The sequence below is a fragment of the Lutjanus erythropterus genome, chromosome 13 (assembly GCF_056507025.1).
Source record: "Lutjanus erythropterus isolate fLutEry1 chromosome 13, fLutEry1.hap2, whole genome shotgun sequence".
NCBI lineage: Eukaryota > Metazoa > Chordata > Actinopteri > Lutjaniformes > Lutjanidae > Lutjanus > Lutjanus erythropterus.
The window spans coordinates 39,973,041-40,113,979 of NC_139329.1; the positions used below are offsets into that span (position 1 = coordinate 39,973,041).

The 140,939-nt window shown below is 41.2% G+C and overlaps 11 protein-coding genes and 3 non-coding genes across 20 annotated transcripts in view; 5 read left to right on the top strand and 9 right to left on the bottom strand.

Moving 5' to 3' along the window:
- Nucleotides 1-1,060, top strand: part of gramd2ab (GRAM domain containing 2Ab) — a 29,901-nt gene extending 28,841 nt beyond the window's left edge. The window contains exons 10-11 of the mRNA XM_084734891.1: nt 213-314; nt 755-1,060. Coding sequence (XP_084591017.1) covers nt 213-314; nt 755-803 — 151 coding nt within the window. The 3' untranslated portion in view covers nt 804-1,060. The remainder of the gene's footprint in view (nt 1-212; nt 315-754) is intronic.
- A 5,679-nt stretch (nt 1,061-6,739) lies between these two features.
- Nucleotides 6,740-25,335, bottom strand: prr5l (proline rich 5 like). Of its 2 annotated transcripts, XM_084734889.1 has the most exons (9): nt 25,121-25,330; nt 17,249-17,382; nt 14,078-14,158; nt 13,805-13,853; nt 11,464-11,521; nt 10,646-10,737; nt 9,481-9,618; nt 9,092-9,209; nt 6,740-7,489 (listed from the first exon to the last, which is right to left on the bottom strand). In XM_084734889.1, exons 2-9 carry the CDS (start codon nt 17,368-17,370, stop codon nt 7,122-7,124), a joined length of 1,026 nt encoding a protein of 341 aa, XP_084591015.1. In that variant the 5' UTR covers nt 17,371-17,382; nt 25,121-25,330; the 3' UTR covers nt 6,740-7,121. The 2 variants fall into 2 exon arrangements, with proteins under 2 accessions (XP_084591015.1, XP_084591016.1); XM_084734890.1 differs by lacking the exon at nt 9,481-9,618 and having other exon boundaries at nt 25,121-25,335.
- Nucleotides 25,336-29,908: 4,573 nt separating this feature from the next.
- On the bottom strand, nt 29,909-41,599 carry glsl (glutaminase like). The gene is made up of 21 exons (XM_084734861.1): nt 41,465-41,599; nt 39,862-39,962; nt 38,714-38,763; nt 38,270-38,378; nt 37,730-37,862; nt 37,579-37,645; nt 37,082-37,194; nt 36,654-36,783; nt 36,267-36,334; nt 35,346-35,509; nt 34,999-35,057; nt 34,301-34,345; nt 34,167-34,225; nt 33,838-33,904; nt 33,704-33,754; nt 33,041-33,217; nt 32,717-32,848; nt 31,985-32,077; nt 31,850-31,911; nt 30,634-30,774; nt 29,909-30,127 (listed from the first exon to the last, which is right to left on the bottom strand). Exons 1-21 carry the CDS (start codon nt 41,509-41,511, stop codon nt 30,049-30,051), a joined length of 1,947 nt encoding a protein of 648 aa, XP_084590987.1. The 5' UTR covers nt 41,512-41,599; the 3' UTR covers nt 29,909-30,048.
- A 696-nt stretch (nt 41,600-42,295) lies between these two features.
- c13h15orf40 (chromosome 13 C15orf40 homolog) lies at nt 42,296-44,415 on the top strand. Its single transcript, XM_084735028.1, has 4 exons — nt 42,296-42,685; nt 43,522-43,651; nt 43,741-43,868; nt 44,203-44,415. Exons 1-4 carry the CDS (start codon nt 42,467-42,469, stop codon nt 44,290-44,292), a joined length of 567 nt encoding a protein of 188 aa, XP_084591154.1. The 5' UTR covers nt 42,296-42,466; the 3' UTR covers nt 44,293-44,415.
- An 8,396-nt stretch (nt 44,416-52,811) lies between these two features.
- On the top strand, nt 52,812-55,945 carry cart2 (cocaine- and amphetamine-regulated transcript 2). The gene is made up of 3 exons (XM_084733845.1): nt 52,812-53,057; nt 54,402-54,485; nt 55,737-55,945. The coding sequence occupies exons 1-3, from the start codon at nt 52,935-52,937 to the stop codon at nt 55,842-55,844; spliced, it is 315 nt and encodes a 104-aa protein (XP_084589971.1). The 5' UTR covers nt 52,812-52,934; the 3' UTR covers nt 55,845-55,945.
- A 1,290-nt stretch (nt 55,946-57,235) lies between these two features.
- Nucleotides 57,236-63,388, bottom strand: LOC146317171 (small ribosomal subunit protein eS17). The gene is made up of 5 exons (XM_084734705.1): nt 63,294-63,388; nt 61,828-61,979; nt 61,398-61,503; nt 59,400-59,465; nt 57,236-57,362 (listed from the first exon to the last, which is right to left on the bottom strand). The coding sequence occupies exons 1-5, from the start codon at nt 63,294-63,296 to the stop codon at nt 57,285-57,287; spliced, it is 405 nt and encodes a 134-aa protein (XP_084590831.1). The 5' UTR covers nt 63,297-63,388; the 3' UTR covers nt 57,236-57,284.
- LOC146317172 (small nucleolar RNA SNORA71) lies at nt 57,448-57,574 on the bottom strand. The gene has a single exon (XR_014771807.1). It is a non-coding gene; the product is annotated as a small nucleolar RNA SNORA71 (small nucleolar RNA).
- LOC146317173 (small nucleolar RNA SNORA71) lies at nt 59,786-59,912 on the bottom strand. Its single transcript, XR_014771806.1, has one exon. It is a non-coding gene; the product is annotated as a small nucleolar RNA SNORA71 (small nucleolar RNA).
- LOC146317174 (small nucleolar RNA SNORA71) lies at nt 61,667-61,793 on the bottom strand. The gene has a single exon (XR_014771822.1). It is a non-coding gene; the product is annotated as a small nucleolar RNA SNORA71 (small nucleolar RNA).
- A 6,043-nt stretch (nt 63,389-69,431) lies between the features above and the next one.
- sh3gl3b (SH3-domain GRB2-like 3b) lies at nt 69,432-75,081 on the bottom strand. The gene is made up of 9 exons (XM_084733862.1): nt 74,895-75,081; nt 73,430-73,498; nt 73,228-73,300; nt 72,955-73,098; nt 71,789-71,922; nt 71,460-71,618; nt 71,189-71,292; nt 70,752-70,876; nt 69,432-69,711 (listed from the first exon to the last, which is right to left on the bottom strand). The coding sequence occupies exons 1-9, from the start codon at nt 74,985-74,987 to the stop codon at nt 69,500-69,502; spliced, it is 1,113 nt and encodes a 370-aa protein (XP_084589988.1). The 5' UTR covers nt 74,988-75,081; the 3' UTR covers nt 69,432-69,499.
- Nucleotides 75,082-76,098: 1,017 nt separating this feature from the next.
- Nucleotides 76,099-79,817, top strand: commd9 (COMM domain containing 9). The gene is made up of 6 exons (XM_084734167.1): nt 76,099-76,195; nt 77,038-77,154; nt 77,790-77,929; nt 78,755-78,789; nt 79,283-79,386; nt 79,538-79,817. The coding sequence occupies exons 1-6, from the start codon at nt 76,142-76,144 to the stop codon at nt 79,667-79,669; spliced, it is 582 nt and encodes a 193-aa protein (XP_084590293.1). The 5' UTR covers nt 76,099-76,141; the 3' UTR covers nt 79,670-79,817.
- Nucleotides 79,818-81,731: 1,914 nt separating this feature from the next.
- fcsk (fucose kinase) lies at nt 81,732-99,513 on the bottom strand. The gene is made up of 23 exons (XM_084734898.1): nt 99,321-99,513; nt 96,621-96,772; nt 94,525-94,575; nt 94,313-94,438; nt 93,294-93,366; nt 92,608-92,705; nt 92,437-92,517; nt 91,126-91,245; nt 90,734-90,905; nt 89,617-89,723; nt 89,393-89,494; nt 89,103-89,276; nt 88,549-88,622; nt 87,374-87,729; nt 86,597-86,831; nt 86,208-86,374; nt 85,705-85,932; nt 85,426-85,569; nt 84,830-84,949; nt 84,529-84,716; nt 83,242-83,341; nt 82,774-82,997; nt 81,732-81,883 (listed from the first exon to the last, which is right to left on the bottom strand). The coding sequence occupies exons 1-23, from the start codon at nt 99,391-99,393 to the stop codon at nt 81,812-81,814; spliced, it is 3,237 nt and encodes a 1,078-aa protein (XP_084591024.1). The 5' UTR covers nt 99,394-99,513; the 3' UTR covers nt 81,732-81,811.
- A 3,052-nt stretch (nt 99,514-102,565) lies between these two features.
- LOC146317178 (protein LSM14 homolog A-like) lies at nt 102,566-120,639 on the bottom strand. Of its 5 annotated transcripts, XM_084734005.1 has the most exons (11): nt 120,349-120,639; nt 118,240-118,403; nt 117,988-118,147; nt 114,640-114,963; nt 113,281-113,364; nt 112,669-112,851; nt 111,393-111,567; nt 111,253-111,291; nt 109,467-109,713; nt 108,581-108,637; nt 102,566-102,959 (listed from the first exon to the last, which is right to left on the bottom strand). In XM_084734005.1, exons 1-10 carry the CDS (start codon nt 120,467-120,469, stop codon nt 108,614-108,616), a joined length of 1,521 nt encoding a protein of 506 aa, XP_084590131.1. In that variant the 5' UTR covers nt 120,470-120,639; the 3' UTR covers nt 102,566-102,959; nt 108,581-108,613. The 5 variants fall into 5 exon arrangements, with proteins under 5 accessions (XP_084590131.1, XP_084590134.1, XP_084590130.1 ...); XM_084734008.1 differs by lacking the exon at nt 102,566-102,959 and having other exon boundaries at nt 107,637-108,637; nt 114,757-114,963; XM_084734004.1 differs by lacking the exon at nt 102,566-102,959 and having other exon boundaries at nt 107,637-108,637.
- A 1,089-nt stretch (nt 120,640-121,728) lies between these two features.
- Nucleotides 121,729-140,939, top strand: part of LOC146317179 (transcription initiation factor TFIID subunit 4-like) — a 22,147-nt gene continuing 2,936 nt past the window's right edge. The window contains exons 1-14 of one of the 2 annotated variants that reach the window (XM_084734362.1): nt 121,729-122,951; nt 124,562-124,740; nt 125,602-125,676; nt 125,971-126,162; nt 126,253-126,375; nt 126,500-126,589; nt 127,240-127,434; nt 128,559-128,634; nt 128,749-128,854; nt 130,418-130,587; nt 131,683-131,813; nt 132,086-132,211; nt 132,856-132,912; nt 134,823-134,945. In XM_084734362.1, coding sequence (XP_084590488.1) covers nt 121,901-122,951; nt 124,562-124,740; nt 125,602-125,676; nt 125,971-126,162; nt 126,253-126,375; nt 126,500-126,589; nt 127,240-127,434; nt 128,559-128,634; nt 128,749-128,854; nt 130,418-130,587; nt 131,683-131,813; nt 132,086-132,211; nt 132,856-132,912; nt 134,823-134,945 — 2,694 coding nt within the window. In that variant the 5' untranslated portion in view covers nt 121,729-121,900. The remainder of the gene's footprint in view (nt 122,952-124,561; nt 124,741-125,601; nt 125,677-125,970; nt 126,163-126,252; nt 126,376-126,499; nt 126,590-127,239; nt 127,435-128,558; nt 128,635-128,748; nt 128,855-130,417; nt 130,588-131,682; nt 131,814-132,085; nt 132,212-132,855; nt 132,913-134,822; nt 134,946-140,939) is intronic. The other variant, XM_084734363.1, reaches the window with a different exon arrangement.

Here is a 140,939-nt window from a genome sequence, read left to right on the forward strand (position 1 = left end):
CCAAATATATATTTTGGTGCTTTGAGCACAAAAGGACTAGTTCCATTTAGTTCCTTTATATTGGAGAGAAGGCAGACATCTCCAAAACTTTGCAACTCACACCAGACCGCTACAAATAAATCAAAATAAACTGACTTGTATCAGGTTTGGTGTGAAGCAAACAAATATGACTGGTGATGTATATTCTGTGCCTGTCTTTCCGTCTGTCTCAGCGTCTTCCTGTTGGTCCTGTCCTCCTGCTATCTGGCCTTCAGAGTTTGTCGTCTGGAGCAGCAGCTGAGCTTCCTGAGCAGTCAGCCCACACTGAGAGAGAGGTACATGAAGACTTGCTTCATCCCTCATCCATCATCACGTGCATTCTTCTCTTGTCTTATATGCAACAAAAATGTCTCTTTTATTGTTAATATATTTTAAATATTTTTATTGCTCTCCATTCTAACAACTGGCTCTTGTTGACTGAAGTGGGCCGGTCAGAATCGCTCCACCCAAACGCACCTTTTTCTGTGAGCGTGAAGAAGCAAACTTGACTAACAAAGACCGCCGTCGTGACTCCTGATATCTCTGACTGGGGGTTTAGGTTTTGTTGAGCTGATGCAAAGAAAGCCTGGATATGTTGAGCTTCCTTTGTCATAGAGCCCTCAGGAGTCAGGATTTGCTTGGCTTAGCTTAGCTTAGCTTAGCTTAGCTTAGCTTAGCTTAGCCAAACTGAGATCAAATGAAAGATTAAACATGGTGGTTCTTGTCTTGTTTCCAGGTGTGGAGAGTTGCCCTGCTGGCTGGCCAATCAGAGGACAGGAACCTGAAGCTGAAGCCAATCAGGAAGTGAAGAAGAAACCTGCACTTACAATAGACTTCCCATTAGGGTGGCGGCGGTGGGAGGAGACAGCTCTGAGGAGCAGATGGACGACCGCAGCAGCCGCTGAACTCTGACCCCGCCCGCCGCGACCCAGTTACCATAGAGACGTCACAATAGTCAACAGAAACAGTAGATCGACCTTTGACCTCTGAGGATGAAGTATTGGAGGTCATGTAGAGGTCAGGAGGCCGGAGAAACAACAACATGCTGATATTTACCTGTGAAGATGAATGAAAACTCTGTGTGTGTGTGTGTGTGTAGGTGTATGCATAGACATTAAAGGGATAGTTCAGGTTTTTTTGAAGGGTGGTTGTATGAGGTTCTTCTCCACAGTCAGTGTTTTACCTTCAGTAGATGGAGGTTGATGGACGCTTACAGTTTGGAGAAGCAGCAGGAGAACAGCTGAAGGAAGCTGATCAATGTCCTGCTGTGGACGGGGTCAGCAGCAACACAGACTTTAGACACCTAAAAAAATATATTTAAAATATTTTCACCTCTTTATCTTTCTGTCAGACAGACTTTCCTGACAGGAAACCACCGTTATATGAGACAAATATGACTCTCTGTAAACCCACCAAACTCCATGCACAAAATCAGTCATTTTAGCTCACAGAACACAGGAGTTGTTGGTCTGCTGCTGCCTCCATCTGTTAGTGTGTTTTAGCTGTTGTGTGAAATCTGTGTTTTAAAGGGTTAATTCAGACTCACTGAAGTCTCACAACAACACAAACACACTAACAGATGGAAGCAACTGTAGACCAACAACTCCTGTGTTCTGTGAACTAAAATTACTGATTTTGTGCATGGAGTTTGGTTGGTTTACAGAGAGTCATATTTGTCTTATAAAACAGTCGTTTTTGGTCAGAAAAGTCTGTCAGCTGAAGAAAATGCAAAGAAATGTTTCCACCCAATAACATTTAAAACATGCACAGTCGAAAATAAGTTGAGAAAACTCAGAACTTCAAGGCCACCGTCTTCATTCTGTAAAAAATAATTGAGACGACGTAAATTTTCAAGGCAACAGATTTTTGATTTTTGCAGTAGATTTTTGAGCCAAACTCAAACTTGTAGGTTTTGAAAGAAGAATTTTCTTTCTTTTGTATTTATTAAACTCATCATTTTCAAATAATGAGGGAAATAAGGTCTTTAAAAGGGTAAAACACAAATATTTTAAGAAATAAAAAAAACTATTTTATTTATTTCTATTTTACTGAACATGAAATATTGTTTTTATACTTTATTTATTTAGTTCTGCCACTGAAAAAGTTTTGAAATAAACTGAATATAATCTTTAGATCATTTACTTTTCTTCTTTAGATAAACTTGAATCTTTGATTTTTAGAAAATTAAAAAAAAAAAAAAAAAAGTTTTTTTTATTTTTGCTTATTTTTGTTTAGTGCCTGAAAAATTAAATATTTTTAATTTTAAATATTATTTTTAAATACAATATTTTGAGTTTCTAAAACTCAAAACTTAAAAAAAGGAAGGAAAGTAAATGATCTCAACTAAAGATCAGCAGCTGGTAAAACTTTTTCAGAACTTAAGAATTTGATTTGGGCTAAAAACTCAAACATCTGTTGTGGAAAAAATCTATTGGCTTGAAATTTTGAGTTTTCTCAACCTTTTCATTTTTATGGTGCACTAAATTTGAATTTTGAATCAAACTCACAAAAACAAAGTTTTGAAACCACGTCCTCCACGTCCGTCCCCGACCTAAAATCTTTCATTTTCTTCATTAGATAAACTTGAATCTTTGAGTTTTAAAACCTCAAAAATTCTGTATTTCAACATTATTTGTCAGTTTTTGGGTGTCTGAAAAACAAATGTTTGTAACTAAAAACAGGAAATGATTAACTATTATTCACAGATAGAAGTTTCTTAGAAGAAAGTAAATTATCTCAACAAAACTTTGTTTTAGTTTCTATCAAAACTGAAGAATTTAGTGGAAACATTTGCCTTGAAATTCTGAGTTTTCTTAACTTCTTTTTGAACTTTATGAATATTTGCAGTCAGATGCCTCAAGATAAACAGTAGGTGGTGCTAATTCTCCCCTCAGATGCCTTTAAACCACAGAAGAAGAAGAAGAAGAAGACGACGACTCCAGTCAAACCTCAAACAACATGAAAATACTGATGAAAGACGTGTTTTTTTAGTGCAGCTCAGTGGAAATGATTCTGATGATTATTCAGAATGATTGTAGTTGACAGAAAAAATGGATTTTATCATAAAAAAAAGTTAAAAATTTTTGTATGAAATTGTTCTAATATCTCTAAAAAAAATACAGTTATTAATTTAAGAAAACTCTGAAATGTAAATTTATGTTATGATAGTTGCTGTAAAAACCCACAGAATCAATAATCAATGCGTGTGATCAGGTCTGACTGCTGCCTTAAGCTCATCATGTGGTTTTTAACAACAGTTCATGAGGAGAATCGAAGCCATTAAAGTTTGAAAGTTTCTGTCAAACTTCCCTCAAAATGTGAACGAGTCCATCTGAACGTCTCAACGTCTCAACGTCTCAACGTCCAACATGATTTTACTTTTGAAGACTTTTTTTTTTGTGCCAAATCTGTAAAAGATGAACAACGTCAGCTCAGACTGTCAGAGACAGACAGAGACACAGACAGAGACAGACAGACAGACAGACAAACAGACAGAGACACAGACAGAGGGAGACAGACAGACAGAGACACAGACAGAGGGAGACAGACAGACAGACAGACAGAGACACAGACAGAGACAGACAGAGACACAGACAGAGAAACAGACAGAGACAGACAGAGGGAGACAGACAGAGACACAGACAGAGACAGACAGACAGACAGAGACACAGACAGACAGACAGACAGAGACAGACAGACAGAGGGAGACACAGACAGACAGAGACAGACAGACAGAGACAGACAGACAGACAGACACAGACAGAGACAGACAGAGACAGACAGAGAGACAGACAGACAGACACAGACAGAGACAAACAGAGACACAGACAGACAGAGAGACAGACAGAGACAGACAGACAGAGACACAGACAGAGACAGACAGAGACACAGACAGACAGAGAGACAGACAGAGACACAGACAGACAGAGACAGACAGAGACAGACAGACAGAGACACAGACAGACAGACAGAGACAGACAGAGACACAGACAGAGACAGACACAGACAGACAGTGACAGACAGAGGGAGACAGAAAGACAGAGACACGGACAGAGACACAGACAGACAGACAGAGACAGACAGAGACACAGACAGAGACAGACACAGACAGACAGTGACAGACAGAGGGAGACAGAAAGACAGAGACAGACAGAGACACAGACAGACAGAGGGAGACAGACAGAGACAGACAGAGACACAGACACAGACAGAAAGACAGAGACAGACAGAGACACAGACAGACAGACACAGACAGACACAGACAGACAGAACAGAGACAGAGACAGACAGAGACAGACAGAGACACAGACAGACAGAGACAGACAGACAGACAGAGACAGACAGACAGACAGAGACACAGACAGAGACAGACAGACAGAGACAGACAGAGGAGCTGGACTGAAGTCAACAGTTTATTTTTGTTTTCTCTCTCAGTCAAACAGAAGCAGAAAATGTTTGAACTCGTTGTTGAAGCTGTAAAACAGAAATCATTAATAAACACGTTTCATCTGTTGATTCAACTTGTTTACTGCAGTGAAAAAGTTCAGACTCTAACGTCCTCAGAGTAGGACGGTAAAAAGTCGTCCTCTGAAGGACATTTCTGTCAGAAAGTCAGATGTGAAAATATCAGACGAGGAGCGAGAGAGAGGTCTGACATCAGAGGAGGAGCGAGGAGGAACATCTAACTTTATTTCAGCCAAACCAGAGGTGGAGAACGTTAGAACAGTGGAAAGACAAACCACCGTGCCTTTACTTAGTTTGACTAATATTCTACTTTTGAACATTTCATTACTTTTCTAGAATATTTTATTTATGTAGAACATTTTGTTCTTTATTTAGAACATTCTATTTGCAATAAATTTTCAGGAAGAACTGGAACTTGCAAAAGAAGGTTGTGATTTGTTCCAGGGAGAACACTGTTCTCACTCTGTTCTGAGTGTGAGGATTAGAGGATTAGGAAATTATTATCATAAGGAACTCAAACACAGAACGTTGATGAACATCGATAACAAAGACAAAGTTCCCTCAATGAAATGTCCATTTGATGTTTGGAAGAGGAACTGATCGGTGGAACCCGTGGGAAACACTCACCGACCGAAGACTTCAGAGACAACTGGGATCAGAGGAGAGACGTCTGTCCTCTCAGGAAGACACTGTCAAACAGTCATTTAAAGGGACAGTTCACACCAAAACAAAAATGATTTGAGATTCTGGTTCTGGTTCTGTTCTGGTGTGATTATTATCTTAGAGAGAGAAAACAGCATCTCTACAGCTGATTTCTCCAGATTCTCCACCTCATGTTACCAAGTCATGATTTAATAAAAGCTTATTTAATAAATATCAGTCTCATATTAAATGTCACAAATATCAACCATGAAGTTTTAAAACATGAGGTCTTAGAATAAATTACACCAAAAAGGTACATTAATGTTTCACGTCAGCTAAAATGATAGACAACATAAAATTATAAAACTGTAACATGATGCATATTTTCGTCTGCAGGTGATGCAGCAGATTTAATCCCATGAAGACGTCCTGGACTTTTATTGCTCATTTATGAGACTGTAAATATCAGCGAGGTGTGAAGTCACTGCTCTGAAAGACCACATGAGGGCGCTGTGGCAGATATTTCTAATGTCTGAACGTTACTAAAATATTTGAATGCTGCAGATTAACGAACAGAAAATAAAGCAACATTTCACATCATTCTGCAGAGCTAATCAAATTACCTTCATTCATTTTGACCGATTATTATTCAGAGGGTTCTGTTGGATCTCCAGGACCTGGAAGAAGGAAGCAGGTTAATAAAATGTGAGGATTAAGTGACCTGTGACCTCAATGCTGCTCTCTGGGTCAGAGGTCAGAGGTCAGAGGTCACGCTGTGAGGAGAGCAGCTGGGCTGTTAAATCCTCCATCAGGAAACCTGCACAGGTAAGAACTCAGAGTCACACCTGCTGATCAGCTCCTCATTCAGTGAAACTGTTTAGGATCAGACAAAGTTAGTTTTGTTTGAATTAATCTGAACGGATTAAAAACAGGAAGTTTTCTGTCTCTGCAACGCCGGAACAAATATGTGTATCTGAGAAAAGAATATCTGCAGGGAACTTCTGTAACGACCGACAGTCTGATCAGTGACACCACCTGTAAAACCACCTGTCTGACCCTGTAGGATGGTGCAGGTCCCTGGTGGTCTCCTCAGACCCCTGAACGGGTCCCTGGTGGTCTCCTCAGACCCCTGAACAGGTCCTGTGGTATCTGGTACCAAGACACGAGCAGCAGATCCTCCATGGATCGGCGACCCTGCGGCTCTTTTCTCCGTGACTTTGATGAAAAAAAAAAAAGTTTTCTTTATAGTAGCTCCACATTTAATTTCATAAATGCAACAAAACATGGTGTTACTGTAATGGAAGTGCAAAGTTATCATAAGTATCATAACTGCAGAGTCGCCACGTTGTACAAGACATTAATGAATCATCATTTAGACTAATTAATAATGCTAATATGCTCATTTACATTTAATAACTTTAAATTTTACAAATAGATGTTTTGTCGGTTTTTGGGGTCACAGACGTTTGATCAGACTGAAACCTGAACCACACAGGGACATGAATGTGTTCGTAGGTCAGCCGAGAACGTTTGTTGAGAACGTTTGTTGAGAACGTTTGTGTTGAGTGCTGAGATGATAAACACACACAGTTCAGGATTTAAAGGTTGTGTATGAATCGGTTTAATTAAACTTTATTTTTCATTAACAATCCTAAAAGAGAAATATATTTACATGACCTGAGCAGAGACAGAACCTGCAGTCTGTCTGGTTCTGTCCAACACCTGGACAGCCTGGTCCACAGATCCCAGTACAGAGCCTGAGACGCAGGCTGCTCCTCCTGCTGGGAGCTGTGGGACGGTTGGACGCTGTGTCCCCGTTTCCTTTCATTTACTCTCCATCCGTCTTGTCTTCTTGTCCTCTGAGGTCATAATTCTTCTCCCATCCTCTTTTTATTTCCTCTCCTTCGTCCGTCCGTTGTTTATTTTCTCCTTTTTTTTCCCGTCTTCTTCTTGTTTAAATCCCATAATGTCCTGTTAAATCCCGTCTCCTGTCCCTGTTAGCAGATAACTCCTCCCCTCGGAGAGTCCACCATGTCCGGTTGGCTGGAAAACGGCCTGGGACTCAGCGGCCCGCCCCCCACCAAGAACCTCACGTCTCCCTCGTCCCCTCCCACCCCGCTGTCCTTCTCCGTCTCAGCGTGCATCCTGCCCGACGCCGACAGCAGCCGCACGTCGGAGTGGGCGTTGGCCACTGTGTGGCGCCGCACACCGCCAGACTTCTCCAGGTAGGCCTCGCCCTCCTGCTCCACCAGCGGAGCCAAAGACGACGAGTCGGAGGAGGAGGTGTGATGATGCTGAGTGACCGTGATCTCCGGCTGGGACTGGTCACCTAGCAACGACCCCGACGACCGCAGCTGGCGTGACTCTGGATGAGGAGACAGTAAACAAAACGTTAACCGTTTAAATTCTAGTTCAGATCTACAGCTGTAACGATGCATCAATTAATCAATGCTTTGATTATTAATTCATTATTGCAGTCAAACATCGTCTGATTCCAGCTTCTTAAATGAGGATGAAATGAGTTTGTGGACTTTGGACATTTGAAAATGTCACATTTTTCATCTTAAGGGATTAAATCGATCGCAACTGGACTGGTAAAATTGTCTTAGAAGACGTTTCGCCTCTCATCCGAGCAGGCTTCATCAGTTCATGCTCATCAGACTAGATAGGACAGCTCTAGTCTGATGAGACTAGAGCTGTCAGACTAGAGCTGTCCTATCTAGTCTGATGAGCATGAACTGATGAAGCCTGCTCGGATGAGAGGCGAAACGTCTTCTAAGACAATTTTACCAGTCCAGTTGCGATCGATTTAATCCCTTAAGATAACTATGACCTGGATGAATGAGAATATTCACAGGCACGTCACATTTTTCACATTTTTTTAACATTTTATAGACTAAATAATTAATCGATTAATTGTAAAAATAATCAGATCAATCAGCTCTATTCAGATCCAAAAGATTCCAAATATACCAAACACAAAAAATCCAGAATATTTCAACTGCAGCAGCATGTCAGCTTTTTTTTTTAAAGTACTCAGAAACTTTCTAATTCTACACGATGATGCTTTAAAGGACCAGTTCAACATTTAGATGAATCTGTCTCTTGTCTTTTCTGTCTGATGTGTTCAGGTTGATTCCTCATGTCTGTACACTAACTGATCTGACTGTATGGTAAAAAATACATTCACATAATTATTTTGTATCTATGTTTCACATACAGCGTACGATATAATCAAGAGTCTGCACAGGGTGTTTTATTTTGAAAACTGTCCAGACACTCTGTGGTGTTCCTGTGTCTGACTTCCTGTTCTGCTGTGCAGCTTGACGCAGCTTCTGTCAAAAACAGACTTGGTGCAGATTTGAAGTGGAGCAGAGTGGAGGTGTGTGTTCCTGCTGGTTTCTTAAATCCACATATATTAGTTTTATATAAGAGAACGGTCCAGCTGAGTTCCTGAAGTGGCCTCCTGCAGGAGAACCAGGTCCCAGCAGGGATTAGGACTGTAATCCCATCATGCTTTGTGAGGCTGCGGGGAGTCTACGAGAGGTCGGAGTTTGTTTGTGAAACCTGCTTGAAGGACTTACAGACTCTGTGGTTGAAGAAAAGCTGCTGCGGTTCACTGACTGAGCACAGACACAGCAGGGTCTGAAGAACCACAGCAGCACATTTCTGTTAGCATCTGTTAGCCGTGCTGCTAACAGTCAAACATACAGGAGGGAACAAAGAAGAATACAACCGACATTTTCCCTCAATTATTTAGCTGCTAGCTCATAAAAACCAGACGGATCAACAACTTTGATAACTTTAGATCAGCAGAGTCTGAAGATGATGTGGAGTGATCTGATTCACTCGAGGAAGAAAAGAATGAAAGGGGGAGGAAGGACGAAAGAAAAAGAATAATCAGAACAAACAGGTCCACAGCGAGCGACGCTGCTTGGCCCCTAAATGACTGCTCAGTAGAACCGACCTAACAGCAGCTGGTTCCTGTTGTGGAGAACGTTGCTGAGATATGGAGACACGACGATCTCCACCAGACGCTCCAACTGGTAATACTCCAAACTGGGACCCCCAGACTCATGGATCCCCTGAGACACACAGACAGAAGATGAACGCAGATCAGTTCATCTCTTTTCAAAAGTATTTTTAAGACTTTTTCATGAGACATTAGAGAGAAGAACAAAACGTAGGTACAAGAAAGATCAGGCTGGAGATACTTGGTGAGAAAAATGAGACCAGAAGTGACAGAAACAAGAGTTAAAACTACACAAACGAGTGTGTGTGTGTGTGTGTGTGTGTGTGTGTGTGTGTGTGTGTGTGTGTGTGTGTGTGTGTGTGTGTGGGTGGGTGTGTGTGTACCTGCAGCACCAGCAGCATCTGTGTGACAGGTGGAGGGATGGAGGCTGCAGTTCCCAGAGTTTCCTCCAGGTGGAGCTTCAGCAGCACCAGGTCTCTGAAGGCCAACAGAGCCATCTGCCTCACAGTGAGCTCCTGACCCTGAACACACACACACACACACACACACACACACACACACACACACACAGACACACACACACACAGATACAGACACACACACAGATACAGACACACACACACACACAGCTCAGCAGTAGTTCAGCATGTTAATCCTCTGACCTCCACTCTAATGATCTAAGATGAGTTCAGGATTAAAGTCCTCCAGGAAACACACTCACACACACACTCACACACACACTCACACACACACTCACACACACACACTCACACACACACTCACACACACACTCACACACACACTCACACACACACTCACACAGACACACACACAGAGTCACACTTGTTGTTGTAAAGCTAAATGCTAGCATCCAGTCACCGTTGTTTATCCCCATTGCCATGGCAACAAGGCTGATGATTGTTGCTTCATCAGCGTTTTCAACTGATCTCACTCATTTTAGATGATATTACAAATCAATGGAAAACAATGCATTTCATATCAATGATTTCAGATGATCAGCTTAATATTTCTGCACCAAACATCCTGTGAAACGTTAGAATTCTTATTTTACTGTGTCAGATCCATTTAAATAGAAACATCCAGGTAAACAATGTGAACACACCTGTAGGCAGGTGGATGTACCGTACACCTTTCTAAAAATACACACTGATCCAGACTGTATCACACCACAGTCAAATATATCAAACTTCTTTACATCATCAGTGGTGTGGACAGCAAACAGGAGACATCTGCTCTGTGACTTCAGGCACTGCCCCCTCCCTCTTAACGGAAGGAAAGAGCTTAGCTTAGCATAAAGACTGGAAACAGGGGGCAAAGCTAGCTTAGCTTAGCAGAAAGACTAGACACAAATATAAGTGGATGTTTGTCACTGTTGCAGAATAAAGTCTCATTTGTTCCAACTACGTCAGCCCTCCAGCTGTTTGTTACAGCTATACAAATAAATGCAAAGAGTGTGTGTGTGTGTGTGTGTGTGTGTGTGTGTGTGTGTGTGTGTGTGTGTGTGTGTGTGTGTGTGTGTGTGTGTACCTGGACAGGGTAGAAGATGGCCTGCAGCGTGGGGAGGATCTCAGTGAAGAATCTGTCCCACATGTCAGCGAGAATGACGAGCTGGTCCTCACCTGCAGGACACTACAGGTGGTTACCATAGAAACACATCACAAACACCATGGCAACATGTCAAATATCTGTGATGCAGTGAGGAAGAAATTAGCTTGTTAAAACTGAATGTTTCTGTTGTTCCACCGTCTGTAAACCAACACCGACGTGATGCAACACCTAAAAGAAAGTGTGTCAGGTTACCTGTACGTTACATTTATAAAACACTGAAGCTACAATCCATGATGACGGTTAGCTTAGCTTAGCATGAAGACTTGACACCGGAAGTTACAGAATAGAGTGGTGTTACTGTGTCACACAAACACACTAACAGATGGAGGCAACAGACCAACAACTCCTGTGTTCTGTGAGATAAAATCACTGATTTTATGAATGGAGTTTGGTTTGTAGAGAGTGAGATTTGTTTTCTATAACAGTGGTTTCCTGTCAGAAAAGTCTGTCTGACAGAAAGGTAAAGAGGTGAAAATAATCTAAATACAGTGAACACAGTGACCCCGTCCACAAACAGGAAGTATCAACCAAACTTTAAAAATCAAATCAATATTAACTCTTTAAATATACCTTCGTATTAATGTCATTAATATTAAATAAATGCAAAATGCCCAAAAGATATCAGGAAAAAAAATCGCTGCTGAACACTAAAAGAAATTTCTCCTAAAGGAACTCATGTTATTTGTCCTTTGTGTCCTCAGCAGAGGGGACAGTCAGAAACCAGGAACCGGTCTCACCTGAGTGAAGGAGGACCTGATCCAGGACTTCAGACAGACCTCGAGTCAGCAGCTGGTTCTGAAACACCAACAGGCTCATTTAGTGGCAGTAAAACATCATCATCATCATCATCGCCATCGTAATCATCGTCATCGTCATCATCATCATCATCATCATCATCACCTCATGTCAGGTTTATCTGCAGAGCTGCACTTTATAATCCTACATGATTAACTGATTACTTGTGAAAATAATTAGTTCTGTGTTTATCGAAGGCGTCAGATCAACAGATGAATCCTCGACTTTAACTGAAGTTACAGTAAACATCAAGATTTTTCTGCATTCCTGCTTCATTTAGCACAAACAGGAAGTGATGTAAAGTGATCTTGAGGGAAATTGAGGTCATCATCTCGTTAAGGTTAAACAAGCTTTTTGTGCCGGTCGGATCAGCGAGGACAGGACGGACACAGAGCCGTCTCAGGATGTGGACAGGAAGGACGTGTCAACTGTGAGACGGTCCAGGTGCGACAGGAAGAGGATGTGTGTCGTCTTGTCCACCATCTGCTGACGTCCAGCTCGCCGTGTGAAGGCCGCAGCGATGAATAAAAAGGATCAACGGGATCAGGAGCCACTTGGCCGCTCAGCGACTGCAGCTTCAGGACGGACGAGGATCCAATCAGATTAGAGCGATCACAGAGCTGCAGCGTCTCTCACAGCCTCGTCTGAACGTCTTTTCATGCTCGTGTTTAATGTTTTTATCTGAGAGGAGAAAAACTTGGTGTTTTTCTTCATGCAGATTTCCAGACAAACGCTCGTCTGATGACTGTTGTGTGTCGTTAGATTCATGTCGTGTCACATGACCGCAGGCTGAGGTGTGACTCAAACATGTACAGTATGCAGCGATGAAATCAATCTGAACCAGTTCAAACTCGTACAGAACAAACAGATAAACATCTTCAGAGTCTGCAGCCGACAGCGAGCTGCGAGCTCCACGTCACGCCATCTCATCACCATCACAGCGCCTTTCCTGCACCGTTACCGCTGTCAACCACGTCCCGAGGGGGGGGGGGTCACATGACCCGGCTGCTGATCACGTGACTTATTATAACAGGTTGATTAATGACTGAAGCATCAATCAATCTGATCTCTACAGAATCACTTAAGTGTAGATTTTATTTTAGTTTTTATTTATATATTTTCAAATATGTGTATTTATTTATTGCATATTAATTACTGATTATTTTTCTCTTTATATTTATAATTTTTTGTTTATTTTAAAATGATGTTTTTACTTGAATGAACAAATGAATTTATGTGTCCAGGAATTTAAGTCAGCAGAGAACACTGCAAAAAAATAAATATTATAAATGAGACAACTTAAAGTTTCAAGGCAACATGCTGCCACACATTTTTCAGTTTAACTTTTGAAATGAAGTTTAAAAATTTATCTTTCTTCTTTAGATAAACTTGAACCTTTTAGAAACTAAAAAAAACACTGAGCTGTTTTTTTTTAGTTCCTTAAAAAATAAATAGTTTTAATGGAAAATATTAAAATGTTAACATTTACTTTCTCTTCAGTGAATTCACTCAATATATTTTCAAACTTCAAGCTTCTTAAAACTTAAGAATCTGAGTTGGACTCAAAAATCTATTGCAGCTTGTTTTTTTTTTGTTTTTTTGAGTTAATTATTAATTAATTTTGAGTTTTTAACTTTTTCATCTTTACAGGGAAGAGAATAAAAATACAAACAAATAAATGGCATCATGTTTGTGTGGATATAAATAATAAAAGCGCTAATAATTATTATTTTATATTTAGTTTTCTGTTTATTTATTATTATATTTGTTTATTTCTAAACATTAATTAATTTATTTATTTTTACAGATTTATTTTTTATGGCGCTCCTACAAATGTCTGCTTTAACATTTATTTTATGATAATTTTTTCCATTTTTTTTAAAGGAATCATAGATCTTAAATTCTGACAAAGTAAAAGTTTGTCTGCTGAACATGAAAGATTTAACGTCTTCAAAGGCAGATTTTTTCACATGATTAACGTATGATATATATTTATTAAATATGTTTTTATTTATTCTTTATGATAATTTATCTTCAGTTAGGTTTATACATAATTATGAGCCAATAAATCTTAATCAGATTATTTTTTTACCAGACTCAAACATGCAGCATCAGCAGACCGTCGTGATTAAAGCTGAGAGGAAGTGAAGCGACCGCATCAACATGTTTCCTCTGATCGCTGAGAACAAACAGAACGATCTCAGAGAACCCAGGTCAACTGTCAAGTGATGATAGAAATGATAAGTTTATGATATAAAAACAGGAACCGAAGAGCGAAAATACCTGGAAATAGTCGGTGATGAAGGAGCCCATCTCGGTTTTAAGGAGCCACCTGTGAAAGACACAAAGTCTGAGTTCAGGAAGGAAAAACGACGGCCGCCATGTTTCCTCTCCTTCAATCTGTCAATCATCTTCTCCAGTAATTCATCCTGTCACAAACATGAAAACAGGCGGAGCTTCGCCTGTTTTCACACGTTTGGACCTATTTTTCAACAAGTGATCAATCTGGCAATAATATTCCAGCACGAAAAGACGAAGAAGAGGAGTTTTAATCACCTGATGCTCTCGTTAAGCGTGTACAGCTCATTTGTCTGCAGCGCTCCGCCCTGGAACACCTTGATCACAGCCGATTGGACGCTGAGGACACAAACAAACACAGGTAACAAGAGGTCAACAAGACGTGTGTCACATGAGCTACACGTACAAATATAACAACAAATCTACAGTTTGCATCGTGATGTTTTCTGGCAGAAAGGCGCTCATTTAAAACAAAAAGCTGCACATGGATTTGTTGCTATGACAACAATATCATGAAAGTTCCTATCATCACCATGGTTTCACAGTCTAGCAAATTAAACTTCAAACCAGAGAGATTCAGTTAGAAGCTACCAAAGTAGTGAGAGCTGAACACACAGAGACTTTTAAAAACCTGTTTTTGTCACAGGAAGTGAAACTGTCCTCCATTTTCTTGGTTACCTCGTTCCTTTGCCTGGAAAAAATGTTTTAATTCGACGCTCAGAGTGGCCACAAAAAAATGCCGCCCAGCGAAAAATACAGCAGGTGCAGCGGATTTTCTGTAGGAAGCTGCAGATGCTCTCTGCTCACTGAGAGCAAAAAAGACTGAGAAAAGAAAAACACTACGAAGACGATTTGAGGTTAAAGGGATAGTTTGGATTGTCTTCAGTGTGCCGGTATGAGGTACTTAAAGGTACCGTACTTAAATATACTCAGTTACATTCCACCACTGCTGCTTGCAGAGAAAAGCTTTCCAGCTAACTCCTGCAGTCAGATGCTGTGAAGTGTGTCGGGGGGTGAGATGGTCCTCGTCGTCTGTGACTCAGCTGGTTGACAGGACGTGGCCCCGCTGCCACCTCCACTTCCTCCTAAACATCCTGCTCAGCGCTGCGGAGGGCAGAAAACACGTCCAGGACTCAGAGGGGCTGCGAGTTTCTGCTGATATAACCTCGACACAGTGAGCTGCACCAGGATCAGGATGTATCTGGACCCTGCTGGGACACTTTCAGAAAGAAACTATTGATCACTCTTTGCTGCAGCCTCGATGAATAAACGCCTCTGGAATGGGCGGGACATTGTTGTTCACAGCTGATAAAGACAGTTTGTTTGTTCAGTATTTTGATGCAGGAAATAAACATCAGGGTGTCTGTAGGCGGTGTCAGTACAAACTGACAGATAATCACTTCAATGGAGCAGCGTGTAATGACATCAGCACACTCATGTGGATGTTTACCTGCAAGAAGAGCAGGTAGCTGCTGCAAGCACTGCTAACGTTAGCCATGCCGAGTGGAAGCTAACTTTAGACGCTCAGTAGACACTTAAAGGTTAGGGTTCTTCTGGTGTTCTCCGAGTTAAATTTAAGACATTCTTAATACCACTTGGAATGAAATTTAATCAGTCCCTCCAGGATTTCGTGAGGCATTTTTCTTGATTGTGTGTGTGAGTGTGTAACCAGCGCTGTAGTAGCTGCGACGTTACCGTCATCGTACACATGATGTGACCAGTACAGAGGTGGATGTGAGACACGTCCAGTCTCCAGTCAGTCACACCGAAAACCAGCCACTTCTGGTCTCTGGCTGCTCAATCAGTGCATCCCTAGTAAGAGATAAGGCGAGCGGTTCCAGAGGGAGCTGAGGGTAGAACTGCTGCTTCCTCGAGCTGAGAAGAACCATCTGAGGTTGAAAACCTGATCAGGATCCTCCTGGTAGGAGACTCCGGGTCGAACCAGCTGGATGACACTGAGACTGATAGTGTGATGCAAAGTTTTACTGCACCACCTGCTATTTGAAAACTGCAGACAGCCATATTGTGATTTTGATAAAATTATGATTAACTGTGTAGCCCTGATGAGAACCTCATCTGATCTGATGAGAACCTCATCTGATCTGATGAGAACCTCATCTGATCTGATGAGAACCTCATCTGATCTGATGAGAACATCAGACTCATTCTGACCTTCAGCAGAACCTGTTCTCCTCTCTGAAGGCTGGAAAACACGATCCAGCACTTTCCTCTGTTTTAAGCTGATGTTTGGACCCATAACACACACACACACACACACACACACACACAGACACACACACACACAGACACACACACACACACACAGACACACACACACACAGACACACACAGACACACACACACACACACACACACACAGACACACACACACAGAGACACACACAGACACACACACACACACACACACACACACACACACACACAGACACACACAGACACACACACACACACACACACACAGACACAGACACACAGACACACACACACACACACACAGAGACACAGAGACACAGAGACACACACACACACACACAGACACACACACACACACACACACACAGAGACACAGAGACACACACACACACACACACACACACACACACACACACACACACAGACACAGAGACACACACACACACACACACACACACACACACACAGACACACACACACACACACACACACACACACACACACACAGACACACAGACAGACACACAGACACACACAGACACACACACACACACACACAGACACACACACACACACACACACACACACACACACAGACACACACACACACACACACAGACACACACACACACACACACACACACACACACACACACACACACACACACAGACACACAGACACACACACACACAGACACACACACAGACACACACACACACACACACACACACACACACACAGACACACACACACACACACACACACACACACACACAGACACAGACACACACAGACACACACACACACACAGACACAGACACACACAGACACACACACACACACACACACACACACACACACACACACACAGACACACACACACACACACACAGACACACACACACACACACACACAGACACACAGACACACACACACACACAGACACACACACAGACACACACACACACACACACACAGACACACACACAGACACACACACACACACACAGACGCACACACACAGACACACACACAGAGACACAGACACACACACACACAGACACACACACACACACACACACACACGCCTGTGTTGTAAACATGAGGATAAGATCTGTTCTCTGACAGATGATGGACTGTGAGACGTCAGATCTGCAGGAACTGAACCGTTTGTCCACAGCTGGAACAAAGCCAGAACTTTTTATCAGCTGACCTGTTCCACACACTGGTGTTGGAGATCTGTAGCGCAGGTGAACTGGCGTGGAACCGGGCAAGATCTGACAGAACTGGAGAACTCATAAACCGAGGCCTCGGACGCCGGAAAGATCCCATCATGCACCCTGGCGACTGAGGAGAAAGCAAACAAATGGTTAATTGTTTGCCTCCAGGTAATCTGATTACACATCGACAAAACATCTGCAGGATTTTACTCGATGGAGACAAAAACAACACCTTTTAGATCTGTCGTTCCTGCCAGGAGGTTCTACTGGGAACCGTTTTATATTCCATGGGTTGTTTTTAGAACACACCCAGGGGTTCTATCAAAGACCATCTTATATTGTGGTACAGAAAACCATTGAAAGAGTTCTTGAAGGAAAAAAAGGTTCTTCATGGAACCCTTAGTCTTACAAAGAACGTACTGTAGCCTGTGGAACATATAGAGAGCTTCATGTTTTACATCTTTATTTGATAGATCAATTAAATTTTACATGATTGATCAAATTCTTACTGACTGATTAATCGATCATTGATAAATTGATTATCATCCCTGGTTTGAATATTAAATATCTTTGTATCTTTACACTGTGTTCAGCTGAAAACAAAAAGTATCTGTAAATCATTGCCTTCGGTTGTTATTTACACTTAAATATCAGCATCACAATGTTTTTGTAGTTTTATTTGAGGTGAAAGTATTGAGAAGTGATGCTGAGCTGTTCTCAGACAGACAGACAGGTAAGAATCTCCTGACAGCAGCTCTGTGCAGGTTTGACTTCCTGCACAGCAGCGTCAGCAGCATCTGATTCATTTAGAAACACACAAACTTCGTCTTCCTTCAAACCACAGCTTCCTGTGGAACGACACTGACCCCACAGCAGCCTGTTGTTTACAGCACAGACCTCTCACTCTGCCTCACTTTCCAGAAACCAGGCAGACAGGCAGGCAGGCAGGCAGACAGACAGGCAGACAGGCAGACAGACAGACAGGCAGACAGGCAGGCAGACAGACAGGCAGGCAGACAGGCAGAAAGACGGGCAGGCAGACAGACAGGAAGACAGACAGAAAGACAGGTAGGCAGGCAGGCAGGCAGACAGGCAGGCAGACAGGCAGACAGACAGGCAGGCAGGCAGGCAGGCAGACAGACAGACAGGCAGACAGACAGACAGGCAAGGCAGGCAGACAGACAGGCAGACAGACGGGCAGGCAGACAGGCAGGCAGGCAGGCAGGCAGACAGACAGACAGGCAAGGCAGGCAGACAGACAGACAGGCAGACAGACGGGCAGGCAGGCAGGCAGACAGGCAGGCAGGCAGGCAGGCAGACAGACAGACAGGCAGACAGACAGACAGACAGGCAGGCAGACAGACAGACAGACAGACAGGCAGACAGACAGACAGGCAGACAGACAGGCCCTGCTCTCAGTTCACTGACAGCTTTCACACTCTGCTGTTGTCACCACACAGACTCAGAGACGTTATTTCTGCACACGCACACTTCAGTTCCTTGAACTGCAGTCAGCTTATTGTCTGTTACATATTTAGTCTCCATTTTCCTCTCAAACCGACACCACAGATTTAATTTTGTCAGTACGGGAAGCTTTCAGTCTGTTCCTGCGACTGAAGACTGAACATGCATGTGTGCGTCCAGAAGAAAATAGAAAATAAGACCTTGCTGAGTAAAGAGCAGGAGTTGGTCATGATTACAGAGTGAAAGAGAGGCTTCTTGTGGTTTTGATGGCAGGAAAGTGAATGACTCAACACTAATTGTAACGTTGAAGTTAAAGATCTTGTTTTAAATAAGTTTTTGGTTTTTGTCTCACTTGATGTTACCAACGGTAAATCCTTCAGAGGCGAGGAAACACGTGCACACGCCCACAGCAGAAGGAAATACAGGTTTCATTTTACAGGAGATTTCATCTGAAGGCCACTCTCTCCACTCACAGGCTCACGTGTCACGTTCACACCTTCATGGAGGCTCGGCCACAAACTCGCAGATCAAAGATGTCTCGTGCATCTACAGAAACAAACAGTTTGACAGCTGCAGAGGAGGAGACGCCCCGACGTTTCTGCACCGAGCAAACAGAGAGGAGCTCAGCTTCAACTGAACACCTTTTCCTCATTTCACCCAAATTTTATCAAAATCACAGAACGGCTTTCTGCAGTTTTCAAATTGCAGGAGGTGTAATATTTTGGCAAAATGTGTCAAAAACTTTTAAAAAGAGACGGTGTAGAGGATGAATCAACAGTTTTTAATCATTTTCTTAAAAAGACAAACTCTGGAGTAACTTTAAATATACCTGAGAATATCTATAGTTTTTACTTATTGTTGATCCAGATACTGATGTTTATAAGTGGCCTTCAAGATTAATACATGTGATCAAACTCTTAAACTTTAACAAAACTTTGCATGCAAACAGAATTCAACACAAAGTGCTTCACACAATAAAACAACAAAACAGGACAAAACTTTTTAGACAATAAAGGTTTTTCTCGTGTCAACAGGGTTTTAGTGTCTTTGTTTTTGTAGTTTTGCATTGAGTTTCTCTCTCTGATCTTCAGGACCAATAATGAAGACCTCAGTTTTGTCCTGGTTGAGCTGAAGAAAGTTCTCCACCATCCAGGACTTGATTTCTAAAATACAGTTTAAAAGAGCATCACTCGTCCCCGAGTCATCAGGAGACACGGCGATGTACAGCTGTGTATAATCAGTGTAACCATGGAAACTGATGCTGACGTTTCCAAGTGGCAGCACGTAAAGATCGAAAAGTGTTGAACCTAAAACTGAACCGGCCGACACCACAATCCATTTTAGAGCTTTTTGATCAACACTCATTCATTGTTACATAAAATTCTCTGTCAGAAAGATATTTAAGACCTGACGGGTCGACTGCAGTGAGATCAGTAAGTATTAATACAGAAAGATTTTTAATATCCATATTTGATATTTCTGTATCAGCCTTGTGATTCTGATCTATTCCCAGATTTAACTGCTTCTTCCTTGTTCGATGTGACACCTTTGCACCAAGTGCAAAATCAGAATCAGGCCTGTAGGGGCGGCCCTGTAGTTGGTGGACCGTCCGCCTCGTGTACGGAGACTGTCAGTCCTCTGCAGCGGGCGCCAGTTCGACTCTTTGCTGCATGTCATCCCCGACTCTCCACCCCGCTTCCTGTCTGCTCCTCAGCTGTCCTGTCCAATAAAGGCAAAAAGCCCAAAACATACCTTAAAAAAATCAGGCCAGAGTTTTTTCTGTAATCCTGCTGACGAACAAACTGAACTGAAAACAGAAGGTCCTCGCCGGAGGTAACAACTAAACATCCAATCACAAACCACCTCAAACCACTGGACCAACACGCAGAAGACGACAGCAGGGTTGAAATAATACTATGTTTATTCTGACTGATACTGCAACTGTGATGTTAGAGGTACTGATCATTTTTACATCATTATTTTTATTTTGATTGTAAAACATGTTAAAATAACTTTGGTGGGTTTTTTCTGCACCATAATGTTTTTTAAGTCTGTAGAATTTTCTGTGAATTTTTTTTTTTTTTTGCTTTTAACAAATACTGCACTTCTCCTGCAATTTGAAGATTGCAGAAAGCCAAATTGCGACTTTGATAAAATTTCGATTAACTGCAGCCCTAGACGATGAGATTGCTGCTGCAGAAGTCTGAACCTCGGATTCAGAACTCCTCGAGTCTCGACTCTGATCTCTCATCATCTTACAGTCACAACGAGTCGACTCCCGCCGTCCCCTGACTGGGTCTCCATCCAGGACACCCAGGTGGCTGATGGGATCTCACAACCCAGTGTGTGTCCTCACAGCCTCTCGCTGTGCCGTCTCCTCTGATCACAGCCAATAGGAGGCCTCGTGCTGACAGTCAACACAAACACGCTATTGTTTATTTGGCCGTGTCCTGCCAAAACCAGAGGAGGTCAATAAATACAGATTTCTGTCTCTGTTGGAGACCGGAGGAGGGACAACGAGGAAAAACCAACTCTGACTCGTCCTCGTCTCCAGGAGCAGGAAATCAGTAAGGAGGCACCATATGGACTTTTTTCATCCGATAACCAATAATTTCTCATGGCTGATAATTGATCATTTCAGCTGTTTCCTTCTTTGAAAGAAAATCATATGTTGTTTTCTGCACAGCTGAGTGTCAGAGAGGCTCAGACTGTGGACACCAAATCAAAAACTAAGAAAAGTCTATATCTATCTATAAAAGTATTATCATTATATTTTAAATCCATTGTGAAATTAGATCAGTTTGTTAAGATTACCGTGATCATGATGCTAATTTCCATTAGCACATCAATGGGAATTCCCATTATGTTTTAGCATCAAGCTAAAAATCGATTCATGAAACTTAAGATAATCGATTTTTTTCTCCCACCCCACTGATCACTATCAGTTTATTCCTGCTCCAAACAAGTATCACTACATCAGCTTTAAAATATTCACTTATTGATCAACAGGGTCTAGTTGTGATTGGATGAACCCGTCGTATCGCAGGGAGCAAAAATAAACCGCAGACGTGATTCTCATTCAGTGACGTGTGGATTAATAATCTGTGGTCCAGAACGTTGTTAAAGGAACAATCAAAATAAAAATCAGATGGAGGAGGAGGAGGAGGAGGAGGAGGAGGAGAGGTTCAGCAGCTCGTCACCCAGATGAGTGTGGGAGGACTCTGAAAAGTGTGTGTGTGTGTGTGTGTGTGTGTGTGTGTGTGTGTGTGTGTGTGTGTGTGTGTGTACCATGCCAGAAAGTACAGGTTGTGTGTGGGAACAACACCATGTGTGCACAGTTCACCACATGTAGTGTTCACAGGATTTGGTGGCATTAACACACACACACACACACACTCACACACACACACACACACACACACACACACACACACACACACACCTGTAACTGTTGATCGTCTACGTTTGAGGGAAGAAAAACAACTAATCTCACCTTCTGCTCTAAAAAAAAGTGAGGCGTCACCATGTGTGTGTGTGTGTGAACGTCACCATGACAACCCATCTGGTACACACCAAAAACCAGTCATCAAAAAAAGGTCAAACCACCTCCTCACCCTCTCACCCCCTCACCTCAGCCTCCGTCAGATCCTCCTCCTCCTCTGTCATGTCAGGGTGTGAAGTCGAGTTCAATCCAGCTGATATTTTGTGATCAGGTCGATCCGTCTCGTCTGAGTCCAGGTCCTCGAGTCTCCTCATGTCAACATGTCTGAATACTTCCACATCAAGTCATTTATACACACAGACCGTCGCTATGGAGAACAGACCGTCGCTATGGAGAACAGACTGTCGCCACGGAGAACAGACCGTCGCTATGGAGAACAGACCGTTGCTATGGACAACAGAATGTTGCTATGACTCAGTTCTAATCACAGACTCTGGAGGAGCGATAAAGTCATTTTTAAATCAATAAAATGATTTCTAAATTAATATTTTGTGTCAGATTCAGGATTTTTTTGGGAAGCAGCTGTGTAATAAACCGCTTTGCATCATGGACCTGCATCACTCTGTTGTGGTTTATTTTGTAATAATGACCTGTTCACTGTACATTATCTCTTATTTGTCATGTCAGTTAACCTCTGCGGCGCTTTCTCATGACCTGACCTAACCTCTAACTACCATGCCAGTTGCTAGGCAACCCAAGTGACTCCAGGAAGTTACTGGTTTTCAGCCAAGAAAAGGTCCATAACTAAAACCACGTTTAAACACGACGATGCAACAAGTTATTAAGTGAGCCGTAGAGCTGCTGGGAGGTGGACACCGAGCTAACTGTTCCTCACCGTTTCCAGTCTTTATGCTAAGCTAAGCTAAGCTAATATTTAACATACATAAATGAGTGTGAAATCTTCAGTAAGCGCAGGAACTTTAAGCTGCTATAATCCTGCTGCTAGAGGTCACACACACACACGAGAACAACACACTGTGTGTCAGCAGCTCTGCAGGAAAATCAACACTAAAGGTAAAGTTCAACTTGTTAAACTGCTGGTTTCTACTGAAGAAAGTGATCAGACACAAAAAACACAAACACGGTTCCTCAGTGCTGTGTTACAGTTTCCTGTGCCGTGTGTGTGTGTGTGTGTGTGTGTGTGTGTGTGTGTGTGTGTGTGTGAGTGTTAATCCTTCAACAGAAGCCCCCTGTCATGAGAAAGTACTCAGAGAGACTAATGTAATTACAGACAGAGACAGACCAGGACGTATATTCTGATCTGGGATCAGAAAACAAACCCAGTCACAACTTTAATCTTGACTTGTGTTGTCATGTTCCACTTTAATGTTCCACTTTAATGTTCCACTTTAATGTTCCACTTTAGTTTAATGAGATTCAAATAAAACGATTAGTCGATCAGTTAATCTTGTCACGTTTGGATCAGTTTTTCAATTTGTGATCAATCCGGCAATAATAAAATAATTTTCCACTAATCAATTAGTTGTTTGATCCTTAAAATGTTGATCAAAGTCCAAGATGATGACCTCAGATGTCTCGATTTAATCGATGATCAATTAATCAGTTGTTAAGAATTTGATCGATCTTCTATCAAATAAAGATGTGAAACATGAAGCTCTTTATTTGTTCCATAGGTCACACTCTGAGAAATAAAGGTTCCACAAGGGTTCTTCGTGAAGAGCTGTGGTTCTACCCAGAACTATGAAAGGGTTTGTGTCAAAGGTTATTTTTAAAACTAAGGGTTCCACAAAGAACCCTTTTCAACCAAAGAACCTTTTTTTTTAGAAGAAAAAGTTCTTCAAGGATTGTTGAGATCCTTCAAGAACTCTTTCAAGGGTTCTTTGTATATTAGATAACAGGTCTCAGAAGAGCCCCCGGGGTTAATTCTGGATAAAACCCTTGGCATATAAAAAAGGTTCTCAATAGAACCCCTGGTTTGGTTCTAGATAAAACCCTAGGAATATAAAAAAGGTTCTTGGCAGAACTCCCTGTGTGTTCTAGATAACACCTTTGTAATATAAAAATGTTCTCAGTAGAACCTCCTGGTTGGATTCTTGTAGCACCCTTAGAAAGGCAGAAAGGTTCTGGATAGAATCTCCAGAGAGGGTTCTAAGTGGCACCATAAAAGGGTTCTCTGTAGAACCTCTCACAGGGGATTCTAGGTGAAACCTTTGACAGATGGTTCTAGATACAACCCTTTTTGTTGGGTTCTAGGTAGAACTCTTTGAAACAGTTCTTTATAAGAAAAGTTCTAACAGGAAGCAAAAGTGGTTCTCCAGTGGAGACAAGCTGAAGAACCCTATATGGTTCTTGTTATTAGCTTTATTTCTAAGGGTGTATGTAACACTGTCAGAGAACGTGGAACATAGAACTCTGATTGAGAGGTTGATTGGTAAATGAAACATTTTGAAGATGTAAGTGTGATTAATCGATTCATTGATCGTTCATTGATCAGTGATCGATAAAGAGCTGACAGTCTGCAGACATGTCGCTGCCTGGATGAAAAACTGTTGCCTTTATGTAAAAAAAACGAGATTTGATAACAGACAACATATAGATCGATACTGGGTGATAATATCGGCTGATCAATATAATGTGTGTCGCTCCACCTGCAGACTCAGAGCACCTGTAGGTTCTCTTGAAGCACCTGTGGTTCCGTTATGTCACACCGACATAAACAGCTTTTTAACATTTAGACATTAGAACATTTCTGTGTTTCAGGATCTAAAACTGTTTATTTGATTTTGTTAAAGTTTGTTCTCGGTTTAAATTAAACCTTCACCACCATCTGCTGCTGCACGTCACACACGTGATATATGAAGTATAACATGACATATGAGCTATGACACGGTGTATAAGGTTTATGACGCTCTATGAAGCTTCTCGTGTGTGAACTCACCTCTGCTGATGAATAAAAAGTCCTGAGAGCAGACGGTCAAACTCCTCCTCATCCTCACCTCTTATTCTCCACACATCGCTTCACTTCCCGCCAAAACAAACAAACAAACAAACAAACAAACAGTCGGTAAACAGTGTTTGTTCAGTACAGACTGTCACAGACCGACTCCTTCACTAAAACTGAACTGAGTTACTTTACTGAGCCGCTGCTGCAGGAGGCTAACAAGCTAACCAAGCTAACTCCTCACACTTCCGCTACCAGCCTTCAAAGTAAAAGTCGAGCTTCACGAGACGTTACCAGTAACTTTTTTAATCACTTCATTAAAAATAAAAACACAAACATTCTCCAAAGAAACTTTATTTTATTGCCCAGTTTTATTTTATTCATCTCGTTAGTTTATCTTTATTCCATTATTTATGTTTCTGTTGGTTTACCTTTTCTTTTTTCATTATTTATTATTTTTTTACACTTACCTCATGACATACCTGAAAAGGTCATGCCTATGTCTTATGTCATGATGTAAGTGTCATAGTGTTAAATAGAGATTTATGATTAAGAAATGTATTAATCATGATGATAACTGAAAATAAACGTTCATCTGTCTAACACTGGATTGACTCACTACAAAACATATTCATATGTTGTAAGTGGCATTATGTAAAATAAAAAAAATAGTTTTTTTTTTTTTTTTTTTTTTGTCTTGTTACGGTTTTTTGTTTTTTTTAAAGAACAGGATAAAATGTCTCATAAAAGTTTTACAGAGATTACTTAAAGTAAAATTCATGGGATTCTGATTCTTTTTTCACATTATGAAATATAAAATATGTTTTTAATGCTAACTGCAGCAGAGACTAAACTCCAAACCCAAAGACATGACAGTAACGTTACATAACTAAATATGTTTTTACATGAAGAAAAGAAAACTCACCTCTCACGTTTCACCTGTTCTCTTTCATCCTTCAGGCTTTTATTGTGTAGAGTCGTGTTTCAGTGGAACCTAACGAACGTCTTGTCCTGTTCTGGGTCTCCTGCTGCTCTCACTTAGAACAGAAGCTCTGAACTTGTTGCCTGGTGACGGTTGAGTCTGTTTCAGACAGTAAACATCAATTACAGAGGAGCTCAGATTAATTCAGCTGCTGTGGGAACAAACACTTCAGACTCTTTAAAGTCACTTCGTCTTTATGTTCCTCTGCTTTTTGTTGATTTGTGTTATTGTTTGGTCAAAAAGAGATTTACATTCTGCAGAACGTGTGAGGTTCTCTAAACTCAACACAGATTCTTAAACAATCTCTCAGGTTTCTTTTAAAACTCTGATCAGAACTAAAAACCTGTAAAGTTTTCCGAAGTCAACACAAACTTTACTTCAGTAGAAGAACAGGTTCTTGTGTAAAGAAAGAATTCGTCCTCTGAAGGACATTTACACTCACTGTCTCTGTGCAAATCTGACTGACTGAGTCTCCATCTCTGTCTTGTTTGTTTTGTTCCTTTTTTCTTGCTTGTGTCTTAGTTTTACTTCAATTTTAGCTCAATATTTTCTTACTTCTGTTTGGCCTCATTGTGTTGGTCTTATGTTGTTAGTTTGCCTTTGTAAACTCTGTTATTATTATTATTATTATTATTATTATTATTATAATGATAATAGTTTATTTGATGATGAATTATATGTCTGATGTAAAACTAAATATCAATTAATCTTGTTATTATCATAATATAAAACCTTCACAGGAATCTTGTTTTGTTATTCTTGTTTATTTGAAATCAGCCAACACGGAAAAAACACCTACATTCCTCTTTTATTTACTTTATCACGTCTGTAACGTTACATTATCATACTTTTATTGTGAAGGTACATCACTTCACATCCGGTTTTGGTCTGATTTCAGCTTGACGCGGTGTCCTGCTTCTCAGCCTGTGATTGGTTCAGAATAGTTCAGCTCGTGAATATTAATGATGTGGTCACAACTAAACACGAGGAGAACAAAACTGTACAAATGAAAAGATTCATATTTTATATTGAAGACGTTTTTTTCTGACAGTAGAAACACTTTTATCATCAGTTAAAGTTTTACTTTCTGTCCAGTTCATTTTATTTAAATATTTATATTTTTATATAAAATAGTTTTGGATCACTGTCCTCCGTCTTTATTCTTCACAATCACAAAAACAATCAATAATCAACTCATGAAAGGTTCAAGATGAGTTTAAAGAAGAAACTGAGATATTTCTGTTTTTTATACGTGTTAGCTGCTCTCATTATAATGACTCGGATGATAAAAATCAAGTGAGCACATAAGTTAATAATTGTCTTTTTTTAATGATTTTCACTAAAACACCTCCATCTTAACTGTTATGTTGACAAATTCAGATTATTTTTATTGTCTTTTTTTTTTTTTTTTGACAAAGACAAGATGAAATAAAAGTAAAAGAATCAAACAAAGTCAAATATGAAGTGAAGTTTTCCAAAAACAGTTAGCAATATTTGTTTTTGGCTTAAAAATTGTTTTAAAAAATAAATAAGGAAAGAAAAAAGTGATCAATGAAATAAATGTCAGACATCAAATATGAAACTTTTGTCAAAGGATCCAAGAAACACTTCAACATAAAAAATAAAATCTCATAATAAAACCTCTGTGGCTCTGAGATGAGATGCAACTAAATGCTTTATTAACTGATTAATTGATCATTAATTGATCGATTAAGGACAGAGTTTATAGTTTGTAGCTCCAGACAAAAAACTTCTTTGAACTTGACATTTTAAATAAACTTCTTAAACATTGACCATTAAATGAACAAACTTTGCTGACAGTCTTTATTTTCTGAACAAATATAATTAAAGTGATTTTTAGGTAAACTAAGGAAAACGTTCTGTCAAATGATCTGCTGATGTTTGAGAACTTTAACTTATTTTCTGTTAACAGAACTGAAGCAGGCGTGTGAGTGAACAAAAACACGTTCCAGAAAGAAAAAGCTGCTTTATGAAAACTCCGTGCAGCAGATCCCAGAACAGCGTTCCCTCGTCAACAGAAAAGATCCTGATGTGAGCAGAATAATAATGATTCGACTGGACGAAAAGAACCGCAGGAGCTGCTTTCAGTCCAGAGACAAAGTGAAGAAAAACTCCTCACACACTCAATCTGTGAAGTTTAACTCTTTACAGAAACTCGTTTGTCATAAATATGAGAAATTTATTTTCCCTCACCTGAATTTATTTGAAAAAGTTATTCAAATAATCTGTTAGCAGGATTTATTTGTCTCTGCTGAATAAAACCTGAAGTACGACTTTATCATGTTCCACACTTCTGTTCTGTTTTTATTTTCATCAAAGTTATCAGGATGAAAGTTTTGAGATGTCAAAGGTCAGGTGGAGGTGTTGCGGGTCAGGTGGAGGTGTTGCGGGTCAGGTGGAGGAGGTGTTGTGAGTCAGGTGGAGGAGGTGTTGCGGGTCAGGTGGAGGAGGTGTTGGGGGTCAGGTGGAGGTGTTGCGGGTCAGGTGGAGGAGGTGTTGCGGGTCAGGTGGAGGTGTTGCGGGTCAGGTGGAGGAGGTGTTGCGGGTCAGGTGGAGGAGGTGTTGCGGGTCAGGTGGAGGTGTTGCGAGTCAGGTGGAGGAGGTGTTGCGGGTCAGGTGGAGGTGGTGTTGCGGGTCAGGTGGAGGTGTTGCGGGTCAGGTGGAGGAGGTGTTGTGGGTCAGGTGGAGGAGGTGTTGTGGGTCAGGTGGAGGTGTTGTGGGTCAGGTGGAGGTGTTGCAGGTCAGGTGGAGGTGTTGCAGATCAGGTGGAGGTGTTGTGGATCAGGTGGAGGTGTTGCGGGTCAGGTGGAGGTGTTGCGGGTCAGGTGGAGGAGGTGTTGTGAGTCAGGTGGAGGTGGTGTTGCAGGTCAGGTGGAGGTGTTGCGGGTCAGGTGGAGGAGGTGTTGTGAGTCAGGTGGAGGTGTTGTGGGTCAGGTGGAGGTGTTGTGGGTCAGGTGGAGGTGTTGTCGATCAGGTGGAGGTGTTGTGGATCAGGTGGAGGTGGTGTTGCGGGTCAGGTGGAGGAGGTGTTGTGAGTCAGGTGGAGGAGGTGCTGCGGGTCAGGTGGAGGTGTTGTCGATCAGGTGGAGGTGTTGTGGATCAGGTGGAGGTGGTGTTGCGGGTCAGGTGGAGGAGGTGTTGTGAGTCAGGTGGAGGAGGTGCTGTGGGTCAGGTGGAGGTGTTGTGGGTCAGGTGGAGGTGTTGTCGATCAGGTGGAGGTGTTGTGGATCAGGTGGAGGTGGTATTGCGGGTCAGGTGGAGGAGGTGTTGCGGGTCAGGTGGAGGTGTTGCGGGTCAGGTGGAGGTGTTGTGGATCAGGTGGAGGTGTTGTGGATCAGGTGGAGGTGGTATTGCGGGTCAGGTGGAGGAGGTGTTGCGGGTCAGGTGGAGGTGCTGCGGGTCAGGTGGAGGTGTTGTGGATCAGGTGGAGGTGGTGTTGCGAGTCAGGTGGAGGTGTTGCGGGTCAGGTGGAGGAGGTGTTGCGGGTCAGGTGGAGGAGGTGCTGCGGGTCAGGTGGAGGTGTTGTGGATCAGGTGGAGGTGGTGTTGCGAGTCAGGTGGAGGTGTTGCGGGTCAGGTGGAGGAGGTGTTGCGGGTCAGGTGGAGGTGGTGTTGCGAGTCAGGTGGAGGTGGTGTTGCGGGTCAGGTGGAGGAGGTGCTGCGGGTCAGGTGGAGGTGTTGTGGATCAGGTGGAGGTGTTGTGGGTCAGGTGGAGGAGGTGTTGCGAGTCAGGTGGAGGTGGTGTTGCGGGTCAGGTGGAGGTGGTGTTGCGGGTCAGGTGGAGGTGTTGCGGGTCAGGTGGAGGAGGTGTTGCGAGTCAGGTGGAGGTGGTGTTGCGGGTCAGGTGGAGGTGTTGCGGGTCAGGTGGAGGAGGTGTTGCGGGTCAGGTGGAGGTGTTGCGGGTCAGGTGGAGGTGTTGTGGATCAGGTGGCTCCCTGCAGCAGCTGGACTGCAGCCTCCTTGTTGTGCCTCCTGGCCTCCTGCAGAGGAGAGCTCCCCCACCTGGTGGACAGACAGAACTACATCACACCGTTGCTCCATCAGAAGGATCTGAGTTATGGTGGAACCTTTCTGGAAGAATGTGGAACGTTTGTTGCTCTGTGTACCAGTGAGTGGAACAGCAGGGGAAGAAGTACTCACAGCCATTACTGAAGTAAAAGTACAAATACAACCATCTAAAATACTCAGGTACAAGTAAAAGTTCTGCATTGAAAATCCTACATGAGTAAAAGTACAGAAGTAAGAATACAGGAGTATTCTCAGCTTCTTAGAGTAAAAGCACAAAGTTTTATAACCTTCAAGAGTACTGAAGTATTCTCAGCTGTCGCTTGTTAAAGTATCAGTAGTAAAAGTACAGAAGTACTGTGTACTGATGCAGGGCTTTAATCATTATTTTTTTCTGAAATATTGAATCATCAAACAATCATTTAAATATTTAAAACTATCTGATGGTAAAAAGCAAAGAAACAAAAACTAAAAACAGAAAAATCACACAGGTACGGTCTCACCTGTCCCTGAGGGCGCCGTTCGCTCCTGTGTTCTCCAGCAGGAAGCGGATGACCTCCGTGTGACCTTCAGCGGCCGCCACGTGCAGAGCCGACCTGCCGTCGTAGTCGACAGCGTTCACATCCACTCCGGACAGGAAGTACCTGCACACAACCACAGAGGAAGAAACTCCAACAGGCAGAAATCTTTCAACTCAGTCCTCCAGAGTGTTTTAATCATTTTTAATCATCAATCAGCAGGAGTCTCAGCGCGGCTCACGTCCCAAGTCAACCGTCGCTCACGAGTTTCCATCCAGCCAAGGACTCTGCAGCCTTTATGATCTCAAGAGACATTTTTGGACAAAAAAAAAAAAAAAAAAAGACAGACAAATCTGTCTCGAGCCACAACTGCTCTCTATTTTCCCTGAAGCTTCTAAAGAGTCAAGACGTCAAAATTTAGAGGAAAAGTCACCAATGACATATCAAAATGTTTTCTCTTTTAATTTGGTAAACAGGATACATATTTATACAGCTGGCGAATGTAAGAATCACTTTACACTGAAAAAAAAAAAATGTTTCAATAGATTTTTGATCAAACTCTTAAGTTTTGAAAATGTTTTACCTACAACTGCAAATCTTTTGTTGGGATAATTTACTTTTCCTCTTTGAATAAACTTAAATATTTGAGTTTTAGAAACCAAAAACAGTTATTAGAGTAAATTCATTGAAGTTAAAGTGGATGGTGGAGAAAATTATAATATTTTCAATTAAAACCATTAAATTTTCAGACACCAAAATAAAGACAAATCAGGTTGACAGCTCACTGTGAGCATTTTATTTAGTTTCTGAAACTCAAAGATTTAAGTTTATCTGAAGAATAAAAGTAAATTATCTCAACTAGAGATTATAGGTTGGCAAAACTTTTTAAAGTTTATTTCAAGAGTTAAGAGTTAATTAATTCTTACATTCTTTAGCTGTAAAAATATACAGCCTACACATAAAAATATTTTGTCAACTAAAATATTCATCATAGTCTATAAGTCTGTGGCTCAGGGACTTTTCCTCTAAAGTTTGTCTCCTTGAGTCTCCATGAACTTGATGTGGATGATAGATTTTACAGTGTGTATATATTTATCAAGCATCATTGAGAAATTTTAACATAAATCCAGATTTCACTGCTGGGACCTGAAGGCACCTGAAGTACATCCTGGTCTGAGATGTTGTGACACGTTGATTTTACCTCCTCAGGGTCTGAACGTCTCCTTTAAAAGCTGCGAGCAGGACGTTCATGATCTGGTATCCCTGCAGAGGAGACGAGCTTTTTTCAAATTAAAACATTCAGACAGTGAGATAAATCCAGTCTGTGATGACTGACCTCAGATTCAGCCTTCCACTGTCTGTAGGCCAGAATCTGCCTGAACGGAGTCCTGATGTCAAAACTGTGCAGCTGAAAAGTTGAGATCAGCTCCTACAAACACAAACAGCATCCTGCATCACCTCCATCCATCTTCATTTATAGATCCTTCACTCTATAGTACTACAGGTATAATATGATATAATATATGATGTAATGAATATTTTCTCCTCTTTATCTTTCTGTCAGACAGACTTTTCTGACAGGAAACCATCATTATATAAGACAAATCTCACTCTCTACAAACCAACCAAACTCCATTGATAAAACCAGTCATTTTACTTCACAGAACACAGGAGTTGTTGGTTTGCTGCTGCCTCCATCTGTTTGTTTGTGTTTTTGTGAAATGAAACTAACCCTTTAAAACACCAAAGACTCACAATAATTCATACACACCAACAGATGGAGGCAGCTGTAGACCAACAACTCCTGTGCTCTGTGAAGTAAAATGACTGATTTGTCAATGGAGTTCGATTGGCAGTTTCCTGTCAGAAAAGTCTGTCTGACAGAAAGGTAAAATTGTCAAAATAATCTAAATATAGTGAACACTAAAACTGATGTAGATTTTTTTTTTATGTGTCTATTTCATGCAACCACAATTCAAATAATCTGAACTGTCCCTTTAATGAAAAGTGAAGCTAAAATGAAAGTATACTTGATGATTTCCTGTGTGTTTTAAGACAGAGGTGTCACCTGACAGAAGTGGACGGCCCTCCAGGGGTTTCCACAGGCGTCTAACTCAGGAGAGAACGCCATCAGACCTAAAACACCCGGAACCACCGCCAGCAAGGAGCCGCGGCTGCTGCACACGGCCGGTACCGACGTCTGCAACAGAAAACACCACTGGAGATAAAGTTTAATGTGGTGGAAAAGATCATTCTGTTGTCTTCTCTTACTCCTAGTAGTTAAATTGTTATTTTTGTTGTTTAATTAATTGTTTTAATTCTTGTTTTTTTTCTTGGTCAAAGTGTAGACTATTCAACTGTTTTTTTTTACAGTGCAGGATGGAGAATGGACCTTGTAGTGGAACATCGTGGAGTAATCCTTCATCCCTGCCACCTGCATCATGGACAGCATACTCCGCGTTGCCGTCGGTGACAGCACCTGGTCACCTGACAGTGGACAGAGGCCCCCATTGGCCAACGAAGCAGCCATGGCGGCTCCTGATTCGCAGGTGATCTCTGTCGACGCACACTGAGACAGTAGAGAGAATATGCTCAAATATCTTATCAACAACAATATTTTATTTACTCTATTTAAACAACAAAAATCCATTTCAGTTACACTCTTTCACACACAAACTAATTTTTGCACACTCAGTTGCAACATATGTAGATTAGCGAGCTAATGCTGCCATTCAAAACACTAGCAACTACCATTTTGCTCTTGTTTAATGTAGATTACTTAGCTAGGTAGTCAACATTTTGATAAAAATTAGGCTAGCTAACATAAAATGTGACTATATACTCGTCCTCACTTGTTATTCTCAATTTACAATGTTGCACTTGTCCTGCACTCCTGCAATGTTCCTGCAGTGCTCCTGCAGTGTTCCTGCAGTGTTCCTGCAATGTTCCTGCAGTGTTCCTGCAGTGTTCCTGCAGTGCTCCTGCAGGATTGTGGTGATGGTGAATTTGCTGCTGGGATTAAACATTTCAGCTGAATTTGAAGGTGTGTTTTTACCTGCAGCATCACATCCAGAGCAGCGTTGATGTCAACTTTCTCTGGAAAACACTGACAGACAAACGTATCAATCAGTTACAGACGATAAGAAGAGGACACACTGATGATGTTTTGTCTTCAAAGGATGTTTTTACCTTTTTCTCCTGCAGGTAGAAGGACAGAGAGTGGAGTCTGACACTGGCTGTCCTGCTGCTCTGGTAACTGAACACCAACACAACAACGCTCACTTTAATACCTCCACACTAAAAACAATTAACTCATTAAGGCTGAGTAACGGTCAGTGTTTTATCATTTCCATATGAAATTCAAGAAAACATTATTTGGGAGCAACTGGTCACATCAGCTGATCGAGCAGCTGCTGGAACACTGACGCAGTCTGGGGCTTTTATTTTGATGGGTAAAAACATAAGGAGTGGTTGTGTGATGCGACGCAGCTCTGCAGTTTTCTGTACAGTTTGTTTACCTGCTGCAGTTTAAGTTGGCGTGTTCCTTGTTGCAGAGCCTCCGGACGACGTTCAGAACCTACAGAACCAACACACAGTCAGTCAGTTTGTCTCTGAGAGGATGTCCACTGTCTCACTCGTCTAAGACACTTACTGAGTCATACTTCTCCTCATCCTCTGAAGAGAGCCTCCCAGACAACTGCAGGAGACACAGAACAAATACAGAGATACATCATCAATACATCATCAATATTTCATCAATACATCATCAACATTTCATCAATACATCGAATGAGGATGGATGGATGGATGGATGGATGGATGGATGATGGATGGATGATGGATGGATGGATGGATGGATGGATGGATGGATGGATGATGGATGGATGGATGGATGGATGGATGGATGGATGGATGGATGGATGGATGATGGATGGATGGATGGATGGATGATGATAGATGGATGATGGATGGATGGATGATGGATGGATGGATGGATGGATGGATGATGGATGGATGGATGGATGGATGGATGGATGATGGATGGATGGATGATAGATGGATGGATGATGGATGGATGGATGGATGGATGGATGGATGATGGATGATGGATGGATGGATGGATGGATGATGATGGATGGATGGATGATAGATGGATGGATGATGGATGGATGATGATGGATGGATGGATGATGATGGATGGATGGATGATGGATGGATGGATGATGGATGATGGATGGATGATGGATGATGGATGATGATGGATAGATGATAGATGGATGATAGATGGATGGATGATGGATGGATGGATGGATGGATGATGGATGGATGGATGGATGATGGATGAGTCACCTGTAGTAAAGACGTAGTAACGATGGCTCCTGTCTCAGTGAGTGGGCTGTGGGGGATTCCTGAAAACAGACAGTTTAAATAAGTGTTGCTGCCCTCTGCTGGATGGGGTCAGACGTCACAGAGGTCAAAGGTCAGAGGGGTCAGAGGTCAGGGCTGACATGCAGTGGTGATGAGGATGATGTTGACTGTTTCAGTACTAGAAGTTTTTATTAGAAACCTTAATTATCAGTCTGAAATTTGGTGTCAGAAACATTAGAAATGTGATTTTTTTAAGTGTTTTTTTTTTTTTGTGATAACACGAGATCAGGGTCAGAATCGATCAGGTGTGACAGGTGTGTTTCCTGGACCTGTTTTCGTGAGAGTGAACGGAGAGTTGTATCGGGAGTATCCCTCCACGCCAACATATCTGTGGACGAGGTCGGAGCCCAGCAGGTCCACCGCCACGCCGTACACCAACGGCCACGACACCTCACCCAGGACCAGCGAGCCAGCCCAGTCACCCAGAGACAACCTGACACACACACAGAGACACAGACCAGTGGATATTCACTTTCACTAAAGGCTTTTATTGTGAAGGAGCTACAGGAAGTGATGACCGACTCATTGCTCAATAAAAGTTGAGATGCAGATTTGTTGCTGAACAGTCAAACTGGTGCAAGTTCCACTAATGAAAGAGAAGCAAGCGTCCAGTTAGACTCAAACATGATCTGATCAGTGGTCAAAGGTCAAAGGTCACGTGTCAGGTGTATGGGTGTTTACTTCTTCCTTTCTGAGCATGTAAACTGTTGTTTGTTTGTTTTTTGAGAATTTCTTCTTGTTCTTAAACTCATGGTGCAGGTTTTGTGTTCGGTCTGTTTTCATTTTGTTATTCTGATTATTGTTGACTTTATTTTTTACAGTTTTGAAATAAAAATATCTATCTAGCTAGTTAACACAGGCTAACTATGTGTGTTAGCTATGCTAGCTAATCCTTTTGTTTGTTTTGTCTTATAAATAAAATACATTTAAAATATATATGTATATATATTAATAAATGAATATCAGATTTCTGTCTTTTTATAATTTGCCTTTGCTCCTGAAAGAAAATTGATGCGGCAGATTTTATAAAATGCACAACTGTTTCCTTTAAAACTGACAGGAAGTCTGGTTTTGTGGAGTTTGTCTGAAAACATGAGAGTTTTAGAGTCATAAAGGGCTGAAACACAAGGTGTGAAAATTTATGAGACATCAGGAGAATTACAGGAGAAGAGTGGATGAGTTGGACTTACCTCTGTCCGTCCACAGTGCAGATTGAGACGCCCCACTTGGTGCTGTCCATACTCTCCTTTTCCTTCTCCTGATTCCACAAATAGAAAAGAGTCCAGAGATCATTCAGGTTCATTCTAACCCTCTAACTCCAACACCAAATATCATTTAACAATAATAATAATGATGATAATAACTACCTGATGTGATGATTTTATTCCTGTGATTAATTTCATGAATGGTCATTTCAATCAACTTCACAAACTATTTTGATAATCAATTAATCATTTCATTTATTTTTGAAGTAAAAATGTCAAACTGTTTCCAGCTGCTGGATTTTCTGCTTTTCTTTTTCATTTCTGACAGTAAATGAATCGTCTCTGACCTCCAGGTATCGGAGCAGGACTCACCTGGACAGACGACAGCTGACGACACCTGGAAAACAATTTCTGAGTTTCTTCCGTGAAGGTGGAGAAATCTGGGATGACGAATCGTCCCTGCAGAGCTTTCAGGATCAGGGAGACAAATCCTGTGACGCACCTGCAGCAGGAAGAACACGACGCAGAATCAAAACAGGAGAACCCAGAAACGTGAGTACATCAGATCCAGAACCGTGACACAGCTGGTCTGACTGTCAGACTTTAACTAGAGATAAATCAGTGTGTCATCTGCAAAAACATTGGAGGTAGATTTATTTTTTCTGAGTGGTTTTGCTCAAATTTTCTCTATTTCCTTTGGAAAACCCAAATGAGGTTCTAGCAGGGGCAACAGAGAGGATCTTCAGAAAGTTTTGCTGAAGACATAAGACTGAATTCCGTCCATGAAAGAAAGGACGGACCTGTGGAAGGTGTTTCTGTCCACCGATCCTTCGGCATCCTGCAGCTTCCTCAGGTGGAAGAAACACTCTCTGAGCCGAGGGTCGGACCTGTGCAGACCAGAGCTCCAGACGGCCTGACGGAGAAAACAAACACACCCAGACTGATCCTTTTAAACTCTGTCAGAAGAACGCTTCAGGAAATGATCAACAAGAGCCAACTTTACTTTAAAGACAAGAGATTCATCCAGTCTTTTACGAGAAATGGACCACCGGTGTTTTTTCTGTAAGGATTAGTCGACTAATCGATTTGTCTATTGATGGAAAAATAATCAACCTAACTGTAACGCTCAGGACGCTACGATGACGGGTTACATTTGTAGAAAAGTTGCAGAGTTTGGAAAAAATTGCAAGGTTGTGCAGAATTCACGGAAATTGGTTGAATTTGCGTGAATTATTTTGATGTCAACTTCCTGAAGGGACTGATTAAAGACTGAGGATGAATCTCTGTGTGAAAATACCTCAAAGAACTGGTTGACGTTGATTCGTCCCTCTGAGGCGAAGCTGTCAAACAGAACGTCAGCAGCCCTGAAACAACAAGACGAGTCACATGACGGACGGTTTATCTGACGGAGGACGTTGGTGAGAGGAACCGGCGACGTGAGGACTCACGCTCTGCGTTTGGACGGACTCTGCTGTGGGGGGGACCAGGGCTGGGTCGGGGAGAAGCCTCTGTCCTCCGGCTGGACCACCGCCTGAGGAAGAGGAGGCTTCAGGCAGCCGTTACTGGCCGACACTGGGACCACTGCACATAAAACCATGACAATGATTCTGATTTTCATACAGTAGAGGCGGTCAGTCGTGTTGGTCGAGTTGAAATGTTTTAAACAACACAACAAAAACAGGTCCAAACGTGTCCAACGTGTCCGTGCGCACCTCTTTTTTTTTCTTTTCCTGTAACAATTATTTTCTCCATTAATCAGTTAGTTGTTTGGTCCATAAAATATCAGAAGATGGTAAAAAACAAAAACAAAAAACAATTCTGTCAAAATCTTGTCAATTGAAAAACAGGTCCACACACGTGAAGACAGGAGTAAAGACACCAGAAAATACTCACATTTAAGAAGCTGAAATCTTAAATCTCATACTTTAAAAACTACACTAGTAAAAATATTTTCCATAATGAGTGACGGTGTTTAGCCCTGGTTCTACCTGCAGGTCCTGGACTGACGAGGCTGACAGGCTTCTGGACCAGACTCTGGACTGCAGTCTGGACCTGGTTCTGGATCAGGCTCCTGGGAGCTGGACGGGGTGCTGTATCCTTAAAAAAATATAAAACATAAAGTCAAAATTAAGTGAAGAAATTACCAAATAAATGTAATATTTTCTGAGATTATACGGTCAAAACATTACGAGAAAAAACTGTATTATATGTGTCCAGAGTATGTTGAGTTTATTTCTCATAAATGTACAAATTCTGAGTTTTTTTCTTGGAATATTAAACTCTCCTCAGGCTCTACATTTTCTTTTTCTGTTTCGACTGAAAACAAGAGAACGATGTGACGTTCCTGACAGTGGGGAGGAGAACAACTCTTTGATGTAGAACAGAGTTTGACAACATGAGGACATGAGTGTGACATGTTGAGGCAGGTCTACCTGGTTCTCTGAGTTCCTCTGTTGGTTCTCATCTGTCAACCCTCCATCATCTGCCAGAGAAGAAGAGAATAACAGAAGAAGAGAAGAAGAGACACAGTCTGTCAGCTGATGTCAGATCAGCAGCTGTGAGTTTCTTTCAGGTTAAACTGAAATTTAAACTTTAACAGGCTGAACTGAGGACAGTGTCACCGTGTCTGAGGAACAGGGAGGACCAAGTCGTTGTCTCACAAGTCACAAGTCAGTCTTAAGTCTTTGTTATCAAGTCCAAAGTCAAGATGAACAAGTCCTGAATCAACTCCCAAGTCAACATGGACTAGTTCCAAGTCAAGTCTTGAGTAAAGACGGACTAGTCCCAAGTCAAGTCCTAAGTCAATACGGAGTCCAAAGTAAAGTTCCATGTCAAGACTGACAAGTCACAAGTAACTACTATTTTGATTTTCTCAGGTCGAAACTCATTAAATTTGTGACTTGAATCTGACTTGAGTCCAAGTCATGTGACTCAACAGTAACTAGAAGAACACCAGGCTGACAAATAAAACAACCAGAAACAGAACCATGAGCCAGCAGGTTCTGAATGTTCCTGTTTTATTTTGGTGAAGAACAACTTGTAAAGTTTGTGGTTCTGTGGCAAAATAAAACTGGACTGCAGCTGTTTCAAGGTTGGTGTGTTCTACAGAACAGAACAGTGTTCCTCACAGCGTCTCCGTGACAACAGACCAGACTCTATTCACTCATTAAAACCATTAAATGCACTCAGTGTGAGTACAATTACTCAAGTACTGAAGTACGATTTTGAGATACTGGTATTTTACTGGGGTTTATCTGTTTTATGTCGCTTTGAAATTTTACACAACGGAAACATAATAAACTCTAAAACCACAACACGTCAGTAAAGATTCATTCAGTGGTTTATCTGTCAAAGCTAAAGATGTATAGAAATAAAAACAGAGTTAGATGAAGCAGCTGAGCAGCAGTTTGTGTGTTGGGGTTTGTTTGCTATAGTTAGAGATTCTGTGGGAAAATAAAGGCAGAAAAATAGATCCAGAGGTGGAGTCTGTGGTGACAGACTCCACCCACTGCAGGATACCTCACAGACCACTAATCACAGGGTGTTACACACACACACACACACACACACACACACAGACCTTTCATGTCGGAGTCTTTATTGGGCTCCAGCAGTTTGTTGCCATCCAGGCCGCCGTAACGTTTCCTCCATTTGCGTCTGAGAGAAGGTGTTCTCTGGAAACTGAACACACAAGGACAACCAGATCAAAAACACCATTTATATATGTTAAAGGTTTGGTAACACCGTGTTTCCTTCTGTTAACCAACACTACTGTCAGCTAATCATGCATTCAAATGACGTCATTTTTACTGTCTTTATGAGATGAGCCCACCTGAACACTCCTTTAAACTTACTGTTAATGAACGCTCCTGTTAGCTAACACCACTGTTAGCTACTGTTAATGAACGCTCCTGTTAGCTAACACCACTGTTAGCCACTGTTAATGAACCCTAGTCTTAGTTAACATACTGTTAGCTACTGTTAATGAACACTCCTGTTAGCTAACACCACTGTTAGCTACTGTTAATGAACACTCCTGTTAGCTAACACCACTGTTAGCTACTGTTAATGAACGCTCCTCTTAGCTAACACCACTGTTAGCTACTGTTAATGAACCCTAGTCTTAGTTAACATACTGTTAGCTACCATTAATGAACACTATTGTTAGCAACTGTTAAACAACACTCCTGTTAGCTAACACTACTGTTAGCTACTGTTTTAGAACGCTACTGTTAGCTAACATTACTGTTATGCGCTCGGAGCTAACAGAAAATTTCCCAGTTCATGATGTGATGAACAGGAAATGAGGGAAGCGTTCAAAAAGGCTCATCTTGTAATCACAGGAAACATGAGCCCATTGGACGCACCAAGACTCCACCCAACAAGTGAATAAATTCTAGCAAGTGGGCTGTAACCACGTCAACCACGTCAACCACGCTAACCATGCTAGCTATGGTATTTTGGTGAAGCAGAGCGAGGTTTGAGGTGGCAGACATCTTGGAGGACATACTGATGTACCATGCTAGTTAGCTAACTAATGATTTTTAGCTTTAGCTAAAATGTGTTGGTTCTAGCTCACATAAACATCCGTCACATTTTGCCTTACAAGAAGAAAACATTGGATTTTTCAGGGTTTAAAAACACATAGAAATGGATTTGTTTCTAATTTTGTTTGGCTCATATTGTTTAACAGGTGCGCAGCATGACAGGGACGAGATCTCAGGGCTAAAAATGAATTAAAAGCATTTTTCTTTTCATCAGCTTTAATAACTAACCACATGCTGCTGTTGACTGCATGTTTTAGTATGTTGAGCTGGTCTCCACAGGACACCTGTGTACCAGGTGTGATGAGTTGAACAGGTATATTAATGGAGATTTTGGTGAATATATGACTCATTTCTGTTCTCTGCCTGCCAGTTCAGTAGCTGTACTGACCGGTGGAGACTGTTGACCTCTGTCCCTCCAACCTGACCTGGGACCTGTGCAGGCTGAGAGGTTTTAAAAAGCAGCAGATGTCCCCTCTGTGTTTTCCTTCCTGCCACGTCTCAGCCTGTCCCTCACCAACACAGCAGGAATGTAAAGCTGGAGTGTTTCCAGCTGTATGGCAGAGTGAGAGTGTGCAGCAGCTGCAGCATTGTTCAGGAAGAAAACAACAGAATAAACCTTAAATAAGAGTCTCTCACCACAGGTATGGGCTGTCCTCTGTCTCTTGGCTCTGGCTGTTCTCCATCGGAGCCCTCAGGTGCGTTAGTCCAGGTATTCTGTGTGAGACGAGGCGGCGGGCTCCGTCAGTGAGTGTGTCTGCAGGCTGTAAACTTTCTTTAATGAATGGGGAAGGTTTGGAGAGGAGGGGAAACCCGTCAGCGCCTGCAGACACTCCCAGCTCAGCCTCTGTGGTCCACACACTCCAACAAGAGACAAAACATTACAGGGACACAGAGGGAGTTCATGTCACCAGGCCAAGAGACAAGAAACACGAGAAACCACAAGAGAAAAAACTATAAAACAGTCTGAGCAGAAAAAACACCAAGAAGACTTTAAGCTCTGACAAAGATTAAACAACAGAACTAAACATTTATCAGTGATTTATACAGAGAGAATTTTGTTTTTGGGTACAGCATGACAGAATTTAAGGGTCAGTCAAAAAAAAAAAAAAATCTTCCTCCTCCATGTTTTACTTCTTGCCATTTAGTTTTAGGACCACATCAAGGTTGTTTCTTTTTACATTTTGCATTTTGAGAATAAACTTTTGCTGATATTGATAAAAATTAAGTCAGAGGTGGAAGATTTTCTTTAAATTTGCATTAAGAGAATCAAGTCAAAAGGTCGAGAATGGAGCACAGACTTTATTCTTAAAGCTTCAACTTTATTCTCAAAATACAAAATAAAAATCTTCTTCCTCTTATTTTGGTGATCTTACATCTGTTCCTGATTTTCTTGGTTGACATGAGTGTCAACATGAAAAATAGAAACAATGTTTTTGAAGAAATACTTTTTTTGATTTCTATATAATTTGATGATATCTTCACGTTTCAACTGAAAAAACAAGGGAAAAAAACAAACGTTTTAATCAGTCTGAAGGGTTTTACTATGAAGGAGATCGGAAGTGATTACTTTGAAAAGCGGAAGTCGCGATGTTTACATTGTGAGCATTTCCGCTAGCGAAGCTAACAGTTAGCAGGTGGATGTTTTCCCGCTCGGGTTTGACTGTAGCTGTTAGTTTTCGCAGGTTTTCTTCACCTGTTCACTCAGGTAAAGCTGTGACGTTAATCCGTCTATGTGACGTCACCCCGGTGCCGGTGTCGAGCCGCTCCCGGTCCGGACCGTGTCCTCCGGTGCTCGGTGGTGTCCAGGACTTCAGGAGACACTTCACCGACAGACACATGCCGAAAAAAGAGAAAACGGTGAGTTCGATTCTGTTCGTCACCAGGTAACCAGGTCTTATTGATCCTTTTATATCGATCAATTATCTGATCTGTTCTGATTCAGAATCATTAATAGACTTTACTAACAGGACATGTGACATGTTATCAAAGCACAAATTCAATATTGAAGAATAAATAATAAAATAACAATAAATAAATAAAACAGTAAAATAATAAAAACGAAATAAAATTTAAAATAAACGTAAATGGATATTAACATTATAATAATAATAACCACAAATAATGTAAACAGCAACAGTTCATAAAATAGATAATGTAATCAAGTTATTATTCAATCAAATCAAGTTATTAATATTTCACTGGGCCTCATTCACCAACTGCTCTTAAAGAAGATTTTTTTAAACCCTCTCACATGATTTTTACAAAATGTTCCTCTGTCAGATTTGTTCTCAGGTTAGAACAGAATCTAAGAACACTTGAGAACACACTGACACACACTCACGCTGAGCGGCAATGAATAAAAATAGATTGATTCAAATTTAATTGGTGTCATTTCATAAGATTCTGAAACGGAGACGTTTGACTCTTAAATCAAGAAAAATCATCTTGTTTCTCTGCTGGAATATTAGAAAAACTCAGCTTTAATATCTTATCAAGACAAAGTTAGATCTGTTTTCCTTCAAAGGCAAAACTTGCTTGAAAGGATTATTTTTCTTTTAGAAAAACAAGGTTCATGTTCTCTGTGGTTTGTTCTTTGTGTTTAAAGGTTTTAATTTCAGGGTCAGTAGGATACAAGTAAAGTCTTTAAACTTTCTTTACATTCATTAAAACTGATCCTCTTTCCTGTTAACCAGGTCAAAGGTCAGCCGGCCGGCGGCAGAGCAGCAGAGGCAGCAGCGTCCTGTCCGGTGTCCCGAGACAAGAGCGGTGCCGTCACCATCACGGTGCACGCGAAGCCCGGCGCCAAACACAGCGCCATCACAGGTCACCGTCACACCGTTTACAACCACACGACTGTAGCTGCTACGACCAGCTGAACTTTAACGCCTTCTCCTCTTCTTCTACTCGTGCAGAAGTGTCCGCGGAGGCGGTGGGTGTCGCCATCGCCGCGCCTCCAACAGACGGAGAAGCCAACACGGAACTTGTTCGCTATCTGGCTGAAGTTCTGGAGCTGAAGAGGAGTCACATCTCTCTGGACAAGGTTCCTGAAGCTGAACCAAGGCTGCGTTCACACTGCAGGCAGAAAGGAACCAAATCTGATTTATTCTTTTTGTTCATATGTGACTCAGACCTGTTTTTCATGACAAATCACTGAACGAACAACCAATCGATTAGTGGAAAAATTATTGGCAGATTGATCACTAGTTGAAAAGTAGGTCCAAACATGAAAACAGGTGGAGAGACGTACGTACGTCAATAAATTAGAATCGAGCACTAAAGTTTGCAGTGTGAACGCACCCTTATTCCTCTGCGTAGTCCTTCTTTTCAGCCTGTCGAGCGCCTGATGTCCTCTCCTTTTCTCATGTCTCCTGCAGGGCTCCAGGTCCAGAGACAAACTGATCCGAGTGGACTCGTCTCTCAGTCCAGAGGAGGTGCTGAGGAGGCTGAGACAGGCTGCAGGCTGACAGGAGAGACAGACGAGACAGACGGAGGCTGAGACAGACTGACAGGAGAGACGGACGAGACAGACAGAGGCTGAGACAGACTGACAGGAGAGATGGACGAGACGGACGGAGGCTGAGACAGACTGCAGGCTGACAGGAGAGACGGACGAGACGGACGGAGGCTGAGACAGGCTGCAGGCTGCAGGAGAGACGGACGAGACGGACGGAGGCTGAGACAGACTGACAGGAGAGACGGGCAAGACGGACGGAGGCTGAGAAAGACTGACAGGAGAGATGGACGAGACGGACGGAGGCTGAGACAGACTGCAGGAGAGACGGACGAGACAGACGGAGGCTGAGACAGACTGCAGGAGAGACGGACGAGACGGACAGAGGCTGAGACAGACTGCAGGAGAGACGGACGAGACGGACAGAGGCTGAGACAGCCTGCAGGAGAGACGGACGAGACAGACGGAGGCTGAGACAGACTGCAGGCTGACAGGAGAGACGGACGAGACGGACGGAGGCTGAGACAGACTGACAGGAGAGACGGACAAGACGGACAGAGGCTGAGACAGGCTGCAGGCTGACAGGAGAGACGGACGAGACGGACGGAGGCTGAGACAGACTGACAGGAGAGATGGACGAGACGGACAGAGGCTGAGACAGACTGACAGGAGAGACGGACAGAGGCTGAGACAGACTGCAGGAGAGACGGACGAGACAGACAGAGGCTGAGACAGACTGCAGGAGAGACGGACGAGACAGACGGAGGCTGAGACAGACTGACAGGAGAGACGGACAGAGGCTGAGACAGACTGCAGGAGAGACGGACGAGACAGACAGAGGCTGAGACAGGCTGACAGGAGAGACGGACGAGACGGACGGAGGCTGAGACAGACTGACAGGAGAGACGGACGAGACGGACGGAGGCTGAGACAGGCTGACAGGAGAGACGGACGAGACGGACGGAGGCTGAGACAGGCTGACAGGAGAGACGGACGAGACGGACGGAGGCTGAGACAGACTGACAGGAGAGACGGACGAGATGGACGGAGGCTGAGACAGGCTGCAGGAGGACAGAGGCTCCTGTCCATTTGTCATTTCACAGATGTTTAATTGTAAATAGTTTGTTGAACAGTGTGAAGAGCATTAATCAATTAATTAATGCCGTCAGTCTTTTCAATTGAAAATCGATCCAAACGTGAAAACAGGTGGTGCTCCACATGTTTGGATCTATTTTTTAACTAGTGATCAATCTGACAATAATTTTTCCGCCGATCAATCAGTTGTTTGGTTCATAAAATATCAGAAAATGTTGATCATTTCATCAGAATTTGGACATTTTTCTTTTCTTTTTTTTTTTAAATGACTGATCTGATTGTGTGATTAATGACTGACTGAAGTCAGTGTTGGACCGGTGTGGCTACTGGGATGCCTGGAAAAACAGAACATCACCATGGAAACGGACCGATCCACCAGCCAATCAGCAGAGAGCAGGAGGTGTTTGGATGTAGACCGGGCTGACTCTAAATAAACAGATTCTGGATCTGAACGTTTCTGTGTGACGTGTTTTTATCTATTTTAATAAAGACAAATTTAAAGTCCTGCAGGATTCAGATGGGCAGAATTTCTGTTCCATTTTAATGCCTCTTAAAAATGTTTATAATATAATATAATATAATATAAATGATGCAGAGCTGCAGCTGAGCAGCAGATGGCGCCACTGTGTCACTGAGCTGCTCAGAGATCTGCAGGGACTGAAGGACATGATGATGGAAAAACAGAATCTAATATCATTGACTTTATTCACAATCATTAATGAAGTTTAGAACATTAGAAAAGATCAAAATGACATATTTCTCTTCTGGGTTTTGTTTGGTTTTTTAGAGAAAAGTGGAACAAAATCTATTTTAAAATTCAGTGTCTCTTTATGGAGAAAGGGTTCATTGAGGGTTCTTTGTAAGATTAAGGGTTCCATTAAGAACCATTCTCATCCAGAGAATCCGTTTTGGGAGAGAGTTCATCAAAGGTTCTCTGCCCCATGATATAAAAGGGTTATTAGTAGAACATCCTGAGTGGGTTCTAGATTGATAAAACCCTTGGAATATAATAAGATTCTCTGTAGAACCCCCTGGGTGAGTTTTAGATACCCCCAGAGGGTTCAACACAGAACCCTTTTATATTCCAAGGGTATTTTCAAGAACCCACCCAACAGGTTCCACAGAGAACCTTTTTATATTATGGGGCAAAGAAACTTTTTTCAAGAATCCTTGAAGAACTCTTTGTTCCAAAAAAGGCTCTTTGGATGAAAATGGTTCTTAAGGGAACCCTTAGTCTTACAACGAATCCTTGATGAACCTTTTTTTCCAAAAAAGGGTTCTTCGGTAGCAGTTTGGTAGAACCTTCAGGAAGAACACATTTGTAACCTGTATTTCTAAGAGTGTTTGGGACTCTGAAATCACTAGTGGATCACGTGGGGCCTCAGGGACCCCAGGCTGTGGACAGAAGTGTCCCTGGGGACTCTGAGTGGAACTCTTCTGTCCACCCTGGGTCCCTGTGTGGAACCCTTGTGACCCACAGAGTCGTGTTCGAGAACGAGCAGCATCACGTGTGAAGCCTCAGGAGGAAACAGGAAGAAAAGCAGCTCATTAGCATCAGTCATCAGCTGCAGAATCAGAGGACTGCCGTGAATTAACGGAACCATAATGAGCCGGGTTCTCTGAGTTAAAACCAAAAAGCTTCAAAGAGCCGGAGATCATCAGTATCTGAGCTGACATCAAAGCCTGGACACATAATGACTCCGTATCAAACATCACAGCTGGGATGAAGCTTCGTCCTCAAAACGCTGACTTTTATTTTAGATTGCAGTAAAGTTTGTGCCTGTCAGGGAACGCTGAAGTTTATTTCTACTGTCACTGAGAACATTATATAAGAATTAGCTCGGAGTTTGAATCTTCACGCTGGTTTAAGTCATTTTCCCGGGTGTGTCTCCTGTGGCGAGCCTGGATCAGCAGCTTTACGTCTGCAGCTGCTGTCAGGCTGAAGGATGTTCAGACGACGTGTTAAGCCTCTGCTGGCTGCACGGACACGTTCCCTCTTAAATTTAAAGGATCCACAAACATAAATCCTCTTCTCCTCCATGTTGGACGCTGGAGGATCTCTCTGGTCGGTCTGTGAGGATTTCAGACGGCCAGAAGCCTGAGAGGAGTTACAGGTTGTCTAATAAAATAAAATAAATGATGCATAAAGTCCAGTATTATTATGTACAGACTGTCAGACTGTGGACCCACATCACTACACAGGAACATGAGAACTGAATGACATGACACTTTTTCGTGGCAGTTTTGTGTCTCTTTGTGATTGTTTTGCATGTCTTTTGTCTTTGTTTCTGTGGTTGTTTTGTTTCTCTTTGTGGTTATTTTCATCATCTGGCTTCATGTCACCTGAAATAAAAAACCTTGTGTCTGTTGGACTTTGTCGGGTCACATCGGTCAGGAGCTCCAATTAAAAGATAGGAGGTAATTAACGGATGTGATCAGAGGAAACTTGGCTCTGTTGCAGGTTGATGGAGGACATTGTTTGGTTTGATGTGAGTTGCTCCGTCTTTGAGAGGATTACAGAGAAACTGAGGAGATGGAAGGATGAACTGACGTGGCTGTTCAGCTCTGAGCTTCGGTTTGAGCTCAGGTGAGTAATTCAAACGTCCCAAAACTCAAAAACGGATCCATCACTTCACAGACTAACACGAAGAGACAAACATGGAGAAACACCTGCAGTACCTGAGTCTCATCCCAGGTTCCGAGGTTCTGTTCTGATACCTCTGGACCACATGTGGTCCAGCTCTGGTCCACATTTGGTGACATGAGAATTAAGAATTTAGACCAGACCAGGACTAACTCCAGTTTTTCCAGTTTGGGACGGTGTCGAGTCTGACAACCAGACCAGCACTTTGCACCTCGTGGTCATTTTGTGTCTCTTTGTGGTCATTCTGGCTCTTACATGTTGACAGTTGTCTATAAGGATTACATCACATCCTGTTTCACAGCTGACGGCTGCAGCACTCTGTCGTCCTCTTTAGCCACTGAAACACAGAGTCATAGGTAAAGAGTCCATGATGAAAAATACCAGAGTTACCCTTTAAAAAGGGGTCTTGGGGGTCTTTGTGGGGTCCTGCTGCCTCCTCGTTCTCCTCCACTGTCTGAGGGTTAAACTGTAGAAGCTACTCATCATTTAAGTTTATTCTCGGTGCATTAGGAAAAAGTTACCTGTTCTACTGATAATCCAGGTCAGCCTCCTTCAGGAGGCAGAAATACATTAAGTCTCCCCTTTTTTCTAACTTTACTGTGGATCTAACACAAACAGTGATCCTAATATGAAAAATTAAATACAAGCATGCCAAATATGGCTGCGTATTTAAACAACTCCTTGTCAAAAAGAAGGAAAAAAGTTGTTGTCCTGATGCCAAGTTAATAGAAGAAGAAGAAGAAGAAGAAGAAGAAGAAGAAGAAGAGGAAGAAGAGTAATGGCCAAGAGCCTGACAGAGGATCAAACACCCACAGAAGAAGAAGAAGAAATGATGAAAAGATGCAGAGCTGCATCCTGCTGCAGATTCTCGTCTGAATACCAACAGCTTTCATCCTCACTTCCTCAACAAAGAGTCAGCAGGATGTGTTGGGTGGCTGTTTGTGGGGACATTTCTTCACCCTGATCCCATAAAGAGACAATCACAGAGCGAATCATCGAGCCCTGGAGCTGGTCAGGACGAGGCGACGGCTGTTAAACCTCTTACCTCACATCTCTCTGCAGCTTTATTTATAGTGGAGCTCCTCCAACAGTGCGCTCGCCCTCTGGGAGCTGATATAACCCTCTGATTTAACGCTGCCACCATTTTCCTCATCCACCATCTCTTCTGTGCGCCGACTTCACTTCAGCACAAAGCTCTTATTCTCACACTAATGCCTCGCTGACAGCAGGAGGATTTAAAGTCTGCAGGCCGGATGTTTACCGATAACAATCCGCTCAGTTTGTGCTCGTAAATAAAAAGTCTGGGATCATCACAAAGTAACACAGCTGATACCAACAAAAACCAATGATCAGCATCCAGGTTCCTTTCACACAAACACAGAGTGTTCAGAAAGATACGGAACAGACGGAGAACCCACACATCCTGTTTTCATGTTCACAGCAATTCTGTTACAGAAATACACAATTCAGACAAGACCAGAGTCCACAGCCGCATCAGCATCAGCAGCTACTGAGGCTGCACACGAGTACTGAGGGGTCCACTGTCCCTAAACCACCACGGTCTGAAACATGTCCCACTGTCCCAAAACCACCACGGTCCGAAACACGTCCCACTGTCCCAAAACCGCCACGGTCCGAAACACGTCCCACTGTCCCAAAACCGCCACGGTCCGAAACACGTCCCACTGTCCCTAAACCACCACGGTCCGAAACACGTCCCACTGTCCCTAAACCACCACGGTCCGAAACACGTCCCACTGTCCCTAAACCACCACGGTCCGAAACACGTCCCACTGTCCCAAAACCACCACGGTCCGAAACACGTCCCACTGTCCCAAAACCACCACGGTCCGAAACACGTCCCACTGTCCCAAAACCACCAAGGTCCGAAACACGTCCCACTGTCCCAAAACCACCAAGGTCCGAAACACGTCCCACTGTCCCTAAACCACCATGGTCTGAAACACGTGCCACTGTCCCAAAACCACAAAGGTCCGAAACACGTGCCACTGTCCCAAAACCACCAAGGTCCGAAACACGTCCCACTGTCCCAAAACCACCAAGGTCCAAAACACGTCCCACTGTCCCTAAACCACCACGGTCCGAAACACGTCCCACTGTCCCTAAACCACCACGGTTCGAAACACGTCCCACTGTCCCTAAACCACCATGGTCCAAAAACTGTTCTATTGTTCCAGAACTACAATGGTCTGAAAAATGTCCAATTGGACAAAAGTCCATTTGACCTGAAAACAAAAACCAACATAAACAACGAAGAAGACAAAACAAGACAAAAATGACTTAAAAGATATAACAAGATGAAAACTGCAAAAAATGCACAAGACAGAAATGATGTCAAAGATATATGAAGACCAAAACAACATCAAAGATGTAACAAGACAAAAATAACATAAGGAAAAAGTTACCTGCTAGACCCAACGAGATGAAAACTGTGTAAAATACATGGCAAGAATAATGTAGCAGGACCTAATGAGACGAAAAGGACAGAAAAGACAAAAAAGACTAACAAGCTTGGGCCTATTTTCTTGCCTGTAACAATTATTTTCATTATTGATTCATCTCTCAGTCATTCTCCACCAATCAATCAGTTGTTTGGTCCATAACCTGTCAGAAAATGTTGATCAGAGTCCAAGACGACGTCCTCAAATGTCTTGTTTTGTCCACAACTCAAAGATGTTCAGTTTACTGTCAGAGAGGAAAGAAAGCAGAAAATATTCACATTTAAGAAACTGAAATAAGAGAATTTGGACTTTTTTTTACTCACACACATTAATTGCTGATCAAATAATGAATTAATTTAATAATGGATTATTATATATACTTTGCTTTGCTTCACCCTTCATGAGGTTCAGTGTTTAATTCCTTGGATGGATGCAGCAGCCAGTTTTAACTCCTAAAACGTCTGCAACCTTTAAAGTTCTTTCATTCTGGATGCGCGTCCTGAAACCAAACAGTCACAGTTTTGACCTCCTGGGTCCTGATGTTGTGACGCAGCCTGTCTCTGCAGGGCGTCCTGCATGTCCTCTAACCTGTTTACCATCAGAGGAGTTTAAGATGCAGCTCCTCCTCCTCCTCCTCTTCCTCCGTGTGTGTCAGAAGGGTTTAAGTTGAGTTTAGATGAAGCTTGTGGACATTAATACCTTCATCCCTCCACACTGATGTCAAGTAAAAATAGAAGCACTGCAGGGAGGCCAATATATTCCAGTGTGTTATTTTCCCTGCACGTCTTTAAAGTTAAATATGAAAAAGAAATTGGAAAACGCTCCAGCAGCCGCGGCTTTTTACGCAGATTCATTCTGCCAATTTGTCTTTGAAATATTCAGGTTGTTTTCAGGTCGGAGGACGTTTATCAAAGCAAATCACTTCATCCATAAGCAATCGGTTTGTTTCTGTCTCGGATCAATGTCACCATAGACAGGAATATACAGAAACGCTCGCTCTGTGTGACCAGATTCAAGACGTGTCTGTGCACTTTTCACCAAACGTAACATTGATTTTAATCTGTTAATCGATGAATGTAAAGGGTTTGTTGATGTGACCTGTGCACTGTCACACAAGATAAAAAATGATATAAATAAAGCTGCAAACAGCACAGGACGGACCCTCCAACCCTCGCTGGACGAGTTTGTTAAAATACAACGTGTGGATTTTCATACTGAAAAGTACTAGTGGGGCTACTTTGCTGAAATTTTGTAGGGGGCTCTATGGAGCCATTTTGCCCTGCCCATGCACAGGACCTATAAAATATGTCATTTTTTACCAGGACTTAAGTGTGCCAAGTTGTATACACTGCCGAACACATTTAGCTCCCCAGAAATGAAAAAAAAAAAAGTCATTATCTCTTGAAAAATGCTTCACTAGGTGAAGATTTCAACTTTATCTTATCTTTACCTAACATCTAACTTAAAGAAACATTCAACAGGAACAACCACTAACCTCAGCTACACAGAGGAACCGCTAACATTAGTTACATGGACCGACCATTAATGTTAGCTACATAGACCGACTGCTAATGTTAGCTACACAGGCTAACTGCTAACGCTAGCTAAACAGACCAACCGCTAACATTAGCTACACTGACCGACTACACAGAGGAACCACTAACATTAGTTATATGGACCAACCGCTAATGTTAGCCAAACAAACCAACCGCTAATGTTAGCTACACAGGCTGACTGCTAACACTAGCTAAACAGACCAACTGCTAACATTAGTTACACTGACCAACTACACAGAGGAACCGCTAACATTAGTTATACGGACCGACCATTAATGTTAGCTACATAGACCGACCGCTAATGTTAGCTACACAGGCTGACTGCTAACGCTAGCTAAACAGACCAACCGCTAACATTAGCTACACTGACCGACTACACAGAGGAACCACTAACATTAGTTATATGGACCGACCGCTAATGTTAGCTACACAGACCAACCACTAAAATGAAAGCAAACCAAACCTTTAATAAACTACATTCATTTCATATAAATCAATAATTTAAGAAAACATTTTCACCCAAAAATCGAGTTGGTCTTAATAAAGTTTGTTTTTGAAAAGACATTTTTAAGAATGTGAAATTCTAAAAGGTCTTCAGCCTTTGATTCTTCGAAGTACAAAGATGACTGCTGCTTTTGTTTTTGCTCATAATTTTACATTTTTAAATTTTCTCCTCGGAGTTGAAATCCCTTTAAAATGTCTCATTTTGGGTTGAGATATCCCCTAATCTGAGCTCAGCTGGAGCCGGACTACGTCATACTCGTGACGTCGAGGAGGCGGGGCACTTCGTCCAAACATCTCGCGCGCAGCGTGCGGCGCGTGGCAGACGCCTGGAGGACAGAGGGGAGGAGACACGTGGTGGCAGCTCGCGGAACTTTAGTGTCTCCGGTTTCACATCATGTGGGCGCGAGCTGTTCTGCTCGCGGCGCTGCTGTCCGCGCTCTGCCCGGTGGGACGGACGGAAGCCGAGAGGGACGAGAGAGAACTGCAGGACTACCGCTACGGCAACTCCAACAGGCTGGTGTGTGTCTCAGTACTCCGTTACACTACTGTAACAAACGTTACACTACTGTAACGGAGTATTTAAACTTCTAAAAAGCCTTTTAAAAAAAAAAAAAAAAAAGTGTTTAATATTTTATTTCATGTCTTTTATCTGTCTGACGTCCATAATTTACTCATTTATACATAATAACGATAATAGTATTAAATAAACAAATAAATAAAATTCAAAAATCATTACGTTTATATATATATATATATATATATATATATATATATATATATATATATATATATAAAAGCAAAATAATTATATATATATTTCTTTTCCTCTGATCATTCTTTGATGTGAATATAAAATCAGTTTGTCTGCAACGATTTAGATGATTACTTTTTAATCTTTTTTCCATTTGAAAACATTAAATATTCTTTAATTCCAGATGATTTTTTTGCTTTTATACCTAGATATTTCTATATTTTTGTTACAGTCAGTTTTATTCTATTTGTTTTTTATTTCTTGTCTGTCTTAGGTCCATAATTTACTTGTTTATAGATAATAACAACATTATCTAAATATATATTATATATAATATATATTTAGATAATTACTTTTCATCTTTTGTTCATTCCAAAATATTAATTATAAATAATCCCAGCTTCTCTGATGATAAATTTCTATTTTTATGTATAAATTATCTATCATTATATTTCTATAGTTATCAGTTTGTTTGAGCTCCATAATTTACTCATTTTTTTAAATAGATAATAACAATAACAGTATTTAATAAAAACCTTTTAGTGAACATTAAACATTAGTGGATTTCAGATGGTTTCTCTGTTTTATATAAATGTATGTAGTTTTAATCTTTTTTCCATTCAAAAACTTTAAATATTATAAATATTTCCTGCTTCTGTTTTATATCACTATAAATGACAACTGATGATATATCTCTATTTTTATACAGCCATTATTATATTTCAATATTAATTGTAGCTTTTTTTTATTTATCAGTTTTAGATGAACTATTCAGTTAATCAATTGGCCAGCAGCTATCAATTCATTTTTAATATTTTTTCATTTACAAATACCAAATATTTTCTGTTTTACTTAAGTTACAGCTCGTTTTACAGCTACTGATCATAATCTATACTAATCAATCAATAATCAATCTATTACAGAAGATAAGTTTAGGAAAATGCACAAAATTTGCAGCCCTGATTGAAATACTCGTGTACAGTGAAACAGTAAATGTACTTAGTTACTTCTGTATGTGATGCAGTGAGGATGTTGGACAGATTTAATAATATCTGTGTGTGTGTGTGTGCGCGCGCGTGTGTGTGTGTGTGTGTGTGTGTGTGTGTTCAGCTGGGCGCTCTGCATGAAGTCCTGGAGAAGCTGCAGACCAAGAGGATTAATCCCTGGGAGAAGAAGTATGGACAGGTCCCCTCTGTGAGTCACACACACTCAGTGGAGACACTGCGCTACACTAAATGGAACAGGGCCTTAACCAGTATCACTGGTGACAGAAAATAGTGATGACATCACAATCATGTCAACAGACAAATAGGTCCACACATGTGAAAACAGGTGGAGTTCACGGACGTACGAATGTTTGGACATTTTTTTCAACTAGTGATCAATCTGGCAATATTTTTTCCACTAATCAATCAGTTGTTTGGTCCATAAAATGTCAGAAAATTTTGATCAGAGTTCAAGATGACGTCCTCAAGTGTTTTGTTTTGTCCAAAACTCAAAGATATTCAGTTTACTGTCAGAGAAACCAGAAAATATTCACGTTTAAGAAACTGAAATCAGAGAATTTGTACTTATTTAAATTAACTCAAGCTGATTTATCAATTATCAGAATAGTTGATTAACTTAATAACTGATTAATAACTGATTAATCACTGCAGCTCTAGACAGATTGTTGGTCATCTCTGTAGCTAATGATAGTGTTCAGTCTGTGCAGCTGCTGCTAACAGTTGGTCTGTGAGCCAATATTAGTGACTGTCTGTGTAGCTTCTGTTAGCAGTGGAGCAAATACCTAAAAAATGCACTTAAGTCCTTAACAGTAATAAATGTACAGGTATCTGGTAGATGTACCTAATAAACTGACCTGAGTGAATATTAAACTGTAATAAAGAAAAAAAGAACATTTTGTGATGCGAATATTAAAAACTGTCCTGTTTGCTGCATCAGTAAACTGGACTGAGTCAGACGATCAGAACAGTTCAGGAGGCTCGTCGTTTGTTCTGGATTCTTTAAAGGATCCACAAGTTTACGTTTCTGTCAGCCAGACTTCACTGACAGGAACCCAACCAAACTCCATTGACAAAACGTTATTTTAGCTCACAGAACACAGGAGCTGTTGGTCTACTGCTGTTTGTGTTGTTGTGAGATTTCATCGAATCCAAACTAACCTTCTAAAAGACCAAAGTCTCACTATCACACAAACACACTAACAGATGGAGGCAGCAGACCAACAACTGATTTCTGTCAGATAAAATCACTGATTTTATGAATGGAGTTTGGTTGGTTTGTAGAGAGTGAGATTTGTCTCATATAACGGTGGTTTCCTGTCAGAAAAATAAAATGAAACCCACATCAGACTACAATATATCCATTATCACAATAATAGCATGTGTAACTCTGTGTGTGTGTGTGTGTGTGTGTGTGTGTGTGTGTACTTCCTGTTGTCAGTGTGACCTCGGCGAACACTGTGCCGTCAGGAAAGGATCTCGGATCGGAAAGATGTGCGACTGCCCTCGAGGAGCGTTCTGCAACTTCTTCCTGCTCAAGTGCTTATGAACCAGTAGATTTATCAGAGTGACACTACAGTATATTTTAACATGTATATTTTCCAAATATATAAAAACATGAGCTGATGTAAAGTAGAGCAGAATAAAACCTCCGTGTGTGAAGATGTTGCATTAAAGCCGTTTTATCTTTTCCAACGAGTCCTCTTTGTTTTACTGATGTTCAAACTGTTTCAAATATGTTCTACATGTTCTCTACATCCACGATGGATCCACTTCTCCACTGTGATCACAACCATCCTGATGTGTTTGGCATCAAAACTCTAATCTGAACCTCAAGAAATACACAAACCCTGATGTGATGTGGATCATCAGGTCGGTTCCTCTGGGATCAGGATCACACGTCCTGCTTTCAAAATAAAACTGTCGGCTCTCTCCTTAATCAACCGATCAACAATCAATTAATCAGACAAAAACTTTTAAGTTTCATTTACCAAACATCCCCTCAATCAGAGTTCTAGTTCCACGTTCTCTGACAGCATTACATATACCCTCAGAAATAAAGTTGATAACTAGAACCATAAAGAGTTCCTCAGCTTGCCCCCATAACAGAACCATTTTTGGTTCCTGTTAGAACTTTGTTTTTTTTTTAATAAAAGTTCACTTGGTGCACTTTCAGTTCTTAGAGCCTCATATAAAGGGTTCTATCTAGAACCATCTGTGAAAGGTTTCACCTAGAACCCCTTGTGAGAGGTTCTACAGAGAACCCTCTCTGGAAGTTCTCTCCAGAACCTTTCTACAGGTGCTGACAAGAATCCAACCAGAAGGTTCTGTAAACATTAAAAACATTACAATAAACATTTTTATATTCTAGGGGATTTATCTAGAACCAAACTGGGGTTCTACTGAGAACTGTTTATGGTACAAAGAACTGTTGAAAGAGTTCAAGGATTTCAACAATTCTAGATGAACTCTCTTCTAAAAAAAAAAAAAAAAAAAAAAAGGTTCTTTGCATGAAAAGCGTTCTTAATGGAACCCTTAGTCTTACAAAGAACCCTTGACAAACCCTTTCTTCCAAAAAAGGTTCTTCAGAAGCAAATAGTTCTGGGTAGAACCACAGCCCTTCAGGAAGAACCCTTTTGGAACCCTTATTTCTCCAAGTGTATCCTGTGGAACATAAAGAGCTTCATGTTTCACGTTTGATAGATCAACTACATTTTAAATTTAAATTGATCGATCAGATTCTTAATGACTGATTAATTGATCGATTGTTCTCATCAATAGTTCTGATAGGACACTTGGATCAGGTGAGACGGAGAGTTTCAGACACTGAAAAGTTTTTATGGTTGAGATAAAAATGGTTTCTCCTCTTTTATTCAGACGTTCTTCTGACGTTCTTCTAACATGATGGTCTTAAATCAACAGTCCTGCACAGCTGATTGGTCGGTTTTTGTCCCAGGTGGGTTTTTATTAGAAGATACTTTACAGACGCCTACACTCCTCGGGGCTGCTTGAAGTTCATGCCGACGGTGGGCTGGGTGACCTGCAGGTTGGACAGGCTGCCGAAGTCCTGAGGGGACAGAAAGAGACACGTCTGAGGACAACAAACCAAACATCAGACGGAAAACAACTTTTTTTTTATTTAGACGGACGATTGTCTGAGAGCGTCAGGGTCTGAGAGGAACTGATCGTCCTTCAAACACGGGAAATGCTCACAGCTTGATGTTCCTGTACTATCGATGACCTGGCTACGAGGACGCCATGATCACTGTCAATACAGGACGGCAGACAAACGGCGATCAGTGGAAAAACTATTGCCAGATTGATCACTGGTTGAAAAATAGATCCAAGATTGTGACAGGATCAATCTTTTACCATCTTCTGACATTTATGGCCCAAAATACTAATTGATGAATGGAGAAAATGGTTGTAGTCGAATATTAAAGGACAAAGTTCAGGAAAAAAGGTGTAAAATTAAGTGAAGTGAAGGATTCAGAGTTCAGTCAAACAGCAGAATGATGAAAAGTGAGAGGATGTGAAGGAAAGACTGTTTAATGATGTTGGCTCTTTGATCAGCAGTGATGTTACAGCAGCGTTCAAAAAAAAAAAAAAAAACCTGAGTGGCTTTAAGCAGCCAGAAGTTCACGAGGCGAACGTGACGAACAACATAATGAGCAGCCTGAAGTCACTGACGGTCTGGGAGATCAAAGGGTCACAAACTCTTTTTTCTTCCGTGAAGTTGATCAGCAGTTTTTAAATCGGTGTGTTAGAACGGATCGGACCTAACTTTTATTTTCAAGGCCACACAAACATTTAAAATCACAACATTTGTAATTAATTCAGCAGTTTTGTTCCTGCTGCTGCCTCAGACCGTTTAAACACTTAATGAGTTCAAGTGTGAGGCGTTCGTCATTTCCTCATTAACGGTTGAAGAGATTTTTGAAACTCGAGCTTCACATCTGTTCATCAGACGCTTTCTGTGATCTGTAAAACACACGGCGCGCCGCAACGCCCGTTTTCTTTGGACCTATTTTTCAACTAGTGATCAATCTGGCAAGATTTTTCCGACTAATCGATCAGCCGTTTGGTCCATAAAATGTCAGAAAATGTTGATCAAAGTCCAAGTTGTCGTCCTCAAATGTCTCGTTTTATCCTAAACTCAAACATCTTCAGTTTACAGTCAGAGAAACCAGAAAATATTCACATTTAAGAAACTGAAATCAGTCAGTAAAAGTCGTTTCTATGTCACAACCAAACCAAAGCTGACTTTACTGTTTCATTTCTAACATTGTATATTTGATATGCTCATTATGTCAGTCCCTCCAGGAAGTTGGGAAGTTAAATAATTCATGCATTGTGAATCCTGCACAACTTCAACATTTTGTCCAATCACTGCAACTTTTCTTCAAATCTGACCAATGACTGTTGCTCCCTGCACAAACATCACATGTGTATGTCTCAATAAACAGACTCAATGTTTTCTTTTATTATTCACCATTTCTTTGCATTTATATTTATATTTTGTCACTGGCACTGAAAAAGACACGGTTTGTTATTCTTACTGACACGTATCATCACTCACTGCACCATGAATTTATAATTTTGTGTTAAAAGATTCTTTGTGGAAAACTCATCTTGCAATTTTCAGTTGTTCCTGCAAATTCTTTGCAAAAAAGGAAAAAACCTAAAAACAATGCACCCTGCATCACTTTTTTAAATTTTTTTTTTTAGAAAAGCTGCTGTGAAATCAGGCTGCAACAATCCTCAAAACATCCGGTTAAATCCTGGAGGGTCTGACTAATGTAAAGACAAGCTGTCAGATAAATGCTGTACACAAGAATAAAACATCATTCAAACACTGATCAGTCCCTCAGAACTGTACTGATGTCATATATAGAAACTGATTTTGTTGGATTTTGGAGGCGCAAAATATAATATATAATATCAAAACTAAACTTCTGAATCAAAGTCCACTTCTTTTGAACTGACAGCAATAAGAGAATCTGAGCAGGAAGCAAACAGTCTGTTGTCTCTGATGCTCTCATGTTAACTCATGCAGGTCACAGACTTTAATAACCAGTTAAAATCTGCTCCCACAGAGACTCACCAGCAGCTTCAGCATCTCCTTTGTGTCAGGATCAACTTCAATCAGCTCCTGGTCCAGAGCAGACACCTGCACAGGTAAAGACAAAGGAAGTTAGACACCAACAATCTGTCTGCAACTCATTCACATCATCTCTCCTCCTCCACCATCTTCATCTTCTGTTTCTAATCATTTCAATAATGAAACATCACAACAATATACAGTCTGTCAAAAACATCACCATGTTCTTCTGCAGCTGGTCACATTTTACAGTCTACAAGCCAACATGCTGTTCTGCTTTTAAATTTAAAAAAAAAGGGAGAGCTACAGCAGGAGCAAAGAGCGGAGCTGCAACTAACCCATCATATGATTTTCAAGAAGTTAGCTTAGCATTAAACATGCAGGCCGTCTGTCTGAGAGCGTCAGGGTCTGACAGGAACTGATCATCCTTCAAACACGGGAAAAGCTCACAGGTTGATCTTCCTGTACTATCAATGACCTGGCTACAAGGACGCCATGATCACTTTCGATACAGGAGCTGAACACACACACACTCAAACAGGGGTCAAACACACACATTAACACACAACAGACTCTTAACATGAGGTCCTCAAACAGAGAGGGGTTCCTCAGTCACACTGACACTAAAGAACAGTCTCAGGTGGAGTTTAGAACAGAAGAACTCTATCCAAGAACAATCAGGTCAGATAAACACCTTGAACCTCTGCTCTGTTCACTGAAGATGTTTACATGCAGAAAATACTGAATTTCATTCTCAAAGACAATATTCTCACTGTCACAACGTCAATATTAAAAAAAAATATCAGTTTCAAAACATTTAAATCAAAACCAATTATCCTCAAAAGATCCTGAATCTCCCAATTCCCAAACAGCCCACTTTGTTTTTATGTGATGCTGATAACAGCAGGTTCACACTCACATGAGGCATATTTGCAGATTTAACTGCAGCCAGGACACACACACACACACACACACACACACACACACACACACAGTAATTCATAGAGCACCAGCATCTCCTGCAGAGATCCTCATTGATTCTCTTTCAAACCCACATTTTATCACAGACATAGTGTCGCTGGCGGGGAGCAAGATTTTTAATTTTTGTTTGTTTTCTTTCCCTTTCTTCTTCTGTGTCTTCATGAGCTGATGGTGGACTGTACATAGTTTAACAGTCTGTCAGAATGAAAACACTTGTTCTTCATGTGTCAAATTAAAAGCTGATCACAAAAACATGACTGAAATTAAAAGCAGAATCTGCTGTTCTCCCTGTACTTTAAATTATTTTTATGTCTCCACACTGCAGCTACTTGTCACTCTGTTGGATGAAACAAATATTTTTACACACTTTTTAAAAAAGAAGAATCTGAAAATATAAACAGTTGACTGGGCTTAAAACCAAATCATCTGTCCATCTTTACAGATCAGAATGGAAAGCAATCAGAGCAAAAAATAAAAGTCAGACTGAAAAGTTTTATTATGACCTGAAAAAGTCAAACTGAAACGTGTTTCTGAAGACTCATCACACAGCGACTGTACGCCATCTCTACCCCCGACTGGCCATAACGTCCAGAGGCTGCAGTCCACCACCATGTGAAGACTTTCAACCACTTCCAGAACTCTGACACCTACGAGTCTGCATGATATCATACTGTCATGTTTTCAATAAGCTGAACTTTCATGTTCCTGTTAGAAGCTTTTGGTATGAGGAAAACTTAAACTACATTTCCCCCATGTTTTAAATATGTGATTATTCTGCTCCACAACATTAGCAGCTCAGAAAACAACGGTCAACATCTCAGACACACCAACCAAAACGTTCAATATTCACAGCTCAGTGTTGGGTTTCGTTTTAATCAACAGTATGAAGGCTGATGTGTCCCCCTCTGGACACGGCTACCTTCATTAACTCCACATCATCAGAAATCAGTCAACACCAGCCGTCTACCAGCAACAAACCCAAACAGTGCAGACAACAACGCCAGCGGTGCATTCACTGACCTCTGGTACGTAGTTGTCCCTCCTCTCTCTCTCCTCCTCCTGCAGTTTGATGGAGATTCCTCTGACAGGACCCCTCTGGATCCTCTTCATCAGATGTGTCACATACCTGCAGCGACGGCAAACAGAGGAGCCGTCAGCACCAACAACATGTAACAGGAAAAAAAAAATTCAAGCATGTTCAAGGCACAAACTAAACATTCACAGCCTTCCAAAGCTTTTAATCACATCTAAATTGTAACTATAAATATACTGAAATGATTTAATGTAAATGTCTGAGAGCGTCAGGGTCTGACAGGAACTAATCATCCTTCAAACACGGGAAATGCTCACAGCTTCCTCTTCCTGTACTATCAATGACCTGGCTACAGGGACGCCATGATCACTTTCGATACAGGACGGCAGAAAAAACAAACAGTAAACATTAACTCACCCGGCGATCTTGTTTCGGAGCTTCTTGCTGGGGATGATGGCGATCTCCTCACACACCCTCTTGTTGGTGTGGAAGTCGCTGCCCAGCCGGGTGTAGTATTTCTCGATGATGACCCTGGCGGCCTTTTTCACCGTCTTGGTCCTGACTCGTCCCTGCAAGGAGTCCGCAAATCACACATCAGAAAGAGATCAGTTTACTGCAGCATTGGCTGTGCAAATATTAAAAAAATACTGTGCATTTATAACACAGTATAAACCTTCTGCTTTCAAGTCTAAGTTGTGATCACAGAGATTTTAACATGAACAAGATCTACAAAAATCTGCTAATTACAATAACTCAGATGTTATAAAAGCCATTTTATTAACATAAGGAGGTGCACAATTAACCTTGATCACAATTTTAGCTTCCCACGATTAATGAGCATGACAACGACATCAACATTTGAAATACAATAAAAATCCTTTTCAAATGAGGATCAACATTTTAATTTTGTTTGAAACAAACAAAATCAGACTGATTTATTTTGCTTCTACATCTTAGAGTTTCATGCTCTTTATCAAAAACCAAAGCACTTTTCAAACCTTAAAAACATTACAATAAATTCAAGTGTGTATTTTGCTTTTAAGAGTTGCACTGTGAATAAGGAGAAATATAGATAATAATCATGCAGGTGTGACAGTAGCTTTTATAAACATTTCTGATATTAATCCATTTAAAAAATGCAGTACTTGGTCAATACAAAGGTTTGAGCCCAGCTGAATCGGCACTGACTGACCTGTTAGGTCAAAATTAATTTACCCACAATATTTAGACTTCAGATAATCAGCCAGGCAAACTTCACCTTTAACAGATTTAACTTCCAAACCAGTGAATAATCTTTAAAATATGACCTGAATGAACGACAGGTTTCTTCAAGGATTTCTTCCCATCAACAGTTTATAAGCTGCTCAGAAACAGCAACTCAACCGCTTCTTCTCTGCACCTTATAATTCTAAAGCATATTATTGATATTCTAATATATTTTAACAAGACTAACACTCCCGCTGTTCGGTGCATCACCGTTAACCAAACCGCTGTAGGCTGCGTTCACAGAAGCTAACTCCCGGTTAGCCTCAGAAGCTAACTGACGGTGAGAGATATTTTTAGGTATATTAACGACACTTGCAGCCCATAATGAAACACAGAGATTAACCGCGTCGACGTGTCATTACAATTTAATCAAACTGTTAAAACATGAATTTAAACCGCCGCTCATTCAACCGGACATCAGTATCGCTCTGCTTCCTCAGTTAGCGGCTACAAACCCGCCAATAAACCGCTCCGTTTGTGTCATCTACCGTCAATACTGCCGTTAACGAGTACAACAATCAGTCCGATGTCCGCAGATGGAATAACTGTGAAATATAAACCATTTAAACGGCAGGATTAGTTCAGATAGTTCAGGTCGACATGTAAAAATCACCCACCATGTTGGATCGGCCTGGTAGAAGAGGACCGCTAACTTCCGCCGGAAGTTTAAATCACCGCGACACAAACGAGCTGCTGCTGCAGCGACACCCGCCGGCCAGAGGAGGAACTACAACAACACCACTACTGCAGTTACTACTATTATTCTTTTTTATCCTCCTATTCTGTTCTTATTTAATTCCCCTAATTATGAAATTGGATAAAAAATATCTTATCAAAGATAAAACAAATAATATATTAAAATTAATAAATAATAAATGGAAGGTAAACCAATAAAATTAGCTGAGTGAGAAGTGTACTGAAATAATATTGGGTGGATTATTTCAAGGAAAGATAATATTAGTACCAACCACGAGGGGGGGAAACAAATGAAAATAATTTAATAAAATACAATAAAAAATAAATTAGAGAGAATTTTTTTTCTTTTGCATTTTGTGAATAAAGATGAAATGTTGAGAATAATGTCAGAATTTCAATACTAGTGCCAAACATAAGAAAGAATAAAGAGTATGTTTTCTTATAATAAATAATATAAAAAATACTGACTGTCTCACTGCTCATGTTATCCAGCATGATTTCCTGTAAAACATCTGTTTATATGATGTTTGTTGTCTGTAAATGTTTTTTTGTGGGATAAAAGGTCTTAGTTCTCAGCCGTGGGCGGTGAGTTTTCACTGAGGAGAGGGAAAAAAAGCATAAATCAGACTTTAATACTCAGAGATTTGACACATTTATTGCAGAAATACATTGTCAGTGATTCCTGTTTTTGTGCAACAAACATTTCTGTGCTCGGAGGATGAACAGACTACAACATGTGACTCTACACTTAAAATATCAAATCACATTCAAAAACGTGGCTGAATTCAGTTGATATCATGTGATTTATTAACCCCGAAGCAGGACCCTGTTAGCTCCAACGGCCCTGAACGCATCATGTCACATGCGCACAGGGTTAGTAGAACACAGCTGTTCAATAATAATAATAATAATAATGATAATAATTATAATAATAATATATATTTTTAACACGCTGGTATCAGACTGGTACTCAGTATTGACTGTTTCAGGTTTCAGAACTGATTTCTGCTGGAGCGTCTCTACTCAAGCGAAGAGTTTTGGTCAAAGCTGAAATAACTGAAACCAGGAAAAATATCTTTAAAATATATCACAATGTTCAAAAAAATAACATTTTTATGATCATCCTGATGAATCTTCTGCAGACAGACTGCAGCCCTGAATGAGATCAGTAAAATCTGTCTCTCTGTTTTTTCTTCTGTCTCAAATTAAACAAAAATCCACATAATATTTAATAATTATACACATCGTTTCTCTACATTCATGTGAATTTATTTGTCATGTAAAACCAGATGTTTGTCAGTATGTCTTACACTCGTCTAATTTAAAGCGATTACAGAGTTTATTTATAGTCAGTCGTCCATATTAACGACTGTTTCATACTAACTACTTCATATTAAAGGTGCATTACAACATTTTAGGAGCCAGATGAGAAGATGGATTTCAGTTTCATCAGCGTGTGTCCTGCACCAATCAGGTCTCTTCAATCTGCGTACGAATGACACAACTATAATTTCAAATAACCTGCAGGTGATTCGCCAGTTTTTCCCATGAAGTTCTGTGGAGAGCAGATCCCTCGTCAGGTGACCCTCATCGTCATGGTAACAAAAATAAAGATGATGTTCAGTCAGTGAAACAGTTGCAGTTTGATTAGTTTTAGGCAACAGAAATCGTTTTGTTATTTTACGTTACCAGAAACAATAATGTTGTTAAATGTGTAAAATTGTTAGTTTTTATGTTACATTACGCTACTTTAGGTTATGATACGTTATGATACGTTATGATATGTAAGGGTTATGATACATTATGATATGTTATGATACGTTATGATACATTATGATGCGTTATGATACGTTATGATGCGTTATGATACGTTATGATACGTTAGGTTATGATACGTTATGATACATTATGATACGTTATGATACGTTATGATACGTTAGGTTACATTTTGTTAAAAAAATAATGATGTTGTTAATTTGTTGATTGTTAGCTTTTACATTTGGTTTTTCCTTTAACACACAACTGTAGAGTTTTCAGTCTGTGACTTGAGTTTAAGTAATCCCGTCCCAGACGTCTCACTGTAGCGGACACACAAAAATGTAATTTACATCCATCGTCATCGGCCTCCCAAACTGTTGTACTGTTCCTTTAAACACAGAAGTGAAGTTAATGTTCAGATCTCTGAACGTCTTTTTACAGTAAATTTACCAAAGCATGCAGAATCACTATTAAAACCCTCTGAATGAGATATTTTCTCACAACTTTGACTTCTAGAAACGTTCCTTTGTTGAACCAGAAACTGCAGTAGCTGCAAACTAAAGCAGGTGTTACCGTGTGGCCCCGCCCCCCGCTGTGACATTTAAGGCCCCAGCTTTCCTCTGTGTCAGCTGGGGTCTCTTAAAGGGCCCGGCACAGTTTTCTTGTCTTTAATCTCAGTTGCGTAGAGGGTCGCTGAATCTTTCCTGTCACCTCAACTCATCGCGTCTCTGCACACATGAATCTACAGCGACCTGTTTGACGTCTCAAGTCAAAGGCAAAATTATAATCTGAGCATTTTTTTTATTCATTATGTATTTGTTTAACAAGTAAAAGTTAAAGGGTAACTTTGGTGGTTTTCAAACTGGACCATATTTCCCATGTTTTTGTGTCCAAGTTCACCTTCTTCTTCTTTAACGAAGCCCTTTTCTATCACTGACGACCACCAGGTCATATTTTATGGATGTTTTATATCCACAGAAACATTGTGTTGCGTTACATTACTAGTTTTTACGTTACATTATTAAGTTTTCTTACACCCATTAAAATGAGAAAGGCCTCCAGACACCTTGAGAAGGTTTGGCGACCCCTAGTGGAACCCACTGGTCTCAGTGTCAAAACCAAAGTTACCCTTTAAACGAGTCCTGACCTGAGTCTCATAAAGCTTCAGATAAAGTGCCGACCAAGTTACAATAAGTTTGCAATAAATACATGCACAAAGTGACCGACACTGATGATTACTGCCATCCACACGTTAGTCTGAGATGTAAACTACATTTATTTAACAGTATTTTTTATTCATACTAAACATTGTACCGAGACAGAACTCTGCATAAAACAGTCTGTGATCTGATGTTATTAAAAATGCAGACAGCATCAGACTGATGTGGCTGCATTTCTTGGTTAACACTAAATTTTACAGGTCCCCAGTTTCATGGTAAGTAGGTGGTAATTAGCAAATAACATATTTAAAATTGATATGAAATCACCCCCAAATTAGGTTTCTAACTAGTATCTAACATCTGCTGAGCAGGTCACTAAATTAAAGATGTTGCAGCTTAATTTCCAACTAATTTCATAACATGTTGGTCTGAAACCTCGAACAATGAGTCATTAATGATTCATCAGTCAGAAACTAGAAATTAATTTGATACAACTCACTTCAGTTTAGTGGCTCAATCAGCAGACGTTAGACAAACACGCTGGAAATGAAACTCTAACCATTCACTTACAAAAATGGAAATTTGGGGTAAATGTTGGGGTCATTTCAAGAGAACGTGGCTGCAGACCTCCAACCTCCACGGTTCTTCTTCTCCTGTTTTTTTTTCATGTGAAGGCCACATTATGAGTTTTCGTGGTTTGGTTCTTAAAAGTTACAATTTGCACACAAATAAAAAAAAGCATGTCCACATCATTTCTTCATGATCTATTTTAAAAGGCTAAATGCTTCACACAGTATTTTAAATTGCATCTTCGCCTCGTCCCACTTCATCATTAAGACTCTTCACTACAACTGACTGTTATTTTTATTCATGAATGGAAATGAAACGAGACAAACAGAGGAGGGAGAAACTGATGATCGAGTCTTAAAGGTAACCCCAGACCCGTGAACGATCTGATGAGTCTATTAATAACTTCTGTGTTCATTAAAAACACTCTATGATGTGACGAGTCAACGCACTGCGTGACCAAACGTCACCTTCAGACTGGGCTGCAGGATTTATGAATCACAGTTTGTGAGCTAAACTAAATCCAGTGGTAACTTTAGTTTAGCTGTTTGTGGAAGAGGCAGACAGGTACTGTGGATTCACCTGTCTATGATCGACCTCACACTGAGGAGCTGCTCTCACGAGGAGGTCCGTCATGTTCTCTGTTTTTATTTTTTACTTTTATTGGTGTGTTCTTCAATAGACTTTTATGATATTTCATGAATAAACTTTGTCTATATTTTTTTAATCCAGTTTTAAGAATGAAATAGTGATTACGCAGAATGTGGTCTTCACACAGGAAAAAACAAAAATAAACATCTTCTGCTGTGGAGGTCATGTGTTTCCTGTCACCCGTGGAGGTTGGAGGTCTGCAGCCACGTCCCTCTCCGTAATTTGGGGGTAATTTTGTTAATTACCTCCGTCTTCCCGTAAACCTGGGACCTGAAAAACAAACTCATTTGTCAGGTGAGTTTAAGTCTTAAGGACTCTGGTAGAAATGTGCAAAAATGTGAAAAGAGCAGTTTTGTGCCAGAAATGAAGGTGAAAGTCTTAAAGGGAAACTTGTTCTCCTGCTCACCTGTACAGGTGTGTCCCACTGACTTTAGACAAAGATGGACGACATGACAGCTCCTCTAAAGTGAGTCCAGAACATCCAGATGGCCCCTGGTGGCTGGCTGCGGTATAGGCCATAAGCCCCGCCCCCTCCATGTTATCAGATGGGAAAAAGTCCACATCAATTAATGCTGATGTTTGTTCAAATGTTTATTTTTCTCACCGGTTTGGTTTTAATTAGTTTTTCAGTAATGAATCAACATTTTCTGACATTTTATGGACCAAACAACTAAATCAATTGATTACCAGATTGATCACTAGTTGAAAATTTTTACAAATTTTGAACTGACAGCATCGTAACAGGATTAATTAATCGACTAATCAAAAAAATAATCAACAGATTAATCAACAATAAAAGAAATTGTTAGTTGTAAATAGGGATGATAATGATCAATGATCAATTAATTGTTCGTTAAGAATTTGATCAATCATATAAAATTTAATTGATCTTTTATCTGAAATATGTAGCTCTTAGAAAACAGGGTTCCAAAAGGGTTCTTCCTGGAGGGCTGGGGTTCTACCCAGAACAATTTGCTTCTGAAGAACCCTTTTTGGAAGAAAGGGTTTGTCAAGGGTTCTTTGTAGGAACATTTTCATCCAAAGAACCTTTTTTAGAAGAAAGAGTTCTTCGAGGATTGTTGAAATCTTTGAAGAACTCTTTCAAGGGTTCTTTGTACCATAATACAAAAATGTTCTCAGTAGAACCTCCTCGTTGGATTCTTGTTAGCACCTTTAGAAAGGTAGAAAGGTTCTTGATAGAACCTCCAGAAAGGGTTCTAGCTGGAACCACTGCACCATAAAAGGGTTCTCTGTAGAACCTCTCACAGGGGGTTCTAAGTGAAACCTTTCACAGATGGTTCTAGGTATAACCCTTTATGTAGGGTTCTAAGAAGAACTCTTTGAAAGGGTTCCAAGTGAATTTTGGTAAAAAGTTCTAACAGGAGCCAAAAATGGTTCTCCTATGGGGACAAGCTGAAGAACCCTATATGGTTCTAGTTATTAGCTTTATTTCTGAGGGTGTATGTAACGCTGTCAGAGAACGTGGAACATGTTGCTGTGGAACTAGAACTTTGATTGAGGGGTTGTTTGGTAAATGCATCATTTTTAAGGTTTCAGTCTGATTAATTAATTTTACCAATGATTGATTAAGGAAAGCGCTGACAGTTTGCAGCCCTGGTGGGCGGGGCTTAGACGCCACGGCTCTCCAGTGGGAGGAAGCGGAGACACGTCGTCCATCTTTATTTATATCAGTCATGAGGGCGGAGCCTAAAACTGTCAAATTTACAGACTGAGCCTTAAGTGGCTGGTATTTTAATTTATTTTTTAGAACGTGCGATCATAAACTAAAGTGCTCTTCAGTAGAACCTATGGCCTTCATTTCCTGTAGAACAGACGCATCGCCGTCGGCTGATTCGCTCGTGAAAAAGTGCAAATAAGGAGCTGATGAAGTTGCATATCTCTGAGGCACAAATCAGATCGACTGTCAATCTGATTTCTGCGTTCAGAGCGTGGAGTCTGTGGATGTTGATTTTTAAAATAATAATATGTTGTCATGGTAACGGCAGAGGCACCAGCACATCCACGTAGCTGACGGGGAACAGTCCCGACCGGCTGCCCAGCGTTCCCTCGTACCAGTTGGCGTCGACCTGCTTGGTGAGGATGATGGTGTCGCCCTCGCTGAAGTCCAGCTCGCCGTCGCGGTTCGGGTAGAAGGAGTACATCGCCCGGCAACAGGGCTGATCCAGGACCAGCTTACTGTCAGCTGGGCGGGAGACACCAAGACAGACAAGAGTTAATATTTAATGAAGGACATCAAAGTGTGATCAGATATTTGATATTTGCAGCAACAGCACATACGTGTACACCTGTGTGTTCCACCTGTGTGTTCCACCTGTGTGCTCCACCTGTGTGTTCCACCTGTGTGTTCCACCTGTGTGTTCCACCTGTGTGTTCCACCTGTGTGCTCCACCTGTGTGTTCCACCTGTGTGTTCCACCTGTTATGTTCCACCTGTTATGTTCCACCTGTTATGTTCCACCTGTTGTTTTTCTGATGCATAATTGTTTTTCCACTTATTGATTAGTCGTTTGGTCCATAAATGATCAGGAAATGGTGAAAAGGTAATCCTGTCACAGTCTTGTTAGTTGAAACAGGTGGAGCGCACCATGCGCTATTTTTCAACTAGTCATCAATCTGGCAATAATCTTTCCACAATCAATCAGCCGTTTGATCCATAAAATGTCACAAAATGGTGAAAAATGTTCATTATAATCTTGTCAGCTGTAAAAAAGGTCCAACCACGTGAAAAGAGGTGACGCACACGGACGTACGCTGGTGAATAAACGCACATGTGCGAATAACATGAGGCAAATATGTGCTTTGCTTTTGGGGATGAACACGCCAGTCATTCTCGCGCCTCTCATTTCCTCCCCCCTTCCTCCCCTTGTCCTGCACACGACTGTTGCTGATTGGCTGAATTAGTGCTGTGGAGTTCAGCCCACTTTGTTTACATCCCATGTCCAGAAGCAGGACTGTGTGGAAACATCAGGATTAGAGTGGCAGACCCCACCTTTAATCTCCATCTTTAATATCTTTTCTCTTTGGAGACTTTCTGTTAAAGTATAAATATCACCTCTGTGTGACGTCTGTCAGTATTTTCTTACCGTAGCAGGAGACGGGACTGCCAGGTCTGGACGGTAACGCTGTGAACTGCTCTCCTGTCACAGAGAGATACACAGAATTTTATTACAAAGAAATGTGAAACCCTGGACGGACTGTTTATATGTTTATATATAAGAGTAACCTGAGGAAACAGCAGCGGTGACAGACGGCTGGTGGTAAAATCCGATGCTGCCGTTGTGTTCGCTTCTGATTCGGATCCTTTTGGACTTGAACCGTCGCTCTGGTTTGTTACTCGCAGCTGTCAGCCTGTTTTCCAACACGTGTGAAAATATGAAAAAGAATTAAAACCAGACAGACACTTTTTTTTTCTCTTTTTGCTCACTAGGCAACAATATAACATCAAAAAAAAGTGTAAGACTCTGAGGACAGTTTCCCCAAATCAAATGTATTTGTCTTGTAAACAAGCATGTTCTTATTGATTTAACTATTTAATTTTGATTAACACCAATAAATTCTATCTATGCTGTACTGGTACACTGTGTTGGGGAGGGTGGGTATTGATGGTCATGCTGGTGCTGTGGTCATTCCTCTGCAGAGATGTGACAGGTGTAGGCTAACCTGGCCTGCAGGTTGCCATGGAGACCCAGCAGGATGCGGTGGGCGTTGCGGTGGAAGTCCAGCAGCGCAGCGACCAGAGCCGCCAGACGACTGAGCCGATCGACCTGCAGGAGGAAACGTGAAACAACAGCTGGGACGACGCAGGGACACTGATGTGTCCGAGAGAAGATCATTTAATATTAATCAGTATGTATTGATTATTACGCCGTCATATTGACTTTTAAAGATCTCCATTTATTACCGTCAGGTAAAGATTGTTGTTCAGACTCACGTCGTTCTGCAGCAGGACGAACATGCTCCGCTCTGCCAGCTCTTTGGACGTCATGAACTTGTTCCAGGCCTGTCCGACCTCTTCCACCGGGACTTTACCTCTCCGTCTCCGCTTGTAGTCGAAGTCCAGCCGATGCCCATTCAGCTTCTTCAGCTGGAACTGAGGAGCCAATCAGGACAAAGATCAGAAATGTTGACGTGGTTGCTGGACATCTGGACATGCTGAGCTGTTTCTCTTCCAGTTAAACTCAAATATGTGAACATTAAAAAATAACCTTTTTTCTTCAATATCTTATGAAATGTTTTGTGTTGTTGCCAGCGTCCTCTCACCCTGATGTCCTTCAGCTCGGTGTTGTAGATGTCCTGCAGTGGGTCGATGAAGGTGTGTTTGACGTTGACATCCAGAGTGTCCCTGGACTGAGCAACCTGCTGCAGAGCTTCACCCACACCAGACAGAGCACCGCCTGGACCACCAGAGGACCAACAGGAGGACAGACAGGAGGACCGACCAGAGGACCAACCAGAGGACCAACAGGAGGACAGACAGGAGGACCGACCAGAGGACCGACAGGAGGACCGACAGGAGGACCGACAGGAGGACCGACCAGAGGACCAACCAGAGGACCAACAGGAGGACAGACAGGAGGACCGACCAGAGGACCGACCAGAGCACCGACAGGAGGACAGACAGGAAGGATGACAGGAGGACCAACCAGAGGACCAACCAGAGGACCAACAGGAGGACAGACAGGAGGACAGACAGGAAGGATGACAGAAGGACCAACCAGAGGACCAACAGGAGGACCGACAGGAGGACCGACAGGAGGACAGACAGAAGGACCAATCAGAGGATGAGGGCAGCATAGACAAACAAAGAAAAAACAGGAAAAGCAAGAGGAGAGTCAAAAATAAAGATGTAAACATTTTCTTCCTGTTTGGTTTCAGTTTGTGTATTTCTGTCTGCAGATTTCTGAATTTCCCTCCAGGGCCAACAGATGAGTAAGACTCAACAAAATGAAACTGACGTGACAAGATGGAAAAGATGACGAAACGAAAACAATGTCAAAGAATAAAAATGACATAACAAGAAGTAAGAATGTAACAAGATGAAACAGACACAAAGGGAGACACGACCACAGAGACATGGTGAGATGGAAAGGATATAAACAACGTAACAAGATGAAAACAACGTTAAAAGACTCTGGTGGACAAAAGCTGAGGTTCACTTGTCTTTGCACAAAAACAGTCATTAAAAATGTCCTTCAGAGGACAACTTTTTACTTGTTCACTTTGAGGACATTTCACTTTTACTGCAGTATACAAGTTGAATCAGTACTTCTACTTTTACAAGAGTCTTGTTTTACTCAAGTACTATGTATACTCTTCCCTCTGTCACTGTTTGTGCTGCGTTACATCTTTAATGTCACATCTTCTTCACCATTTCTTGGTTGTTACCATGGAGATGCAGCTCTCACACTAACTGTCTGGCAGCGTACCAAATTCAGAAGCAGCTCCGAGCTCCTGGCTGTAGTGCAACATACAATCACCCAGAATGCCCTCTGTCTGCGGGTAGCCCACCGACTTCCCCTGTCCTCGGATCCTGGACATGGTGTTGAGCATGCTCAGTTTGGCTCTGTCAGCTGCGGAGACACAAAGACGCTCACTTCAACATGGTTTATACCAACAGATGCATCTTTGACTGTCTGTCAGTCAGGTGTGTTCAGTGAAAGCAGCTGTGGTGCGTTTATGACCGTAGTTTTTTTTAGTACCTGGGTTTGGTTGCAGGAACTCTGTAGTTTTGGACAGCAGCTCAGCCAGCAGAGAGTGGATCACTGTAACACTCTGACAGAGAGACAGGAGGACAGACGCACAGGAAGACAGACAGGAGGACAGACAGGATGTCAGTCAATCCGTCAGTTTGTCTCATCAGTTCAGATCAGATCATGATCTCAGTGCAGCTTTCAGTTTCACCTTCTCCATCTTTAGAAAGTCGTCGTCCATCTTTGTTCCTTCAGCTCCCATCAGCCTCTCATTCAGCAGCTGCAGGAAGTGACATCAATTGTAAAAATATTACATCAGATGTAAGAAGACAAAAAACATACAAGATGTAATTAGACCAAACACACAGACACAGACCAACGTTAGCTACACAGACCAACATTAGCTACACAGACCAACGTTAGCTACACAGACCAACATTAGCTACACAGACCAACATTAGTTACACAGACCAACGTTAGCTACACAGACCAACATTAGCTACACAGACCAACCGCTTACGTTAGCTACACAGACCAACCATTAGTTAGCTACACAGACCAACATTAACTACACAGACCAACATTAGCTACACAGACCAACATTAGTTACACAGACTAACATTAGCTACACAGACCAACATTAGTTACACAGACTAACATTAGCTACACAGACCAACATTAACTACACAGACCAACGTTAACTACACAGACCAACGTTAGCTACACAGACCAACATTAGCTACACAGACCAACATTAACTACACAGACCAACATTAGCTACACAGACCAACCATTAGTTAGCTACACAGACCAACATTAACTACACAGACCAATATTAACTACACAGACCAACATTAACTACACAGACCAACCATTAGGTACACAGACCAACATTAGCTACACAGACCAACATTAACTACACAGACCAACATTAGCTACACAGACCAACATTAGTTACACAGACCAACCATTAGTTAGCTACACAGACCAACATTAGCTACACAGACCAACATTAGTTACACAGACCAACATTAGCTACACAGACCAACATTAGTTACACAGACCAACATTAGTTACACAGACCAACATTAGCTACACAGACCAACATTAGTTACACAGACCAACATTAGCTACACAGACCAACCGCTTTGTTATTTAATTACTTAGAGCTAATTACTGAGATAATCCACACCTGATGGTAATTAATTAACGCTACATTAATTTAACATTGTGATATTTGGATTCAGTTACTGATTACATTTTGTAACAGGTAATCAGTAACTGTATTGTAATATATTTTTTAAAGTAGCTCTAAAGGTAAAAAATGAAAAGTATATTAGCAGTAGCAGTTAGCAGTCATAGTGGAACCAGTAGGCTGGTTATAATGGTGGTACTGGCAGTGGTAGTAATGATTGTAGTAATCAGTAATCAGTAACTGTAGTAATAAAAACAGGCAACGGCGGTTTTGGGTGAACAGATAAACTGCAGGAATATCAAACTGATTTATCGTCATTTATCATCAAAGTCTTTGTGACGTGATGGATCGATATTGTTCTGATGTATTAATGGTGACGCGATGGATCGATATTGATCAGATGTATTAGTCGTGATGTGATGGATCGATAGTGCTGTGCAGCAGCAGGCCCTGTGTCGCAGTAACAGAGGACACACTGAACACAGACATTATTAATCCATCCGTCAGTCCGGTTCGTCCCTCCGGTTACCTGACTGGCTTTATGCAGCTGCTTCTTCATCCCGGACACGGACATCTTCACCGGACACCGACAGACTCCACATCCCGTGTGAGGCGCTCCGTCCCCCGCAGAGACTCACTGCAGAGAGCCGCTCCTCTCCGCTCCGCCCCGCCGGACACACTGTTCAGGTGTTATTATGAAGGCTTATATCCATTTATAACCTCTATCACTGTCACTGTTTATTATCTGTATGTTCAGACACAATAATATACGTTTATTTTTACACAATATATAGACGACTGTATTATTGATTATTATCCGGACTGTAACAATATATCAAATATCATATTTAAAAATGTTTCAGTACCCCACTATAATATTAGATGTTAAATGTTTAATGATTTGTGATGTCAGATTTATTATCTAATAAAAGACTTTTTCTCAGGTCGTCAGTTTTCTTTTTCTTTTAGTCGCAAAAAATATCATATTGTGGATTAAAATCCTTGGTTTCTGGTATTATCCCTACTTTTATTATTGTTGTTAGGGTTAGGCATGTTAGCTTATATTCTGACAGGGTTTATTGTTATCATCCATATATTAAAGGTTTATTTTATTAGTATTTGCTATTATAAATGTATTTATTTTACTTTGATGATCGATCAGTACTGTTAGGAAATGTTATAGAATTTAGCCTATGTTTGCTGTTTGTTTGTTTGTTTGTTTTGTTTTTTTAATTGTCATAAAATGTATAATTGTTGGGTTTAATTTAGTTCATCATTGTGGATTTAGTTATTCAGATTTGCCAGTTCTGATCTGTTGTAGTTTATTTGAAGCCTGCTGCCTTCAGGTGTCAGTAAAAATGTTGGATTAACTGTTAAAAGAGGGAAAATGACAGGAACATTTAATAATAAAAAGCTTTTTGTTACTTTATTTGCTGTTTAATCTTTTTAAATGTGTTTTGCCTCCATGTGCTCTATTGCTCCTGCTCGTTTAAAAAAAACAAAAAAAACCCGTTTAATTAATTTAAATATTTTACATATTTTCTTCATTCAATATATTTTCTCATGTTTTTCAGTTGTCGCTATTAAATCAAATAAAATTATTTAAATGCCTGTTTTTTGCCTCTGGTTTTAGCTCTCTGAAGTCATGTTTCTCGAGTGCACTTCATTTCCCATGAGCAGTGGCGCCGCTATCTGTCACATGACTGTCCCTGGACGTCACATGCCAACATGGCCGCCACTGTCTCCAGCGAACATTTCAACAACCTACAGCTTCTCCTGAAGGTATTGATCGATCAAATCGACACTGTTTAATAACAGTTGTCGGGACATTAAAGTCTAACTGCGTTTCGTGTTCTTCTTCTGTGGTTTGATTAAAGCAGCTGAACGTTACAGTTCTGTATTAGCCTGTTAGCTGCTAATAGCATCAGTATTTTCACAGATAAAAAGCGTTATTATAACCATTATAATACGTCTATGATCAGTTCACAGCCGCTGTAGTGAATCATTAACACACAACTGGTTATTAAATTGATTGGCAACTATTCTGCTAATCGATTAATCATTTCAAAATCAAGATCAAAATCATAAGTCAGTTTTTAAAGAAAAAATGATCTGATTTCAGCTTCTTAAATGTGAATATTTTCAGGTTTCTTTACTCTCTGATAGTAAACTGAATATGTACTGCATTCATACTGAAGTAGAAGTACTTTTAGCAAAAAGTACTTGAAGTATCAGGAGTAAAAAGTACTACTCTGCAGAATTGTCCCTCACAGTTTTATAGGATTAAATCTTTTATAATATTTGATCATTATGAATAATTGATTGGAGGTGGAGCTCCTTTTAACTTTATAACAACAACATAACAACACATCTGGACACACAGGAAGAGGATGGAATATATGATAACTATATATGTATATACATATGTATGTATATATATATATATATATATATATATATATATATATATATATATATATGTATATGTATATATATGTCTGTGTGTGTCTGTGTGTGTGTGTGTGTGTGTGTGTGTGTGTGTGTGTGTGTCTGTCTGTGTCTGTCTGTGTGTGTGTGTGTGTGTGTGTGTCTGTGTGTGTGTGTGTGTGTGTGTCTGTCTTCAGGCTCCGTCTAAAGACGCAGTGAGAGACGTTTGTGTTCAGAGTCACAGAGGTCCGAGTCGGCGTCTGACAGAAAGCACAGCAGCTGCACTCAGCATCCCTGCAGCTCAGGCTGCTCAGGTAACACTTTGGTTAATCTATCAATAATTTTATCAATTAATCCATCAATTAATTCTGTCACTTGACAAATAGGACCAAACATGAGAAGCACATGGGTGTCCACCATGTTTGGACCTGTTGTTCAAGTCTTTCCTGTAACGATTGTTGTTCTTATCAATTAATCTGTCAATCATTTTCTTGATTAATTGTTGATTAATCATTTGTTAGATTGGGCAAAGAAAATGGTAAAAAATGTTGATCAGTGTTTCCCAAAGACCAAGATGATGTCAACAAGACCAGCTCAATGTTAAACCAACCAAACTCCATTGATAAAAGCTGCAATTTTCTCTCTCAGAACTCAGGAGTTGTTGTTCTGCTGCTGCCTCCATCTGTTAGTGTGTTTGTGTTGTTGTGAGACTTGAGTGTTTTTAAAAAGTTTAGTTCAGACTCACTGAAGTCACACAGTAACACAAACACTAACAGATGGAGGCAGCAGCAGAACAACAACTCCTGAGTTCTGAGAGAGAAAATTGCTGCTTTTATCAATGGAGTTTGGTTGGTTTGTACAGAGTGATATTTATCTTATTTATTGGTGTTTTCCTGTCAGAAAAGTCTGTCTGACAGAAAGGTAAGGTGTGTGTGTCTTTGTCCTGCAGCTGGTCCAGTCTCTCCACGTCCTGTCTCACCACGTCCTCTTCTACAACCTCAGCTCTCCAGAGCAGATCCTTGACCTCTTCCCCGAGACGTTCCACTCCAGTCTGAAGAACCTGATCACAAAGATCCTGCTGGAGAACAGGTCAGGATCATTAAATCAGTCGGTTTGTCTGCTTCATATTCACCTTTTTACTGCAATAAAATCAGTGAAACTTTATCTCAGTACATAAAACAAACAAAGGTTTATTTCACAGACATAATTTTCAGTTGTAAAAAAGGTGATAAATTTAAAATAATGTTATTATAAAACTCAGCAAAGTGTAAAATATTCAAAATGACAGTAATATGGTCTGATGGAGCCTCTGCTGATCTCACCTGTGGTGTGTCTGAGCCTGCAGCCTGAACAGGTGAGACTGTGATTTACCTGAGCGGTATGGTAGCCCCGCCTCTCAGTGAGGGAGGCCTAAGCTGATTGGCTGCAGCCGAGCGTATGGTGCTGAAGTATTTGGTCAAAAATGGATCCAGAATTTTCTTTTTAAAATGAAGACAAATAATGTTTTTGTAAATTTGTAACTCCAAACAGGAGCAAAACATTTCACATAACAATAACTTGATTATTAGTTTCATTCCTTCATCACTTTATTTTATCGGATCATAATTCCTGAGGATGGAATATGGCACAAAAAAATCACTATAAATAAATAATAAATATTATTTTATTATTGATGTTTAATTCGTTGAATTGCAGATTTGCCTCGAGACAAATTCCCCTTTTTTCAGTTTAAACCTCTGATTTTATTCAATTTAAAAACTAATTTATTAAAAGTTTATTAAAGGATATTATTCATGAATTATTAATGAGATGTGTAAAATAAATCATGAGTGATTCTTCTTTCTATTGGTCGGCTGAATATGATGTAACAACAGGCTGTAATGACATCACACGTCTCCCTCTGATGTTTTTCAGTCCAACATGGAGGACAGAAGCTCTCAGTCATCAGAGTGAGTCCAAACGATCTGTGTGTGTGTGTGTGTGTGTGTGTGTGTGTGTGTGCGTGTGTGTGTGTGTGAGTGGGCTCTAAACTGTGTGTGTGTGTGTGTGTGTGTGTGTGTGTGTGTGTGTGTGTGTGTTCTAAACTCTGTGTGTGTGTGTGTGTGTGTGTGTGTGTGTGTGTGTGTGTGTGTGTGTGTGTGTGAGTGTGTGAGTGTGTGTGTGGGCTCTAAACTGTGTGTGTGTGTGTGTGTGTGTGTGTGTGTGTGTGTGTGTGCTCTAAACTGTGTGTGTGTGTGTGTGTGTGTGTGTGTGTGTGTGTGGGCTCTAAACTGTGTGTGTGTGTGTGTGTGTGTGTGTGTGTGTGTGTGTGTGTGTGGGCTCTAAACTGTGTGTGTGTGTGTGTGTGTGTGTGTGTGTGTGTGTGTGTGCTCTAAACTGTGTGTGTGTGTGTGTGTGTGTGTGTGTGTGTGTGTGTGTGTGTGTGTGTGTGTGTGTGTGTAGTCTCCCTCCCTCAGCTGAAGGACTTGGACTGGAGAGTTGACATGGTAACCGGCTCAGACTCCATCAGTCGAATGTCCATCCCGACCTGCCTGGTTCAGCTGAAGGTGGGAACCAGCCGTCGTGGTCATGTGACCTGCATGTCTTGAGGTCACATGACTACAGGTCAAAGGTCAAAAGTACAAATGTACCTTTTAAAATAAATTTCTTTACATACAAGGACAGATACATTACATTTGTCTCATGACGTGTTTTCAGATGGACGATCCGTCAGAGGGCGGTGAGTCGGTTTCCACGGTGACGGTGGAGCTGAGCAGGGAGTCTCTGGACACCATACTGGACGGACTGGGACGCATCAGAGACCAGCTGTCCGTGGTCGCTGGGAAATAAGGACTCAAAACGCACCACGGACACGGCTGATTGGCTCGTTTGTGTGATGACATCACAGCTGCTCGACACTGAGATTTTGTGCCACTTGTCTGATTTTTTTTCACCCTGAACTGATGAGTTGATTAATCAGTGAGCAGATTCAGACACACGTGTTGAAATGTTTGGTCCTCAAGTCTTTGTGTCACATAATTTACTTTTTAATATTTTGAGCTGTTGATCATCAGACCAAGAATGAATTCATTTGTGGCAACCTGTGATGGACATTTGTCTTTTTTTTTGACATTTTGTTCAATAAATAATTGATCAGAAGGGTCCAAGCATGAAGCAGTGAAACCGAAAATAACTTTAATAACCTCAAACTGCAGAAGATTCCTTTTTTACATCCACTAACATGAAGATAAATGTCTCTGTGACACTCGCAGTGAGAATGTTTAGTCTTTAACATCAAGTTTTATACTTTTTTATTCACAATTATTTACTATTATTGTTATTAAGTATTGTGTGGAAGCAAAATTTATTTTCCATTATAAATTCAAGTCAAGCTTTGGCTGCATGTCCTCTGTATGTTGCATCGGTTGCATTTTTTACTTAAATGTAACTATGGCAACATGTATCATCACTGTCAAACAAATAAATGAAATAAATAAAATAGTTTGTTGCTAATTTTATCCAAAGATATGAATTAATCTTCTTACAAAAATCACTACAGAATTTTAGGCTTTTTTAAGAAAGTGAAAGTTTAAATCAAGACTCAAAATACTGATATGAAGTGATGCAGTAGAAGTACCAATACCACAGTATGAAAATACTCTCAAACCAAACCAACCAAACTCCATTAACAAAATCATTAATTTTATCTCACACAACACAGGAGTTGTTGGTCTGCTGCTGCCTCCATCTGTTAGTGTGTTTGTGTTACTGTGTGACTTCAGTGAATCTGAACTAACTTTTTAAAACACTGAAGTCTCACAGTAACACAAACACACTAACAGATGGAGGCAGCAGAACAACAACTCCTGTGTTGTGTGAGATAAAATTAATGATTTTATGAATGGAGTTTGGTTGGTTTGTAGAGAGTGGTTTCCTGTCAGAAAATACACTGATAAAAAAAACCCAAACTATTCCTTTAGAAAGAAATCTCCATCAGATCATCAGGGTTAAACTGATTTTTGAGCCTAACGAGGTGAAAAACTCTTAATCTGAATGATTTTTGGTTGTTGTTCCTGTGGAGGTTGAAGACACTTTTATCACAACAAAACGTCCTGTTATCTCCAAAAACACTCAAAAACAAACAGTTTTGTCCTCTGCTCAGAATTTATTCACTTTATAAAGTCAATTCAGTTCAACATTCAGCTTCATTATCAAAAACAGTTCACTGATGGTCCTCACAGGTATAGAAAGAAGAGTGTGTGTGTGTGTGTGTGTGTGTGTTAGAGGTCGACTGATTATCAGTTATCAATTATCAGAATTTTTTTTTTCCAACTGCAGATAAAATAAATGAATTAAAAATACAGCTCTAAAAACACATCAGGATTAAAACAGCGTCTCTGCAGGTCATTAAACTGTCTTTAAAAAATAGAATTATCTGAATTTGAGGTCTTAAAGTGTTTTTAATATGATTTTATCAGGTTATAAACATTGAATGATGAAGTTAATGTGAGTTTTCTAAATGTGTTTCTGGGATTTTGTCGCCCTCCTGTGGACAGAAGTGGAACTGTTTCCACCATAACAACCACAACATACAAACATTACAAATAAAACATGGAGATTTTTTCCCTGAACTTTTTTTTTTTTTTTTAAAGATAAAGATAATAATGAGAAGAAGAAACAGTTCGTTTTTTTCATGGCAGACTGGAGTTAAAGCTCACACTAAGAGAATTAAAGGGATGTAAACATCGTTTTATTTTTTTTCTTTCCTGATCAAACAAATGTGTGTGTGTGTGTGTGTGTGTGTGTGTGTGTGTGTGTGTGTGTGTGTGTGTGTGTGTCTCTGTGTGTGTGTCTGTGTGTGTGTGCGTGTGTGTGTGTGTGTGTGTCTGTGTGTGTGTGCGTGTGTGTGTGTGTGTGTGTGTGTGTGACAGTGTGTCTCTGTGTGTGTGTGTGTGTGTGTGTGTGTGTGTGTGTGTGTGTGTGTGTGTGTCCTCAGGATGGTGGCAGGACTGTGATCCCGTCCATGTCCAGCTCCACTGAGTGAACACTGAAGTCTCCCAGACCCTGAAACAAACAAATGATCACCATGGTAACCAATTAATTAATTAATTAACCATCACCACGGTAACAAAACATACAATTAACAAGTTTTACTGAGTCACTGAAGTCCTGTTCTTCTCTAACAGCTTTAATTAAACATTTCTGAAATGTTTGTGGTTTTTTTGTATAAGGTCATTAAAATCAGCTGCAGTATTAAACTGATTAATAACTTAATAATATATTAATATTAATAATATATTAATATTAATAAATTAAACTGATGAACAAATTAATAACTTCAGTCTCCATGAAAGATAATTTTTTCTCCGGGTGCTGAGAAAGTTGTCATTGTTGTATTAATTTAAATGGCCAGGAAAATCTATATCTAAACTTATTGACAACAATTTATCTCTAAAGAAATATGTGATAAATACTGACTTATCTCAAAATAGTAATAATAACTAAGTGTTTCAAAATAATAATTTGCTGCCATAAAAGAATAATTTAGTGTCTCAAAATAATGATTTAGTATCTCAGTTTAATGAATTATTACTTCCTGTAAGTCAATAATGTGAATCCTAATAACTCACGTGTAAACACCATTTATCATTTAGTCAGTTTATTTACTGTTAAATTCACTTGTTGACAGTGAGATAATATTTAAATTTAAAGTTAGGGAATATTGCTGAATATTTTGTAGGACTTTATTCCTGTTTGTTTTGAGCTTTATTTTGTTATTCTCTGTTGATCTGTGACAAATTAACAGGAAGTGGAATCTGTGGATTCGTTACAGACGCCTCTGATCCACCGCAGGATCACAGAGAGACGTCACGCTTTATGATCAATAAAAACACGTCTGATCAATCAGTAAAACCTCTGGGTGAGACCTCATCGATCCGTCTCGTCTTACTCACCGCCGTGTTGTTGAGGACCCGAAGCACCGCCTCCTTCTGTCGGGGCTCCCGGGTCAGCACGTAGAGGAAGCCCCCCCCTCCGGCCCCGGCCAGGGTCTGACCCAGAACCAGGGGCCTCAGGGCCTCCATCATGGCCCTGACGGAGGCCGGCTCGCAGCCCGGAGCCATCAGCTTCTTCTGCTGCCAGGCCCGGTCCAGACACACACCCAGTCCGGACAGACGGCCTGCAGGACGACATGACGGATGTTCAAAAGATCACTGGTCACTGTCTGAGGTTTGACAAAGAGCATTCTGGGAAATGTAGGATATTACTAACTATATATGACAGATAAACAGAGACGCCCTGAAAGCCACAGCCAAAGGATTTTCATATTTTACCACATTTTAAAAGTTGTTTTCTTGTGTATGAATGAGGTTCTGTGTGTCAGGTTCTTCTCTATAAACCATGTTTGTGGGGAACGTTCTCACCTTCTGAACACGCTCTGGCACAGTCCTCAGAGTTCTGCACCAGCTGCTGGGCGTTCTGCACCATCGCAGGCAGACGGCTGTACCAGCTCCGAACCACATCCTGCAGACAGAACCAAAATATCAAACTGTTCAGTCCAGTAGAAGGTAAAAACCTCCAGGAACTAAGACTAAACTCAACTTCAACTAAACCGGACCTCATCTAAACTCTCACTTGAACTAAATTTAACTCAGACTAAACCTAACCTGAAATAAACTCAATATAAACTTAACTTAATCTCAACTAAAACTAAACAATAAATTTAAACTCAACTCAAACTCAAACTACACTTAGCTCAAAATAAACTCAACCTAAACAAAACCAAACTTAAACTCATATTAATCTTAAATTAAACTCAAATTAATCTTAACTTAAACTAAACTAAACTTTAAACTCATCTTAAACTAAAATAACTAAATGTAAATTGAACTAAACTCAACTTAAACTAAACTAGATTTGATCTGATTCATTTATTTTGAACATTTAACAACATAAATCAAAGAACCATCAGACAGTAGAAACACAAATTGGACTTTTAGTTCCTGGAACTATCTGGTCTAAAAGCAGCTGTTATCTTTGACCTGATGTTTAATAAAGTTAACATCTCTGGTCAACGTCTTGGCGGCCATTTTTATTTATAGATTATGAACACAGCTACAGACAGACAGACAGACAGACAGACAGGTAGACAGACAGGTAGACAGACAGGTAGACAGGTAGACAGACAGACAGACAGACAGACAGGCAGACAGACAGGTAGACAGACAGGTAGACAGGTAGACAGACAGACAGGCAGACAGGTAGACAGACAGGTAGACAGGTAGACAGACAGACAGGCAGACAGACAGACAGACAGGCAGGCAGGCAGACAGACAGACAGACAGACAGGCAGACAGACAGACAGACAGACAGGCAGACAGACAGGTAGACAGGTAGACAGACAGGCAGGCAGACAGACAGGCAGACAGACAGACAGGCAGACAGACAGGTAGACAGACAGACAGGCAGACAGACAGGCAGACAGACAGACAGACAGGCAGACAGACAGACAGACAGGCAGGCAGACAGACAGACAGGCAGGAAGACAGGCAGACAGGAAGACAGGCAGACAGACAGACAGGCAGACAGACAGGCAGACAGACAGGTAGACAGACAGACATACAGGCAGGCAGGCAGGCAGACAGACAGGCAGACAGACAGACAGGCAGGCGGGCAGACAGGCAGACAGACAGACAGACAGACAGGCAGACCTGCAGCAGATTTCGAGCCAGACGTGTTTTTCCAGTGTACACCAGCAGGAGGTGCTGCTCCAGAGAAACCAGGAAGTCCTCCGGAGGACTGAGACGTTCCACCTCTACCTGCAGAGGCAGAGACGCTCTGGAACGGCCCACTTTGACTCCGCCCACCAGACCGCCCACCTGATCCTGCCAGCCTCCACCTGGAGAAGAAGAAGTAGTTCAGTCCAATCAGAGAGAGGAGGCAGACTTTTTTACTACTACTGAACTCCAGACAGGATCAGAACCCGCCCAGAGAGAACATGAGAACTCGTACCTGTGGTCAGAATCTGCTCCAGGTAGAGGACAGCGTGGATCAGGGAGTCTGTGTTGTAGGTTCTACCAGTGCACCTGTAGATTACAGCCAACAGCGCCCCCGCCAGGATACTGCTGGTACCTGCAGGAGAAGAACTGATCAGCCTCACGTCTGACTCACCAGCTGCACGTCTGCAGGTCTCAGTCTGTGATTGGTCGCTTATTTCAACCGTCACTGCAGCGTCCCCGGGAAACAAGGACAACCGAGCTGCAACCTACACGCTGTCAACGGCAAATTAGTGCCTGGGATGCTAACGGTACAAACTTAAACAAGCTAACAGCTGTTAGCTTTTCTGTTGCAGTGATGTGGTCATTTTAATAATAGAACTCGACTCCTGACGAACAAATGTTCCACCAAAACAAGATGAAGAACCAAAATCTAACTTGAATGAAACTAAACATAAACTCAACCTAAACTCAAACTAATCTTACTCAGCATAAACTAAACTCTAACTGGAGCTAAACTCAAACTAGACTCAACTCAGAGTAAACTTATGTTATTATTTATTTTATTTTTTATATTTTCTCCTCTCATCCTTCGTGCCGTTAGTTTCTCACCCAGTCCAGATCCGGTGGGCAGCGCCGACCAGCTGTGGAGCTCCACCCCTCCTCCCCACAGCTGCATCAGCTGATCCCCCAGAGGCTGCTGGGAGGAGAGAGACACCAGACCACTGCACACACACACAGCCTTCAGCAGGGCTCCTGTAACACACACACACACACACACACACACACACACACACACACACACACACACACACACACACACACACGTAAACACACGCGTAAACGTCCCTGATCCTGTCGATCCTGTTCGACCGATGAACAGAGTCTCACCAGGTGCGTGAGGCTGACAGTAGTCCCTCAGGTCGTCCAGGCTGTCACACACTGTCTCCGTGGCGACCCCACTGTCCCGCCCTTTCGTGTAGGTGACCAGCCGGAGGTGGGGCTCTCTGATGCGACGAGCCCGTGCACCAATAGGACGCTTCCCGTCAACCTTCACCGACACGTTGGTCACAGAGCCGCCGTGCTCGAAGGCGATGGGCGGAGTGTCGCTCCAGCCGCCTGAAAGACAAAGATGAAACGTGTTTAACGTGTTCATGAGGTTCACCTGTCAATCAACTTGAAGGGTTCTTAAAGGTCACATGTTTGAGATTCTGAACATTAATGTGGGAACAAGTTTTAGTCAGAGGTTCTAAAGCTCAAGAGAGTAAAACTTATTTCAACCCTGCAAACATGAAACCTGAACCACGTTTCTGATGTAGAACCTAAACTGATACTGACTCTGAGAGCAGTACTCGAGTAAATGTACTCAGTTACTTTCCCCCCTGTCGACTCACCTGCCAGGTCCAGTCTGGCTGGACACTCCACTTCCTGCCACTCCTCGAGGGGCGGGGCCTCACCCTGGCTGATGGAGATGAACTTCTGCGATGACATCACAGCCTGTCGTAGGAGCACCTGGCCGGCGCCCTCATAGTGCCGCGCCGCCCGAACTAGCAGGTCCGGCCTGCAGGGGGCGATCACACAAACAAACGGGTCATCGTCCACCAACCAAGAAGAAAATCCACAAACACAAATACACGTTTACACAAACGCCTCGTGTTTGACTCGTAGGTCACCGCCGTACGCAGAGGAGCTGCATTAATTCTGGATATAAACACTAAAACGTTTACGTTTCACGTTCTTATATTCCAACGTGGCGTCTCCGTTCATTTCTGGTGAAGCTCACCTGCTGAGCCATCGCTCTCTCTGTGCGGCCAGGGTGTCGACTCCGCCCCTCAGGTCACCCTCCTCCAACAGGAGGTAGGCGGAGCTCCAGGCCTTGTTGGCGGCTGGTCCGCTCCTCAGCCCGCCTCTCTCCCTCGCCATGCACACCAACACGTCGGCGATGCAGGAGAGGCAGCGAGCAGCCACGCCCAGCTCTGCGCCTGACTCCGCCCCCTGATCTGTGCTTCCTGCTGCAACTGAAAAAGACGAGAAACAGCGAGTAAAGTTCAATCAATCAATCAGTCTATCGGCAGTGAGCTAATTTGGCCGCCAATATGTCAACTTAAAATTAATTAAAACAATAAATGTTCCACGAAAAGACACAAACTGATTTTAAAGAAAACAAAGAAGAAGAAAAATAATAATTATTGTAAAAACAGTCAAATTATTTCAATAACTGCATTTAGTCTAAAATTCCATTTTAATATTCAAATGACACATAATCCTGTTGTTTTTATCTGATATCATTGTTTTTTATTTCTGTTTTATTTTGTCTCATTTTATTTGTCTTTATCTGCCACCAACTGATCTTTACAAATCAAAACTCTGTTGGTGCAAAATAAAAAAAAAAAGTTTAAAATGAAAAGTCAAACTTCATGACGTCATGGACTCATCTATATGGATTTGGTCCAATCCAACATGGCGGCGTTGCCGTATCACAGTAACATCTCTGTGTGTGGTTCACTTTTGTTCTTTTGAAAAGTCTAAATAAAGTTTTGATGTTGTTGTTGTGACTCACTGCCATCGAGCGTCTCCAGCAGCGCCCCCTGCTGGCCTCCCAGCACCGCCGCCCTGAAGGTCGGCAGCAGGCAGGCGTCTGAGCGACTCCTCAGGGCGTCCATCACTCTCCTCCTCCCTGCCAGGAACAGCAGCTCCTCCCTCCACTGCAGCTCCGCCTCCTGGTGGGTGAGTGACATCACCTCCTTCAGAGACAGCCTCCACGCCTCCCTCCATCTCTGCAGACAGCCGCCACCGCTCAGCAGCCAGCCGACACCTCCCTCCAGACCAACGCTGCCTCCTCTGGGGTGGAGAACAGGGAAGAGACGAGCCTCCAGGAGGGAGCGAGGTTCTCCTCGGGCCCAAAGGTCCTCTGGTCTGAGAGGAGAGGAGAGGAGAGGAGAGGAGAGGAGAGGAGAGGAGAGGAGAGGAGAGGACAGGAGAGGAGAGGAGAGGAGATGAGATGAGATGAGATGAGATGAGATGAGATGAGATGAGATGAGATGAGAGGAGATGAGATGAGATGAGATGAGATGAGATGAGATGAGATGAGATGAGAGGAGAGGACAGGAGAGGAGAGGAGAGGAGAGGAGAGGAGAGAAGAGGAGAGGAGAGGAGAGGAGAGGAGAGGAGAGGAGAGGAGAGGACAGGAGATGAGAGGACAGGAGAGGAGAGGAGAGGACAGGAGAGGAGAGGAGAGGAGAGGACAGGAGAGGAGATGAGAGGAGAGGAGAGGAGATGAGAGGACAGGAGAGGAGAGGAGAGGAGAGGAGATGAGAGGACAGGAGAGGACAGGAGAGGAGAGGAGAGGAGAGGAGAGGACAGGAGAGGAGATGAGAGGAGAGGAGAGGAGAGGAGAGGAGAGGAGAGGAGAGGAGAGGACAGGAGAGGAGAGGAGAGGAGAGGAGAGGAGAGGAGAGGAGAGGAGAGGAGATGAGAGGACAGGAGAGGAGAGGAGAGGAGATGAGAGGACAGGAGAGGAGAGGAGAGGAGAGGAGAGTAATTCAGTCTGATTAAAAATTTTCTTGCACTTTAAATGTAAAAACAAACATTTTCAAACATTCCAGAAATAAATTTGAATAATTTTTAAATATATATTTGACTTCCTCTCCTTCGACTTGTTAAAATAAAATCAGGATATGATGATAAACAACAAAACAAAAACAAGTTTAGAGACACAATCTAAATGTTTCTTACTGGATTCCTGTTCTGCTGTAGAAGAGGCTCCATGTCTGGTTGAGGAAGGAGGCATTTTGTTCATCAGAGGAGACCTGAGGAGGAGGAGGAGGAGGAGGAGGAGGAGGAGGAGGAGGAGGAGGAGGAGGAGGAGGAGGAGGAGGAGGAGGAAGAGGAGGAGGAGGAGGAGGAGGAGGAAGAGGAGGAGGAGGAGGAGGAGGTCAGAGACTTGGGTGACTTCAGTGAGTCTGAATTAACCCTTTAAAACAAGTCACACAACAACACAAACACACTAACAGACCAACAACTCTCATGTTCTGTGAGCTAAAATCACTGATTTTATGAATGGAGTTTGGTTGGTTTGTAGAGAGTGAGATTTGTCTTATATAATAGTGGTTTTCTGTCAGAAAAGTCTGTCTGACAGAAAGGTAAAGAGCTGAAAAAACCCTTACACTGATTTTTTCCGCTGTCTAAAGTCCATGTTGCTGCTGACCCCGTCCACAGCAGGACACTGATCAGCATTAGGAAGATGAAGAACTTAATGAAAACAAGTTTGAAAGTTTCTTATTTTTTACCTCCAGGTCGTCCTGAGCTCCCATCACGGTGTAAACGTTCAGCTTCAGTTCCCCCAGCTCAATGCGATGTCCCTGGATGATGATGTCATTGGACAGCTCCAGCTGCCTGATACACTGTGATGTCATCAATTGGAGACCCGACAGTAAACAACCTGGCGGGACCTCCAGGGGACCCTGGATAAGAGGTCAAAGGTCACAACAGGAGCCGCCCCCCCCCCCCCCCCCCAAAAAAAAAAAAAACACGTAAAAGCTGCGTTCACTGACTGAAGAACGGCGGTAAAACTTCTGACCTGTAAGTGGCAGTGTTGCACCACTGCTCTGGCTGCCACGGTGACGTCTCCCTCCAAGACGCTGTTGATGACTCGGCCTCGTTCGTTGACCTGGCTCGCTCTCTGAGGGGAAACAGGAAGAAGTTAGTGAAATGGCGACGAGACGTTTACTTATCCTTCTGTACACCATCATACCCTGAGACATTTAAATGAGAACACTGAGGAACAGGAAGAGGAAATGTCACCTGGATGTGAGACAGAGTGTTTCTTTCTGTCCAATCACAGCTCAGTCGGTCCACGTGCTGCTTACCAGACAGAGTCAGGTAGTCATAGCGACCGCCAGGGACGTACACTGTCAGAGCAGAGAGGGGAAAGTATTCATGAAGATTTCGCAGAGCTAAACTTAAACAGCTTCCCCGTCTCCAAATCAGCACGTGTAATACAATGCTTCCTGAATACATATGGAATTGCGGATGTTTGGCGTTTTCACAATCCTACATCACACAGATACTCTTTGTTTTCCTCAGTGCATAAGACCTTCTCATGCATTCATTACTTTCTTTTAGATAAAAGCTTCTCCCCTTAGTATTAGACTGCGACTACAATCCAATATTCTTAACTGAATCATTTTTTAACAATCTGAAAACCCACATATCTTCTTTCATTCGGAACAAGAAACAACCCAGAATTAAACATAGTATATTACAAAGACCTCGAAGAGCAGGTGGTGTGACGCTCCCAAACTTCCTATTCTACTATTGGGCTGCAAAAATAAAGGCAATTCTATTTTGGGTAAAAAGAGATGATGCCATGCTGCCATGGGTAACCATGGAGAATTCACTGATTTCTCTGCTCTGTGCTAAACTACCACCGTCGCCACCTATTTCCAGTTTCACCCTGAATCCACTTGTGATACATTCACTAAAAATATGGTACCAGTTCAGACGCCACTTCGCCTCACAGAACTATCACTGGCTGCACCACCTCAAAGACACTGCATGTTTACACCATCGATAATAGATGGGACATTTAGCATGTGGTCAGAATATGGAATAATGTCACTGTATGACCTTTTCTGTGACAGTGTGTTTAGTTCTTTTGAACAGTCGGTACAGACATCCTGTATTCCTAGAGCTCACTTCTACAGACATGTCCAACTTAGAAACTTTATCGCCTGTGATGTTGACCTCTGACTGTGTATAAATCCGATGTTTTCACTTCACAGATGATGAAGAAAGACATTAACGAGTCAGAGAAAGTAAACGTGCGCATCGCAGCGCAACACGTTCAAACAGACTCAGCATCTCATTGGTCAGATCATCTGACAGCAGATGGTAACCACATGGTAACAGAGACACCCACCCACACTGAGTGGAGTCCCTCTCAGGATCCTCCACAGCTCCGCCCTGCCGCTCCTCACGATCGCCCCCTGCGGTCCAGCAGGAGAACTGCAGCCAGCTCGCTCCTCGCTCACAAACTGATCCTGAGTCAGATCTGAGCAGAGACACTTCAATATATCCAGGAACAAAGAGATCTAACCAAAGAAGAAGAGGACAGGAAGGAAGAAGAAGACAGTGTTGTTCTAAGATCAGACGTCCCAACAGCTGGTGTAAAAATCTTAATTTGTAAAGAAACTAGTAACAAAAGATGTCAAATTTGTAATAAATCTACTTAGTTACTTTCCACCAGTGAAGTTGTTGTTTTAGGAACATTTGAATGCATCTCCCTTCTCAGACAGAAAGAGGAAGTGATACCTGGAGGGGCGGAGCTCCAGAGTCCTGGCCCAGGTAGGTGCAGCCATCCAGAGGAGGAGTGACGTGAGTCTGTAGTAACTTCTCTGATACAGACCTGCTGAAGAAGACTGGACCAGACACCTGCAGACACACACAGAGAGAGACACAAAGAGACACACAGAGACACAGAGAGACACACAGAGACACACACACACACAGAGACACAGAGAGAGACACAGACAGACACAGAGACACAGAGAGAGACACAGAGAGACACACAGACACACAGACACAGAGACAGACACACAGAGAGACAGACACACACAGAGACACAGAGAGACACAGAGAGACACACAGACACACAGACACAGAGACAGACACACAGAGAGACACAGAGACACAGAGAGACACAGAGAGACAGAGACACACAGAGACACACAGAGACACACACAGAGAGACACAGAGACACACAGAGAGACACAGAGACACAGAGAGACACACAGAGACACACAGAGAGACACAGAGACACACAGAGAGACACAGAGACACAGAGACACACAGAGACACACAGAGAGACACAGAGAGACACAGAGACACACAGAGACACACACAGAGAGACACACACAGAGAGACACAGAGACACACACAGAGAGACACAGAGACACACACAGAGACACACAGAGAGACACAGAGAGACACACAGAGACACACAGAGAGACACAGAGACACACAGAGAGACACAGAGACACACACAGAGAGACACACACAGAGAGACACAGAGACACACAGAGAGACACAGAGACACACAGAGACACAGAGACACACAGAGACACACAGAGACACACAGAGAGACACACAGAGACACACAGAGACACACAGAGACACACAGACACACAGAGACACAGAGAGACACAGAGACACACAGAGACACACAGAGAGACACAGAGAGACACACAGAGACACACAGAGACACACAGAGAGACACAGAGAGACACACAGAGACACACAGAGACACAGAGAGAGACACAGAGAGACACAGAGAGACACAAAGGCAGTCAGTTGTTTTTGTTCTTTTTCTCTGCTTACAACAAATTCTTAATTATTTGAACCTTCTTGTAAATTCAGTAAATGTTCTACATGAAGTTCTTTGTTGTGTCTGTTTGTTCTAGTGTGTTGGTTCTACTGTTGGAATGACTCTGGAAACACTCATGGATGATTCAGACTGAGGAGAACCAGTCGGCTCAGAAAACACACAACAAAACAAAAAACAGGTCGAACAGGAAACCAGAAGGTGTGTTTGATTTTATTTCACAGACAGAACGGAGGACGCACCAGAGGCACTTTCCCATCAGGCATCAGTGCTCGTTGAATCTGCTCCTTCGTCCCCTTGTAGACGATGTTCCTGACCTGACCCTGAGAGACAAAACAAACGCACCTTCAGTCACAAATAAGAAAACACATCGTTCAGAATATTAAAGTGAGACCGTCTGAATGAAGGCGCACCTGTTGGTCGGGCAGGTAGACTCCGTGATTGGTCGCATAGGAGACGTCGCCTGGTAACGCCAGAACACGAACACCAGAGAAACCCTCCCAGGACAGAGCTAACGCACAGAACACACCAAACACAAAGAGAACCCACGGAACACACAAAGGTTTGAGCAGAACGTAACGATGGGATGTTTTAAATGACAACATGACAGCAAATACTTGATGCTGATTGGTTTGAGGTGAAAATGAGGTCATGCAGTCTCAGGAATAAAAGATTTCACCTAGAACCCCCTGTGAGAGGTTCTATAGAGAACCCTTCTATGATGCAATGGTTCTACCTAGAACCCTCTCTGGAAGTTCTATCAAGAACCTTTCTAACTTTCTAAGGGCGCTAACAAGAATCCAACCAGGGAGTTCTATCGAGAACCTTTTTATATTATGGTACAAAGAACCCTTGAAAGAGTTCTTCAAGGATTTCAACAGTCCTTGAAACACAGCCACAGCCCTTCAGGAAGAACCCTTTTAGAACCCTTATTTCCAGGAGTGTAGCTTGTGGAACGAGCTTCATGTTTCACATGTTTATCTGATAGAAGATCAATTAAATCGATCACTGATTAATGGTTGTTGCTCTAACTGCAGACCGTTTGTGGTTCTCTTAACAGACTGCAGTGTTAGTTTAGAGAACAGTAAACGACACTAACCGAAGTCCGGGGGGACGGTGAGGAGCATGTCGGTGCTGCAGACCCAAACTCCAGGAGGAGAACCGGGACAGATCTGAGACAGAACAAAAACAAACAGAACTCTGACTAAGGTACAAACGGAGGTTCTGCAGGTTTCAGCATTTCAGACCTTTAAAGACTTTTTCAAGGCTGCTGTTGTGGGTTTATGTTATGGTTCCTCAGAGAACAGGTCAGGTTCTGCCCCACGTTCTTCTGTCCACCTTTATTCCTTCACTTTCATTTTAGATTGTTAGATTTTTTCTTTTCGTTGAAAATATTATTCTTTTAATATTATCAATATATTTGTAAATATTTTAACAATAATTATGATGATAATAATAATAATAATAATAATAATAATAATAATAATAATAATAATCACTTTCACCTGAATGAATCTGCTCCATAATTTTTTGAATACAATTTTTGAGGTTTCTAAAAAATCTGAAGTTTATCTAAAGAAGAAAAATAAATCATATCAACTAAAGATCAGAAGTTGGTAAAACTGATTTGGTATTTTTCATCTTCTTCACAAACCAACAACAACGATTAAAAAATTAAAATGTTATTCATTTCCTCCATATAAACTAAGTTTCCTTGAACATTTAGAGTTTTCTTAGATTTTTTCTTGACATTTATTTTTATTTAAAATAAAACAGACATGAGGATTATACCTAAAAAATAACACATTTAAAAAGTAGATAAGAACTGTGAAGAATAACACTGAAAGAAAGACAAAGAAAAGAAAATGATTTTTTACAGTGTTGTGGTATTTTTCCCTCTCATCAGTAAAACTAACACGTTTTAAATGTTTTATAAAAGCTGTAAAGCTGCAGGTATAAATATTAAAGTTGAATAGTTAAATAAAATCTCCTGTGTGAACGACTGATCTATAGAATATATTATATTTATTTGTACGTTCTGTGATCTGTGCGGTTGGATTTATGAAGTGATGAAGATGTAAAGGTTAAAGGTTAATTATGGAGGGTTGTTCTTCAGACCTGGTTGGACAGAACGTCCAGCAGCAGGTCCAGGCAGCAGAACGGAGCCTCGACTCTCTGCTCAGGTTTCTCTGCAGGCAGCCAGCAGAACGCTTTACTGCACGAACTCCAGGGGAAATCACGACCCTGCAGGACGAGAACAGACGAAAACATTAGAACGTTCTCCTGAAGAACGCAGGAGAACGTTCTGCTGCTGCTGCTGCTGGACTCACGGTGTGGAGGATGAGGACGTGAGCGTCGTCCAGGACGTCAGCTGTCACCACCTGAGGACGAAGAAGACGACACTTCAACGAGCTGACGGAGCAGAGGTGGGCGGGGACTGAGGCCGGGACGCACCTTCAGTCCTGGTTTAACTTTACAGTTACAGTTAAAACGTCTCACTTTAGATCAAGTTTAATTCTGTTGCGCTGAAACTTTAAACTGTGATCCGGTTCTAACTGGAGGAAGTTTAATTTCCAGTTGATGATTCAGAAATTAGAGCTTTTAAACTAAGATTCTTTTCACCTTTAAACTAGAGAACAAACATATTTATTCTTTCTTCTCAACATTTTCTTGTTAACAGTTGAATGATTTATTTTCCTGCTCGCTCACAGTGTGAACCTTTTCTTTTCAGTCAGCTACCAAACCTTTTTCTTTTTTTTACCGAGCTACTAAAGTGTCACATGTAGTTTAAGTCAGTGTTTTGTAAAGTCGGAGGTAACGTTCGTCCATAACTGGTCATTTTTTCAGCTTCATCCTGACAGTAAACTGGATATTTTTGGAAAAACAAGACATAAAGACGTCACTCAGGATGTTTTTTGCTTTATTTTTGGACACTCGGGCAAATCGATCGGTCAAATAATGTGCAGACCGATCGATAACTAAAATAGCAGTTAGCTGCAGCCCTACTCACCGTGTGTCCGGCTCTGCTGCTCAGGTGTTCAGCCGCGACTAGAAGAGCGTTCAGCGTCGCTCCTCCGCTGCCCGCAAACTTATTCGTAAAAATAGGATCAAATGTGGACGTGAGTCTTCAGAACATGCAGAATATAAAAAGAAACCTTCCACCGAGGACACAAACCCACCTGGAAATGATTTCTTATTCTCTCTAACATCGCAGATCATTTCAGTTTGAAATCGTTCAGCCCAAGAAGAGACAAGAAAACGAAGCGAGCAGGAGAAAGAAAGAAAAGAAACGCAACTTTCATTAGTTTCATATGAGCTGGTTTTAGTTTTGTTAGTTTAGTTAGTAACTGAAAGACGTTTTAGTTTCCTTCATCCCAACCAGAAGTGACCTGTTTCATCACAATCACTGATCTCACTTAGAAACTTTTCAGTCGGTTATTTGACCTTTTCTTAGATCATGAATTACTGTCATGATATAAACAGAAGATTAAAACAGAAAGAGATTCAAGTTAAATAAACAGAATTTACAAAGCCAGTTATTTTTGATCTAAATGTGCTGAAGAATTCATGCAAATAAATAAAGATATATTAAATTAAAATGCATCGTTTCAATGACCAGTTATGGATCTGACCTCTCTGAGAACACACAGGAACCATGTTTTACTTCTTTTTTTCTACTTTTTGGAGAGCTAGGATTTTTTTTTAAATAAAACAAATTTAAAATGATTAGTCGATTAATTAATCCTGTCACAATCTTGTCAGTTGAACAATAGATCCAAAATACGTTGTTTTTTTCTGTTGCAGCCTTTTATATTTAAAAATCCAATTTTATTTTATCAGAATATAAATATTAGTAACTTCAGATGCTCAGAAACATCCAAAAACCACTGAAATAATTTGATTTTAAAAGTCACTTTGAACATCACAAACGTACCGTAATATAATAATAAATGTTGTGAATAAATAATGATAATAACAATAATGTAAATAATAACAATAAAAGGTTCATTAGACATTTGATTATATTTGTCATCATTCTGCTTGATCAGATCAAATGGAAGTTTCTGCCTTGCTTTGGTATGACCCAATATTTTTTGGTATGACCCAATATTTTTTTTTGGTTCGCTCTGCAAAGGCAAAATACAGGAACTTCCATATAAGGTCAAAGGTCAAATCAGAGGTCAGGATTTAATATGTAGAAACAATAACCTGAATTAAAGATAGAAAACTGACACACATACAATTATCTGCCTCCAAACAAGAAAACTTTAAAGTTCTCAGTTTCCTTTGTCAGGCAGAGTTCTGTGAAAGTGAAGCCAGAACATCTGTGTCGCCCCCTGGTGTCTGGTTGCAGTATAGGTCACAAGCCCCGCCCCCTCCATGTTAGCAGATGGAACATCAGTAACACCATCAGTCAGTGACTCACCGTGTGTCCGGCTCGGTTGCTCAGGTGTTCAGACGCGACCAGCAGAGCGTTCAGCGTCGCCCCGCCGCTGCCCAGCGGCGCCTGGCGGTCCCCGACTGTCAGAACCAACGCGTCTGGAGAAAGAGAACCACGCTGCTGCCGCAACTCCAGCTCTGCCACGCACACACACACACACACACACACACACACACACACACACACACACACGTTGATACTGTCTCTTTAAATGGGTCACAGTTTGTTTGGGATGTTAATCATTAATCACTTATCAATATTCAAACTGTGCTGCACCAACAAGGATTAAATTAATCTAAGATTAACACTAATCAGAGTTTAAAATGAGTTAATCCAGATCTTTAACAATAATCAGGAGGTAACTGATAAAAAAATATTCAAGTTAGATTTTAGTGATATAAAGTTCAGTGTCAGTAAACTCAGCATGGAGATGTTTGTTTACCCAAAACAAAACAAATGAATAAAAACAATCTGAGTGCTGACGGACTTTTCAAGTATAAAAGAAGCTAAGAAGCAGAAGTAACACTCTTTGCTAGCTAACTAGCTAAATAAAGAAGCCTAGCTGCCTTTTTTTTTAAGCTAACTAGTTAAAAAAAAAAAAAAAAAATGCATGCTAGCTAAAAGTAGAAATAAGTAGTATTGCTAGCTAGCTAAAACATCAGAACAAAAAGTAACATTGTTTACTAGCTAGTCAAAAAGAAATCTAGCTACATTATCTTTAGCTAACTGGTGAAAAAAGGAAAATGTTATATTGCTCGCTAGCTAAAAAGTAAAAGTAAAAGTTTGCTAACAAGCTAGCTAAATAGACAGCTAGCTATATTTGTTAGCCATTTAAAAAAAAATAAAATGGTTATACTGCTTGCTAGCCAGCTAAAAAGTAGCAAAGAAGGAGTAATATTGTTTGCTAGTTAGTTTGCTTTGTTGTTGTACATGTTGAGGAAAAGGATCCCTGTTCTGTAGGTGGTCAGAAGTATTAAGAGTTATTAAGGATTATTATCTTCAATCAAAATAATAATAATGATGTAAAAATTAAAGATATTTTTTCACAATCGTTGACTGTTGCAGTCAGATTTTACAATGTCCAGATTTGTTTACAACAGAAACATGAGGTTCCTTACAGATGGGATAGTTTTGTTTGGGATGGGTTCTCAGTGTTCCTCCTCAGGCAGGGGGCGGGGTTTGATACTGTGGCCTGAGTTTCACTGGATCTCTGCAGGATCGCCTGCAGGATCATGACCAAGTTATCTGATCTCACAGAAACTCAACAGTGGTGGGAACGATCATTTCTGCAACACAGTTTTTATTTTTACTGAAAAACAATTCTATTGAAATCCTGATCATGTGACATTTATTGAGGTCTGAACCAAACAAACATGTTTTCTTTCATCTACAGAACAAAGATTTTTAGTTCAGAACGTCTCTGCAGCTCTAAAGAACCTCATTATAATGATGATGATGTTTTCTCATGTTTTTCTTTCTTTCTTTCTTTCTTTTTTTTTAAAAAAAAGGTTATAATTTGGTTGTGGTTCTGTGTTCTGGACATTTCACTTGGACATATTGTGATTAATTGTGCAGCTTTATCTTAAATAAAACTTGACAAACATTGTATATTTCATTCATGACAGAATTCAAACGTGTTCAGATCAAATCATTTGTCTGTGGACGACTGCAGAGTTTCTGAGGGACACTGAAGAAGATGAAGTTTTAACATCATCAAACATCATGTCTCTGTTTCCAACTGAGAAATGTACATATGGATGTTTGACATCAAACTCTGCAGAAACTCCCCCTGAAAAAGAACAATGCAGACAAAAATAATCCCTCTAAATTACCACCATCGACTCAACAGAAGAATTTGACTCATGGCTCATTTTGTCATCATCCTGCTGCTGCTCAGGAAGCTTCACTGACACTAAACGTCTCTCTGACGTCACGGAAACAAGACTCAACAATCAGCTATCAGTATGGAAACTGACAAATCCTTCAGATTCTACCTTTTAACCTTTAAAAAAAAAAAAAAAAAAATTCTTACCTTAATAATAATAAAATATGTTTTTGTTTTATTTTGGGGTGAACTGTCCCTTTAAGCATGCACTTTTATCAAAAATGTAAATAAACAAATATTTTTATTGGTCTCATCATTCCTCTCCTTTAACTAAATATTCAGACTGTTGTGAGAAAAAAAAACATTTAATGTTGTTTAGAGCTGCAACAATCAATCAGTTAGTCAGTTATTAAAAAACAAGTAATATTGTTAGCTGAGTAGCTAAGAAACCTAGCTACCTGTTTTAGCAAGCTAAAATTTATACTGTTTGCTAGCTTGCTAGCTAAAAAAAACCTAGGTACATTTTTAAATTTGCTAATATATGTATATTTTGCTTGCTAGCTAGCTAAAAATTAGAACAAATAAGTAATATGTGTATTATTAAAGTACTTTTAAATTACAAAAACAGAGACACTATGGATCAGTACGTCACACAGCCACGCTTCAAATAATACAAACTAACCTGTTAATTACAAAAGAACGGGGTGGAAAAGTTATTTAAATAAATAAATGAGATTAAATTTGAATGTAACTAAACTTGTGAATTAATTTGAACTTGTTTGCGTCCATCAGCGGCGCCTTCAGGCCGCTCGGTGTAACTGCAGCAGTCAAAGATCGTAACAGGAACAGATGATCCTCACCTCTCTGAAAAGAGTAGACGCTGTCCTTGTGTTGGCAGGTCAGAACCACCACCGTCCACCGGAACCCGGACATCTTCTCACGACTCTCAGCTGATAATAAAGTCCTTAAACCCACAGACAGTCGGTCCACAGCGAGCCTGTTACACCATCACCGACAAGTCGGATGACTTCTGACAGCAGGCAAACACACACACACACACACACACACACACACAGAGAGACAGCAGGAGGAGGAGGGCGGGGTTAAAACGAACTAACCAAAGAGGATCCGGACCAGAAAAGCCAGTCCAACCTGCTGCCTGTCTGCCACCGATACCTTAATTATATCTGAAGAGTTCAGAGAAGCTCCTGTTGATTAACACCTCCTGCTTAGATTTGACCCCGCGGGCTTCCGTAGCTAAAAACACCACGTTTGATTTCAACCTTTGGACCTCTCGACGGGGCGGTTAGCTAATGTATAAATGCAGTAAAACGTTAGTCAGGCGGTAACATAGCGAGTTAGCTGCTTTAAAAAGAGTGCAGTGAAAGTTAACGGTTTTCAGAGAAACGTACTGATTTTCAAAGTGGTGTTACTGTAATAAATAAATCTACTCTACATGTCTTCATATGCAATTAATTTATGCACCGGGACATTTCGGCAAGGCGGGAGCCTGCATCCGGAAGAAGGGTCCGAAAAAGGGTCGCGAAAGATCTCGCGAGTTTTAATTTTAACACAGACTCTGAATGTGCACATATATCAACCTTCATGTCGATATAAAATGATCTCGCGCGAGAATCATAAATAGAGAGCCTTTAAAAAAATTTAAAAAATCAATAAATCTCAGGAACATTTTTTCTACACCTGTTTTTGAATGTGATGTTATTTATGGTGAACTTCTAGGTAAGAATGTTTTGACTCGATTGTATATATATATGTAGCTATTTATCATTTCTATTTATTCTGTTTTGTTTTTTATTCAGTGTTTTAATTTACGCTTTGATTTGTTTAAAATGAAAAAGTGTTTCTTCGATTATTACTCATATAAACTGTTTCATACATAAATCTGACATGTGTTCCTCCTCACATACTGAAAACATTTTTCATAGTGATCCCACAAAAGCTGTGACAATAATAACAATAATAATCAATATCAGGACGCTGAAACAATAAACGTTCACTGGTATTTTTTAATAATTCGAAATAAAAAACACTAATGGAGCTAAATATTTGTACATGTGAGGATGAGGGATAATTAATTACAGTGTTTTTGTGGACAGTTTGTAAGTTTTCTGTCTCCTCCAGATTTTTTTCTCTTTCCTCTCTGACTCAGATCAGAAAATCAGATTTTGTCATCAAATAGTGTTAAATATCAAAACTCAAAAATGTGTTGCAGTACTGCCTTGAAATTTGAAGTCGTCTCATCTACGTTTTGTTTTTTTAACAGTGAGATTCAGGTGAATCTGAAGTTGTCAGACAGAAACTCGACAGTCTTCTGACGAGTCGTTCTCCCTCTTTTGTTCTCTGATGGAGACTCAGACAGAGAGAACTGGAACCTGGTCTGTGTGAATATTAATGAGCTGCTTTAATCCTCATCAGGAGTTCAGTCTGATATCATCTACATAAAAAAATTCAAGCATATTGTTATTATTTCTTAGCTTAAAGGCAGATTTTTATGTATATTTAGTACTAAATTATAAGCTTTCTTAAATCGATCATTGGTAAAATTAACAATCAATTAATCAATTAATCATACTTACAAAATCTTCTAAAATATTGTATTTACTGGCAATAATTTTTCCAATAATCAATTTGTAGTTTGCTCCATAAAATGTCAGAAAATATTGATCAGAGTCCAAGATGACGTCATCAAATGTCTCGTTTTGTCCACAACTGAAAGATCATCAGTTTCCTGTCAGAGAGGAAAGAATCCAGAGAATTTGGTCTTTTTTTAATTAAAAAATGACTCAAAACAATTAACTGATCATCAAAACATTGGTGATTACTTTAATAATATGCAAACAATATTACTTATTTTTTCCTACTCTTTAGCTAGTTAGCAAGCAACATAACCTTTTTCGTTTTTGGCTAGCTAGCTAAAAAAAAGGCAACTAAGGGTTTTCTTTTGTTTGTTTGTTTTTTAACTATGAAACAATATTAATAATTTCTTGCTACAATTTATTTGGTTAGCAAGCAACATAAGCTAAAGGCAGCTAGTTTTTTTTAGCTAGCTAGCTAGCAAACAATATTACAAACAATATTTTCCTATTTCTAGCTACCTAGAAAAAAATTAGCTTATTTTTCAACTTTTTAGCTAATTAGCAAGCATTCTAACCTTTTCCTTTTTCAGCTAGCTAGCAAACACGGGACAGAGACGGGAGGAGACAAGAGGAGACAGGGGGAGACAGGAGGAGACAGGAAGAGACAGGAGGAGATAAGAGGACACAGGAGGAGACGGGGAGGAGACAGGGGGAGACAGGAGGAGACAGGAAGAGACAGGAGGAGGCAGGGGAGACGGGAGGAGACAGGGAGGAGACAGGAGGAGACAAGAGGAGACAGGAGGAGACAGGAGGAGATAAGAGGACACAGGAGGAGACAGGAGGAGATAAGAGGACACAGGAGGAGACGGGGAGGAGACAGGGGGAGACAGGAGGAGACAGGAGGAGGCAGGGGAGACAAGAGGAGACAGGAGGAGACAGGGGGAGACAGGAAGAGACAGGAGGAGGCAGGGGAGACAGGAGGAGACAAGAGGAGACAGGAGGAGACAGGGGGAGACAGGAAGAGACAGGAGGAGATAAGAGGAGACAGGAGGAGGCAGGGGAGACGGGAGGAGACAAGAGGAGACAGGAAGAGACAGGAGGAGATAAGAGGACACAGGAGGAGACAGGGAGGAGACAGGAGGAGATAAGAGGAGACAGGAGGAGACAGGAGGAGGCAGGGGAGACGGGAGGAGACGAGGAGACAGGAGGAGGCAGGGGAGACAGGAGGAGACAAGAGGAGACAGGAAGAGACAGGAGGAGATAAGAGGACACGAGAGGAGACAGGAGGAGATAAGAGGAGACAAGGAGACAGGAGGAGGCAGGGGAGACGGGAGGAGACAAGAGGAGACAGGAAGAGACAGGAGGAAATAAGAGGACACAGGAGGAGACAAGAGGAGACAGGAAGAGACAGGAGGAGATAAGAAGACACAGGAGGAGACAGGAGGAGATAAGAGGAGACAGGAGGAGGCAGGAGGAGACGGACAGATGAGACGAAGCACAGATGAAACTAATGAACAACAGTTTATTATTTGCTCTTAATAAAAATCCCCCCAGTCCACTGAGGCCCACAGAGGAGGACGCCATGCTGGGTTCAAAGACAAAACAAGTGGCTGTGACTCCAGAGTGTTAATAAAGGAAGCCAGAGGAGGCGGGGAGTGAGGAGACCCCGCCCACTCCCCGCCTCCTGATGCTCAAACACACTTGCTTCAGTTATTGCATCAACAACCTTTATCAAAATAAACAACAACAAAAAAAAACAAAAACAAACACATCTGTTCCCACCCGCCTGGTGGAGACGAGCAGCTTGTAGTGTCCTGCCAGAACACTTCTGTCCAATCAGACGGTCCAAACAGACTCCTGACAGCTCATTGGTTCTCAGCTTCGTCTCACAGGAACCTGGATCTTTACAAGTTTAATCAATCAGATTGTTTATTCTTTGTCTCAGTCTCTGGATTTAATAAACAGTCTGTGGTTAAAATGATAAAGAACTTTTATTTAACAAAATGCAGCATGAAGTCAGGGGTGTCAAACATAGGGTCTGCGCACCAGATCCAGCCCTCTGGATGACTTTGCAGGGACGTCATTAATTCCAGTTTTCCAATTAAAATGCGCCGATCAAAAATGTTTGGGTTACGGTGTTTGATTGTAACTGTGACATTAGAGGTGATGATCATTTTTACATCATCAAGTCTTATTTTGACAGAAAGACATGTTTAAAAACATGTTTTCACAGGAAGCAGTGCCTCAATAACGTTTTTCTAAGTTTGTATAATCTGATATGTGGGACAGAATGTCTCTTTTTAAATGTTTAAAGACACATTTTGCCTGTTAAAATCAAATATTCCACCTCCTGAGGTCTGAAAATTGCAGAAAACATCAGTTTAAAGCTGTTCTCATGTCAGAGGTCAAAGGTCAGAGGATTTTTGTGATTCTTCAGTAAAATAAACTTTTTTATTTATATGGTTGAAATTTCTTTTTAAAATTTGCTCAGTTTTGTAAACCCTGTGAATGTTTTCAGATTTTACTTCTTTCCACTAAAAAAGGGAGAAAATTTGAAGTTATTGTAATTTACAGGTTAATTTGACTGGTTTTACTGGTTTTACTGGTCTGACCCACTGTCGATCAAACTGGGCCGACACTGTAAAACCAAATGCTCACATTAATTCATAGTAATAATGAGCAAAAATGTAAAAACCTTAAACTTTAAGTTTTACTGAACATGAGATAATTGTTTTTAATTCTTTAAATAATCAGTTGTGTCCCGAGGAAACTTGACTCTCAAAACTTTCTCTGTTCTGAAATGAACTTTTAATAGTTTTGTCTTTAGTTGAGATCAATCTTTTCGTCTTTAGATAAAATTTCTATTCAATTCATTTTTGAAGAAGAAAATTAATAATAAAGTTTAGAAATCTTACAAGAAGTCAACAAAACTGTTTATTTCAAAAGTCAAAAACTTAGATTTTAGTTTTGAAATGAACTCAAACAGAAGTTTTTAAATAAACTTAAACTTTTGTCAACCTTTAATCTTTTATTGAGAGAATTTATTTTCTTCTTTAGATGAAATTGAATCTTGCGGGTAAAAAATAAAAGGTATTTTAAAAATTGCTCACATTGAACTTTTAAAACTTTTATTGGACACTTGTAAATTTTATTAAAACGTTCTTTAAAAACTTCAGCTGGGCTCAAATTTATTGACTGAAGTTTCCTGTTTTGTTTTTTAGTGAATCGACGTGTTGCAGTGAAATTAAAAATTCTGAGTTGAATCAAATATTTGAACTCTGATATTAAATTCATTTTCATATTTTTATTAAAACTGATAAAATACAACTCAAAAAATTACCTCAACTGCCTTAAATTTTTTTAAAAGTATTTCTAACTTGTTTGGGTTTACAGTGTAACGTCCCTGTTTTAAAGGAACAGTTCAACATTTTGATGAAGCTTCACAGAGAGACAGAGGAAAACCTAAATGTTGCACTGTTCCTTTAAGCCTGACGGTGCTTTATTGGTGAATTAAACATCAATAATCAATTAATTGACCACAAACTATTTGAGTGCAGCTCCACCATGAGCTTTTCGTTCTAACGTCTGATTTGCTGAAAGACTTTTCTTTTTCTCTCTTTGGTTCTGATGAGTCGTTGAGAACCGCTGTCGTCTGAGTGACCGTCTGAAATGTTCCTTTAATAAAAACTAAACTAAAAAAAAAAAAACAACAGGTTTCTGTCCAGGATGAAGGGACAGATCAATTTGGACACATCAAGAAAAAGTTTGACGCCTTCGTTCATCTGATGATAAAATCTGATTTTCTGAGTCGATGATGGAAACAAAATTAGTTTAATGTTGATTATAATCAATTATGATACTTTTTTTTTTTTTTCACTTCTGGTCTCAATGCAATAAAAACATCATTATATTTACCAAGTACTGCTTCTATTTCCTTATTCTGTCTCTAAATGATCAATTATTGATTTTTGTTTTTCTCCATCAGCTTTACTTTAAGTCTTATCGTTAATCTGTTTCCTGTTTTCATTTTCAGACGAGCTGCAACGATTCATCGATTAATCGATTAATGAAAATTTCATGTCAAACATCGTCAGCTTCTTAAACAGGAGGATCTTCTGACTGCAGATGAGTTTTGGACAGATGAAGACATCTGAAGACGTCACTGTGGACTTTTTATTTATTGACATTTTAAAGACCAAACCATCAATTAACGGGCAGATTAATCAATAATGAAAATGATCAGTTGCAGCTCTAATATGGAAATTTTCATTTCTCTAATTCATTTTCAAAAAGCCAAAATAAGGAAATATGAAGTTTCGCAGGATGAATTTTATTCAACACATCATTTAAGTGCAGCTCCTCGTATCATAATTGATCATGAGTTCATATTTAATTTTCAGTCCCTCCAGGCTCTTTTTTTTTTTTTTTTTTTTTACATTTAATGGCAGCTTTCTAAAAACATTTAATGCATGTTGTGAATTTTTAGGATTATTTCGCAGTAAGATGCAGGAGGAAGTGAAAACTGTGAAAAAAAGAGTTGCTGTTAATTGTGCTGAAATGTTTTTTTATGTAAAGCATTTTAAATAATCTTGTTGAAATGTGCTGTAGTGCTGGAATTAACCTCATCAAACAGGCTCAGCATTAAGAACATGTCAAATGATGTTTGGTGGAACTTCTGCAGGGATTTCATAGAACAAGAACAATAAAGTTCCTGAAGGGACTGAAACTGTGACGTGTGTCTGAACTGCAGCTTCTTCTCTTGTTGTATCCAACTCAAGTTTTCATAAAAACTCCCCAGAACAGCTCTCAGAACAGCGTTAAACAGCTGGTTTTAGTGCTTTAAAGCAGGAACAGCTTGTACAACAACAGCGAGGTTCAGTTCCATTTCTCTTCAGGACTTTACAGAATGTAAAATGTGCACAAAGTCTCAAATCTCTCCGTCATGTTTGTCTGATCGGTGACGTTAAGGCAAATTCATTTTCTCTCGGCTTCCTGAGCGCGGGTCAGTACTTTTCAAGGTAGCTCTGCGGACGCCATCTTTTTTTTTTTTAGTTAATAGTCTTTTTTTGGAGTCAAAGCCATGAAGCGGACATCATTTAGAAACAGACTCGGATCAACGCAGGTCTTCATTTCACTTTTGTTTCATTTTAAACTGCTACGAGTGTCTGAAGACGCTGAAGGAACGTCAGTGTTTGACCCGGGTCTGTACGGAACCAGATCGATCCTCAGGGGGACAGAGTCTGTTTTATCAGCTCAACAACCTCGGAACAGAAGAACAGAAAAGAAAACTGCCTCATTTCTCATCAACTCTGCCAAATCAGATCAAATTAAAAAAACACAAACACCACTGAAGAAGTGGTCGGTCATAATTCATCAGACCCTCAAACTGAAGTCTTAAATATCGCTACACGCAGACCTTTCTAGTCTTTTATTCTCTACTTGTAGCTGACATCACTTCCTGTAGCGTTTGGCGGGCTGCAGCGTGGGGGGCGACGTTAGTGGCGTCAGGCTGAGAGACCGTGGAGTTTTACTGTAACAGGTGGATTAAATGTGTGTGTGTTTATAAATGAGTGTGTTCTCCTGAAGCAGAACATCTGGAACACATTTAAAAAAGACAACAAATCACATAAATCAAGTGAAAAACAAGAGACAGAATTCTCCTTTTTCTGTTTGTATTCACTGTGTCAGAATTAGAGCCACAGATATTTATTAATATCAGCTTTACTGGTTTTATTGTCGCCAAAAATGATAATGCAGTTTTTTTTTTATTTTATAGGCAGCATTTTATACATTTTGATATTTTTCTTAATTGAAGTTGAATATAAATTTGTTCCATTTGTGTTTTTGTTCTGTTCATATTTTTTTATACAGTATAAATAAAGAATATCAGCCAATATGTCGAGAGCAGACTTCGTTTTACTCATATCTGTATCATCCTTAAAAACCCAATCAGTCGTCATAATTCAACAGAAAACAAGTCAAAAAGCACAAATATTAAGACTTTTGTTTGTTAAGAGGTCGAAGTTTGTTGAATTTGCCAAATAAAAAAATTCAAATCACAACGACAACAAATTAATGTCTAATATTTTAGCAGCAAAGATAAATGATCAAGAATATTTTCACCTGTTTTCCTAAGTTTCTGAAGTGACGTCACTCTACAAACCAACCAAACTCCATTCACAAAATCAGTGATTTTAGCTCAGTGAACACAGAAACTAACGGATGGACGAGCAGCAAACCAACAACTGCTGTGTTCTGTGAGCTAAAATCACTGATTTTATCAATGGAGTTTGGTTGGTTTGTAGAGAGTGACATTTGTCTTATTTAACGGTGGTTTCCTGTCAGAAATGTCTGTCTGACAGAAAGGTAAAGAGGAGAAAATATTCTAAATTCAGTGTACAATTAAACTTATATTTTCTTGGTGAGAGTATCTCTCCCAACTGTTGACATCTACTATAGGTGGATAAATACAACCACACATCAAATAATCTGAACTATCCCTTTAAAAATAAATAAAAAGTCATTTTGGGGGATTTATTCATTTTTTCCCACCTCTGAAAAAGCAGAATAGCAGCAGCTGTGTGCATTTTAGTTTATTATTTTACTAAATAACATGTTTATTATTGAATTGCGACAGTGAACACACACATAAAAAGGAAAAAACTGTAGAATATTTCACTTAATCTGGTTTGTTTCTCATTTTGAATCTTCCACAGTTTGACGTCCGTCTTCGTCGGCTGCAGCTCAGACTAACTGAAGCATCGTGAAGCACCAGCGACTCATGAACAAAGTAAATCACAGAAGAACAAATAAAATAAAAGTGGTTAAAGATAAAAAAGAAAGAACCTCTGATCCGTCTGACCCAGTTAACTTGTGGACTGGGAGTAAAAATCTAGCACAAAACCCAGTGGAGTACACGTCTGACGTCTACCGGCAGCTCCCTACGCTAAAGTTAAACATCGTCTACGCCTTTAACGGAAGAAAAACACGTCGAAACGGAAGAGAGAGAGAGTGACAGGTGTGGACAGGTGTGGACAGGTGTGGACAGGTGTGGCGGTGAGCGGGCTGACTAGATAACAGCATCGACGTCTATGTTGATCGTAGAAAAATACATGTTAGAAAGGTGTGACTGTGACCGACTGAAGCCACCCACAGAGTAAAGCTATGTCATGTGATCGACCTCGACGGCTAAGAGAACATCAGCAGGTTCAGCTTCAGGAACGGAGGATCATTCAGTGGACAGAAACAGGACTAACATCCCTCTGAAACGTGACATTTACACTGAATTATGTCGGCCACCTGCAAATTAGAATTTTCTGAAGAGATTTGGACTTTTTAAATGTTTCTCTGTTGTTGTTGTTGTTGTTGTTGTTTCCACCGTTGTTGTATTCGAGCAGTCTACCCCAGTGCTGGTGACAAATATACAACTAGTAGACAATCTTCATTATTTTAAGTCAACAAAATAGCAACTCAAACTATTTGTTTTTTTTTTTTCCCATTGAAGCGTGAAGAAGAAGTTCCACCTGTGAGAACAATCTTCATCCCAGAGAGAGAAACTACGCAGCCACTTTGTTGTCCTTCTGCAAGAAAAAACACAAAAAATAAAAACATTATGAACATCTCACCATCCAGACATTAAAGTTCCACAGCCTGTTTGAAAGTGAAGGTTTATTTTTCTGACAGAGAACATCAGGTCGTTTCAGGGTTCTCATGTTCTCATCATTAAATCTTGGAAAGAGTTCATTTGTACATAAATTAACATTTTTTAGATAAACTTTAACTTTCAGGTTTGGAAAATCCAAAAAAAAAAAAAAAAAAAAAAGTTCATATTGAGTTGCTTTTTCTCTCATCAGTAAAATGATACACACATTTTAAATGTTTTAGAAAAGATGTGCTGCAGATAGAAATCTTAAAATTTGCTGAATTTCTTCTTATTTATTTGGTGACCCAAATAAAATCTCCTGTGACCCACAGGTGGGTCACAAACCAGTGTTTGGGAACAACTTGAAAAAGCTGAGTGACATGACGCTTGTGTGAAAACTTTTTGCTGATTGATTAATCATTCAGGACATTTATCAGTGGAGATAAACTTTAGTATGTGAAAATATTTAGAACCACGTTTTAACTACAGTTTAGAACATTTAGACTTTTTGATTCCAGCCACTGAGTTTTAAATGTTTTTGCAGCTGAAGTGCAGATTTTGAGTCACGTTCAACAACAAGTCGACACGATGTTCACACGCAACTCAAGATTTTCACACTGAACACGAAGAAATAAAAAGATTAAACTTGATGATGCAGGTTTCTTCAGACTGAATGTTAAAGTGAATATCTATAAAATGACTTACAGATGCATTAATCATCTTCACGTGTAAATGACCTCTAATTAAACTCATTAATGAATCGTTACCCTGTATGCTGATAAGTCGGCGAACTCCCGCCCGGCCTGGTTTCCTCTGTATCCTCCCCTGAAGCCGCCGCCGCCGCCCCCCTGCGGCGGCCCGAAGGACCCTCGGCTGGTCGGACGCCCCCGACCTCCGCGGAAGCCCATACCGCCGCGCCCGCGGTAACCTCCGCGTCCTCGGCCCTGACGAAGAGGGATGCCGAACGTCTCGGCGTTCATCCTTCTCTCCTCCGCCCAGGTCTGCCTCCGCTCCCTGCAGGAGGAGGAGGAGGAGGAGGAGGAGGAGGAGGAGGAGGTGATGAAGAGCAGCTGGGACTAATATTCAACATGATCATTATTGTTTTTTTAAACGTCTAATCTCTGTTTTCCCTGTTAAATGAATAAAGTGGTTAAATTTAACTGTTTATTAAAATGAGGTCAATCAGTATCGACTGAACTGAAATATTTTATCGTGATGAATTTTTCAGCTACATCAGAACCAGCACTTAGAAAACAACTAAATGTAAAGTTTTACTGACCTCGAGGTTCTAATTTATCATTTAGAACCATCAGGATTATTAGGTTCTCTGCGTTCTGAGTAGTTTGGAGCTTCAAAGTGAACACGTTTCTTTCATACATGAAAATGACAGAGGTTTTCTAAATGTTGATTTGTTAATGTGTTTTTTTTGTTTTTGGAACAGGTCAAAGGCAGATACAGAACCTTCTGATGTAAGAACTCACTTTCTGATTAGAACTTTGAGGTTCTATCTGCAGAACATGAAGAGAAACTGAGATCAAAAAGCAAAAACAGTTTAATTAGTTAAATTTAATGCTTTCTGTGGCATTTTTATGAGCTTTTGTTTTTTATCAGAAATGTTGATTCTGATGCACCAAATATTTATGTTCTTATTTTTGGGGGAAAAGGACAGAAAAACAAAACGTCCAACTCAGCTGTTAACTTATAAACTTAGACCTTTTTTTTTTTTTAAATCATTTTTGATCTTTCTGAGGAGTTTATTTTCTTTGTTAGCTACCTCAGTAGCCAGCTAATGCTAGCTTCCTAATGTTAGTCTGTCAGCCAGGGAGGAAAATGAACTAAATAAATGTGAACATCTGCGAGCCGCTGACAGATAAACATTCAAATTCAGCAGAAACTGAAATCGTTCAGGCTCATTCATATTCATATCCCACCCTGCTGGCAGCTAATGCTAACACTAAAGGAAAGGTTTCAATTTGTTTTCAAAGTCTATCATTTTTATTTCAGTCGTCTGAAAAACCTGAATCCATCCTTTAGTGTTTGTCTCCTCATGTTAGCATTAGCTGCAGACTAACATGAGGAAGCTAGCTAACATGGTAGCTCACAAACTATCAAAATAAACAACTGATTTACATCAACGATTTTAAAAAAGACTGAACTCTCCTGACATCCGTCCTTCATGAGATCCTCCATCTTCAGGTTTCTTAAAAAAATCATATCAGTGAGAAAAAACAGAACCTGATTGGTCCTCCTGTGTACCTTCTAATTGCTGATTGGCTCACAGAGATAGAACCTTAAAAGAACCAAGTTAGTTTGATTTTGCAGATAAAAGCTTTTTGTTTTCTAAATTAAAAAAAACACCTCAGATAATGTTGAAAAGTGGTCACAGAATAAGAACATGTGAAGAACAGAATTTTGACAGAACCTGATGGTTCTAAGTGGATTATTTGTCACAGACTGAACCAGGAGCTCAAAAACACAACAGATGTCAGCAGTTACAATCACACCATGAATTAATCCTTTAACAGGGAGTCACATGACCAGATCAACACTCACCTCGGGAAACCTGAGCCTCCAGACTTGTCATTTGCTTTCCTGGTGAAAAGAAAACAGTCGAGTCAGACAAACTGCAGACAAGAGGAGGGTCACGTGACACACGTGTGACACAACACAGATGCTCATGTTGCGACTCGGACCTGGTGTCGTCACAGGAGATGTTGTCGAAGAAGGACTTGGACTTGTCGTAGTAGCAGTTGGGTCCAAGCGGGTCGCACTCCTCGTCTGCGTTCCCCTCGCTGTTCTGGGTCTCCACTCCGGAGTCGCCCTTGTCCTCGCCGTTCACTGCCTTTTCTGACTTCTCCGTCTTCTCATCTGAGTGACAGCGACAGAATCGACACGCTCACAATCCCTGCACCGTGATTACAGTACCACAGTAACCATGGAAACAAGACTTCAACACTGATCAACATTTTCTGATATTTTGTGGAACAAAGAACTAATACATAAAAATAACTATTTTGGATTCAGTGAAAACAGGAAGTACCTTTCAACTTGACTTGTTTGGACATTTTTCTCAGGTGAGAAGATTGTGACAGGATTAATTAATTAATCATTTTTAGTTACTTTTTAATTAAAAAAAATCTAGCTAACTAAAAAGAAGAAAAAAGTACTATTGTTTGCTAGGTATCTAGCTAGCTAGCTAATAAAGAAAAAAACTTATATTTCTTGCTAACTAGTTAAAAGGAGCAAAAAAAAAAGAGTAATATTGCTGGCTTAAAAAAAAACAAAAAACCCAACAACCTTTAGCTGCCTTGTTTACCTGGCTAGCCAAAAATGAAAAAGGTTATATTGCTTGCTAGTTAGCTAAAAAGTGGAAAAAAATGAGTAATATTGTTCACTAAGCGACAAAACCCAAAAACAAACTAGCTACCTATTTAGCTAGCTAGCCAAAAAAAGTTAAGACTGCTGGCTAAGCTAGCTAAAGTAGGAAAAAATAATATTCTTTTATAACTAGCTAAAAAGTACAAAAATCAGAGCAAAGGTCTAATTTTTAAATAGCTAGCTAAAAAGTAGTAAAAAATTAGTAAAATATTTGCTTGCTAGCTAACTAAAAAAAAGAAACCTAGCTATGTTATTTTTAGTTAGCTGGCTAAAAAAGAAAGCGTTTACATTGCTTGCTAACTAGCTAAAGAGCAGAAAGAAAGAAGTAATATTGTTTGCCTATTATTAAAGTAATCCCCAATGTTTTAATAATCAATCGTTCCGAGCAATTTATTTAATAACCATGGAAACAACACTGATCAACATTTTATGGACCAAACAACTAACTGACTGGTGGAAAAATTATTGCCAGATTGATTGCTCGTTGATTTCTATTTGATTGCAACAGGCTCAATCTTTCACCATTTTCTGACATTTTATGGATCAAATAAACTTTATAACTATTGTGGATTCAGTGAAAACAGGAAGTACCTTTTAACTTGAGCTTGCTCTGGAACTCTCTGTCGATCTCCTCCTTGTTGAACTGGGCATTGGCGCTCTCGAAGTCAAAGTCCTTCTCAAACTTCATGGGTCCATCGCGGCGAACGTTGAAACGCCCTCTGCCGCGGTGTCCGCCGCCTCGCCCGCGCCGGTTGGCCGGAGCGCCGGGAGCCACTACAGAAACAGAATTAAAGAAGACAGAATCAGCTGTGGTGAGGGAAGAGGCGGAGCAGAAGAAAAAGCACCAGAAAACACAAACACATGAGGTAGAAAACCAAAAGCACATGTCACTATGGTAGAAGAGTTCAGTCATGATCATCAGCCGTAAAATAACTTCAGACGTTAATTTACAACAAACTAAATCCACAGCAAACATGGAGGAATGCAGTCAGGGGATCACTGAGGCGTGTGCCAGTGCCTCGACTCCATTGACATGAACAGCATGTCAATCTGCACACACGTTCACGAGCAAAGGAAACAGGCTGTAGAGGGATGAGCGGGCTCGAGCGGTGGGACAGGATGAGTGTATGGCTCCGGTGTGTCGGCATGCAGAGTCTGATGGGCGGATGGATCAGAGCAGAGCACAGCAGAGGAGGCTTTAACCTGTGGAACGTTTACTGGGATCTCTGCCTTCGGCTCGCGCCTGCTCACACTCGGGTTTGGGGACTTTGGGGACGGGGTCTGTGCCTGGAACAGCAGAGTCTTTTAGTCTTTTTTTTGTCTTCCAGAACAACAGTGAGGAGAGAAAACAGCCTTGCTGCTCTGCACTAAGTCTCCTAACCTTCAAACAACGCTGTCAAACGTGGAACCTCTGGAACAAAACGTTAACAGATCACAGAGTCACAGTGATTCTTTATCTACTCATCAGACTGTGGAGTTCGACCTGTACCTCCTTCCTGAGACGTTTACAGGTTTATACACAACACAGCTATCTTAAGTTTGTAGTGTGTTGGTTCCCAACCTGGAGTCCGGTGCTCAGAGGGTTAGGGTTGCACGTCAATTAAACATGTTTCTAAATGTTTGGATCCATTTTTCAACTGCCAGGATTGTAACAGGATTCATTTTTCTCCATTTTCTGGACCAAACAACAAAGAAATTAGTGGAAAATTATTGCCAGATTGATCACAAGTTCAAAAATCGGTCCAAACGTGAATATAGGTGGAGCATTTTCCCAGCTTGTTTGTAGATTTTTCCAACTAAATTTTACATCCAAGTACAAAAAGCCAGATGTTTATTTTGTAAATAAAAGGTTTTAAAATTCAACTGTCAACATGTTTGTTACATACGTTATGTTGCCATAGAAGTTTGTGAAATTGTTTTGACATTTCCATCCTATGGAGTCACAATCATCTGCCAAAGTTTGCATTGAGCTTTCATTTCCTGTTTGGAATCCTGAGCCAAGACAGCCGTTAGAAAACTTTGTCAAACATCTCTGACCAAAGAGGAAGTAAATTAACCACCGGTGCAACTGCCCCGTTTTATTTTCCCCTAAAATACTGAATGTAGAAACATAACTTCCAGCCTGCTTTATAAATAAGAACTGAAAATGAGTTGTCTGCACTGCCTTGTTTATTCGTCGTGTCCGTGGGGACGGCAGTGAATGCAGCCATAAAAAGATCTGATGTTTACTTTTCTGATCAGAACTCTGAAACGCTCAGATAAACTTAATACTTTGTTTATTTGTGATACTATACTGAACATACATGCAATTTAAAGAAAATCTGATTTGAATATTTTAGAGAACATGTTTATTCAGACGGGGAAATGACTAAAATGAAATTCGACACTTTTCCACGCAGTGCAGGAACCCTGAGATCGTCACTATGCAGGAAGCAACAAAAACACCAATTAATAATTACTGAGCAGAGAACCGGCTCGTTCTCAGGAGCGAGACATGAATCGAACTCCACACATGAAGCGGCACAGATGATCAGTGTGCTGCCGTCTGGCCTGAGGTCTCACCTGATTGGCTAAAGATAGAGTGGGTAAGCCCTGCAGTGGAAGCCCTATCTACAGCAGTGATGGTTCGGGGTGCAGACCAGCCCTGGCTGCTGCTGCGGCCTCCCCTCACAGTCTCACCCCTCCGAGTGTCCACGCCATCCTGGTGCTGGACCTTCTGGCCGCCGCCGCTGGAAGGAACCGCGCGACCGTGGGCGGGGCTCCTGCGTCCCAGGCCGGGGGCCGGAGCCGTGGTGGCGGCGGCGGTCGGGGCCGACGGGGCAGTTTGGATCACCTGCTCCAGGGTGGGGCTCTTCCTCAGAGGGTCCAGGCTGGGACTGCTGCGACCTGCGGGGCAGAGGACAGGGTTAGCGGTGCACACCACGACTCAAATACATGGACCGACAGAGGTCAGAGGTCATCCATGGGACAGTCAGGATGTTGACAGGGATTGAAGAAACCAGGCGGAGCAGCAGCTGAACCTCTGGACGCCTTCACACACCAGCCGTTCAAATTATTTAGACTTCTTCAAAAAACTGTGATTCTGATCTTTCACTTATCGTCATATTGTGATTTTATTGACATTAACTGTGCAGCTCCAGTCTTATAATAAGAAAAATCCCAAAATCAAATTAAAATACTTACAGAGCTGCAAACTGTCAGCTCTCTCCTTAATCGATCATTAGAAAAAAGGAATAATCAATGAATCCATTAATCAGACTGACAAAATCTTAAAAATGTTTCATTTCAATCACAGTTTTATTTCCACAGCAACATGTTCCACGTTCTCTGCCAGCGTTACATACACCCTCAGAAATAAAACTGAAAACTAGAACCATACAGCGTTCTTCAGCTTGTCCCATAGCAGAACCACGTTTGGTTCTTGTTAGAACATTTTATAAAAGTTCACTTGGAACCCAAAGAGTGCTACCTAGAACCCAACATAAAGGGTTATATCTAGAACCATCTGTGAAAGATTTCAGCTAGAACCTCTTGTGAGAGGTTCTGCAGAGAACCCTTTTATGGTGCAATGGTTCTGCCTAGAACCCTCTCTGGAGGTTCTATCCAGAACCTTTCTAACATTCTTAGGGTGTTAACAAGGTTCCAATCAGGTGGTTCTAAACCTTTTTTATATTCCAAGGGTTTTACCTAGAACACACCCACGGGGTTCTACAGAGAACTGTTTTATATTATAGTACAAAGAATCCTTGAAAGAGTTCTTGAAAGATTTTAACAATCCTTCAAGAACTCTTTCTGTGATCCTCCACTCCCTTTTTTTCCTGCAGGTTCTTCACTTCGCCACGAATCACGATTTGAATCATGTACAACAAAATTAATTTACAGGCAAATGACTGATTTTTTTATTTTTATTATTTCTCTTACACAAATCCAGCCTTTTCCTTTTTAACAATACTGTAGTGTTTTCTCGTATGCTCTTTTCAATACAGTAGATTAGAACTAGCAGCAAATGACAAAAAAAATTGTATCAGTTCTCTTCTTTCTGTTTTTTTTCTTATACCTGCATAGCAAATGACTGGAAAGTGGATTTTTTTTTGTAGGGAACCAACTTCTTGCATAGTTTGCATATTGTGTTTGTCTTGTCTATTATCCTTTCTCCTTTTTCATTTACTCTCTTTGTGAAGCCAAAATGTTTCCACACCTCGGACTTGAAATTGCTCAGTGCATCCGCAATTTCAACCTCGCTTTCGAGTTCGACCCCCGCCATGACTCACGCTTTTCTTTTCTCTCGCTCGCTCTCTGCTCGCTGGCTGCTGCACTGTTTGTTTATAACCTGCATAGGCACGCTGCGCATCCTGACTTCCTGTTGTAGCTGGAGCGGTGCTAGCACGTCACACGTAGCGCCGCATATAGTGACGTTGAACAAGAACGTAGTTTAACTCGAGAGCGCCCTCTGCTGGCCTGGAGGCCACATCGCGATTCATGGTTTAATTAAATCGATTCGAATCGTATTTAAAAAAATCGATTTAAATTGATTTTTTCAAAAATCGCGGCATGCCTACCTATGAGGGAACCCCGAGGCTGCGACTCAGAGCCAATAGCAGCGCTGTGAGACTGGGTCGAGGCGGCGCTCGTGTCGCTCGCAAAGGAGGCCACAGGCTGTCGTGTGAGGGGAGGAACAGCAGCACTCTGGGTTCCTCTTAGCGATCGCACCGAACCAAACAACATACTGCAAAATAAATCTACTGTGAGACCGCAGTGTTGAGATTTTAACTGTACACTAAAACCAGACCGGAGCCGCAGCTGACAATAACGTTCATCATCAATTTATCAGTTTATGAAATGAAGAAAACCCTTCAAATCCTAAAATTCAAAGAGATTCAGTTTACTGTCGCATATGAGACAAAAGTATAAAATTCTCATGGTTAAGGAACCTGCATATATTTAGCTTTTGTGGATTCATAATTTAACTGATTACTAAATTACTCGCCAACTATTTTGATAGTGAATTAATCTTTTTATTTTAAAAAAAGTCCAAACTGTCTGATTTCAGCTTTTTAAATGTGAATATTTTCTGGTTTCTTTCGGTTTAGGTCCAACTTTTGTCCAACTCATTTGAATGACTGACAGAAAGATACAGAAACACCGCTCATCTCATTATTGTCCTATATTATCAAGAAAAGTAAAAATATCCAATATATTTTTTAGAAATGTAGTGACTGTGCATTTTTTCTTTACCTACTGCTTTTATTATGTAATGCATCTGCATCTACTGTAGTCTGTGTTGCACTTTAAATTTTATTTATTGCATCTGCCTGTTATGTGCAGAACTACAGATGGAAATTAGAGTGTTGCTAAATAAATGTTTTCATTTCTTGTAATGATCAAGGTCACTTCATGCTGTCCTTTTATGAATTAACTAAACAAAAAACTACTTCAAGTGTCTGCAACAATAGCTCAGTTTTATTGTGAATAAAAATTAACACCTTCCCCAGTTAGCTTCTGAATTTGTCTACAGTTATTTTTACGCAAACAGCTGTGAAAATCCAGTGTCAGGACCAGAGTGCGTCCTCTGGAGTTCAGTGTCTTCATGACACCTCACACACATTTAATACTGTCAGTAATAAACGTACACTGCTGTTGAACCTCAGTGAAGATTATATTCACTCACACAGTATTCATATGACAGTGCATTGATACCAGTGATGTAGAGGAGGACAGTGAAGGCTTCGACTGTTTCGAGTCACATTGAGGCCGTGAATCCACCTTCCTCAGTTTTTGTGGCATGATTTACGTGGTACCAGAGCCACACAGAGACCCTGAACCCTTGGATACCATGCCCACCTCAGTCCTGCTCACACAGCAGAGAACTAACTGTATCACAGCAAAGATCTGATAAAGTGTCGCGCTCACCGACACCAACGGGTCCAAATTGAGGGGACACCAGCGGACTGGCGCTGAACTGGCTATAGGCAGGAACTGGGGCCCGGTTGAAGAGGCCGTAGGAACCAGCAGACTGGAATGGGGTGGGAGCAGCGGCAGCAGAAGATGAGGAACTGGAGCTCATGGACGACTGAGGAGGAGAACAGAGATCGTTAATAATGTTACACCGTGAATCGCCAACGCCTCAAACGGTGGCACCGAACAGCCCATGTGAAGGCGTACCTGGACTATGGCAGGGTCCTGAGGAAGAGAGCATGTTGGTTTGGGCGGTTCACACACAGTCAGGTCCTTGATGTCGCTGCCTCTGAAGATGATGTATTCGAAGGTGTCATCTCGAGGTGGGATGGGCCTGTCGGTGGGCCGGTCTTCCGTACCGAAGGAACGGACTAACACAGAGAGAAAGCTCACAGTCAGCATGCATGGTTACTGTCACGTTGTCGCAGCTAGCATCATCACAGATAGCTTCATAACAGTTAGCATCATCACAGATAGCTTCATAACAGTTAGCATCACAGGAGGTGGAACATGTCAACAAAATATTAAAGCAAAAATTAATCTATCATGAGCAGATTATTAATTTAACTTCCAACTATTTTGATAATCAATTTCTTGTTTGAAGCTTTTTTAAAAGGAGAAAAAGTCCACATTTTTTTTTATTTCAGCTTCTTAAATGTGAACATTTTCTGATTTCTATTCTCCTTTCTGACAGTAAATTGTCATCTTTTGGACAAAACAAGACGTTTGAGGATGTCATCTTGGACTGTGAGCAACATTTTCTGACATTTTCTTTCTCAACTAATTGATTAGTGAAGGAAATAATCAACCGCTTAACTGAGAATGAAATTAATCATTACAGGAAATACTTGAAAACAAAACAAAACAAACAAAAAAAAAACAAACAAAAAACACAGGTCCAAACATACTGGAGCACACAGACTAATATGACAGATGATTAAGCAATAATGGAAATTATTTACAATCAGCACGAAAAGGTGAAATTGTTGATCAAAGACCAAGGTGACATCCTTGAATGTCTTTGATTTGCCCACAACTCAAAGACATTTAATTTACACACAGAGGAGTCAAAAAAAACAGAAAATATTCACATTTATGAAGCAAATATAGGAGAATTTGGACTTTTTTTCTTTTAAAAAAAAGGCTCAAAACAATTAATCGGTTTTCAAAGTAGTTGGCGATGAATTTCAAAGTGGACAGCTGATTGAGTAATTGCTGCAGCTCTAATGAGGACAGTTATTTGTCCCCACAGATGGTGACTGTGACACAGAACTGTGGTGGCAGAATAAAGCGGCACAGCCTTGTTTGTGATGCTGTGTACTTCACTGTCAGGCTGAGTGCTCAGCTGAGGGATAAACTTTCATTAAAGTTTGTCGTCATAATCTGTTGTTAGAGAACCAGGTGAGGTGAGTGCGCACTCAGTGACGTCAGGTGTTCAGCCAACCTAACACACACACTGAGCGTTAAGCTGCTCCGTTGTTAACAAACTAAACTGACCGAAAACTCGGTCAAAGAACGTTACATCAACGGTTTCTTTTAGTCTTTTCCTCAACGCGTCTCTGCTGCATGGCTGTTTCTGCTTACATACAACTAGCCAACTTGCTAACGTTAGCTGACAGGTGTGAAAGCTGACTCATGTTTCACACACAGTTAACATTTACAGAGTCTACGTGTCTTCTGAGCTCATAACCGACCGCCATGTTGAGTCTTTGTTTTGTTTCATTAAATTCTTCCTCAGACTTAAGTACAGCCGCTGTTAGCTCTCTGACGATGTTTTAGCATCCTAACGTGACGTTACTGCGCCGTAATGATCGTGTCCAGAAGGGATCCCTTGATGCGCGGAAATCTCGCGATCTGTGCGCGTTGCGTCCTCATTGATTAATAAAGATAAATTAATTAATTAATATTGTTTAGTAATGTGACAGACACTGTGGTGAATATCTGGTAGGGTTCGAACTGGAAAACACCTTGATGTGGTGACAGAAAGATCACGATTTGGAATTAAAAAAAAAAAATAAGATCGCTCTCGCGAGATTTTTCGCTAGTCTGTGGTTCTCATTTAGAAAGACAGTTTGGTTACTGGTGACGCTAAGGCAAGCTAGCCTAAGCCTTTTAGCTCACGGAAGCAGGCTAAGCTAGCCACCTGACTAACATTATTAATACTGTTTTGAAACTGCACATAGTTAACCTCCAGATCGCGGTTTGATCTTTATTTTGAACATATGAACACGGACTGCACATGCGCGCACTCGCACGGATGCTAATAACAGAAGCTGATGCTAGCTGCTGTTAGCATTAGCCTGTTAGCTATGGTACCTTTAGCCAGAGCCACAGTAGAGTTCTCGGTGTCGATGGTGTACAGGATTCCTTCATAGCGGATCTCGGCCTTGGAGATCAGGCTGATCTTGGAGCCCAGGTAGGGCGTCCCGCCGCTCATGGTGCCTTTGAACCCGGCAGGCGCTCCGGACAGGGATCACAGCCGAACCGTGCGTTCAACACAACCGACTCTACAACAAGTTTCTCCGGTTTGTGCTTTTCCACCAGCTCGCTCTTCTCACCGCTACAACATGGCTACCTCCTCCTCCATCGAATGGCTCTGAGCGCGGGGGCTGACGGGAAATCATAATATCGCGCGTTTACGCTGCGCCGTGAGATCTAGATCTTTGCAGCATAGAAGAGAAACACAACCAAGCACGGTCTGTATGAGCAATACCAAAACCTCAAGGTTCGATAATACAGAGATAAACGGTTCATGATATGGTATTAATTGCGATATTAAAATAGAAAGACAGAAAATAATATTTTATCAAAAAATAATTGTGTTTACTTCTTAGTGGTTTTTATCTTTATTTGATTTGAAGATTTAAATCTTTATTTTCAATTTTGTGTAGTTATAGCCAGTTTTCAGAGTGGGTTCAGTCGTGTGTTTAGTTGAGTTTTTTTTTTTGGTTTTCAGTTTTTTTTACTTTATTATATTGAATAATGTTTATTAATTATTAGCACAACTATAATAGATGTTATTTGAGATGTTTTTGTTACATGTGCAACAATAAAATAGTTTAATATTAGATCAGAATTATATTTTGGTGTCATTGCTTAGGTGACTAACATTATATTATTAATGATGATAACATTAGTACACAAACTAATGAAAAACTGACATAACATATATAAGTGCTAATATAGTTTAACTATTTGTTAACAGTAAAATAGCAATTAACTATAATTTTTTATTAATTTATTATGGTTATTATAAAGTGTTGTCCAGTTAACTCACAGTCATGTAGTCATCCCAGTCTCAATAAACAGACACACACGTGCCTGTATGTTTATATTTTACTTTAGTTAGTTTTGTTCATACACAGTATAATTGCAGTTAGTTTTAAAAAAGTCCTAAAGTCTAGTTTTTATGTTTATTTCAGTTACCTAAAATGTTTTTCCGTAACTAATTTTAGTTTTCAATTTAGTTTTTCTTCAGAGCTTCAGTTTATAGTGAGTTTTACCTGCAGTTCAAGCTATAAAAACTTGAAGAAATAATGATAATAGTAATAGTAATAATACGTTAATATAAAGCATGTTTCTATTCATGGTGACCCATGAATAGAAACATTGAATTGTTTGCAGACTCACAGTTTTGATAATTTTCTTGTTCTTTGCTGAAGTAATTGTAGTGATTTAAAGATCTATCACTGATATTTCTGAATGTCAAACCTTGTAAACAATAAAATTAAATGGTTTAGAAAACACTGTCATACGTTGTGTTGAATCTCAGATCTAGTTCTTCTATTTCTGTGCTGGAAAACAGCACGGATCCTCCGCGCACGCGTACATTCTAAAATACGATTTGCACAACGGTCCAGCATCAAAGATGGCGGGAGCCTCCGACCCACTGGAGGACATGCTCTTCACTGAGGTGGACGAGAAAGCGGTGAGCGACCTGGTGGGCTCTCTGGAGTCTCAGCTGGGCGACAGGAAGATTCCCGCCGCTCAGGCCTGTGGCGGAAGGCGCGAGACAGCGGCGGCAGCGGCCGCGTGCGGACCGCTCTCAGGGAAAGTGCGTGAGCCGCCAGCAGCAGCGGGGTCCGCGGAGCCGGAACAAGGACACCCGGACTCCGGTCCCCCTGAGCCCTCCTCTACCTCCTCTGCGGGCCCCGGGACCGGGACCCCCGCTGGAGCAGCTCCACCTGCCCCCGCCGCCTCCCCGGGACCTGCACCGGCACCAGGACCCGGAACTCTGAGCAGCTCTCAGCCTGTTAGCTTCCCCCGGGCTGCGGTCGCGGGTCCGAGCCCGGCTCCGGGCTCCCACACTGACATCAGGACCGGGTCCCCGGGCCTGCAGAGCCTCAACGGCTCCACTGGACCCGGACCTGGACCTGTGAAGGTGGTCACCGGCTCCTCCATCATATCCTCTCAGCCTGGCTTCCCTGGACCTGGGTCCACCCCCGCTGTGACCCTGCAGAGACACCTCAGCCCGGCCCCCGGGGTCCAGAACGGTGTGGACCTGAAGGGGGCACAGCTGGGGGCCCCGGGGGTCTCCAGTCCTCAGGTCCTGAACCACAGCAGTCCTCTGATCCACACCAAGATGCTGGTCCCGAGCCAGCCTGTCTCCGGGACTCCCCCGCCCGCCGCGGTGCAGACTCAGACCGGGACTAGTCCGGCTGCCGGGACAGGGACTGGGACCGGAACTGGGACTGGTGTGGTGAAGCCGGCGGTGAATGGGGTGCTCCAGCCTGCGGTGGCCGTGGTGAGGCCCCCTGGGGCCCCTGTGGTGGCCCCTGTAGTGGCTCCGGCCCTCCAGCAGCAGAGACCAGGACTGGCAGTGAACCCGAGCAGAGCGGCGGCCCCTCAGCCCCCGCTGGCGGTCCGGCCCCAACAGCAGACCACCATCCAGCTGCCCCCTGGTTTCACCATGCCCCCCGGTGAGACACACATGCGCACACACCTGAAGGGTCAACAACATGATGTTGAGACATAAACACTCTGTTTATCAGCTTGTGACTACAAACAAAGATGGCTGCCAGAAGTGAAACCTGTCTGTGATAAATCTGTACAACTTGAACCAACATTTAAAAATCTTAATTTCTACTTCTAATGATGTTTTCATATAAAACACACAACGTAAAGGGACAGTTCACCCCAAAATAGAGTCAGTGTTGTCATGGCATGTCATCAATCCAGAGGTCAGCCATGTTGGATGTACTGAACATAAACAACGCAACGGAACTCACACAAGTCTCGATCCTGTCAGAATCTTTTTAATTGAAAAATAGGTCCAAACATGTGAAAACAACTCGTTTTGTCATATTCAGTTTCCTGTCAGAGAGGAAAGAAACCAGAAAATATTCACATTTAAGAAACTGAAATCAGAGAATTTGGAGTTTTTTAATTTAAGAAATGTCTCAACCTTATTAATCGCCCAGGCCTACTTTTAACATCAGTTTCTGAAAATAACCAACTACTTCTTAAACAACTGACTTTGTTAATAAATTTGTTTTGGTTTATATTTTGATGTCAGATCAGCAGGAAGTAAAAGTAAAATTGTTGGGTTATCTCTCCAATAGAAGATATCAGCTCATACAGATCTTCACCTCCTGTTAACTTTATTTTCCCAAAATATTGTGTCCTCTCCTGCTGGCCGGGTCCTTCTCTGTGAGTTTTAGCAGCCTCCACACATCTTCCTGTACTTTTCTGTGGTTCAGACCTCCTGACACCGGCTTAAACTGAATATCTGGCACGTTGTTTACATCCCTGCACCTCCAACAGACACTCTGTAATGGAACAAGATGGCTCTCAGCTTGTGGAGCTCAAAGAGACAAATCATGACCAGGTTACTGGAGATAATCCACACATTCATGTAGGAATTACTTTCTTTCTTCCAAGCGACACGCACCAACTGTATCACTGCGCAGAAGGAAGTGTGTTTCTACTCGTGGATGAGAGACTTGTGATGGCGTGGGATGTAAACAATGGGATCATTATTATTATTTTTATTTTCACCACCTAACCTTACTGTCAGACATACTGTTCTGACAGTATATGACTACATGTCATATAAGACAAATCTGACTCTCTACAAATCAACCAAACTACGTTCATAAAATCAGTCATTTTAGCTGATGGAACACAGGAGTTGTTGGTCTAATGTTTCCTCCATCTGTTAGCAAATTTGTATTATTGTGTTACATCAGTGAGTCTGAATTAACCCTTTAAAACACGGACGTCTCACAATCATACAAACAAACTGACAGACGAGGAAGAATCATAATCTGTATTTTTGGTTTTTGAGTGAACTGTGCCTTTAAGTTGTGACTGTGTGTCCTATCAAGGTAACCAGAACTGACGTGTCTCCTCTTCCTATAAGACACAAGTAACATTTTAGCATTTATCTGTCTGCTAGATTTTCATATCTGTAATTAATTTAAAGTTTTCCTCCCTGGTTGCAGCCCTGATGAAACAGGTGATTGTTTATCTATCACCTGAATAATTGATTGATTAAAATGTTGTGGCGACTGTGTCCCGTCTCCCTCAGGTATGGTTCTGGTCCGGACGGAAACGGGCCAGCTGGTCATGGTCCCTCAGCAGGTTCTGGCTCAGGCTCAGGCCAAGACGCAGCAAGGACAGACAGTGGCCAGCCTCGCCCAGAGACCGGCCACACCCACCGCCGCCACGGCCGCCACAGCCACTATCAGGGTCAGCACCGCCACCACGGTAGGTCAGCTGCACGCCAGGGTCTGTTGGGCCACAGCTGTCTGATCAATATGAAACTGATGACCGTCACTAAGGTCGTTTAGTGGCTGCAGGAGGCGGGACTCAGTCTAACCAGGGTGTTTAATTGGTAGATGAAACTGCTGATGTCATAACGACCTGTTTAATGATCAGTGTCAGCTGAAATAAAGACAGTCTGATCAGGTCTTTACTGGACTCTTTACAGGCTTTATTTATTAGACTCCACGTGTTTCAGGTCACTGAAACTGAGATTTTTGAAAAAAAAATTCAGATTTCTTTGTTTCTGTTTATCGACTGAACCAGACAGAATTTTGTCTGTTGGGTCAAATCAATAAAGGCGAAGGAACAGATGTCACATTCCTATAAATAAATATCTGTTGTCTTGTAATTGTTTTTTGTGTTTTAAAGTTAATGAGCACCCTGCACATGCTCAGTATGTTCTTCCCTGGTATTTTATGTTATCACTGACGTACATTTATTTTCATGTTCAATTATTGTTTACGTCACATAATTTTGGGATTTTTTAGAGCTGCAGCAGTTGGTTGATTAACCAATCAAGTAATTAATTGAGAAGAAGTCACATGTTGCTGGTTCTGTGAAGATCTGCTGCTTCTCATTAATTTATTTTTGTGTTTTGACTGTCAGACGAAACAAGACACCTGATATCATCAGCTGGACCAAACGATCAACCTATATGCAAAACAGAAAACAACATCAATGAATAAACATCAGTTGATCTGATTTCTCAAAAATCTGTTGTGTCCTCATATGAACGTTAATCAGATTTCCCATGATGCTTTGCTGTTCCTGACCTCATCCGTTGTCCCTCCCTGCTGTCTGCAGGTTCCTCAGACCGTCCGCCTGGCCTCCCCCACTCAGACCAGAATGGTTCAGCCTCCCTCCACCACCGCTGTACAGGTGTGTGCTTCACCTGCTGCCAGTCAGGCTTTTATAAGAACTAAAGTTAAATTAAAACTTAAACCTTGCTGTGAAAAAAGACAAAGACTAATTTTTTTCCAGTAAAAATGAAAATTGTGATGCAACAATGATCACTGCCAATAATCACAGCAGCTCTTGGCCAAAACAAACCATCATGGTGTAAATCTGTGTGGACAGAAAAGAATCTAATCAATAAATGATTTTGTTAAATAAAAAGATTATTTGTGTGCTGCTGTTCTGTTTTTCGCTCTGATGGCGTCTGTTGTTTCCCAGAAGGCCATCACAGTGGCCCCCGGCGGTGTGGCGGTGTCGGTGAAGATGACCACGCCTCAGAAGCCCCAGACAGTGATAACGGCGGGGGGGACGCCCGCGGCCAAACCTGCCGGCGTCCCGTCCTCACCCCTGACCAGCACGACGCCCGCTGCCCCCGCCACGCCCGCCGGCAGAGTCGCCGTGGTCTCCCAGGTCCACTTACACTTCCCGTTTACAGAATAGACAGACGATAGAGAAGTAATCCGATTACTCATTGTTGATTTTTTGACCCCTCCCTGACAGGAGATGCAGGAGAACGTGAAGAAATGCAAGAACTTCCTGGCGACGCTGATCAAGTTGGCGTCCCACAACTCACCCTCCCCAGATACCTCCAAGAATGTGAAGGCCCTGGTCCAGGACCTGCTCGTGAGCAGCATTTCTTCATCATCATCATCGTCATCATCAGATCAGATTCAAACAGTCAAACTTTATTGAAACTGTCCGCGGCTGCAGAGAAGCTGATGTGTCTGTTCTGTGTGTTTGTGTTCAGGATGCAAAGATTGAGCCGGAGGAGTTCACCACTCGGCTGCAGGCTGAGCTGAAGTCCTCCCCACAGCCCTACCTCATCCCCTTCCTCAAGGTAACACTACTATTACTATTACTATTACTACTACTACTACTATTACTATTACTATTACTATTACTATTACTACTACTATTACTACCTCCTGCACTGCTGCCACTACTGACTAGGGCTGAAAGATTCTTGCTTACATCACAGTTTTTCTCTCTAAGACTCGAGTGATGAAGCTGAAAAACTTGTCACAGTAGTGTAGTTTTATATCGGTCCATATCAATAATTATTGATTGAGTAGGTGTTACTGACGACTTGTTGTGTGGGAGCGACTGAGATGATAAAATGACAACAATGACAAAATTACATATTAAAATATTTTTTAGGGCTGCAGCTAAAAATTAATCGTTGAATTAATCTTATCGCAGTCTTGTTCACGGACTCGCGGTGTGTAATGATCAGTTTCATCATAGATCAATCATTTTCTCCACTAATCAATTGGTTGTTTGGTCCATCAGAAATTAATCCAGTCACAATCTTGTCAGCTGAAAACATGTTTGGACCTATTTTTTGACTGTAGATCCATTTGGTGATAATTTTTGCTGATGAGTCCTTTGGTTCTTTAAGTTTAATCTTAATGCTTCGGTTCTTTAACTGAAATAAAGATTAGAAATGCAGAACTTTAGTTTTTCTCTGTTCTTACTGTTGCTTGACAGAAAAGCCTCCCCGCTCTGCGTCAGTCTCTGCTCAACAGTCAGCAGTCTCTGGTGACGCCCACCCCCAGCACCTCTGCGCCGCCCCTGGCTGCCCCCGGCTCCGTCACCGCCGCCGCCACCATCAGGCCGCGGCTGCCCATCGGTCCGGCCGGCGGCGCCGCCGTCAGACTGAACCCACCGCTCACGAACACTCTGGTAAGATGGCGAGCTGCTTGTTAAGAGTCTCGGGTCGTCGTTTATGCTGAAGGAACGACCCGAGACGAACATTTTAACCACGGATGATCAATAATCAATAATCGATTAATCGGTCGTTAAGAATTTGATTGATCACATCAAATTTAATTGATCTTCTATCAAATAAACATGAGAAACATGTAGCTACACTCTTAGAAATAATGGTTCCAAAAGGACTGTGGTTCTACCAAGAACTGTTTGTTTCTGAAGAACCCCTTTTTGGGAGGAAGGGTTTGTCAAGGGTTCTTTGTAAGACTGAGGGTTCCATTAAGAACCCTTTTCATCCAAAGAACCTTTTTTAGATGAAAGAGTTCTTCAAGGATTGTTGAAATCCCTGAAGAACTCTTTCAAGGGTTCTTTGTACTATAATATAAAACAGTAGGTAAACGGGAGTAGAACTTCCTGAATGTGTTCTAGATAATTCTTGGAATATAAAAAAGTTCTCAGTAAAATTTCTTGGTGGGATTCTTGTTAGCACCGTTATAAAGGTAGAAAAGTTGTGGATAGAACCTCCAGAGAGGGTTCTAATTGGAACTATAAAATTGCACATTGCATAAAAGGGTTCTTGGTGGAACTCTTTGAAAGGGTTCCAAGTGAACTTTTATAAACAACAGGAACCAAAAATGGTTCTTCTAGAACTGTGTATGGTTCTAGTTCTCAGCTTTAAAGATCACACCATCATGATGTGTTTTAAATGGACGTGAGAATAATGATTCCTTCTAATATCACAATTTTAACATCAGTCAAAATAATTAGAATTAGATATTTTTTCCAAACTGCTCAGCCTTAGTTTTTGTTCCATCGTTCCATTGTTCCACCTTTGGTTCTTATTATTAAAATGTTAAAAAGTGGTCTGTCATTTTGTCTGAACTCCTACATTTAAAAAAAATCTTTCAGACTTTGAAAAGTGAGTGTATATAAAGCTGTCAGAGAACGTGGAACATGTTGCTGTGGATTTTCAGTCTGATTGATTGATTGTTAATTTTACCAATGATCAATAAAGGAACCAGTTTATAGCTTGCAGCCTTGATGTAAACCAACTGTTATATGTTTTATTAACGTTCCTTTAACGTTTGTTCCGTCAGGCCGTGAGCAGAGCAGGAGTCCCGACTGTTCAGACTCGTACGCCCGTCGTCTTCAGTCAGACTGTCAGACCTCAAGGTGAGACTCTGTGGACCAATCAGAGGCAGCGATTTGACTCCCAGCAGGTTGTTTATTAACATTAGTGGACGTCACACTTGACTGACGTTCTCTGTTTTTTTTTTTTGTCTGCAGGTACGCTCATCAGGGGACCAACAACTATTATTGGCAAAAGTCCGGTTCACCTGGCAGCTCAAGCCAATCAGAAGAAGCTTAGTGACCCGGGGGGCGGGACATTCAGGTGGAGTACCACTCACAAACACAAACGAGTCAAAGTGATTCAAGGAGAAAAAAAAAAACAATAAAAAATGAAAATAAACTGAATTAAAAGAATAAAAATTAAAATTAACAAAGTAGAGAACGTCTTCTGCCCACTTTTAGTGATCTAATAGAACTAATTGATCATTTAAAATCATGACGGTTCCTTTTTTTTAATTTATCCCGCAAAAGAAAAACCAGATGTGAGAAAATCTGCTGATGCTCAACATAACTGAATGAATGACTCATTATTTAATGATTATTTTATTTATTTTGAAATTTTAAAAGACAATAATAATAAAATTATACATTTAGTAAAAAAAATAAACTAAATAAATGCTCAGATTGTCACTGAGGAACATAAATTAACATTTAATGTCTGAAACAACATGATATTTTTTTTCTCCATATTTTGTCTTTTGTTCCTGCTGCTGGATTTCAGTCCTGTAGTTCACAGATGAGCCACCAGAGGGCAGCATGTGTTCACACACACACACATGCACACACACACACACACACACACACACACGCACACGCACACGCACACACACACACACACACACACACACACAGACAGACACACACACACACACACACACACAGACAGACACACACACACACGCACACACACACACACATGCACACACACACATACACACACACACACACACACACACACAGTGTTGATAGTCAGTACAGGTTCCTGACAGAACACTTCAGGTCCAGATGGATCTCATGATATCTGACAGAACATTTACTGAAGAACCTCCAGATCTCGTCCAGACACACGTGAAGAAAACACTTCATACTTTCATTTCACTGCCTCGTTTCTTCACGTACAAATAAACAATCAATATTTAGTTTTAAGATAAACTTAGAACCAGTTCCTATTTAGAACCAGGTTACAGGACAAACAGAGAAGCAGCTGATATCTTCATAAAAGCAGTACAACTAATTTACTAAACAAATAAATCATCCTGACATTTTATTAAGCCAACTTATTAAAAATATCTATATTTATTTATAAATATTAGATGTTCTTTTGTCTTGTTCCATCTTTTATTTTGTTTTCCTTATTGTTAATTTTTTCTTGTCTCGTCCCGTCTGTCCTGTCTGATGTCCTCTGATGGATCAATCGTCTTTTCTGCGTCTTATTGTTTCGTCCATTCAGGTTGAAATCAGTCTGGATGTTTGAAGGAGGTACAATGATGCAAAATAACAATAATCAATAATTGACCTCAGAGTCAATCAAACTAAAGTACGGAGTCTGTTTAGAAACTGTGAGGAGGACAAAGTTCAGATATTTGTGTTCAAAGGTAGAAAAATAAATACTCAAGTAAAGTATAGATACCTGAAAACTACTGAAGTGCAGTAACTAAGTACTTGTAGTATTAGTAGTTAGTTACTTCCCACATCAGTTAATGTCAGGATGAAGACGTGAAACCTGGACTGGATCAGGTGTAACAGGAAGTGGACTGTGTGTGTGTGTGTTTTCTGTTCATGTGTTTCACAAACCGTCTCCGCTCGGCGTCTCTCCTCCTTTTAGAGATGACGATGACATCAACGACGTGGCGTCCATGGCCGGCGTCAACCTCAACGAGGAAAATGCCCGTATCCTAGCAACCAGCTCGGAGCTCGTCGGCACGAAGATCCGCTCCTGTAAAGACGAGTCGTTCCTGCCCACCGGCCTGCTGCACCGTCGCATCCTCGACACAGGTACTGACACACCTGTAGGACACCTGATGGTCTGCACACACTCAGTCACATGTCTGAGACATTTTACAGTAGAACGTAGAACTCAAAGAGACAAGATGAATGTTCTGTTCACAGATCGTTGTCACGGCTGAGAGTTTACTGAAGATCTTATTGTTGTTATTGACGTATTTTGAGCACAGCAGTTCTAACACCTGACAGGTGTCACATGACCTACTGTAGTCGTCACATGACCTCCTCTCATTAACAGTGAAGGTAGATGTTAAAGAGTGTCTTTAAACTCAAACATGTCAGCTCAACCTTTTCATTTTTAGTTTTTATTTATAAAAAAGCAAAAAAGGCTTTTCACAGGCCATTAAAGGGACATTTCACCAAAAAATATGTTTTTATCCATCCACATAGTTTTGGACATATAAGCTGTAGAGACGTCTGCCTTCTCTCCAATATAATAAAAAATACATCACACTCATAGATCATGTAGACAGAATTTTTGTCTGTTTAAAATCTGATTTTTTTTTTTTTTTTTATGATTAATCATTAATTGATCAGTCCTCATTAAGAATTTAACCAATTAATTATCAGTAGAACTTTAATCAGGCTTGAAAAGTTGAGCCAGAAAAGGCTGAATTCTGTCTGAACACGACCTAAACTCGTTTTTGTCAGAAAAACAACAAAAATCAAGTTTACAGTAATTCAGATGGTCTGAAAAACTTCTTAAATGTAACTTTTTCAAACCTGCAGAAACCCTGAAAACATGGAGGATAGATAATCTAATATTCATCCAATATGTGAAGAGAAAATAAGCAAATGATAATGTACAGTGAGCAGGTCATTACTGTTCATAACAGTGACCTGCTCACTGCACATAATCCTGCTTGTTACATGTTTATGTACCAAAAAAATCAATGATTGTGTCTGTAATGAAGAAATAACAGACGTCAGAATGTTGTAATTCAACAATAAGAAGCAAGTATTTAAAAGGTTTTGAGAATTCTTGAAGTCTGAATGAGTTTGGAGAAAAGAGGAGATTGTGTTTGAACCCTGCTGAATGATGTTGATACAGTTGTTGTTGTTGTTGTTGTTGTTGTTTGTGTTCAGCTAAGAAGCTGGGAGTGACTGAGGTGCCGCTGGACGTGGTCAACTTCATCTCTCATGCCACCCAGTCGAGACTCCGCTCGCTGCTGGAGAAAGTTTCAGCCGTGGCTCAGCACCGCACGGACGGAGGGAAGGTTAGACACACACACACACACACACACACACAAATTAAATTAATTATTGATAAATAACTGATTGAATGACTGATAGTAGCAGCTGTAAGTCTAAAAACACACAGGTGTCACATTAATTTGTTCTTTTTGTTTGTTTATGGATCAAAACATCTGATTTAAACAAACATTTACCAAAGCTGGAAGGTGCTGGAAAACCTTGAAAATGCTTGAATTTGACTCTGGACAAGGTGCAGCCAATCATCTTCCTCCTCCTCTTCCTCCTCCTCTGTCAGGATGAAGAGCATCATGAACAGATGTCAGACGTTCGCTCTCAGCTTCGTTTCTTTGAGCAGTTGGAGCGGATGGAGAAACAGAGGAAAGACGAACAAGAGAGAGAGATCCTGCTGAAGGCTGCCAAGGTACACACACACACACACACACACACACACACACACACACACACACACACACACACTCTACAGTCAGAATAAACTTCATAAGGTTCTAACAGAAAAGAAATACATTAAAATAAAACTGTTCTGGGTAACACGTCCCAGAACTTCATGATAAAGTTACAAATTACCCACAAATTTTACATTTAAAAAATTACTATTAGTTTAATTAATGTGCAACTTTTAAAATGTGATAATTCATATTACAGATTTATTTCACTTCATACTTATTATAACATTTATAATCAGCATATAAACATAGTAAATGGTTTATAACACATAAGACCATTTTCAGTGTTTATTAATGTGCAGCATTTATTAGAACTTCTCATATGAAACACATTTTCTATTATTTCAGCTGTTTGATTATATCATCATTAATTATCAGTTTGTACTGCAGACAGGAGGAGTTAAAACTATTAACAAATGAAAACTTAGACCAGATTACTTACTTTACTGCCTGTTATAAACCTGTTATTACAGCTTTATAAACACAATATAGATGATAAATGAGGGACTCAACATTAAGTTAGAGAAGTTCTTAAGTTCTGAACAAAATATTCTGTTTTTTGTTTTTGTTTGTAACTGATGTGTTTGAGTTGAACTTCCAGAGTCGAGCCAGACAAGAGGATCCTGAACAGGCTCGACTGAAGCAGAAAGCTAAGGAGGTACGTTAGACACACACACACACACACACACACACACACACACACACGCACACACACGCACACACACGCACACACACTGAACCAGAAAACATAAACAATTAAACTGTTTACCCGACAGATGAAGATAAATGTTCTTCTTTATGTGCAGCTGATGTTTAAAAGGACGCTGTAAAAAGTAAAGTTGAAAAGAACGTATCATTTCAGAGCCGCTGCCTTCAGTAGATTTTTGATTTTTGAACTCTGACTGGAATCTTTGATTTCTTTTACATCCAAACATGACACACAGAAACATCCGCCCTGTGTGGGGGTTTTGTCCTCCTGCGGTTTCCCTCCCTGAGGCCACAGCCAGGCGGTGCATTCACTGACCTCAGGCAGAGGTCAGGGGTCATTACCCATAATTCCGTATGCTGAGGCCTGAGAGGGCGAGGCATGTTGGAGCGGTTTGGAGCGGTCTGAGGAGGAGACAAATCTAATGATCACGTTTCTACAGCTGCAAATAACCATTATTTTTTATTACTTATTAAGATAAGATAATCTTTTATTAGTCCCACAACAGAGGGAAATTATCATTATTACCAAATTATTACCAAAACACAAATAAAAAAGAAAAAAAACAATAAATAATAAACAATAAGTGACCACTAGTTGAAAAATAGGTCCAAACAGGTGAACGTACGTCCGTGCACTCCTGTTTTCACCTGTTTGGACCTCTTTTCAATTGACAAGATTATAACAGGATTAATTAATCAATTAAGTTTCTGGACCAAAACAACCAATCAGTTAATTGGGAAAATGATCAACAGATAAATTGTCAATGAAAATTATTTGGTTAGTTGCAGCCTCAATTGATTGAGGTGTTTTTAATGTGTAATCTCACCACTAGATGGCAGTAAATCATCCTCATTAACAGAGGGTGGGGGGGGGTTTATGTTAACGAGGGTCCTCACAAACACATAAAGACAGAGAGACTCACCATGTGTCCTCCTTCTCTTCTAATTAACATTATAGTGTGTTAATGAGAGTAAATGTTGCCTCAGTTTACATCTCCTGTCCAGTCTGCTCCTCCTCACACACACACACACACACACACACACACACACACACACACGTGAAGACTTTAATCTAAACATCTGTCTCATCTGTTTCTGAAGAACTACATTCATTTGCTTTAGTCTGTTAGAAAAGAAACATCTGGAATTTGATCTCCACGTCTGGATAAGTCTGGGAAAATATTTGTGTTTCCAGATTTTTGCCCCTGTTCTGTTCTTTAAAAAGTAAAATACAGAATTTCTAAACTAAAATAAATGGATCATACAAGCAGAGAGTTTGTTTACTTCCTGTTTGTGCAGAGATGGTTGACAGAGCAACAGAGAAGGTTCAGAGTCACAGTCTTTGTATTCAGCACCAGAGAAGCAAACAAAACTAAATCCTTTACATAATAAATATCAAGCTTAACGTCCTCAGATGTCAAATATGGCTTGAAAAATCTGCCAAAATGTCTGGAAATGTGAGCTGTTAAGTCTGGAATCCAGAAGTGGAAAATGTGATGATGTGAGGAGGTCATGTGACTTAATTAATCTCACTCACAGTAAACTATAGCTGCTAGCTACCTTGCTAACATATCACACTACAGCTGCTAGCTACCTCACATAACATACTGTAGCTGCTAGCTACCTCGCTAACATAATACACTATAGCTGCTAGCTACCTCACATAACATAAACTATAGCTGCTAGCTACCTCACATAACATACTGTAGCTGCTAGCTACCTTGCTAACATAATACACTATAGCTGCTAGCTACCTCACATTAACATAACATAAACTATAGACTATAAAAGTCCCTTAATATGAGGCCCTCCTGTCAAAGTTGTCCTGCAGATACTTACAGCTGTTGTTGTCCTCCACAGATGCAACAGCAGGAGTTGGCTCAGATGAGACAACGAGACGCCAACCTCACGGCGCTCGCCGCCATCGGTCCACGCAAGAAACGCAAGCTGGACTCACCGGGAGGCGCCGCGGCCGGCGCAGAGGTAAGAGATCAGAGACATTGTTTATCATCAGTGGACCCTAAGCTTCGTCGACTGTGGTGTTCATAAGGCTGCAAACTGTCAGCTCTGTCCTTGATTGATCAATTAACGATCAATTAATCAGACTGACAAAACGCTGCAATTTTTTTAGATCCATTATTTGTAAGAGTGTAGCCTGTGGAACATATACAGAGCTTCATGTTTCACGTGTTTGATAGAGGATCGATTAAATTTTACATGATTGATCAAATTCTTAACGTCCCAGTTATCAATCATTGATTAATTGTTATCATATCTATTTGCAGACTGTAATCAATTCTAAATTCTTACACATGAAGGTTATTATTAATAAATAAAGAACATTTTTCCAGTTTTAATTTTTGTTTAATAAATATCGTATCAGTGACTTTTTATCGTTCTGGTTTAGATCCTGATCAGATGCTGTAACTTCATTCATTCCTGTTGGTGTGTGTTGATGTAAAAGGCCATGAGAGTGTGTGTGTGTGTCTATGTGCAGCCAACACACACACGCACGCACGCACGCACGCACACACACACACACACACACACACACACTTTCTCTGTCTCTAATCCAGGCAGTGACTGTGACCAAAGTTGAGTGAAGGGGGTCAGTGTCTGCCTGGAGCTTTGTTGTGAGTTGTTGTGACTCCTCCCCCTCTCCTCCTTCTCCCTCCCTCTCTCTCCCCCTCCCTCCCCCCAGGGCAGCCATAGATTTGAGCTCTGCAGAAATGAGCTTGGGGCTGGGTGTTGGAGAGTGAGTGTGTGTGTGGGGGGGGGGGGTCGTGGCCTGGGGGTGATGTCTGCCTCGTGCTCGCCCCACCCTCACCCACATTCTCTCTCTCTCTCTCTCTCTCTCTCTCTCTTGTCTCTCTCTCTCTTTCTTTCTCTCTCTCTCTCTCTCTCTCTCTCTCTCTCTCTCTCTCTCTCTCTCTCTGTCTCTCTCTCTCTCTGTCTCTCTCTCTCTCTCTCTCTCTCTCTCTCTCTCTCTCTCTCTGTCTGTCCCTCTCTCTCTCTCTCTCTCTCTCTCTCTCTCTCTCTCTGTCTCTCTCTCTCTCTGTCTCTCTCTCTCTGTCTCTCTCTCTCTCTCTCTCTGTCTGTCCCTCTCTCTCTCTCTCTCTCTCTCTCTCTTTCTTTCTCTCTCTCTCTCTCTCTCTCTCTCTCTCTCTCTCTCTCTCTCTCTCTCTCTCTGTCTCTCTCTCTCTCTGTCTCTCTCTCTCTGTCTCTCTCTCTCTCTCTCTCTCTCTCTGTCTGTCCCTCTCTCTCTCTCTCTCTCTCTCTCTCTCTCTCTCTCTCTCTCTCTCTCTCTCTCTCTCTCTCTTGTCTCTCTCTCTGTCTGTCTCTCTCTCTCTCTCTCTCTCTCTCTCTCTCGTCTCTCTCTCTCTCTCTCTCTCGTCTCTCTCTCTCTCTCTCTCTCTCTCTCTCTCTCTCCACACATCCCGCCTGAGGCTCGCCCCCCAGCAGTCCCACACAAAGGCAGCAGAGTGATTTGGGGGTAGGGGTGGTGGAGGGGCTGAGGATTAAGCCTCTGACGGGGAGGCAATGAACTCTGGGAAATGTGAGCTGTGTTCCGGCCTGCAGAGAGTGATGGAGCTGCTGTTGTCGGGTTCTTGTCAGAACAAAAACACCTGAAATGTGCAGGAAGTGATGCTGTTTTCTTCCACTGGGGGGCAGCAGAAACAAGATCAGATCAGATTTTAACTAAAAAAACATGAGACTGATTATTAGAGGTGGTTAATCTGTCTGATTTCCTGATCCGATTCGATTCCGATTATTGAGGTCCCAATTCGATTACAAACCGATTTTCGATTATTTCGATTAGCTTTGGTTCATTGTCTTGTTGGTTTATGAACCCTCGACCAATCAGATTCAGTCCAGAAGGAATCCCATGATGCACTGAGATGTTGTGGTTGACGTTCTTGTTCATGATGTCGTTGATTTTCACTCATTTGTCCACGACGTTTCCACAAATGGAACCTCACACCATGATGGAACCTCACACCATGATGGAACCTCCACCGTGTTTCACTGTGGCTGCATGTGGCATCAGAACGTTCTGCAGCTTTTCTGTGGACATGAAGACGACGATGCTGACTGAAGAGGTCAAACCTGGACTCGTCCGTCCAGAGGACCTTCTTCCAGTCATCAACAGTCCAGTGTTTGAGCTCCCTGGTGAATCTGAGGAGGTTCTGGATGTTTGCAGGCCTCAATAATGTCTTCAGCAGCTCGTCTTCTCTTTAAACCTCGTTCCATCAGTCGTCTTCTTCTGGTCGTTCTGGAGACGTTCTCACACTCTGATCTAGAAACATTTGTCTCCGTCTGAAGATCAGCTCTGGTCTTCCTTCTGTCTCTAGTTCTTAAAATCTTGAGGTGTCAGTTAACTTTCGGTTCCTGCCTGTTCCTCGGTGTATTTTGTAAGAACCGGTCTCTGCAGTGGACTCAAAGCAGACTCGTCCACACTGTGAGACACTTTATGTCTTTTCCTGTTTGTCTCAGAGACCATCCAGCATCATGAAGTGTTTTAATGTGGACTCTTTCATTTTCAGTCATGTTTTACCGTTTTGAACAGAAATGATGAATTTCAAACTGGATTCATCTTTTTAGACTCAAAGTCGAAATGAATCAAACATTCAAACAATAAAACTCATTTTTCTGTTCAGGAATGAAAGTAAATAACTATCATTTGAAATCTTAATCAAGAAACATATAACCCTTGTCCCCGAAGGAGAACGGTTCTCCTTCGGGGACAAGCTGAAGAACCCTATATGGTTCTAGTTATTAGCTTTATTTCTAAGGGTGCATGTAATGCTGTCAAAGAAGGTAGAACACGTTGCTCTGGAACTGTTTTTTTTTTTTTTTTATGATTGATCATTAATTGATTGATTAAGGACACAGCTGATGTTCAGTGACATCTGAGTCACATGATTAACGCATGTCTTCGGTTCTTCACTCAGTCTGTCTGTGGTTCTAACAACGCAACATCTTTTTCTTGAAGCAGCACAAATGGTTCTCTGTTGTTGTGAGTTCTGCCCTCAGGCGGATGCAGTCCGCCCTTTAGCTCCCGACTGCAGGCCTGATCAGGCTTCAGATAGTCCCATCCCCCCGCCCCTCTGCCCCCCCGCCCCGTTCCACCGCCCTGTTCCACCGCCCCGTTCCACCGCCCCGGGCTGCAGCCTGTTATGAACACACACTAGCAACGCAGGAGCTTTGTTATTCTCACTGAATAAAACAACAAATAACCTGCTGCCCAACCTCCTACCACCTCAGGTCAACAGCTGGCAGACAGACAGACAGGCAGGCAGAGAGACAGGCAGACAGGCAGAGAGAGAGGGAGGGAGAGAGAGAGGGAGAGAGAGGGAGAGGGAGACAGGCAGGGAGGGAGAGAGAGAGGGAGAGAGAGAGAGAGAGAGAGACAGGCAGGCAGGCAGAGAGAGAGAGAGGGAGAGAGAGGGAGAGAGACAGGCAGAGAGAGAGAGAGAGAGAGACAGGCAGGCAGAGAGAGAGAGACAGGCAGGGAGAGAGAGAGAGACAGGCAGGGAGACAGACAGGCAGAGAGAGAGACAGGCAGGCAGAGAGAGAGAGAGAGAGACAGGCAGAGAGAGAGAGAGAGAGAGAGAGAGAGACAGGCAGAGAGAGAGAGAGAGAGACAGGCAGGCAGGAATCGTTCTCATTTCCATTTAAAACGTTGATGTCAATCAGTTTCATTTTCAGCATCTTAGATATAAAGGTGAGAACTAGAACCATATATAGTTCTTCAGCTTGTCCCCATAGAAGAACCATTTTTGGTTCCTGTTAGAACTCTTTATAAAAGTTCACTTGGAACCCTTTTCAAGAGTCATACCTAGAACCCAGCATAAAGGGTTATATCTAGAACAATCTGTGAAGGCTTTCACCTAGAACCCCCTGTGAGAGGTTCTGCAGAAAACCCTTTTATGTTGCAATGGTTCCACCCAGCACTCTCTCTGAAACGTGTTTGACGATCTGCACGCTGTAGGAACCCTTCAAACTGAAGTTCTCTCACACTCTAGAACGTTTACTTCAGCAGTTTAACTGTTTAACTCTTAAAAAAATCAGTTAAAAGCTGCTGTTTGTGATCAAAGTCACTGATGTTTCAACATCTACAGAATATTCAGTTCACTACATCAGTGATGATAACAATTAATCACTGATCAATTAATCGGTTGTTAAGAATTTGATCGACCATTTAAAATTTAATCAAAACAAACATCTGAATCATGAAGCTTTTTATATGTTCCACAGGCTACACTCTTAGAAATAAGGGTTCCAAAAAGGTTCCGCCTGAAGGGCTGTGGTTCTACCCCAACCTATTTGCTTCTGAAGAACCCTTATTAGCAGAAAGGGTTTGTCAAGGGTTCTTTGAGAGAGTAAGGGTTCCATTAGAAACTCTTTTCATTCAAAGAGCCTTTTTTAGAAGAAAAAGTTCTTGAAAGATTGTTGAAATTCTTGAATAACTCTTTAAAGTGTTCCTTGTACCATAATATAAAAAGGTTCTCTGTAGAACCCCCCAGTTTGGTCCCTGATAAAACCCTTAAAATATACAAAGGTTCTTGTTAGAACCTCCTCGTTGGATTCTTGTAGCACCTTTAGAAAGCTAGAAAGGTTTTGGATAGAATCCCCAGAGCGGTGTCTGGGTGGAACCATTGCACCATAAAAGGGTTCTCTGTAGATCCTCTCACAGGGGGTTCTAGGTGAAACCTTTCACAGATGGTTCTAGATAGAACCCTTTATGTTGGGTTGTAGGTAGAACTGTTTGAAAGGGTTCCACATGTACTTTTATAAAAAAAAAAAGTTCTAACAGGAACCAAAAGTGGGTCTCCAGTGGGGACAAGCTGAAGAACCCTATATGGTTCTAGTTATGAGCTTTATTTCTAAGGGTGTATATAACGCTGTCAGAGAACGTGGAACATGTTGCTGTGGGAATAAAACTCTGAGGGGATGTTTGATAAATGAAACATTTTTAAGATTTTGTCAGTCTGATTAATCAATTAATTGATCGTTAATTGATCGGTTAAGGACAGGGCTGACAGTTTTCAGCCCTAGTAAACGTGGAACATACCAAAAGAAGTTTTTAGGAAGGACTTGTTCCTCGTCCGGTTCTGTAAACGTCTACCAAATGTAGAAGTAGTTGTGAGTGTGGTGTTGAGATGGTCTTGACTTGTTTCAGCCTTCAGGTTCTGCTCATGTAGAAAGTAGAAGAATCATTCAGTGTCTCGTGGAGAACCAGTGGAGAACCAGTGGAGAACCAGTGAAAAATGGTTCAATTCATTTTTCAGCTTTATTCTTTGACTCAACCATCAGGTTAACTGGTTTTATCCCAGTGATCAGAGGCTCCGCCCACAGCCAGAGATCACCTGAGGCTTCTTTCAGAGAGCTGCCGATTCACACGTTATCTTTTCTCAAACACTGGTCGGTCTCACGGCGCCATGACGCCTCGGGACTCGACAGCAGCCTGGGAAGAGACGCTGCGAGTCACCGGCTCGCTGTTGGTTTAATGTACAGGGTTGTTGGGAAACTGGGCCTGTCGGAGCAGCAGCTCTGACACTCTGTATGCATGAGGAGTAGCTGCAGGGCTCGGCCCGGGTGTTACCTGTCCTCGGGCTGCAGACACACCTGACATGTGAAGGTGTGGCGATCCTCCTGCAGGTCTGGACTCACTCAGTCATTACAGGAGTGTGGGAGACCATTCATCTCTTAATGATGAATCAGCAGAGGTTAAAGCAGGAAGTCCTGACAGTCTGAACACGAAACACAACCAGCACCGACAGCAGCTTCAAAAAATAAACAGATTTTAATAGTTATCTAAACTCCGACACGCGATGGATATTAAACAGATTCTGTCTTTAAAGTCTTACATTTAACTTGTTGGTGCAGAGATCTACTTTAGTTCTTGTTAAACCTGTCAGCATTTACAGTTTTCAACAAAGAGTCTTTAATAAATACCAGTAACGCTGCATGATT

What these genes read in the sequence shown, in the direction of transcription:
- prr5l (XM_084734889.1), bottom strand. Translation starts at nt 17,370, where the DNA reads ATGATGGGATCTTTCCGGCGTCCGAGGCCTCGGTTTATGAGTTCTCCA. An exon ending in AACACCAGTGTGTGGAACAG is followed by an intron (nt 14,159 to 17,248) that starts GTCAGCTGATAA and finishes TTGTGTCCTCAG; the next exon opens with CGTCCAATCGGCTGTGATCA. An exon ending in TCAGGTCCTCCTTCACTCAG is followed by an intron (nt 10,738 to 11,463) that starts GTGAGACCGGTT and finishes AGTGTCCTGCAG; the next exon opens with GTGAGGACCAGCTCGTCATT.
- glsl (XM_084734861.1), bottom strand. Translation starts at nt 41,511, where the DNA reads ATGGAGAACAGCCAGAGCCAAGAGACAGAGGACAGCCCATACCTGTG. An exon ending in ATGAGGAGAAGTATGACTCA is followed by an intron (nt 34,226 to 34,300) that starts GTAAGTGTCTTA and finishes TTGGTTCTGTAG; the next exon opens with GTTCTGAACGTCGTCCGGAG. An exon ending in CCACGATGTTCCACTACAAG is followed by an intron (nt 32,849 to 33,040) that starts GTCCATTCTCCA and finishes TTTCTGTTGCAG; the next exon opens with ACGTCGGTACCGGCCGTGTG.
- c13h15orf40 (XM_084735028.1), top strand. Translation starts at nt 42,467, where the DNA reads ATGTTTTCCCGCTCGGGTTTGACTGTAGCTGTTAGTTTTCGCAGGTTT. An exon ending in TGCCGAAAAAAGAGAAAACG is followed by an intron (nt 42,686 to 43,521) that starts GTGAGTTCGATT and finishes CCTGTTAACCAG; the next exon opens with GTCAAAGGTCAGCCGGCCGG. An exon ending in GTCACATCTCTCTGGACAAG is followed by an intron (nt 43,869 to 44,202) that starts GTTCCTGAAGCT and finishes TGTCTCCTGCAG; the next exon opens with GGCTCCAGGTCCAGAGACAA.
- cart2 (XM_084733845.1), top strand. Translation starts at nt 52,935, where the DNA reads ATGTGGGCGCGAGCTGTTCTGCTCGCGGCGCTGCTGTCCGCGCTCTGC. An exon ending in ACGGCAACTCCAACAGGCTG is followed by an intron (nt 53,058 to 54,401) that starts GTGTGTGTCTCA and finishes GTGTGTGTTCAG; the next exon opens with CTGGGCGCTCTGCATGAAGT. An exon ending in AGTATGGACAGGTCCCCTCT is followed by an intron (nt 54,486 to 55,736) that starts GTGAGTCACACA and finishes TCCTGTTGTCAG; the next exon opens with TGTGACCTCGGCGAACACTG.
- LOC146317171 (XM_084734705.1), bottom strand. An exon ending in CTCCGAAACAAGATCGCCGG is followed by an intron (nt 61,504 to 61,827) that starts GTGAGTTAATGT and finishes CCGTCGCTGCAG; the next exon opens with GTATGTGACACATCTGATGA. An exon ending in GGGACAACTACGTACCAGAG is followed by an intron (nt 59,466 to 61,397) that starts GTCAGTGAATGC and finishes TTACCTGTGCAG; the next exon opens with GTGTCTGCTCTGGACCAGGA.
- sh3gl3b (XM_084733862.1), bottom strand. Translation starts at nt 74,987, where the DNA reads ATGTCCGTGTCCGGGATGAAGAAGCAGCTGCATAAAGCCAGTCAGGTA. An exon ending in CATGGCAACCTGCAGGCCAG is followed by an intron (nt 70,877 to 71,188) that starts GTTAGCCTACAC and finishes GTTGGAAAACAG; the next exon opens with GCTGACAGCTGCGAGTAACA. An exon ending in CACCGCTGCTGTTTCCTCAG is followed by an intron (nt 69,712 to 70,751) that starts GTTACTCTTATA and finishes TCTCCCGCCCAG; the next exon opens with CTGACAGTAAGCTGGTCCTG.
- commd9 (XM_084734167.1), top strand. Translation starts at nt 76,142, where the DNA reads ATGGCCGCCACTGTCTCCAGCGAACATTTCAACAACCTACAGCTTCTC. An exon ending in AGAAGCTCTCAGTCATCAGA is followed by an intron (nt 78,790 to 79,282) that starts GTGAGTCCAAAC and finishes GTGTGTGTGTAG; the next exon opens with TCTCCCTCCCTCAGCTGAAG. An exon ending in CCTGCCTGGTTCAGCTGAAG is followed by an intron (nt 79,387 to 79,537) that starts GTGGGAACCAGC and finishes ACGTGTTTTCAG; the next exon opens with ATGGACGATCCGTCAGAGGG.
- fcsk (XM_084734898.1), bottom strand. Translation starts at nt 99,393, where the DNA reads ATGTCCGGGTTCCGGTGGACGGTGGTGGTTCTGACCTGCCAACACAAG. An exon ending in ACGTCCTCATCCTCCACACC is followed by an intron (nt 94,439 to 94,524) that starts GTGAGTCCAGCA and finishes CTCGTCCTGCAG; the next exon opens with GGTCGTGATTTCCCCTGGAG. An exon ending in TGGCTCGAAATCTGCTGCAG is followed by an intron (nt 83,342 to 84,528) that starts GTCTGCCTGTCT and finishes TTCTGTCTGCAG; the next exon opens with GATGTGGTTCGGAGCTGGTA.
- LOC146317178 (XM_084734005.1), bottom strand. Translation starts at nt 120,469, where the DNA reads ATGAGCGGCGGGACGCCCTACCTGGGCTCCAAGATCAGCCTGATCTCC. An exon ending in AGGACCCTGCCATAGTCCAG is followed by an intron (nt 118,148 to 118,239) that starts GTACGCCTTCAC and finishes TCTCCTCCTCAG; the next exon opens with TCGTCCATGAGCTCCAGTTC. An exon ending in CTCTATCTTTAGCCAATCAG is followed by an intron (nt 113,365 to 114,639) that starts GTGAGACCTCAG and finishes CTGCTGTTCCAG; the next exon opens with GCACAGACCCCGTCCCCAAA.